General features: G+C 37.6%; 7 protein-coding genes across 11 annotated transcripts in view; 2 read left to right on the forward strand and 5 right to left on the reverse strand.

The window, feature by feature from the left end:
* egln2.L (egl-9 family hypoxia-inducible factor 2 L homeolog) overlaps positions 1–1,444 on the forward strand; it is a 16,799-nt gene extending 15,355 nt beyond the window's left edge. For 2 of the 3 annotated variants that reach the window (XM_018228528.2, XM_018228527.2), the window contains one exon: positions 90–1,444. In XM_018228528.2, coding sequence (XP_018084017.1) covers positions 90–142 — 53 coding nt within the window. In that variant the 3' untranslated portion in view covers positions 143–1,444. 3 annotated transcript variants of the gene reach the window in all.
* Positions 1,445–20,371: 18,927 nt separating this feature from the next.
* cyp2a6.13.L (cytochrome P450 family 2 subfamily A member 6 gene 13 [provisional] L homeolog) lies at positions 20,372–33,405 on the reverse strand. Its single transcript, XM_018230247.2, has 10 exons — positions 33,315–33,405; positions 31,418–31,593; positions 29,344–29,506; positions 26,616–26,765; positions 25,942–26,102; positions 25,501–25,677; positions 25,260–25,401; positions 22,054–22,241; positions 21,353–21,494; positions 20,372–20,591 (listed from the first exon to the last, which is right to left on the reverse strand). The coding sequence occupies exons 1-10, from the start codon at positions 33,334–33,336 to the stop codon at positions 20,410–20,412; spliced, it is 1,503 nt and encodes a 500-aa protein (XP_018085736.1). The 5' UTR covers positions 33,337–33,405; the 3' UTR covers positions 20,372–20,409.
* A 14,015-nt stretch (positions 33,406–47,420) lies between these two features.
* cyp2a6.12.L (cytochrome P450 family 2 subfamily A member 6 gene 12 [provisional] L homeolog) lies at positions 47,421–74,937 on the reverse strand. 3 transcript variants are annotated; one of them, XM_018228858.2, is made up of 17 exons: positions 74,720–74,937; positions 74,026–74,191; positions 72,433–72,582; positions 71,608–71,768; positions 68,189–68,365; positions 67,674–67,815; positions 66,357–66,544; positions 64,333–64,474; positions 57,705–57,829; positions 55,294–55,456; positions 54,292–54,441; positions 51,772–51,932; positions 50,565–50,741; positions 50,225–50,366; positions 49,867–50,054; positions 48,377–48,518; positions 47,421–47,725 (listed from the first exon to the last, which is right to left on the reverse strand). In XM_018228858.2, the coding sequence occupies exons 1-17, from the start codon at positions 74,900–74,902 to the stop codon at positions 47,544–47,546; spliced, it is 2,739 nt and encodes a 912-aa protein (XP_018084347.1). In that variant the 5' UTR covers positions 74,903–74,937; the 3' UTR covers positions 47,421–47,543.
* An 8,203-nt stretch (positions 74,938–83,140) lies between these two features.
* On the forward strand, positions 83,141–93,996 carry cyp2a6.10.L (cytochrome P450 family 2 subfamily A member 6 gene 10 L homeolog). The gene is given in 9 exon segments (NM_001093979.1): positions 83,141–83,329; positions 85,446–85,608; positions 87,865–88,014; positions 88,099–88,259; positions 88,409–88,585; positions 91,216–91,357; positions 91,920–92,107; positions 92,230–92,371; positions 93,058–93,996. Coding segments are annotated over 9 exon segments (1,476 nt in total). The 5' UTR covers positions 83,141–83,158; the 3' UTR covers positions 93,240–93,996.
* A 4,441-nt stretch (positions 93,997–98,437) lies between these two features.
* Positions 98,438–108,734, reverse strand: cyp2a6.9.L (cytochrome P450 family 2 subfamily A member 6 gene 9 L homeolog). The gene is given in 9 exon segments (NM_001097068.1): positions 98,438–99,371; positions 99,665–99,806; positions 100,187–100,374; positions 100,747–100,888; positions 101,338–101,514; positions 102,268–102,428; positions 102,794–102,943; positions 103,175–103,337; positions 108,546–108,734. Coding segments are annotated over 9 exon segments (1,485 nt in total). The 5' UTR covers positions 108,726–108,734; the 3' UTR covers positions 98,438–99,189.
* Positions 108,735–121,802: 13,068 nt separating this feature from the next.
* Positions 121,803–123,619, reverse strand: LOC108698953 (cytochrome P450 2G1-like). The gene is made up of 3 exons (XM_041573923.1): positions 123,490–123,619; positions 122,217–122,399; positions 121,803–121,952 (listed from the first exon to the last, which is right to left on the reverse strand). Exons 1-3 carry the CDS (start codon positions 123,617–123,619, stop codon positions 121,813–121,815), a joined length of 453 nt encoding a protein of 150 aa, XP_041429857.1. The 3' UTR covers positions 121,803–121,812.
* A 3,123-nt stretch (positions 123,620–126,742) lies between these two features.
* The window catches only part of cyp2a6.8.L (cytochrome P450 family 2 subfamily A member 6 gene 8 L homeolog), an 18,652-nt gene continuing 1,215 nt past the window's right edge, over positions 126,743–144,179 (reverse strand). Inside the window, 8 exon segments of the mRNA NM_001091780.1 lie at positions 126,743–128,005; positions 128,343–128,484; positions 130,597–130,784; positions 132,656–132,797; positions 134,292–134,468; positions 134,584–134,744; positions 136,941–137,090; positions 137,494–137,656. Coding sequence (NP_001085249.1) covers positions 127,821–128,005; positions 128,343–128,484; positions 130,597–130,784; positions 132,656–132,797; positions 134,292–134,468; positions 134,584–134,744; positions 136,941–137,090; positions 137,494–137,656 — 1,308 coding nt within the window. The 3' untranslated portion in view covers positions 126,743–127,820.

Here is a 144,179-nt window from a genome sequence, read left to right on the forward strand (position 1 = left end):
CTGGGCAAATTTTAGCGCCTTTTATCACATACCCCCTTACTCTGTCAATCCGCTGTAACTTTGTTTTTCCACTCTCTCCCCAATTACAGCTGCCGGACAGAAAGGCATTCACGTCCCAGTCTCGTGCCCTGGTACTGTGTAACAGGGATTGGTTAACTTGCTGCTGCTCATAATGTTGGAGTGACTACCAAAATTCAGCTGCTATTACCCTGACATAGGCTGGATACTACATGCTTATGTAATCACCTGCAAACATTTTCTACAGCCGTGGATAAAGAGAAGTCACAGAGGGTGGAGTCATCCAGCTGTTAAAATTGTGCAGATTCTGTTTCCTAAATTTAAATCATTGTATTTCACAAAATGACAAGTAATATGAAGGCAGTTTCAATGAGTTAAAGCAGAGACATGGTGGGTTATAAGTATTAGGTATTCACTTGGATCCTAGAGATGTGCAGAGGGTTACAGGCCATGGTTAAATATTTTTGTTCTTCAAGTTCAATACCTGTACATGGGAGATTTTTGTCTTTTCCTGTACAGCATAATTTAGCTCTGACCTGTCTGTTCTTAGACATCAAAATGTTGTTTCATCAGATAAGAACCCGGTGCAATTTATAAGGGGACGAGAGTGATCATGTCTCCACAGATGAACAAAAATCACCATGGTGGAGGTATCTGTTATTTATTTCTTAGAAATACACCTGAGCAATAACTGTGCCATATGTTGTAGACTATTGTTATCACATTACTTAGATTACTGTGGTATTCAACACCTGAAGACTTAATTTTTAGGTTACCTTTCCCTTTAAAGTGCTCCTTTGGAGAGTGACTGTCAAGCTAGAAGCCCATAACAAGAATTCTGCGGTCCTCGAACTGCTGAAGGGCTCTGTAGACTTCTGAATGGCATCATTTGAACATGTGGTATGAGAAATATCCATCTCCATTGTATAAATGTAGAGCAGGCACTCAAAGAGCAGTCTTCACAAACACAAGTGTGAAATCAAATTTATTTAGGTACACATAAGATCAAAAATATTTGACTGCTCTTTGAATTCCTGTTCTACATCTGTACGGTTGGATCCGCTCCCTTAACTGAAGGCTCAGGCAGGTGTACCTGGGCCTCTTCCAGTATGCAAGGAGTTATGTGAACTACTTATGGGCCATCTTTAGATTCTTCAAAGTTTGAACAGCACTGCTATACAGATTGACAAAAATTGGTTGGTTGGAGAGAAGGGTGGAGAATTTGAGGATCTTGTCACAACAGGCTACCTCTAGCCACTCTCTGTGCACCTGCAAAGCCTCTCAAATTCCAGAAATGGTTAATGTGAGAAATCCACTTGTGGTAGGGAAGGTTTACTTTCCTATCTGCTGGAGGAATGTCAGATTTTTTATGTGAAAGAAAGATAAAGATTTCTATTGTATCTGCAATAAAAATACCTCATTATGATGAGTGCATTTTGATTTTATCAATTTCCAGGGCCAGAATTACAGCAGTCTGCACCCAGCTTAAAAAAAGACAAATGAATGTCTGCCTGCAACCTTCCATCTATAATTCAGTGGAAGTGGCTTTGGTGACCATACACATCTAATCAATGCTACCAATACACTTATTCATTTGCAATATTGTGATTATGTACAATGAACAAGAAAGATAAAAAAAAAACTGGTCATCAGACCATTTGCCAACTTTACGTTTTTTATTCAAAAAGTTATCTTAGAAAAAAAACACTATTAATTTCTACAATTATTAGTGCAATTAGAGGAGGCCTCTAAATGACTGAAGTGCAGCAGTTTTTAGTTTGCCAATAACAGCACAACCTATTATACATGTCTAAATACAATATTTAGACTTACAAATTAATCAGATGACATTTCTATTGTTTTTTTTCCAGTAAAAAACAAAAATACTTCAAGTTTCTAAACAAATGAATTCTATTCAGATAGCTCTTGCAAACATCTAGAGCAGGGTGCCTAAAAGGTAGAACAGGATCTACCAGTAGACCTTCAGCTGGTGATCTGCAGATCTCAAGACAATGTCAACAAACAGCTTATCTTACCCTCTTATTTCATAACTTTTCATTCAGATATTTATTATAAGGTTACATATCAAATAACTGTTTTTAAATATAGTAATCTAAAGTCTCTCATCAATATAATATTTAAGATATTTTCCATGGAACAGAATGCTAACAATACTTTCATGGATGTAGATCATAATGGGACAACATCACTAAAAGTAGACCTTGCATTAGTAAAGTATGGGCACTCCTTATCTAGAGATATCTAGTGAATGTTGTCTATAGAGATATGTAGGAAATTACGATGGTATGGCAGAACATTTGCTGCTTTCCGCTCCAAATAGTTCTGTAAAATTCTGTTAGCCAGTTAAACCACTACCATTTCTCAACAATCTTTTATGTTGTCCCAACAACATGTTCTTCAATGTATAAAGTGCTGCATGGAACAATGGCAGTATTTAAATGATAGTTAATATTACTTGTGAAGGAAACATCCCTTGTCATGGTGCACAGGTTGACCTTATTGAAGGACCAACTCTTGAGCTGTCTAGTTTCCAAAACCTACCACTATGTCACCGAACATATTCTCTACTAACATCTATCGGCTCTGAATCAAGAATCATCTCTACAAGATGCTTTCATCACCTGGAATATAAGGTAACTAAGCCAAATCCAGAATCCCTTACATTTTAGGGAAGAGATATTGTGTTGGTGCAGGGTTTTGCTGCAGAGATGCTGATATTGCAAATGTAACACATTCAGTGCCAAACACTGCTACTGTGGATGATACTGTTTTTGCAAATATACTATGTACTATACTGTTTCAGATCCTGACCAAAAGGCACAGCTATGCTTATTCTTATTTCTGAAAAACTGTAAATATCAATAAGGTCTATTGAGTCCTTGTAGTCCCCCAGTACAAAAATCACTGATGTACTATATGCCAACCTTAAATCAAGTTACTGTGAAAAAATGTCCATCTGTTTTTTCTACCAGCAAAATAACATGTTTCTGTCAAATCCCTGTATAGGCACCTATTTAAAGACCATAGTTTGAAAAACAATCCAGAATCCATAGTCAGCTGCTTTTCTGTGGATCCTGCTCTGGAAAAGGAAAGGACGTGAAAATTGTGAGCTCCACAACAAACATTTGATACTACCTCTTTCTCTAATGTGCATACAATTATTTTAGTCTTCTTCAAACCAGCCGTCATTCCTCTGAAAACATAGAAGATATGAAACATACCTTGCTTTTGGTGGTTTTGGGACACAATCCTTAGGTTCCTCTCTGGGTCCTTAGTGAATGGAGTAACTTCAAACATCTCCATGACATTCCATTATAAAATGTTTAGAGACTGTTTCAAGAATCTGGGCCACCTTTTACTTAGCAAGGACAAAACACATCATCCAACACAAGGATTTCTTCTGGCCCTGAATCTCCAACCATAAAACTCTCTTCTGGGGTTGATCATAGTCAAGCACCAACCTTTCTCTCGGAATTTATTTAATTGTGCTTATTTAACAGTGGCTTTGGATACCTCTTCTTTATACAGTGGTCATATTGCCAAGCATTAGGATAATAATAAAAAGAGTTGGGGAGCAATACAAACATGCAACAAAAAGTTCCTGGGGGTGCCAAATATGGACTGTAATTAGCTATTAGTAGCCCTTATGTGGACTGGCAGCCTACAGGTGGCACTGCTTGGCAGTGCACATGGTTTTTATGAAACCTTGACTTCAAGCCAGGAATACAAAAATAGGCATCTAGTTTGAGGCCACTGGGCACAACATCCAGTGGGTTTGTGAGCAACATATTGCTTATGAGCCGCTGTTTGGGAATCACTGCACTTGATAAAGAACTTTATATTTGCTACAGATTTTGTGCTTCTTCTAGATTTGGTTTTCTGTTTGATTGTTTATACTCTACAGGACTTGCCATCCTAATATAAATAAATGTGAGAAATAATATGGAGGACAAAATAAAGACTAAAGGAAGACATATCATTTAACTAGTTATACCCACCTAACTATATTACATAGAACAGCAGCTTTGGTTGCACAAAGTCTCCTTTCTCTCTGAGCACTGCTGTAGTACAGGAATCGCAATGCAATGCAATCTTCCTTCTGTAAAAATGTGGTGCCAAGTAGTGACATCCCAATGCAGGGACAGCAAGTTGATGTCAGTGCAATTGAGAAGGAATACCTAAGTGAGCATTCTAGTAATCGCTTAAGCGTACCAATGTCTCCACTGTCTCTAGAGCTTCCAGACACAAGGAACACATACAATTCCCTTTCTTTCAGTCCTAATGCTCCAAGCTTGAAAACAAAGAAATCTAAGAAAAAATGGTCATATTCACCCTACCAACAACTTAGGGCAATAAAACAAAGGAGGGGCATTTAAGCAGTAGGGAAGTCACGCAAACAAATTTCCAGGGGCAAAGCCATCAGACACAAGCAGATTCCTAGACTAAGCTTGTATATAATAAATAAGTATTAATGACTTTCATTGTTGCTGCCCAATAAATATATATACATATACAGTATATAATTTTTCAAAGCAAACAATATATAACCATACAGATTCCAAACTGTGTATTGAGATTTACACTATGGGAGTGTGCCTCTAGTAACTAATTGGATTCTCCAATAATTTGGGGATAAGGCTGAGATTTATATCAACATAGCATACTAAGGACTAAAACAAAGACTAACAAAAATAAAGTACAAAATTAAAAAATTGCTTGCTTTCAAAGTCATATGTACCAATATCCATGGAAAATAACTGTTTAAAATCAATGTCATTACAGAGATCAGGTGGTTGTTACTCAATGGAAAACAAACATCAGATCATGCCATCATTGACAAATAGATATATGCAGCTCTTTTCCTGTTGCTCAAACACCACAGTCTAACTTGTTTTCTGTTTAGTATTGTACATGTTAAGTCTTACTTTCTTACTGCTTACAGCCCTTTCCAGTCAGCCTTTGCATTACACCTCCTGCAATGTTGGCTGTGAACATTCACTTTTAAGTAAGTGGAGGAATAGAATGACTTCTTTCTATGTTCTCTAAATCAACCATGCTCAATAGGACCTCTTTCAATGATGTCAATTAGCACTGAGCAATAGGGGACCTTTTAGTAAGCATTAATTTGCTGCATGCCCAGCTATTATGGTCAGGCTCAGATTGGCAATTTGTAGATCCTGGCAAATGCCAGTGGGGCAGCTTTACATCTGTCAGCCAATCAGGTTGCCAGGCTAATGGCAGTGACCTGTGCAGATGTCTCTGATGCCAGACCCTAGTTCTGGCCCTGAGTGTAATAAGTATCCATTTCAAAGGAGTCCAGTAGTGTTATATATTTTATTTTTTTGTCTCCAACAGGCAACTCACAAGCCTGAAAGTAGCAAAGAGCAGATAAAGAAGACCAGAAGAAGAGTGATCTTAAAAATAATTAATACACAGTTAATCTACTATGACCATCCTGTGTAGCACTTAGTGGGCTGTGAGATGATAATGAAAAAGCACCTTGTGTCATAGGCCTTAGCAGTAGTTCACACAATGTTGTTCAAACCAACAACAATCACCACCACCACCACCCAACCAAAACTACCACCACTATTGAAAGCAAACACTGTTATGTACTCCTTGCAGTTCCAGGAGAGACATTACATGTGCACACAGGACATAGCTTAGCGGCGTACAGGGCACTTGCCCCCAATGCAATAAATCTTTGTAGGGGTCTGGTGGGCACTGCAACCCCTACCCCATGTGATACTGAAAAGCACCCCTAACATGATGTGCAATTTTGGGAGTATTGACTGATGCAGGGTGCAGAAAAGATTTGTGTTCATTGCCTGCCCTATGGCAGTTGGAAAGGACATTCCTCGCCTAAGTTTCCCCAAGGGCCCAGTTGTTTCCCTTGGTCCTGCTTGCCTAGTCTGACTGTAATAAACGCTTACCCTGGCAGTCTAGTGGCTCTAGTGCCTCCGTCGGGGACGCAGCCATGTGGCTCCTTGCTCTTCCATTGCCGGTTTCTCTATGGCATGCTCGGCGCGCACTTCTGGGTTTTACACGCTGGCGTGTTGAAGCGAAATTCAAAGGTATTTAAAGGGACTTTGGATTTGAATTAGTTGCCTGTTGTTAGGTCTAACTTGTTTAGTTCCTTGGTGCTTATTCTACGTGAATCCTACTGTGAATCCTGGTTTTGACCCTTGCCTGCCTGACTATTCTGAACTCTGCAATCCTGACCCTAGCCTGCCTGACTATTGCAAACTCTCCAGTCCTGATTCTTGTCTGCCTGCCTGACTATTCTGGACTCTCCAGTCCTACCCTGTCTGACCTTGCTTGAACTCTGCCTGTACCGACCCGGCCTGTCTGATCACTGTATTCTGTTTGTTCCTTCTGAATTGTGTTGCCTTCCGTCCTAAATCCTTGGTAAACAATCGTGCCCCTTTGCTCAGAACTCTTGCTTGGCTCCTCTCTTATCGAGGGGTTGTTCACCTTTGAGTTAACTTTTAGTATGATGTAGTAGAGAGTGATGTTCTGAGACAATATGCAATTGGTTTTCATTTTTTATTATTTGTGGTTTTTGAGTTATTTAGCTTTTTATTCAGCAGCTATTCAATTTGCATTTTAAGAAATTTGGTAGCTAGGGTCCAAATTACCATAGCAACCATGCATTGATTTGAATAAGAGACTGGTTTATGAATAGGAGAGGACCTTAATAGAAAGATGAGAAATAAAAAGTAGCAATAACAATACATTTGTAGCCTTAAAGAGCAGCTGCTTTTTAGATGGGGTCAGTGACGCCCATTTGAAAGCTGGAAAGAGTCAGAAGATAAAGGAAAATCATTATAAAACTATAAAAAATAAATAATGAAAACCAATGGAAAAGTTGCTTAAAATTGGCCGTTCTATAACATACTCAAAGTTAACTTAAAGGTGAACCAACCCTTTAAGACCTGGCGGCATCTGAGTACCTGAGGGCTTCTCCCGAGACCAAAGGTGACTGCTAAAGGCGGAAGCAGAGCCGTGACCAGGGAGCCTAGCACTTGTTCTGGATTTAGGGTTCCAATCGTGACACTGACCTTGCAGTAAACGTAGTATTTCCTTCAACTGCTGGGTCTTCCTGAAAATGTTTCTGTGGCCAGTAACTTCTTTTTATGCCACCAGCTGCTAACTTGTTCTACTGTATGTATGATAGGCAGGGATTCATTTTCTGTAACTGTATTTTTGTAAGATTTTAAAAAATTGTTGTTTCATATAGTATGTGTTTGCATAGGTCGGAACAGTTAAAACTGTGTATAATTATTAAAAGAACTTTGTGAGCTGTATACAAGGCTTTGGGTGTGCAAACCAAAAATAATATTCTGTGACATATAGAGAAAGACTTGGAACATAATGTCTAGCTAAAGCTTGCCATAGATGCAAAGATCCGATCGTTCGAATCCTCAAACGATCGGACTTCCCCACAGTGACGTAACTAGAGGGGGGGCGGGCCCCTGGCGCGGGCTGCGCTGCCTGGCCCCCCGTCCCCCTCTGTACACCCGGAACCGCCGGGAATCGTGGCGCGTGAGCTGCCTGGGGGGGGGCCTGGCCCAATCGCACCCCCTGCTCCCCCGGTAGTTACGCCACTGCTTCCCCATCTCCAGACCTGCCACTAACCTTTCAGATCAAATAAAGTAATAAAAGAACAGATCAGCCGATGTTCTGCCCCTACAGCAATCGTGCGAAAGTTATGTCTGACAAAGCTGGTGACAGTTTCCCACTGAAAACGGCAGATCTCCATGGGACGAAAAATGTTGGGACTCTCCACACACGGTCCGAAAATCGTACCGATCGAGGATTGGACCTTTGTGTCTATAGCCAGCTTAAGAGAGGCGTGCATTCAGCACAGATAAGCAAAGTATTCTTCTTATTGATTGTATAGTGGATACACCATCTGCTCCTACAGTTAGGCTTCTAGCACCACCTACAGGTTATTAAAATATTATTTTTTTATATTTTATTATCTGTGATGTATTTATTTAATGCAACACTATTTTTTTTAATTTGATATTTTGTAGGACCATTTTATACATAGTGATAAGGCGATCTGGGCTTTAACCTATTGCAGGACATTCACCTTTTTGTTCACAAGCCAATAAAATGTTACTTTGGTGGTGTGTTTGTAATCATTGTCCGTTTTATCGATGGACTTTGGACTAAGCTTCAGCCTGAAGCAGATTCTCTTGAATTCACAAAACTGTGAATGTTCATACTAAAATGCAGTGCAAATGAAGTGCAAAGGGAAATAAAAAGCTGCATTCAGTAATTTTTTTGCACTCTGCGATCTGGCCTTTAGGAATTTCTGCTGGTACTCCAATTCAGAGTGCAGAGACCTTCTGCTTCCCCAAGAAAACAGCATTGACCACATTACTCAGTGCTGTATTGGTGAGGGCTATAGCGGGGAGACTCCTGCTGGGTTCATAGGTTTGATTCCATCCAGGGCACTATATGCAAGGAGTTAGTATGTTCCCCTTGTGTCTGTGTAGGTTTCCTCTGGGTATTCCTGTTTCCTTTCACACTCTAAAAACATACAGGCGGGGTAATTGGCTCCTGATAAAATTGGCTATACTGTGTGAATGTGAATGTGATAAGGAACTTAGATTGTAAGCTCTACTGGAGCAGTAAATGATGTATGGGGGAAGCATATTTTCTTTTTACTACAGATTTTCTCACCAGTCTCTGTAATGACATTTACAAAATAATTGTTTTCTGGTAGCAAACTATTAAATTTTTGATTTCTTATGTAGTGGCTTTTTATGCATTCCACCTACTTCGCCTAAATCAATTGCCAGAAGTGGTAACAAAATTTATCCTAACTTCTGATCTAACTACTCTATGGATGATGATACTACAATATGGAGCAAATTTATTAAACGGATGGTTCACCTGTAAAATAACATTAAGTATGTTATAGAATGTCCAATTTTAAGTAACTTTCCATTTGGCCTTCAATTTTGATTTCTTATAGTATTTGCGTTATTTGCCTTCTTCTGTCACTGACCCATCTAAAAAATCAGTGCTTAGGCTATAAGTTAGACTACAAATTTATTGTTATTGCTACTTTTTATTACTTCTCTTTATATTCAGTCCCTCTCCTATTCATATTGTAGTCTCTCATTCAAATCAATGCATGGTTTCTAGGGTCATTTGTACCCTAGCAACCAGATTGCTGAAACAGCAAATCGTGAACTGCTGAATAAAAAGCTAAATAACTAAAAAACCACAAATAATAAAAAATGAAAACCAATTACAAATTGTCTCAGAATCTCACTCTATACACCACACTAAAAGGTAATTAATAGATGAACAACTCATTTCATATTGTAAGAAGAAACAACGGCTCAGTCAGTTGTCATTGTTTTCCTAGGTGAAAAGAAGTGAAAGCATTTTGATTGAGTTGCTTGATGTTCCCATACACTTGCACTGCATTATATGTTTTCACTTCCATAGGATAAAAAATACATTCCCACCAGACTCATCTGCCATTGCTTATTGTACTGGTGGCAGGAAGGGTTAAACCCCCAGAGCATAATTAGCAGGGCAGCACTTTGTTAGCTCTCTCAGTGTGTGAAGAGAGGAGTCTGCCTTTTGCTGAAAACCAAACATAAAAGCAATCCTCCTGCTGAGGGGCTGTGTGATCCACTTGGGGGTTATTTCCTTGGACATTTCATCTGAGCTAAATGATGGACTCTTGATTTTCTGTGTAATGAGAGATCAAAATAGGCTATGCTTTTGCTCAAATCCTTTGTTTTGTTTATCTTACCTACACGGTTCACATTAGTTGCTTTAACTTCAATAAGAGAATTGCCTGCCTGACTAGTCCCACTCACACTTGTTAACCTTGCAGGGACTTGCTGGCAGGGGAATTATTAGAGAAATATCAATCAGGGGCTTGGGTGGGTAGCCACCTGCTAAAAATAATGTTTGATGACAATGTTATTAACAGGGAAAAACATAAATATATAAGGTCTGTATTTCTTTCCAGAAAAGCTGGCAACCCTAGTCTCAGGTCAAGCGTTTTGGTCAGCTTTCCCCTCCCTCCCTTAAAGAAACAGTTCAGTGTAAAAATAAAAACTGGATAAATAGATAGACTGTCCAAAATAAAAAATGTTTCTAATATAGTTAGTTAGCCAAAAAATTAATCTATAAAGGCTGGAGTGACTGGATGTCTAACATAATAGCCGGAACACTAGTTTTCAGCTCTCTAACTCTGAGTTAGTCAGCGACTTGAAGGGGGCCCACATGGGACATATCTGTTCAGTGAGTTTGCAATTGATCCTCAGCATTCAGCTCAGATTCAAAAGCAACAGTTATGACCCATGTGCCCCCCCCCCCCTTAAGTCACTGATTGGTTACTGCTTGGTAACCAGTCAGTGGAAACCAAGAGAGCTGAAAAGCAGGAAGTAGTGTTCTGTTATGTTAGACATCTAGTCACTCCAGCCTTTATATATTACATTTTTGTCTAAATAACTATATTAGAAAGATTTTTTTTATTTTGCACAGCCTATGTATTTACCCAGTTTTTAATTTTATACTGAACAATTCCTTTAAGGTGTCTCAATAGGCTTTTAAAGGATCAGGGGGACCTGGGTTGTGGCATGGTAAGCAGATAAGGGAGTTCCATTGAAGCTGGGAATCACACAAGGCCAGAGAATTTGGTGGGAGGTATGGTAAATATGTTAAACCAGATGGGTTAAAAATGGAAAATGAATCAATGGCTGGAGAAGCAAGAGTCATTGGCTGTGGGGTTACAGTTCTTTGCCTGGTAGATTGTTTGCTATACAAATTGTTTATATGGATATGCTATAACATGGTAATTTTTCTCTTTGTTCTAATCAAGAGGTAAATGCACAATGGGTAAAAGCTGAGCATAGATGCAAAATGTCATCTTTTCACCTGTGCCTGGCTGGGTCTAAAGTATAGCAGGCAGAAGAAGATTGCAGTGAATGAGTTTCTACAGATCATATAGCCCAGGCTAGTGTGGTTTTCTGCTTACAAGAGCAACAGCCTGGGGGATCAGTTATTAGTTATAATCAATGTCGTTCCTAACAGTTTGGCACCCCCCCCAGCGGTCTTACCTAATGCTTTGCTGTCTTTTCATATAAAATGTATATAAAAGTTTTATATAAAATGTATATAAAAGCTATACAATTCTTTATTTGGAACAATATTGTCAGTAAAAAATTACCCCACTTTATCTATATTTACTCCATATCGCATAGTTCAGAAAATCTCCAGTCCAAAGTTCAACCATCTCTGCGTTTTTCTTTCCCTTAGTCATCTATCTCCCAGTGGATCCCTGGTGATATCCCAGGATTTATGTATAATTTAAATAGTCTGTTTATTTCAGTGTGTTAATATCTAAATTATAAATAAAATAACTGTTGGAGCCAAACATTCAGTAAAGAGCAAGTAACAGATGAGTGTACCCCTTATGGTTCCTGCTGCCAGGGAGCATAGTTTTTGCAAACACAACCCCTTCCATGAGTTATTTCTACAATATCACTACAGGTATTGGACCTATTATCCGGAATCATCGGGACCTGGGGCTTTCCCGATAATGGGTCTTTCTGTAATTTGGATCTTCACACCTTAAGACTACTAGAAAATCATATAAACATTAAATAAACCCAATAGGCTGGTTTTACTTCCAATAAGGCTTAATTATATCGTAGTTGGGATCAAGTACAAGCAACTGTTTTCTTACTACAGAGAAAAAGGAAATCATTTTAAAATTTTGGATTATTTTATTATAATGGAGTCTATGGGAGACAGCCTTTCCATAATTCTGAACTTTCTGGATAACGGGTCCCATACCTGTACTTTCACTGTAAAACCCCTTTCATGTTAAATGTTGTGTCACACTAAATAAAGGGGTTATGTAATAAAAGATGCAAAGTTTATTACAGGTCTAGTGACCCGTAGCAACCAATCAACACATATAACTCACTGGACAGCTGTTTAAAAGCAATCACCTTATTGGTTGCTGCACCTGGCAAACTTTTATTGTATATGGGAATGTTCTGATTGCCTCAGACCACTTCCTATTCAGTTAATAAATAAACTATTACCATATCTCACCGGTTTAATATTAAAATTCAGGCTGATCAAGACCTTTGTACCTTGTCTGTCCTGCCCATGTCCAGTTGTGCTAGATTCAATAAAAAAGCTTTAACGGAAAACTATTTCCCCAGAATGAATACTTAACCAACAGATTTATATCATATTAAGTGGCATACTGGAGTATAGATATAAGTAATGATTCCCTTTTTACATCTTTTCCCTTGAACCACTAGTTTTGATATTTTCTGTTCTGCCACAGAGATCACTTGACCAGAAATAACACAGCTCTAACTGTAAGCAAAAGACAGAACTTTGTGGTTCTGTGACCTAACATGTATGCGTGTCCTTGGTTTGTTTGTGTGCACTGTGAATCCTAAGAACCCATGGGCCTTAGTACTTAAACAATGGCACATACTACATACTACAAAGGTTTATTATTATGAAAATGGTTTACTGACGTGTAGGGTTTAACATATGAGCTGTTTTATGTAATATATTTTTATAGTTATATGTTTGTCTTTAAACCAACTATGTGTTAGCTGGCATGTATTATGCTGTATGGGTATGGATATATATGGATATATATATTTATAAATCCTTGTGTTTACTATATATATATATATATATATATATATATATATATATATATATATATATATATATATATATATATATATATATATATATATATATATATATATATATATATTTATCACTTACTTATACTTGTATCTGAGCAGACATACCCCTCACTGTGTGTAACCCTAAAGGGAAGGAAGTTCAAAGAGTTTCCAGTATTACATCTGTCAGTCTTCATATACTACAAACTGTAACTTCTTATTGTTTCCCTTATGGTTTGTTTATTCTGTCTTTTGTGAAACTGTTTGTGACTCAGTCTGTAGTCTTCCTGCAGGGAAATGTGGAACATATACGTGGAGAGGAAGCAAGAGATTTGTAAGATTAAATTGGATTGTAATTAAAGGGATCCTGTCATCGAAAAAACATGTTTTTTTCAAAACGCATCAGTTAATAGTGCTACTATGTTGTCAATTTCCCAGCTGCCCCTGGTAATGTGACTTGTGCCTGCGCTTTAGGAGAGAAATGCTTTCTGGCAGGCTGCTGTTTTTCCTTCTCAATGTAACTGAATGTGTCTCAGTGAGACATGGGTTTTTACTACTGAGTGCTGTTCTTAGATCTACCAGGCAGCTGTTATCTTGTGTTAGGGAGCTGTTATCTGGTTACCTTCCCATTGTCCTTTTGTTTGGCTGCTGGGGGGGGGGGAGGGAGGGGGGTGATGTCACTCCAACTTACAAAAATTTCAGTGCAGAATTCTGCTGGAGCAGCACTAATAACTGATTCATTTTGAATTTTTTTACCATGACAGTATCCCTTTAAAATGACCAAGTAAAAAACATAGGCGCTGGTTTAACAAAGGAAAATATGTGTTTCAAATCCAAAAGTGGAGGTTGTATGATAATTAATGGCTATTAAGCGGCTTATACAAGGTTTTGTGCAAAGCTCTCTCATTATCCCAGCATACACTTTTGTAGTAAATGAACACCAATTTGGTCAGGGCCAATTCTTTGTTACAGGCCGAAATTTACAAATCTTTTAGAAGAAATTGTTTCAGTCTTTATTTGCAGTGATATATTTTCAACACAAAGTGGTGCTGTTCTGCAGAAAGATGTAAAGAGAAACTCAGAAAATAAATGAAAAAAAAAATAAAGATATGGCAATACAACAATGTTTTATATGTAAATGACAAAGGAACAAGTCCTATGTAATTAGAAGCCACAAGAGATAGCTGTGGAAATAAAAGTCCATATAAATTACTATAGCTACATGTCATTTACTTTAGACAACATTTTTGCTATAAAATATGGTTGAATGTTTTCTGATCTTTGTCTGTGAGAATTTGGGATACCCCTACCATAAGGTTATAGGTGACTTGGGCCACTCAGAGGGGGTGGATGGATCCCTTTTGTAAAAATGGATACTGTTATCCTCTAATATAATAGTTTTTTTTCTTAAAGTAGAACTAAACCTTAACAAATTAGGGTAAAAAGCTACACTTTATGTTTGGGGTTCTGTACCCAAGGCAACAACAGCGCTTTAGCAGTGAAAGTCTGTGTATCTGATTATAGCCCCAGTAGCTCCACCACATCCTCTTTCCTGCTGATTCATGGCACATGCTCTGGTGTGGCTTGTGATATCAGGGGGCAGAGTAATGTTGCTTTTGGGGACAGACTTCTGCGATCATGGGTGGGGTGTGACATGCCTGCCAGAGTCCTCTCTGGTTTTAGTTTACAACCTTGGAAATCTGGGCAGGCAGTTTTGAACTGGACAGCCGTTGTAGAAACGGCTCAGTTCAAAACTGAAGAGGTGGCAAGACTAGGTTTCAAATTAGGCCCTGGCATTTCAAGTACACAGAGGCCCCCACACCCACCTCTGGAAGCAGAGAGCGCAGCAGATTCGCAATCGCGCAAACCGCTGGAGGGCCTCATGGGGTTAAACCCCTGGTAATTCTTCCACTGGGCCACAACAACCCACCAGCCCAATGAATAGTGACTGTCTCTGGGATCTTAAAGCAGCCCCTCTAGCATTTTGCAGAATCCGCAGATAACCAGTCTGGGCCTGATCATTGCTGTTACAGAGATGCTGAACCTTTAGGCAGGTGCAGTATTTAGCTATATTCATTTCAGTGCTGCATTTCTTTGTGATGTATTTGTCCTTAGTTTTAGTATCCTCAACAGCTTGTTTTTACCATTAGCAACACCAGTCCACTTTTTAAAACTCTGGCCAAAGAGAGCAGCAGTGTTTATAACTTATCAATCAAGCAAATAAAATACTTTAGGAGTGCCAGGAACTCAAACAGTTGGCGTCTTTGTCAGCACTTACATTAGGAATCTGAACAGAATCGCCATAGGGAAGAGATGTCACTGACCATGGAATCAATGCGCTGTAATCACACTGGGGATTTTGGCTCAGTGAATGGGTGTTGAAATAAATATACGTCAAATAAAATCACTCTCTTACTACTGTGTCAATTAAAATGAACCAAAGATTTTCAATAATTCATAACTGAAATCATGTCAAATGCTAGTGTAGGGATGTGACACCATTAATAATATTAGCGGGGCTAAGGTGGTTTTATTAATGGTGTTGGGGGTGGTTTTCCCTATGCTTCTGAGAAAGTGGCGAGACACCACGAAACGTGTCAAGTGTGGGGGAGAAGTCATATCCACATAATGTACTGATGTACTGATGATTTTAAGGATTTTTCAATAAAGAAGGCTTTACTTTTCCTAAATCACTGTGTGCTCCATATCACTACTGCTGCTTATGTAAGCCCCTGTTGTTCTCACAGTGTACTGTAGATGGCACTGTGCTAAAGTGTGAAGGTCAAGGTAACCATGTGGTCTGGGTCCATTACTTTAGCCCTTAACCAGCACGCAGCAAGGGAATGGGTAGTGGAACCTAGGAGCTTTGGCTCTAGTAAAGTGGATAGCTATACTCTTTCATAGATCACTCTAGGAGTGATAGATATGTTATATCAGGGGTGTCCAAACTACAGCCCGCGGGCCAAATGCGGCCCAATATCCATTTTTAATTGGCCCACAGCGTGCAAAAATCCCTCCCCCCCAAAAGTCCCAACAAGTATCTCAGCAGTCAGAAAAAAAAACATTTCTAACCACGGCGTCATTGGGGGTGGGCAAGGGAGACCTCTACTGTGTCAGTTACAGATTGAGTGTGTGAGTTACTGTGTGTGTGTATCTGTCTGTCTGTATGTGTGTCACTGTGTGTGTGTATCTGTCTGTATGTGTGTCACTGTGTGTGTATCTGTCTGTATGTGTGTCACTGCGTGTGTATATGTCTGTATGTGTGTCACTGTGTGTGTATCTGTCGGTATGTGTGTCACTCTGTGTGTGTGTATCTGTCTGTATGTGTGTCACTGTGTGTATGTGTGTGTATCTGTCTGTATGTGTGTTACTGTATGTGTGTGTATCTGTATGTGCAGGCGTGATCCGTGGGCTACTTCCGCCTGAGGCAGCAACCCCGATGCCACCCCCCTCTCCCGCTCTGCGCTTAAAAGTTTAGCGTCGGAGCAGGTCAAAAGGGGCTGCATCGCGTACTGCGCTTTCTGCACTAGCAGAGCCGAATTTCCGGTTTACAGTTACAGGAGGCGGCTTTTTGCCGCCCCTTGTAACTGGCCGTTCACTGCCGCCTGAGGCAAGGTACTCACCTTACCTCATAGCAGGAACGGCCCTGTGTATGTGCGTGTGTTTGTATGTGTGTCTCTATGTGTGTGTGTCTCTGTGTGTGTTACTTATTTACACTTTGTAAAATTAACATGGTAATCATGGGTGTGGCCACAAAAATGGGCGTGGCAAAAAATTGCTGTGCTACACGGGCCAATTAAAAAAAGAGAGGACCTGCACGGTGTACCTACGTACTTCACCTCGAGTGATTGGCCCAGCTGTTTGTGTATTTTACCGCATATGGCACTTGGTGTACAAAGTTTGGACACCCCTGGGTTATATAGTTGAGCAGCTCAAGGCTCCGAAGAGGAGAGTCAGAGGGATTAAGATCCCGGGTACTAATAACCCAGAAGCAGGGACTAAGTGCATAGACTTAGGGATGGTAGAATTTCCCCTAGGTTCCACTTAGGGCACAGGCTGAAAGCTGGGGTACCTTCTTAATTGCTGCTTAGTTACTGCTGTAACTGTTCCCTTGCCTGCAGGGATCAAGCTGTGTGTATACTGCTATCCTTTATGCTATATGTCCTATGTACTCCGATGTGAATCATCTTGTAAATTAACTCAGTTCCTGTTTAAGCATAAAAGAACCACTGGCGCCCAGTTCTTGTGCAGAAGCAAATTGTTATAGTTGCACTACACCCTGCCACCACACCATTGCGAGGGCTTGCACCTGAGAAAAAAGTCTCATCAGTTCCACAATCATATTTGAAAGTAAGCTCGTAATAGAGACGGTGCCACTCAATTTATTATAGCGCTACACCAGAAAAAATGTATGTATGTATGTAATAGTTGTGCTATGGAAGTTGTGCTATGGAAATACATTAGAAATCTGAAAGTGGATTCAGTGTGTATCCACTCTGTAACACCAGGCAGTCCATTGAGCTTTCATTGTAAATGCATTTTTATGGGCTGAAGAGCACTGAGAGCTTGGCTTGAGGCTTTGAGCTTTTCTTGCAAAGCTACCACAATGATACAAAGCCATATTTTGCATTTCTTTGTTTATATTCTATATAAACTACAATATCATCAATAAAAAGACTGCCATAAATGGAGTAGTAAGCTTCCCAGGCCAGGTACTGATATGGGCTATTCAACGTGCACTGTAAAGTGCTTCAAAAACATGGTGCCATATAAATAAAGAATAATATTTATGAAGGAGCAGAACCAGCACTGATCCTGGTGGACCTTGATTGGTACAGATTCTATTCATTGCAATAACCCTTTACGTGCAGGCTCTACTGATACCAACTTTTTGAGGAACCCTGAAACATAGTATCTGCAGTTCTGGCTTAATAGGGTGGTTCACCTTTGAGTTAACTTTTAGTATGATGTAGAGAGTTATATTCTGAGACAATTTGCAATTGTTTTTAAATTTTTATTATTTATGGCTTTTGAGTTATTTAGCTTTTTATCCAGTTTGCAATTTCAGCAGTCTGGTTTCTAAGGTTGAAATTACCATAGTAACCATGCATGATTTGAATGAGAGACTGAAATATGAATAGGAGAGTGGCTGAATAGAAATATGAGTAATAAAACGTAGCAATAACAATAAATGTGTAGCCTTACAGAGCATTTGTTTTTAGATGGGGTTATTAACCCCATTTGAAAGCTGGAAAGAAGAAGAAGGAAAACAATTAAAAAAATAAATGATGGAGACCAATTGAAAAGTTGCTTAAAACTAGCCATTCTCTAACAAAGAAAAGGTTAACTTAAAGGTTAACTCTTCTGATGTTGCTCCTTTTCGGAAAGGGAACAAAAAACCTCAGATCCTATGTCTTTCTTAAACAGGGTAACACCAGAAGACATCTCTGTTTTCCTTCTGAACATGTTTGGGCCCACAAGGGGTCCTGACTAATGTGCAGTTTCAAAACGTGTGTAATGCCAAGGGTCAGCTCAGCAGTTTTTAAAGGGGAAAACTCAAATTTTTAGAGGAAAAAAACCTAAAATATTTTAGGATTTATTATACCCAAAAGCTGCTAAAAATCAGAATCTTAAAATACTCCATCTCAAACCTGTCATGTAGAAGTCAATGGCAGATGTCCCTGAATATGTTTTTTGACATCGTGATCTGTGCTGAATAATCTGAAAAATTCAAGGTTTTTGTACGACAATCCGATAAATATGAGTTTTTGTGAGGCCAAGTCGAGTTTTTGGAGTGCCAATCATAAGATTCGAATTGAAGCATGGATTTGTTGCAATGTTTCTCTGCTACGACTTTTTCTATACGAATTATTAATAAATGAGTTCAATTCGTGGATGGGAGTTCTATCGACTTTGTTTTAATAAAAAAAATTGATTAATTAGAGTTTTAGTAAATAAACCGCTTAATATCTAATTCTGCAGAAGCATTACAGAACAAATCACTTGTACAAATCAATACTTTTTTAGTGATATCAAGCTATAAAACTCAGAGCAAATTGGTTAGTCTGCACGGACCAATATTATCAATTCCTAATATTTAGCTTGTTTGGCACCAAGTTTGAAATTTTGAACATGTATGAAAAATGAAACATTTCATAAATCTTCATTTTTAATAATAATCCTTCATCTGGAAACCTGTTATAAAGAAAGGCATTTTTAAATACAAAATACAAAATGTTTCAATGTCCTTAATATATTGATAATGGATTGAGTGCAGAGGATCTTTTGTATCTGTCTATGTGAATTTTGTGGTCACAACCTCATTGCACTCCTGCTCAATGTTTTTACAAATGAGTGGTGAGCACAACTTTCCCTTGTGTGTTATAGTTTATACAGGAGCAGTGACCAGCTCCATGTTGTAGCTCCCACCCTTTCCAGCTATAGTCAGGTGATCCTCCCACTGGTGGCCCATAAAAGGGCAATCAAGTTTGTTTGAGGGTTTTACTTTGAAAGCAGCAAGTAAGTTGCAGGTAAAACTTAGTCCCTTTGTAAAATGTATACTGAAGCATTAGAATTCTTATTGAATCAGATGCAAGTTGAGTATAGGACTGGCCATACTGGGGATGACTTTGACGTAGTTGGCCAGCTTAGTATTGATAATGGGTTTAGTGCAGAGGATCTTTTGTATTTGTCTCTGTTATACAGAAAGCTCAGAATTACCAGAGATCAGAAGACGGCCTTAGAGTCTGTTATATAGTAAATAATGTATCCCTTGTAAAATACAAGGATAGTAAGTCACCAAGGAGTTCCATGACCATATAAAAGCACGAGGCCAAAGGCTGGTCATGGAACTGGGAGGTGACTAATATCCTTATATTTTGTAACAGGGGGTACTATTATTATTATTGTTATAATGCACATGTTTCAGTGAGTCATGTGACAAAAGTGACATCATTAAGCACCGTTTATAAGGATATAGCTTACAGGATATTCATGGCTCTTGTGTATTATATAGTGGATAATGTACCCCCTACTGTAATTTATAAAGATATTATAAGTCACCGAGGAGTTATGTGACCATCGGCCTCGTGCTTTTATACAGGTCTCATAATCCGAGGTGACTTCTGATATCTTTATAAATTTCTAGTAGGGGGTACAATATGCATTATAATCCACATTTTGTGGGGGGGGGGGTCTGGAGGGGTGGTTGGAGTCGAAATTTTGGTTGCCGGCGTCCAATTCTTGTCGTCCTTTTTGACGCACCGGCGTCTGTTTCGGACGCGCGGCGTAAAATTCGGACGAGCAGCGTCAAATTCGAACATGCTGCATCCAATTCGGCAGCCTGGGGCCCCTTTTATAAACGGCGCGTTCTGACGTCAGATGTTTATAAGGATATAATTTACAGTCTCATAGGGAAATGACCAGACTGTAGATTATAAGCAAATAATTACATTTTTAAAAATGATTTCCTTTTTCTTTGTAATAGTAAAACAGTACCTAAACTGTGTTAATCCATATTGGTGGCAATATGGTATATTATTGGATGCTGCATTATGGATGCTTCACACAATACTTTTGCCTCAATATTCAAAAACATTTATAGATATTATAGGGCATGAGTTTTTTTCATCTATCACTTCCATTCATGGCAGCATATAGTAATAGGCTAGCGAGGAATTGCACAGAGCTGATAAGGAGTTGGGACATTACCCACTCCACTTATTGTTGGTTTAAGATCAATAAGTTCGGGTTGCTGAGTGGGCTGGAAAGTAAAATTTTGGAGTAAGGTTGAAAAAAATATGAAAAGCTCCATGCGAGCCAAGCTCTCCCCAACACATATACGTTTTCCTGGAAAAGAAGAATGAAAAAAGAAAGAGTTTCTGTTAGAACAAAGCATAACAACGTCAAGCTGCTTTTTAGAAAATGTACTTTAAAGGGGTGGCTCATCTGTAATTTAAATTTTAGTATGTTATAGTATGGCCACATCTAATCAACTTTTTAATTGGTCTTTGAGTTGGAATTGGTTTAATTGTTAATTTTTTAAATAATTATTTGACTTCTTCTTCTTCTGATTCTTTACAGCTTCCACATGGGGGCCACTGACCAATCTAAAAAAAAAATGCTCTATATGGCTACACATTTATTCACATTGCTAAAAATGCAAACTGGAGAGCTGCTTAGTAAAATGCTAAATAACTCAAAAACCACAAATAACAAAAAATTTAAACAGATGTCAAATTGTCTCAGAATATCACTCTCTCAATCATACTAAAAGTTAATTGAATGGTGAACAACACCTTTAAGAGAAAAATGCAATACAGTTCTATTGGGTCTGTGCCGTCTAGTACAATAGGAGTATAATATTTACAGTTTTGTTTCCCAAAGGCCAAAAGAAAATCAGTTGGCTTGATATATGTAAGTAACTATAGGCCTATGGGGCCAATACCACCATTACAGTCTATAGTTTATCAATACCAATGCTTATAGTCCTTAACAATTTAGTCTTTAGAGCAGGTATTCTTAACCTATAAATTATAGCGCAAATATTTATCCTGCACCTGATCCTGATATGAAAACAGAAATGTTCATGCAGACCTGTCCTACTTTACCTGAGGAGAATGGCATGAAAGCCTCATTGCTCTTAAACTGATTGTTCTCATCCAGAAAATTGTGGGGGTCAAATCTTTGTGGTTCTTTATACTTTGTAGGGTCTGTGTGCACGGAAGTAAGGACTGGGATAACGTTTGTTCCCTAAATGGTACCAAATACAAGGTTTCACACAGTATCCCCAATATCATCCTCTTCACCCTCTCATTATCTTTACCTTACATTCTCATTCTTTCTTTTTGCAACTCCAGACACATAGCCTGCACATGTACCAAAGATATGCATAGATACTCTTCTGAAGCATACTATGAAATGTTTATATAGTTAACCTACCTGACTTTTGACAAGTCCATCTTAACGTCATGCACAATTTATCCTATGCAACTGCTTTCCGCAATTTGCAGAACACCCATGCTCCAACACACAAATCACTAACCATACAGCTTAGTTAACAAAAATGTGCATACCAATGGGCCTGTGTGTAGCCAGCCTTCACACTTTCTAAAAGTATCACAGTTTCTCCTTGTCATATACTACTATATAGTATATACTACAATGTTAAATTATCATCTCTTATTATAGTAACTTGCCCCTGTAAAACTATTTCTACCACTCAAGCTAAACAACCAAGCAAAATGAAGCTCAGATTGACCAATTCACCTTATATATTTCTACCATTTGCTGATTTGTTTTTATACTTCACCTTGGGAAGCTTGTAGCCCCTAAAATAGGTATCCTGTGTGACTGCATGTGGAAGGCTCAAAGGGATGATGCTGGTGAAACGCTGAATCTCATGTATGACAGCATCAGTATAAGGCATCCTGCTGCGATCATCCACTGTTGGAAAGCGGTTCTTTCCAATAACTCTGTGAATTTCCTCTTGAATTTTCTCTGTGAAAATACAAAGAGTACACAAACTGCTTTAATGGTTGTGGACACTGTCTGGTGTGTAGTAAATACTAGCCCAACTATTTCCTTTGTCAATATTTACAAAATATTTCATGACTTTCAGGGATGATTTGTAACCCTCTCTTTGCCCCAGAGTCAGTTCCCCCTCCCCCTCAAAGTTAATATCCAGACTTTACAAGCCTCTCATATGTTCTCAAATCACAACTCTAAGGGGCCTATTTACCATGCTGTGTAAAACAATAGAGAAGTGATGTTGCACAACCAGTCAATTTTATTTGTTTATTTAGGTGCTGAAATCTAATGGCTACTATGAGCAACTTGTTTTCTCCAATGGAAGACTGGAAAGACACCCAATTGCCCACTTTAGTATCAGGAACAGATACATTCATTCAATGTAAATATTTACATAGGGTGTACATCACACCACAAAAGTTACATTTCATAAACTGCCAAGATAACAATGAATGTCACAGAAATAACCAGGCCCTGCCTTCTGGCTTCACATGTGGTAGGAATAACCTCACATTCAAAAGAACTGGCAGACAAATACAAGAGGTTTGATATATGAAGTAGAGTTCCCACTGAGTGACTTTTGATATTAAACAGCTCCTGTTAAATGTAGTTGAAGAACCAACAGTTGCAAACACTGCATCCCTTACACTTATAAAGACATTGACGTTTTATGCCAAGAAAAATATGTTAGCATTAGAATCTCTAGCTGACAGGTTGAGAAGGGACAGTCAGGTTTAGGAACTTCAAGGAACAATTATTTACAAAAAGCAGCCCTATCAGTGAAAAGCGATCAACATGACCTATAGGCAACTTTTAGATTAATAGTTTGCCGATTCGTTTTTGTTTGTCAGTGTCAGTAACACTTTAAATTAACTTGAGGGACAATCCTTTTTAAATACCTGCTTTTCCCTAATATGTCTATGATAGTGGTGCCCCTTCCCCATTATCCACTAATGTTGTTCCTTATCCATAACTAATGTATTGTGTTATAACACTGAACAATAATAAAAATAAGCTTATAACAAGAATTATAAATTATGAATTGAAAACTGTTAAAAAAAAACTTGGTTTGTATGATGCATTTTCAAAACAAATGGAATTGTCGTAGTTTTGAAACACCTGGAATAGAGAAGCTTCCAGAGGTAAAACCTTTTCTCGATGTCCGATACACATTTAGTAACGTTACTTTATTCCCCTCGCCGCCTGTTGCCTATTTATTTCAAGTATTTGCTAAAGGCAAGAAATAAAAACACAGAGATCGTGTGAGGTACAAGTGGTGAATAGATAAAGGTACTATATTAGGTTTTGGTAATGATAATTGTATAAATGCAGTATGTGAGGTGTACAGTGTGTGTAGTAAGTAAGTTATAAAAGTGATGGATTGTAGATATTCATTTTTTTGTTGAGGATAGTGGGCAATATGTTAGGTATAATTTGCACTTGGATAGGTGGCAGTGTGCAGGGTGTTGAGAAACTGGGCAGCATTTGAGGATTAAGTAGTACATGTATAAAAAGTGTTTGAATATGTGTAATACTGTGTCATCAAAAGGCACCATAGGTGGTTTTGTTATGGATTGTTTAAAGGGGTTGTTCACCTTTGAATGATATTCTGTGACAAATTGCAATTGGTTTTCATTTTATTATTATTTGTGGCTTTTTATTTATTTAGATTTATTAGAAGAAGGAAAATAATTCAGAAACATTAAAAAAAAAATAATGAAGATCAATGGAAAAGTTGCTTAGAATTGGCCATTGTATAACACACTAAAAGTTAACTTAAAGGGATACTGTCATAGGATTGAAGTTAATAGCGCTGCTCCAGCAGAATTCTGCACTGAAATCAATTTCTCAAAAGAGCAAACAGATTTTTTTATATTCAATTTTGAAATCTGACATGGGGCTAGACATTTTGTCAATTTCCCAACTGCCCCTGGTCATGTGACTTGTGCCTGCACTTTAGGAGAGAAATGCTTTCTGGCAGGCTGCTGTTTTTCCTTCTCAATGTAACTGAATGAGTCTCAGTGAGACATGGGTTTTTACTATTGAGTGCTGTTCTTAGATCTAGCAGGCAGCTGTTATCTTGTGTTAGGGAGCTGTTATCTGGTTACCTTCCCATTGTTCTTTTGTTTGGCTGCTGGGGGGGAAAATGGAGGAGGGTGATATCATTCCAACTTGCAGTACAGCAGTAAAGAGTGATTGAAGTTTATCAGAGCACAAGTCACATGACTTGGGGCAGCTGGGAAATTGACAATATGTCTAGCCCCATGTCAGATTTCAAAATTGAATATATAAAAATCTGTTTGCTCTTTTGAGAAATGGATTCCAGTGCAGAATTCTGCTGGAGCAGCACTATTAACTGATTCATTTTGAAAAAAATGTTTTTTCCCATGACAGTATCCCTTTAAAGGTGAACCACTCCTTTAACTCTTATCCTGCTGAACCGGCTAGTTAGCATTTCGCAGTTGTCTGTACAGATAATTATCCTCTCTTTTATAATAGCCTACTAATCCATCCCATCAGGTGCATACTTGTTTTCTTTCTGTCACTGTAACTAATTGGAAATGAGTGCCCTTGGGGGATCTTAATTACATTGGCTTGCTAATTATTGCTTCATAAATGAATGATTATGTGTCATATCTTATGTAATGATGCATAATTAGGATTTTGCAAAGTGTGATGTGTGAAATCCAAAAGCCATTAAAGTGTAATGCCTGAAAGACCTTGATATAATACATTCATTCAGTGGTTATAAATTCAAACAAAAATAACTCTCTACTAAGAGTTGCTGGAGTTGTATTTAAACTTTTAGCTTGATGTATATGTTGTGGGACTATAGCTAAAAGGATAGGAAGGCAGGTCAGTATTTCAAGATAAGGTGTACTGTCAACCCCAATCTACAACTGCTTTTACTGTTCTATATACCACCTTGCTCATTTTTTCTTTTGACTGTATAGCTACAGGCTACTGGAGGTTATTCAATTTACTCACCTGTAACATCTGGGTATTTCATTAGTATAAGAATTCCGTATCTCAGAGTGGTGCTGACAGTCTCTGTTCCCCCAAAGAACAAAGTAAGGGTGGTCATAACCAACGTTTCAATGTTGAAGTGACTCAGCGGTTTCCCACTCTCCTAAAATTATAATATCTGGTAACTGTACAAGTATGACTGCATATTAGGGTGCCCATCAACAAAATGAGGTTTTGATTTTATTTTAAACAGTTTACTCACTTTCTGCATCTCTACAAGAAAGCAGTCCATAAGGTCTCTGGGACAGTCTTGCTGAAATGTTTCTTTGTGGCTCTTTAAAATGTCCAGCACAAAGAATTTCATTTTTTCAAAATTTTGGAAAATTCGTTTATGTGGTCCTGGTAAATATTTCATAACCCCTGGGAATATGTTGTAGAACTGCAGTAAGTCAGAATATTTGATGTGTTATCATTAAGTTATTGCATTAGATTTATCTCCTAAAATATTATGATCATCAATTATTTTATTCACAGAGCAAAATAAGGACAGGCTTATATGGTTAAAAGTAGACATTTCACTTTTTATCTTTCCAGGTCTGACATAGTTGCCATTTTCATAAAGGGGCTACCAAGGTATAAATATCTTCTACTTATACAAGAATACATAGATCACGATGAGAAGAAATTATATGCACACATATACCGTTCCCCATTGAGAGCTCAAGAGTTGAAAATTTTCATTTATGAGACTCAGAAGCATCAGGAATCTCTTGTCTCCATAATCAAACCGTTCCCCGAACACAATTGAACAGATGACATTGGAGACTGCACGGCTCAGGAAAAAAGTTGGGTCAAAGGGAGTCTCTGTTGAGATTGGAGTAATGGCAATTCATCAGGGTGTGTAATGGAATAAATGTAACTTTTATCTTTCTATTGAACTAAAGCAAAGTACACAAAGCTTTCAATCTGAATATCATCCCGACTTGCCAAGACCTGCCTATGCATGCCTCAAAACAAGCAGGCACTCAGTGGGAGCCTAATTAGACATGGTAGCTTTGGATGATGACTAACAGACTTGATCTAGGCCTGCATTGGTCATATTTGCCTATCATTCATACAGTCAATTTTTTTAGCAAAGTTTTTTAATCTACCACAGCTAATATGGTTTGTTAATGTGTAATGTTAATAGTAAAAATCTGACTAGTCCTAACTATGGTTTTTTGTGCCTTACCTTATGCCTTCAATTTAACAGAAAGCAAATAGAACAAACCAAGAATGTAACAACCACCAGTGTAGAATTGTTTAATTGATTTATCTGTTATGCAATGTTCAGTACTAATGTATATTGCAGCGCTTATGATGCCTTGTCATACTTACGCTTTGTATGCTTCAACCCCTCCATTAAAAACTGGGCCTCCTCCTTTATTCGTTCCTCCACTCCTCTTTTTCCCATTCCAAAGTTCCTCAATGTGGTTAAAGTAAAACGACGAAGGGTTTTCCATTTCTCCCCGTTAGAGAAGACAAGTCCTAAAAAAATTTAGAGAAAATAGGATCTATTATACAGAAACCTCAGGAATATGGCTATATACCATTTACCAGGGTAATGTACTTTAACAACATTTTCTTCTGTCTTGGCTGATTTGCACCCTCCGAGTTATAAATAGCATTAAACTATTGTAAAGCAAGTTTTGTTTAGTTCTTTAGTAACATTAAGTTGAATACCCCTTGTTGAGCATAACCCAGTTCTCAAGAATTTTGCATACAAGATCCCCTACATGTATCTTTATGATATATTTGACTATATTTGATATATCTGATATTCTGACTCACCACTATGTTATAATCCAGTTATTTCACTTTAGCACTAGTAGAAATCCAAAGTTAATGCTAATGGTAGACATCGTAGGAGTTCTTTCTTGGCTTCATATTTTTAAGGGACATCTGCATGAAAAATGAAAACGGAACAGTTCTGTTCTTTTGGGACAATTGTGTCTGTGTATTCATTGGGGCAAATTTTCTAAAGGGCGAAGTGACTAACGTGGAAGAAAATTTGCTAGCGAAGGAGAATTTGCTAGCGGTACTTCGCTCCCTAATGCCTGGCGAAGATCCGCTCTGGCAAATGGACGTAACTACGCAAATTCACTAAGATGCAGATTTTACTGAACGTTACCTCTTGTGCCAGACTTGCCTTCACCAGCGCAGACCAGGCAAAGTGCAATAGTAGTAGGAGTAGATAGGACTTCCTAAAAAAATAGTTGAAATTTTTTTAAGTCCCAAAAACGCTAGCGTCTTTTCCTTTTTCAAGGTGATAGGCTGAAAAAGAGCGTAATTTTTTTTGGGGTACCCGGCTCCCCCCTATATTTCCTAACATATGGCACATAAACTATGCACTGGGCTCATGTGTAGGGCAATATAACAACTTTATTTTATTTTATTAAGGTTTCCCGGACTTGTGTAGTGTAATATATTTGCTGCAACATATACTGTACGTCCATTCAACTTTCCGCCATATGCAAATTAGGCAACGCTAGCGCAACTTTGCTTCACTTGGTGCAGTAATGCTAGCGCAACTTCGCCAGCGTTCAGCGTCCTGGACACAACTTCTGATTTTAGTGAATTAGCGTTGTCCTTGTGAATCTACACCTGGCGAAGTGTTGCACTGTGACTGAAGCTGTCGCTGGCGAATTTTCGGAGGTTAGTGAATTTGCCCCATTGTCTCTTGATTTTCCATTGTTTGAAACAGGGCAAGCAAAAGAATGATTTTTTTGTAGAAATGTATTAAATTACTTTTTATAAATTACACCAAGATATGTCAACTAAGACTCGGATACTGAGAACCAATTGTTTGTTAAATGTCAATTCTAAACAAGCCTTTGCCATCATGCATTACATAACAGCCTTAATGAATTAAAGGGTTAATAGCACCTGTCTTTTTTATAAAATAAATTTACTGTGATGTCCATGTCTCTTCTTGTGTTACAAGAAATCATTGTATTTTTATTCCCAAGGATATTTCTTTTCAAAACTAATATTTTGATCTGTGGATTTACCTAATATTTGCAGCATGGATTACTGACTCTTTGTGCTTGGGAGGTTTAAAGAAAGGTTTTTTTTATTGCACGCAATCGCACTTATTTCTCTTTATGCAGAATTATGTTTTATAACCGCCTTATCCTTTCCGCACACACTAATGCTTTCATTGTAAGAGTGTGGTTCACTAAAGGGTCATAGAAGTGGATTAGTGGATTGCATATTGAGGAAGAAGAATCTCCGATGTACTTCCTATTTATATTTACATTTTTATCTTCTGAACTGGATGCATACCCAGTAAATTTTAATATAGCGGGGCTCATTTATGAACACTGGGAAAATTTGCACCGGGGCAGTAACCCATAGCAACCAATCAGTGAGTGGCTTTTTTCAGCCTGCTGTCGGTTGAGCAATGAAAGCAAACCTTTGATTGGTTGCTATGGGTTACTGCTCAGGTGCATATTTGCCCAGTGTTTATAAATGAGCCCCAGTGTGTTCTAAGTTTTCTTTTTATTTCTCCTTTCTAAACCCTGTATAGTTGAGAATTCTTACATGGTCTTTTCAGTGCCATTCTTGTTCCACAAAACTTAGTATGTGAAGAGAGTTTGGCAAGTAAGCAAATACAAAACAATTGAGAAAGTTGGTTTGCTCCACATGCATCAATGCTGTTGCACAGTAAGGGGCATATTTATCAAGGGTCGAATTTCAAATAGATAAAACGTTGAAATTCGAATAGGTCGAATAGGTCCGTTTTCAATCGAATAAGTCCGTATTCGGCCAAATAGGTTCTAGGAGGTCCCCCATAGGCTAAAACAGCAATTCGGTAGGTTTTAGATGGCGAATGGTCGAAGTCGAATTTACATGAAAAGTACATGATTAATTTCGATATTTTCAAACTTTTGAATTTTTTTCAAATTCGATTTGAATTTGGACTATTCCCTGGTCAGAGTACACAAAAAAAAACTCGACCAGAGTGGCTTGTTTCTGGGGTGGTTTTGCTTAAGGTGGTGGACCGGTGTTGCAAAAGTGTCTGGGTTGATTGGACATGGTTACACACAACAGTAACATTTCTTACCATTGCCTTTGGTAAATCCATGGACCACTTCAAACTCTCCTCTTCCACTAAAATTGTCAGCTTGTTCCACCAGTGCCTCCTTAACGGCTTTGTATCCATAGAGGACAACATTGGGCCTTGGTCCTAGATAGATGGTGAAGACTGGCCCATACATCTTGCTCAGCTGATTGTCAGTATGTCACAGTCAACAATATTGAGTGTAAAAATTAAATAAAGAGCTTCATAAGGCAACATAGAGATGCAGATTTTGTTAAAGCTTTTCATACTTTAAGATTTAAGGAGGTGTGAGAGAGAGCGAGAGAATTGCAAGACAAAAGGCTCATTTTACAAACACAGTCACTTGTACACGAATGGACACAATCTTTGTGTGTATTTAATGCGATTCAGTAAAGGTGCTTGCACCTAAACACACTACTTGCACTTCCAGGTATTTGTGCCAAGAACAAAGCACAAGCAGTCTGTCTGTGTTATAGCTGCGTATTGATGCAGGAGATGCTGGCAGAACACAAATCCGCAAGCTGCCACAATGACACTGGAATTGGGGTAAAAACATTTATGGGTCCAAAAAATGCCAAATTGCTTTTTGAAATTGCACTTTACACACTGTGACTGTAATCATAAATGAGTCCTGAAGAGTGAGAAAATAAAAAAGAGAAAGAGAGGGAGAAATAGAGAGAAAAAGAAGGTGGCTGAAAGAGCAATACACTATATTATATTTTCCTAAATGAATTATTCCAGCTTGGTGATATCCTTTCCCCTCCCTGTTCTCATGTTCATCTCTTAAATATTTTAGAATGCATTTTCTTAGCACCTGCCTTATACATTTTCTTTTTTACATTTCTTATATATTTTCCCACTTTGATAAATATACAGTATAACTAACACTAGCAATGGCTTCTATATAACATCCTCATACGGTGGTAGCCTTGCTATAGCTCCTGCTATCTGCTAGAATCTTCATTTTACTAGATGGGACAGTGGAAGTTAAAGAACCATTGTAGACAGAGAACATGGCAGCTGTTAAGTGCCAAAATAGAACTCATTTATAAATGGAATAAAATAAGAAACAGAGAAAAGTAAAAGATATACATTTTTTTTTAAATATGTAAAAAGATAGGAAAGGGGGGGTAGACGTACTGGTTATGCATAAAATCATTTTAAGAAGTTGGGTGGAAAGGAAGATTCCTATTTGGAGTGGACATTTTATTAAAAATATTGTGTGGGTCGAGGTACATAGTTTTTTGTTAATTTAGAAAATGATACAGATATCCTCCTAGTAGAGGAATGACTCTCTGTCCCTCTGTCAGTATAATCACTTCCTACACTCTATTTTATACCCAAGAAACCACTGTGGGTTTTACACTTTTAAGGCTCGAGCACTGCTGAGATCCAACACTGAGGTCAAACCTTACTTTAGCACACTGGCCCGTTGCTACAGATTCATAAAAACACTTCCAAAACAGTCTATAATTTCCAGAAGTATTGCAAATAAATAGCCCAAATCTAACCTTAAAGGGGTGGTTCACCTTTAAGTTAACTTTTAGTATGTCTATTCTAAGCAACTTTTCAATTGGTCTTCATGTTTTTTATAATTATTTGCCTTCCCCTTCTTCTGACTGTTCTCAACTTTCAAATGAAAAAAAGCTACAAACTTATTGTTATGTCTGCTTTTTATTACTGATTTTTCAATTTGGGACCTCTCCTTTTCATATTCAAGTCTCTTATTCAAATCAATGCATGGTTGCTAGTGTAACTTGGATCCTAGCAACCAGATTGCTGAAATTGCAAACTGGAGAGCTGCTTGATAAAAAGCTAAATAACTCAAAAGCCACAAATAATAAAAAGTGAAAACAAATTGCAAATTGTCTCAGACTATCAGTCTCTACATCATTCTAAAAGTTAAGTCAAGGTAACTAACCCCTTTAAATGACTTTCCTGCCTTACACAGGTTGTGAACCAAGCAATAGCCCTATATGTCACCTACATATTTAAGGAAGATACTTAATTTTTATAACAAAGCATGCTATAAAATCTATGTTTACAGACCTCAAGTTTACATTGAAAACCTACTTACATCTTCCAGTGACTTGACAAGATCTTTGGTATCCAACTGGTGAAGATTACCCCATATTGGCAAACCCTGAGGACCTGGAGGCAAATTTCCTTTTCTTTTATGAAGCAGATACAGATAGATAATGCAAACGGAAACCAAGGCTAATGTGTAAGCATTGATGCCAAACTTTTCCCAACCTATTATAGAATTCATAAGATACTTTACTAACTGTACCTTGGTGTTAGTGCAATGAAAAGGCAATGTACATATCTAATAATATTAACAAATTAATAAACTGATCAATCTCCAGAGGTATTAATAGTAGTAAGTGTAAATTCTGTGACAATACAGGTCAAGTACAACAGCTTCATAAATCACTTACCATGACCTTATGATTTTTTTTCATTTTTAGTGTGTTAAATTATTCATGACATCTGTTATCAATAAACAACTAGCATTTCTGTTAGAAGACTTCTTGTGAAGTTTTATGAGTAGCGTATTATCCTTAAACCTGATGTCAAGGGGTATAGGTTCTGATCTTGTAAAAATAGTATTATTTAGGCATTTTTGGTTCAAGATCCCTGATCCAATATTTGGTCAAAGTTCCCATTAACTCAAAACAAGGTTACAGATATATGAAACAATGTACTTTGTAGTCATGTTACTATAGTTTCAAGGGGTAATATGACCTAATGTTTAGTTTAATGGGATTAAATTCTGAGAAGGGAATTGTCTAATTTCTCATGCTCTGCTTCTAAATGATGTCTCCAGTGTTTTATTTAGGTACAAAAATACTGTGCCTAGTATCATTAGCAACTGTGGGAAGGCTGGAGCCCCTACCACCTTTGAGACAGTGATAGCTCCAAGGTTCTCCCAAGTAAAGAGTTGCACTTGTGTATGATTTGCACAGGAGCTGGGATGGATGCAACAGTGTTGAGAGCATCTATGCAGAAGGATCACTTTGGAAGCTAAAAGCTTTAATGGAATGTTAATGGACTGTGTCCATTTTTGTGTGACTGCAATTATGGTTATGGTTGTACACGAGCCTTAATATATTTTTCCATATTGAGCATAAAAGCAGCAGCATCTGTACTGCTGTGACAAGGATACAGAATTTCCAGGTATATGTATCTCTTCATCAGATTCAAACTACTTAGTGACAAAGTGTAACTATGTTATAAAAAAGAAGAGCAATGGCATGCATATCAATTTTTTTAATAAAAATAAACTGCTTCACATTGTACACCCAGTAACTCTCGTTACAGCCTGGTATATAAGAATTAAGTGGAAATATTCCTCTTCCCAAACCATAAGTTCTGCTAATTAAGTTTCAGAAATACTCAGCATACATGGCTGCAATACAACAAATGTAGCACCCTTAAACAATTATGGCATATTTGAATAAATTCCAATTACATGTTGCTTTTACTATTTTGCTATTATTATTTCGTTCACAGTTAGCAGTGGGGTAGGAGGCATTTTATGACTGAAAAATTACTGAATTTAGCTCTCGTCTATGGTGATACCACTACAGGTATTGAAACCGTTATCCAGAAAGCTCCAAATTATGGAAAGGCCACCTCCCATAGACTCCATTTTATCCAAACAATCCACATTTTTAAAAAGGATTTCCTTTTTCTCTGTAAAAATAAAACAATACCTTGTACTTGATCCAACCTAAGTTATAATTAATCGTTATTAGAAGCAGAACCCGCATATTGGGTTTATTTCATGTTTACATGATTTTCTAGTAGAATTAAGGTATGAAGATCCAAATTATGGAAAGACCCGTTATCCAGAAAGCCCCAGGTCCTGAGCATTCTGAATAACAGATCCCATGCCTGTACAACATTATGCCACTAAAAACTACACAATATGTAAAGAAGTATTGATTAAATATTGATTAAATTCTTCTGACCTGTAGCCAAAACAGAAGACATTTTGGGACTCTCAGCCGCTGGATCTGGGGCTCTCAGTGTCAATGATGAGCATCTCCCTCATTATAAATGAGGTGCCCTCTATTACTGAAGAGGGTGTAACACATCGCTTCCAATCCAAACACTTTAGATACCACCCACAGAATAAATAGCAAATAGTAATTCTACACCACGTCTTAGTTTCAGCGAAAAACAATCCATGAAATGCAGGATTTACAGTCCGCACTGTAATTATGCACATTCTGTGTTCATTTCTACCAGGACACTGCTTTGTCACGAACATCACTGGAATAAAAAGAACTAGAGGCTATTCTTCTGGATACTTGGCTATATAGTACTGCATCAGAGTTTATAAAAATGAAAGCTGTTTCCTTGTCTGTGCTTTCTGTTTCAGCAGCTTGGAATCAGCTGAATGATTGATTGAATGATTTGAATGTGAAACAAAATCTAGTGCAATATTGTTAATATTCAGTGCAATTACCAGCTATGCCAACCTCCTGATGGGTTAATGGGAGAACCAAAGAAAGAAGAAAGCAAATGGCACACACAGCGTGTTCAAGCAGGGAAACCCTTGCGTATATTTATTTGCACACGATGCAACGTTTCGGGTAAGGGGACCTTCCCCAAAACGTTGCATCGTGTGCAAATAAATATACGCAAGGGTTTCCCTGCTTGAACACGCTGTGTGTGCCATTTGCTTTCTTCTTTCGTTATATGAGGAGGGTGCCGATCCTTCCAAGCAATTGAGCACCTGGCGGATCTTTAGAAGGCCTGGGTGTGCGAGTTTGCCATACTTTCTTTAATGGGAGAACCAGCAAATCCTTCCTAAACTGGGCACGAGTCTCGTCCTCTGGCATCATTTTGTAGATTATATTTTATTCATATGGCAGGGCCCACAGTCAGACTTACTCAAATTTGTAGAAACCCTGAACCAAAATGATTTTAACTTGGAGTTTTCACAACATTTTAATTCTGATTACATAAGTTTTTTAGATGTAGAAATATATCTGAAAAAAAGGGGAAATTCATTTTACAACATTTTTTAAAGAAGTAGATGTCTGCAATTATGTTTTAGCCAGCAGCAACCACCAGTCCAACATGGATAAATAATATACCCTTGGGCCAACTATGCCGCATAAAAAAGAATTGCCGACCTCCTCTTCCAGGTCACAGACCCTGACAACTCACTACAACATATTGACACGGAGCTACAACTGTTTGGCACGCTAAGCAATTTTAAATTAAACACCGCAAAATTGTGTAGGGACCTTAAGGGTTAATTTCTCCTTTAGTCAGAGCCTCATGGTATATACAGGGTTTCCTAAGGGGCAGAGCCCTTGTGATTGGTGCAGCATGGCTGATCCCAAAGGCAGCCACAAGGTGTCGCTGTGCAACAATATAAAAGGAGATGCCATGTGCTAAATCAGCCATTACAGATTACAGTTGTACAGTTTTGCTGCTGAACCTTGTTTCACTGTGGAGATAGTGAATCCTATCCAGCAAAATGTAGACAAAAGGGAGTTCGATAAGCCTGCCAAGGCTGGGCAGAATCCTCCAGTGCCTGAAAGCTCAACCAAGGAGGGTTTGGAGTTTGGATTTCTGGATTCTCATGTTCATTGTTGAGAGCTGCAGTTCAGCAATGGATGTCGGGAGAGCTCACGCTATAGACAGTGTTGGGGGCAAATACCGGAGGGATTCAAGCCATGTTATGTGCTCAACTTGGAGAGTCTGGAGCCTATAAAGGGATCATCGCTGTGGATCTCTGTCAGCTCTGTGTGAAACTACCCTGCTGTGTGACTCCTTTGGGTGAGTGTTACCTCAGGGAAGAGGTAGGAAAGGATAAGGATAAGGATCCAGCAATCTCCTGTTTGGAGAAACAGGCTGTTTGTGTGCCTGCCATGTGGGAGCAAATACTTTCCATTGGGAAAGGTATTTGGGCAGGTAGCGCTACCTAGGACTGGTACTCTTTTAGGGACAAGGGATGGAGACTCTTGGGCTGCCAAAATGGAGTTGCGGGACTTTTCCTGGCAGGGAATTACCAGGACTGGACTGCTACAGGTTCCTAGGGTAGTGAGTCATGCTTTGCATGCATTTACGAATGCTACAGTTTACTTCCCCTTTAAAATTGCACTTCTTTGTATAAAGTTTATATTTTTATATAATAAAGTGTGTGATTGATTTGTTTCCTAATAGGACTATCCTCAGATGTATTCCCGGGAACCCATTAGGTGGAGGCACTGCCAGAGAGGAGTTTCCCAGTACCTTTCAATCGTGGGCTACAATTGTTTACTCTCAACCTAACCTTCCCCAGTGACTAAATAAGTCAGCTTTCAAAGAAATATAAATATAACTGGACAAAAGACGCTATTACATATCTGGGAGTGGAGATCACTAAGAACTACACTGACTGGATACAAAACAACCTGACAAAGCTATTAAGGCAGATAGCCGCAGACCTAACCAAATGGAACAAGAAACCAATCTCTTGGATGGGTAGGATAAATGACCATAGAAAAAGCAAGAGGAGGACGGGCACTTCCAAACCTTGAATAGTACTACCAAGCCGCCATTCTGAAAAGGATATTAGATTGGTCCCACCATGCTGACACCAAAAAAATATATTTCTTGGAACAACAAGCATCTTATACATATCATATTCACCTGCCCTGGATTGACCTAATACACAGAGGTATCAAATACCGAGACCACCCCACGCTTGCCTCTACTATAGGACTGTGGGACAACACCAGGACTAAATATAAGTTGTACAAACACCCATCCCCACTGCTACCAATAATAAATAACCCAGCTTTCCCACCTGGAATGGGTAACACGAGATTCCATAAATGGCTGATTTATGATAATCTACAATTGACTCATTTTCTTGACGATGGGAGACTCATCTACAAAGAAAAGCTGGGCCAAAACAGACAACTATCCACCACAGATCTAAACGCACTATCCCAAATACAACACTATTACCACAGTCTAGTACTAGCGCAAGCATTTAGCCGACCACTACTCCCATTCAAGGCCATTTGCTCCACAGCCAAACCCCCTACAAGGACTCTATCCACACTATACAAAACCCTACAAACACCAATGTTTGTGACCTGGAAGAACCACAGGTGAGCACCATAATCTGTATGCTGATGGGCAGTTCCATATGCTGTTGGATAAAAGAAACCAATTACAGAATACTCACAAGGTGGTACCTTACCCCGAACAGACTTTATAAGATTTGGCCCGGCAACCACAGACAGATGCTGGAGATGCCACCAGGCAGAGGGGACACTATTGAACATATTTTGGAAATGTCCCAAAATTCGATCATTGTGGCAACAAGACAGAGACATTATAGAAAGAGTAGTCAAATACACAATTCCAGACGACCCGGCCTACACATTATTATTCAATTTGAATAAACCAATATCTCACTTCCTGTTGACCATAGAACCTCAGCTACTAAATGCAGATAAACTGCTGATACCTGCAAAATGGAAACAGGAACAGTCCCCCAAGATCCAAGAGTGGATAAACAAAATAAATGAATTATATAGATTCAAAGAACTCTCAACAACAACACCAGCACAGACTACAAAATTTACAGCTAAGTGTATATTCTGGGTACAGAGAATCAGACGAATATAAGACTCTAACAACTACAGAATAAAAGAGACAAAACAACTCCCATCCAGCCTCCATACTTCTTTCATATCCCCTCTCTTTTCAATTCTTTTTACTACTTTCTACTCCCTATCTCTCTACCTCACCCTTTCTACCTCCTCATACTAACCACCCTTCATCCCCTATATTATTCAGCCCACCAACTGAAGAATGCAAAATCCAATGGGATGTCACATAGAACAACAAAAGGTGTATATTGAATAAAGGAGATAGACAGGGAAACACCTTGATTAACAAAAAAATGTCAATCAACTATAAATAGAAAACATTCTGGAATAATCCACATGCGTAAGGTCTAGAAAAAAAATGTTCGGTTAGAGTTTTATGGAAAGAGCGCTAGCTCTAGGATCTAACTGTATAATTGTTAAATTATATCAACTTAATAAGGAACCAAGTGCTTAACCCTGTCGAATTTGCACATGTAAGATGTGACATTTAACCATCATCCCGTTTGTTCTTTCTGTACCCATTCTTTTTTTAATATCAAAATAAAAGAAACATTAAATTGAAAAAAAAAAAAAATTGCTCTGAACCAGAAGAAATGGATAAACAAATAGAATTTGTTACAAACAGATTTGAGAAAAGGGGATACAAAAAGGAGTGTATAAAAAAAATCAATTGAAAAGGCTACAGGAATAAAAAGAGAGGACTTAAAGGAGAACTAGCACATAAGGAGACTGGTAAAGATAATAGGTGCACTTTTATCACTACAAATGCACCTGGAGCCCATGAAATTAAAAGAATTATCTCCAGTCATTGGAGTATTATTAAATCTGACAAACTGCTGAAGGATAGCATTCCAAAATAACCTGAAGTAGTGTTTAGAAGAGCAAAAAACAGCAGCTGGTCCATAGTTATATTCCAACCAAGTTGATAGAACCAAAAAAAGAGAAAAATGAATGGAAAGGTTTTTTTTCCCTGTGCACTCTGCAAAGCATGCAAGTATGCAGTGAAAAGAAAATCATTTATAGCAAATGCAGTACACAGGGAATATAATATTGAATTCTGAATAAAGTGCACATCAGAAAATGTAATTTACTACTTAGAACAGTGATCCCCAACCAGTAGCTCGTGATCAACATGCTGCTCCATGCAATCCCTTGGATGTTGCTCTCAGTGGCCTTAAATCAGGTGCTTATTTTTAAATTCCAGGCTTGGAGGCAAGTTTTGGTTGCATAAAAACCAGATGTACTGCCAAACAGAGCCTCTTGTAGGCTGCCAGTCCACATAGGGGCTATCAATAGCCATTAACAGGCCTTATTTGGCATCACTCAGAAACTTCAAGTTTCATGCTTGTGTTGCTCCCCAACGCTTTCTACATCTGAATGTTGCTCACGGATGAAAAAAGTTGGGGACCCCTGACTTAGAATGTCCTTGCGGACTCCAGTATGTAGGGAAAACAAACAGGAAGTTAAGGGAGAAAATAAATGAACATGTAAGGAATTTTAAGCCTGGAGTAACCCTCAGTGACTAAAATTTTGGGGTATTGAAACTATTGGTAAAAACTGGAGAGGGGGTGCAAATGGATAAACGATATGCAGACTTTTATTCCCCTAGGTTTAAATATTGATATTAATTTGAGAGCTTTTTTATAGGATATTTTAGGCTGCTTTTAGGATTGCTATACAGTTCTATTTGTATAAGTATTTATGTATTGTATTTATTTACTCATTGATTGAAAGTGAACTTGCACTCTAAAGGCAAATCTAGTACTTTTGTAGTATAAACAGTCTTTTTAACCTGGTGTCTATATGGAGTTTATGGGGGAGGGGTTACCAGATCACTGAATGGACTTGCAAAAGAAATGTGAAGTGTAACCATGGCAATATAAGGAAATTAGCAGGGAAAGGAAATCCACCTCTGAAGAAGCTGACCATAGCGAAACGCGTCAGGTGTGACATCACTTCTGGTCTCAGCAGTGAGTGTATGTACAGGTGGAACATACGGGAGAAAGAGATGCCGGCAGAACCCATCTCTTTGTATTGCAAAGGTTCCCCTCCATGATCTGCACTATAAGACTGGATTGTTTGATATGCGCTCAGAAGTCTGACTTATGTATGTGCAACAAGTTTTAAAACCTTAAAAAAAATAATAATAAAAATTACACTATGGGCGCTGTCCCTGCTTTTTAATGTCGTTACAGAAAAAGGAATACCCTGGAGATGATATTGATATGCTGTTTTGAAATCAGGAATCTTGTAAGTTGCCAATCCCACCAGAGAGTGGAGAAGCCTCGTGCTGATTTTTACTGATTGAAGAAAACACCATTGCACCTTATTTTAATTCATTTTACCCTTTAAAGCAAGCACTAAAAGTACTTAATTATAATTTTATTTTGGAGATAGCACCTTGTAGAAATCACTATAGCACACGTAACAATTCTGTGCATAGACTTTCTATGGTTCAAGACACACACAGATTAGTATTGTAACACTTTGGTGATTGCACTGAATATTAACAATATTTCACTAGGATCTGTTATTTGTTTTTTCCATAGCCTGTGGCACTGATCTATAATTGTACCTTGACTTCTTAAATATAAGCAGTTCCAAATATCAATCATATTTGCTGTTTGTTAACCTGTGAATGGAATTTAGGCAGCTCCAATCTGTATATTCTTGTATTTTCTTGGAGTAGGAATTTTAAAAATCTATCTTCAGGATTGCTGGCATTTAATCTTCAGCTTCATTCTGTCACATTTACTCTTTTGGTCCTTTCTTTTCCTCATATACCTTGTTTCAACCACAAAACTTTTTTATTGCTTTCATCCTGGACAAGACCACTGGTGTGTTGTTTGGGATATTTCAGTCAACACTGTATTTAATTAGAAGAAAAAGATAGAAAGTACCCTGTATATTCCTAGATAAATAATTATAAAGCCTTAAGGTTGCACTTAACTTGTGAAATCAATTCATTAACTTGCAACCCTTCAAATCAATTTTAAATGAATTGTTCTATAATGAACGCCAAATCAATGTAAACAAAATCGATTCTATTACATAAATTATATGATAATTCAATAAATAATAAAGTGCTAAGTGCCTAGTAATGAGTTATTATCTCCATTGATTAATTCACCATTGTATTCCTTGAAAGTTATTAGAAACTAAATAAGAGAAAGTGATTCCTTAATAGATAAAAAAACAAGGAGAATTGATCTATCCTTGGTATTGATATTTAATAAATATAAAGTGTCAGGTGCCTCAATTGATTAATTCAAAATTCCTATAATTCATTAAAATATGCCATACGAATGAAAATAGATGATCAGATAAAAAAGGGTAATTAATTTCCTGGAGCGCTTGAATTCATTGAAATAGATGGAAGAAAGAAATTATAGATGGTGGAGCTGTCCCAAGATCCCTGTCTCAATTTTTTCTATCTCAGGGACACCACAAAGTAAAGGCAGTCAAAGTATACTGGACTGTAGTCGTAATATTATTTTAAGCTGTCTGATGGAGAGCTATATAAACGATAAGACTACAATTCCAGCAACGTTTAGAAATGTTGTTAAGAAAAGGAGAAAGGGTAATGAATTCCAATGCCCCCCAAAAATAAGAGAAGATCCCTTAGGTACTTCACCAGATTGCCCCAAGTGACCCCAAGTGGGATCAATGAAAATAATTTATATACTGCTTCTGGTGAAGTACCTTAGGGGTCTTCTTAACAACATTTCTAAAGGTTGCTGGAATTGTAGTCTTATCGTTTAGATAGCTCTCCATCAGACAGCTTAAAAGAATGAAAACTATGGCAGGGTACTATGTTTTAGTCTGCACAACAACAAAGGAGATTATATAGGCCACCTGGGCAGATTGTGAGAGGTTTCATACTTAAAATGTAAATCTCCAGATGTATATAAAATCCTTATTCTTATGTCAGAACTTTCATACAGTGTAAATATGTCATTCTAAGATCCATTTCTATAATTAGAAAGTTGCACAGATTTTGCAGATTTTAAAGGAGAAGGAAAGGTGAAAACGAAGTAAGCCTTATCAGAAGGGTCCATCTAAATATACCAGTAAACCCCCAAAGTAATGTTGCTCTGAGTCCCCTGTCAAAAGAAACACTGCATTTCTTTCCTTCTATTGTGTACACATGGGCTTCTGTATCAGACTTCCTGTTTTCAGCTTAAACCTCATTGCCCTGGGCAAGAGCATGCTCAGTTTGCTCCTCTCCCCCACCCCCCTCCCTTCTCTACTGTAATCTGAGCCCAGAGCAGGGAGAGACTCAGGCAGGAAGTGATGTCACACCACATTAATACTGCAGCTCCTATCCTAAACAAACAGAGAGTTTCTAGAGCTTTTTACTCAGGTATGGTAAAACATTCTACAGAATAAATATCATATTCTAGCTTGCACTATTGCAGCTAATCTATTGGCAATAAAATGCCTCCGTAGCTTTCCTTCTCCTTTAACATCACAATGGCTGTTTTTTTTAACCAAGATCTCTAAATACAAATGTACCATATTCACTATTTAGACACATCATATCATATCATAAAGATAGGGACAACAATGAAGATGCCATAATCAACATTTTGTGATGTAATTAAACCACGTACCATTACCTGGGTTACCAGACTGCAATTAAAAAAGCTAAAACCCAGAGGTGATAGACAAGCATTAGTTCCAAGCATTTAAACATGAACAAATTAATAAGCATGGGTGAAATGTGGGTGTGACTGCATAAATTACAAGGTAAGCCAAATTTCAAGGGTGTGCCATATCAAATTTAATAAAAAAATTAGGGAATACACCTTTGTCTCTTTTCCCCTGAGAATCTCTGACCTGGCTCCAGCTAACAAAACATGTATTTGTATTTATGGGGGTGAGATCGCCACTTCTTTTCGATGTCTCAGACGGTTCCCCATGTCCCAGGACAGTGCAAACCTACAGTGCACAGGCTTTGCTCAGAAATAGTTATATGGCCAGGGATTTGCTGGGAGTAGAACCCATCTTGACTATGCAACACATTATACAATGTATTAAACAACCTTAACATGTTTTATGGGAATAGCTACAAAAATGCCATTTTGAATAAAACAGGGAAGTTGTGTCTATATATTGGCGTAATACATTTGTGGTGGTCAACATTGTCAACAAAAGAATAAACCAACAAATTATTGAATTGTACTATGCACTGTGCAATGTACTCAAAATTCAAATTTTATCATTTTTAAGAAAAAACTCAAATGTCTAAAGTTCGAACAAATGTTACTGACCCGAAAACTAGAAATTAATTTGAATCGAATTCGAATGAAACTCCGAAAAAAACTTGAATGTCAGGAAGGCTATTAACATTTTCAAATGGGTCAGTGCACCTCTGCCATTGACTTGTAAATTAATTCTGCAGGTTTTAGGTGGCGAATATTCAAATTAGAATTGTTTCCATGGTCAAGGTGTGATAAAGTTCACATTCTAATTTTCATTTGAGTTGGTGCTTTTAAATTTGTGAGTTTTGACACAAAAATTTGAACCTTAATAAATCAAAGGAGTTGGCCACAACTTTTGTATGTAGTATGTGGTCAATCTTAATTGTACAATGGTTTATAAGTTACATAAGTTTGATGGTGAAACAGCTTTACCTTATTAGCTTAACTCCATGTTGCAGCTTTTGTCATCCCCAACTTCTAAAAAAAAGTCAGGTGTAAAAGATTGGCCTTTATTTTTTAATGGATTTCTCCACTTTAGAAGAAAACACATCAGAACACATACTAAAAAAGGATACTAAATGCATGAGTCTATAAAGAATTGCATTAAATAAAGGACTTTTGAGAAGTAAGAGCGGCCTTTCCAGATAATTGAAAGTGAAATATTGGGGCTTTTCTGGGTGATAGGAAGAAACGGTTCCGCACTCCTATTTAAGACATCAAAATCTTTATTCGTCCATAATGTAAAAAGGAGAAGACACCCTTAATCATAAGCTCATAAGCTTCTGCTCGAAATGCGTCAAGCAGTATGTACAACGTGTCTTCTCCTTTTTAAATTTGGACGAATAAAGATTTTAATGTTTTAAACCGGAGTGCAGAACTGTTTCTTCCTATCCTCCATATTGTGCATCGTGGGACGCTGAAGAACTCCAGCACCCGCTAATCTGTCTACAAGCCACCAGGCTCGTGTTCACTACACATGCGGTGAGTCGGATCAATTCTGCTGATTTCTTTTCTGGGTGACACCAACACCAGTGTCCAATGTTAGGTCCTCGGCAAGTACACTTGTTAAGTAATTTATCCTGTGTTATTTTATAAAAAGTTTTTGAAATTATCCATACTGATACTGATACTGAAATGATATGATATATTCATAACACAAGCAAGTGTATTCTGCTACTAACCTCTGTATCATATTGTGAAAAAGTGTTAGATATTTTCATGATTATAGTTTCTGTGTTCTAGCCAATTATTATTTCACCAGGGTACACAGAGTTAACTCACCTTGTAATTATTCATTTACAGGGATTTATAGAAAAAAAATGATGTTTAGAAGGTAATAGAAGGGGGCACTCCATTTATTGTGACAGTGTTGCTACAAATACAAAGAACTGGTATTTCTAGGAATATCATGCAACCCTAAAGAGTACCACTATCTTAATTTGAACTATTGGAATGGTAGTAACAAACCGAACAAACATGGACATATCACAGTTTGTTTTGTATTTTTTGTACTTTTTCAGCTACAGTATTCTACATTTTGCTGCTCTCCAGTATAGAATGTAAACTGTTATTATACTATTTGTTGATAAATAGGAAAGGGGATAAATAAAAAAGATGAGTAAAATATGTTATAACAATAACAAATTAAATCTAACCTCAAAATCAACCAGCTTTCCGGCTGCTGGGATTGCTGATCTCATATATATAATATAGAACATTTCAGGTTAGAAGTAATATAGTAACATAGTAACATAGTAAGTAATTAAGGTTGAAAAAAGACACACGTCCAGTTCAACCTTTTTTTTTTATTTATATATCTGCCTAACTGCCAGTTGATCCAGAGGAAGGCAAAAAAGCCTCACCAATTTGCCTCAGAGGGGGAAAAGTTACTTCCTGACTCCAAAATGGCAATCGGACTAGTCCCTGGATCAACTTGCACTATGAGCTCTTCCATAACCCTGTATTTCCCTCACTTGCTAAAAAGCCATCCAACCCCTTCTTAAAGCTATCTAATGTATCAGCCTGTACAACTGATTCAGGGAGAGAATTCCACATCTTCACAGCTCTCACTGTAAAAAACCCCTTCTGAATATTTAGGCGGAACCTCTTTTCTTCTAATCGGAATGGGTGACCTTGTGTCAGCTGGAAAGACCTACTGGTAAATAAAGCATTAGAGAGATTATTATATGATCCCCTTATATATTTAAACATAGTTATCACATCACCCCTTAAGCGCCTCTTCTCCAGCGTGAACATCCCCAATTTGGCCAGTCTTTCCTCATAGCTAAGATTTTCCATACCTTTTACCAGCTTAGTTGCCTTCTCTGTACCCTCTCTAATACAATAATGTCCTGTTTGAGTGATGGAGACCAAAAATGTAAGGCATATTCTAGATGGGGCCTTACAAGTGCTCTATACAGTGGAAGAATGACCCCCGTCTCCTGTGACACTCTGCCCCTTTTAATACAACTCAAGACCTTATTTGGCCTTAATGCTGCTGACTGACATTGCTTGCTACAGCCAAGTTTATCATCTACAAGGACTCCAAGGTCCTTTTCCATAATGGATTTGACTAGTGCAGTCCCATTAAGGGGTGGCTTGGATATTTTTACATCCCAGGTGCATGACTTTACATTTATCAACATTGAATCTCATTTGCCACTTAGCTGCCCAGATTGCCAGTTTGTCAAGATCATGTTGCAAGGATGCCACATCTTGGATGGAATTAATTGGGCTGGATAGTTTTGTGTCATCTGCAAACACTGATACATTACTTACAACACCCTCCCCTAAGTCATTAATGAACAAGTTAAATAAAAGTGGACCTAATACCGAGCCCTGGGGGACCCCACTAAGAACCTTACTCCAAGTAGAGAATGTACCATTAACAACCACCCTCTGTACCCGATCCTGTAGCCAGTTTTCTATCCATGTGCAAAGACTTCATTAAGCCCAACAGACCTTAGTTTAGAAAGCAGTGTTTGTGGGGCACAGTATCAAACGCTTTGGCAGAATCCAAATAGATCACATCTACTGCCCCTCCACTGTCCAGAATCTTACTTACCTCATCATAAAAAGCAATCAAATTTGTCTGACATGACCTATCCTTCATAAAGCCATGCTGATTGCTGCTCATAATGCCATTCACTAGGACAAAATTTTCAATGTGATCCCTTAACAAGCCTTCAAATAATTTGCCCACCACAGATGTCAAGATTACTGGCCTATAATTGCCAGGCTGAGATCGTAATCCCTTTTTAAATATTGGAATAACATCAGCTTTTCTCCAATCCATAGGCACCATACCAGATGAAAGTGAATCTGAGAAAATCAGAAATAGGGGCTGGTCTAAAACTGAACTAAGCTCTCTTAGAACCCGGGGGTGTATGCCATCAGGCCCTGGAGCCTTGTTTACATTAATTTTTATTAAAGCTTTATGAATCATATCCTGAGTCAGCCACTGACTAGATTGAGCTGAGCCATTAGTGCAGCTATAAAGTGAGCCTGGGAACTCAAAATCCTCTATTGTATACACTGAAGAAAAGAACTGATTTAGCACATTTGCCTTTTCTGTATCTGTTACAACCATACTGGTACCATTATTTAATGGAGCAACACTCTCAACCTGCATCTTTTTACTATTAGTATATTTAAAAAACTTTTTAGGGTTAGTTTTCACCTCCATCGCAATTAACTCTTCATTTCCTTTCTTTGCCTTCCGGATTGCTGATTTAAATGTAGCTTCTGTCCCAACAAATTTGTAGTTTTTAAATGCCTTTCTCTTCTTTCCTATTAACTTCTTTACTTCTGTATTAAGCCACGTAGGATGATTCTTAGAGCTTCAACATTTACTTCTTAAGGGAATAAATAGAGAACAGTAATGATTTAATATCATTTTAAATGACAACCATTTCTGTTCTGTGTTTTTAGCTGAAAAACGAAATGCCCCAATCAATGCTCGGTAGGGCAGCCCTCAAGGCACTAAAATTAGCTTTTGCAAAATTCATGGATTTTGTTGCCCCAGTATATTTTTGTTTTTTGCACCAGACATTAAAAGATATAACATTATGGTCACTATTACCCAGGGGTTCAATGACTTGCACATTTTCTATAAGTTCTGGGTCATTTGAGATCACTAAATCAAGAATAGCATTTTTTCTGTTAGGCTCCTCAACAACCTGTGCTATAAAATTGTCATGCAACAAGTTTATAAATTTGTTCCCATTAACTGATCAGGCAGTACTGTTGCTCCAGTCAATATCTGGGTAATTAAAATCTCCCATTATCATTACTTTACCTAAACTAGCAGCCTTTTCTATTTGCATGAGGAGCTTCGCCTCCTCCTCCTCACTTACATTAGGAGGTCTATAGCATACACCTACAATTAATTTGCTGGACTCTTTACAATTGGTGAAGAACTCCACCCACAAGACTTCTGCCCCCTCATTTTCTAACATAACCTCCTCCTTTATATAAGCTTTTAAATCCTGCCTAACAAACAGACATACTGTACCCCCTCCTCCTTTTCTATTGCCTCTGTCCCTCCGAAACAAAGTGTAGCCACTGATATTTACTGCCCAGTCATGTAACTCATTCAGCCATGTTTCGGCCACACCAATCACATCATATTTTCCCTCCAGCACCAGCACCTCTAGCTCTCCCATTTTACCAGTCAGACTCCTTGCATTTGCAAACATACATTTAATACTGGTACCATATTGAACATATGACATGTGGTCCTCCCTATCCTTAACAGTATCCCCAGCCAAATCCCTTTCTTTGCCCACTAAAGTAAGCTAAAGAGAAAGGCTAATACTTCAAACCATCACAGAATATCAATATATAAATCATAATAAGGAACTTCCCATTTCATAACATCATAATTGAGGTTAAAAAAGACACGTCAATCAAGTTCAACCTCTTTGTCCAAATGAACCTGCCAAACTGCTGAATCAACTAATCCGAAGGGAAGGGCAACTTAATAAAGACAACTGTCCCTAGATTAACTCTGTAATAAGTGTAAATGTTATCGTTGTTGATGCAATATTAGTTCCAAGCCAAAATACTACAGTATACTGCATTGTGCTGTACCATACTTAACATAATGAATTAATGCATAATTTGGCACCAACTATCTTTATCAGTTGCTTCTATATTGCATAAATATTGTTTTTGCTGTGAGGTTACTAACACATAATCTGAAATAAACATAGCTAACTAAACAATATTTCTTACAGTTAATAGGAGATTATATATAGGTGGTTTATTGGTTTTGCACATGAAAACAATTAATTTAGCGAGTATACAATAAACTTTTTAAAAAGTTCAGTTCATGTCCGATCTTATCGCTGCCATGTTTCCTGCGTCTTTTTCAGCGAGGGATGAGGCACAGTTTGTAGGGTCTTGGAATATTTCCTAGGCCACTGCTTTCAGGAGTGATATCAATACTTTTGGGGTCCATTAGTCGTTTTAGCTTGAAGTTTTGTAGGATAGTAGTAAAGAATATAAATAGCTCCATCTGAGCTAGACCCTCACCCAGGCAGATCCGCTTTCCTTTGAAAACAGTAAGAAGCATTAACACAACAAATAAGGTACACCTGCATCTAACCAGATATTGATACTTTTATAAATATATAATTGATCAAGAGTCATCATACAGTAGAAATTAGCCTTTCTAGTAGTCACTGAACAACTTTGCACATCATTATACTGCTAGCTTGGCATTCACTATCATTAGGTGCCCAGGGATTTCCTTCATCACTGTACAGATTTAAGAGCATTTATGTAGAAATAGTCTACCTCCCTATGCAGTTTTGAGAGATGTCGCGAAGTGAATAAAATGCCCTATAACCCTGAACTGCTCCTCATATTTATCTGAAGCTTTTCTTATTTTCATGGAGCTTAATTGCCCATTAAGATGTTAATCTCTCTCTCGAGCCATAATTCTAAGGGGCAGATTTATCAAAATATGATTTTAGAGCTCACCACAGAAAAACTTACACACATTTTTTAATCACTTTTATGATTGATAAATAAATCTGTCCCTCAATGTCAGAATTTACACAGTGACACTTGAGTATAGCAACTATTGAACATGAAAAATAGCATGCTTATCAATGTTATCAGTTTCTTTCTTATGAGTTTCTACAAATACCACTGAAAAGTGTTAAAGTCTCTTCTAAATAAAAAAACCATATCGTATACCTGCTGAGAATGCCATGAACGCCTCATTCTTTTTGAACTCCATATTCTCATCCAGAAAATGAGCAGGATCAAATGAGGAGGGATTCTTAAATTTTGTAGCATCATACTGGGCAGTGCATATCAAGGGCATAATATTTAGACCCTAGAAAAAACAAACACAGGATGCACTAATTGTTCATTAGGGTATTTTAATGGAGCTTGTAAAAATAAATATTTCTTATATTTTCTATCGCTTATCATTTAGTATATCTGTAGCTTCATCTATATTTATAGGGATAGTTCACCTTTTAGTATGTTATAGATGACCCATAACAAATTTTCATTGGGCTTTTATTTAAAATATTTTTTTAAAATAGGTTTTTAAATATTAGTTTTCCTTTTCCAACATGAAGATAGCTGCACAGAAAACCTATTACTCATGGTGAGCTGGCTTAACCGACGGAAAATGTGAAGGGAGGCAGATTACTATGACCAATTGGTTTTAGTTTTGGCGATCTTAATGTTACTTTATGGAAGGTCTTTTTTCAGGAGATTTGTTGTCTGCTGTACAAGATCAACAAGATTGATTGCAAATTGTCTTAGAATATCAGTGTTTACATCATATTAAAAGTTAATTTAAAGCTGAAATACCATTTAATATAGGTATACAGGTATGGAACCTGTTATCCAGAATGCTCCGGACCTGGGGATTTCCAGATAAAGTATATTTCCATAATGTGGATCTTTATACCTTAAGTCTACTATAAAATCATGTAAACATTAAATAAACCCAATAGGCTGGTTCTGCTTCCAACAAGGTACTGTTTGATTATTAAAGAGACAAAAGTAATTATTAAAAAAAAAAATGGATTTGATTATAGAGGAGTCTATGGGAGAAGGACTTTCCATAATTCAAAAGATTCTGGATAATGGGTTTTCGGATAATGGATCCCATACCTGTAAAACTTAATACATTTTGTTTTAAAAGAACACTATGTTATGTACATTAATTTTCTAAATTATTATTTGCTTTAACAGAACATACCGTATATAGCAAATGCCCTGGAATTAATTTAGTTTGATTTGTTGAATTTGTTGTGTGGTTAGTATATACATTTTTTCATTCAAAACCTGGCAACACAAAAGATCTAGGTAAACACAGAACTATACTTGAGACTGATCCTTGGCAAAATGGTGAAATATGGATTTTAAAAGCACATAACTAAGCCAGCAAACATATTATTTCATAACAGGTGAACAATCTGTTGGCAATGAGAACTCTCTCACTAAGGTGTAGTGCAAATCTGTGCAGGGAGTGGCTTTGTTAGTTCTAAAACAAACTGTTCTGTTCTTAAGCATTATAAGTAGATTTAAAGAATATGTTAAATAGCCAAAATTAATTAGATTAACACGCAAAGAGTGTGACTGTTTTGATGTCAAGATGTCCAGAGAGATTAAACGTTGTTGTACAGAAGCAGTTTTCATGTAATGGCTGTATCCCTAAATTGTACCTTTGGCAGTGTATAGCCCCGGAACTCAATATCCCGAGTTACAGTATGTGGGACACTCATGGGGACAATATCAGCAAATCTCAGAATCTCATAAATAACAGCCTCAGTGTACACCATCTTGCTTCTGTCATCCATGCATGGGTTTCTATTTCTGCCAATCACTTTGTCTATTTCTCCTTGAACTTTCTCTATAGGTAAAAAAAAGACAGTTTTTTTTAAGAAGAATTGTGGAGCATGACATTTTTTGGGGGCCGCATAACTGGCAAATCAATAAAAGATATTAATGCGAGAGAGACTGGCAGTTATATTGATCATTGGGCACTTTCTTTCAGTTTAAAGTCTGCTTCAGAAGAGCTACCTTCTACTTCTGGATGTTTGAGTAAAATGAGGAAGCCGTATCTCAAGGTAGATCCCACTGTTTCTGTTCCAGCAAAAAACACATTTACTGTGGTCTTCAGCATTGTCTCATAGTTAAAATGAGAGTCAGTGTGTTTCTTTTCCTATAATATAGAAAAATAAATAGAAATATGCTCAAGTTTGATCAAAAGGAATATATTTATGACTGATCTATGATTGAGATATATATATACGTGTGTATAATATAATATATGCATATATTTTTCCTACCAACTGCATATGTGAAGGAGCAATGTGTTAGTTACGTTACATTAAAGTAAGTTAAATGCACATCATTTTACCTGCTGGATTTTGTTGAGGAAGCAATCAATAAAATCACGTGGGTTGTTGGGGTCAAGTGTTTCTTTGTTCATTTTAAGCCTCTTGGCTACATATGCCCCGAGTTTCAAATAATTCTTGTATATCTTTCTGTGCGGGCCTGGAATTAACTGCATGATCTTCGGGAACACAAAGAGCAGCTGCAAAAATAACAACTGTTACTATGTTTTCCACCATCTATTTGTATTTATGTTTCCAAAATGTGCGCTTTTTAGATTATATACAAGTTTAATAGGATACAGTTATTTCAATAAAACGTGCTAACTTATCTCTAGGTTAACACTCAGAACATAAGAATTTAATCTGAAACACTTCAGAAACAATTCACATTGCTGTCTGGTGATTATTTGTTTTAGCTATCAGAGTGGATGGTCTAACGCTGAGGCAGAGCATACCACTGAACTTTTATAATAAATAAATATGAAATAGGATGGATCATGGTAAATTAGTGTTTGTGGTCACTGGGTTTGGAATTGTAATCGAAACACAACTGTGAGGATAATGGCTGATTTTGCTTCAGAATGTAAACTACTATTTTATCAAAATAATCCAGACGTCCATTTACTTTAATAAATTTGGACCCAATAGTCACCCGCATACAAATTTTGCTCACTTTAAAATTATTTTGACGCCCATTGACTTCAATGTGTTTAGCAAATTTTTTGGCGAAGTGAGTATGCACAGATTCGCCCATCACTAATTATAATACAAAAATTAAAGGAAACAAGGTCTTGTTTATTAAGGTTATGGAAGTAAGTGCTGGAGTGCTAACGGGTGTAAATCTGCAAATATACACAAAGCACTTGCACCTCTACCTATAGTAATGGCAGAATGTGTACTGGGCACTGGATTGAAACTCTCATGCATGGTATAAATTACAGGGTTTGCAAAAAGAACCCCATATGTAAAGCCTGCACCTTGCATCAACTGGTGCTCCTTCCTTAGATGCTAGAGGAAAGGTCTTACTTGGTGATGCCCATATCCTGCATCTCTTCTATGAAGCAACATTCAGTGAGAGGAAAACATTGCACCTGAGGGACTGACAGGTACAAAAAAAACACATTGGGGTTTGCTCACAGCTCATAACTTGGTTGGGGCAGTTTGCACATCAGTGTTTTTGGGATTTGTAGCTATATTAATATTGCTTAAATACAATAAAATTTGACTTACCTGACCCCAGGTGGAGCTCATTAAGTGCCAGCTGTTGTTAATCAGGTACAGCAAGTTTAAAAACTCTGGATCTCTGTAGTCAAATCGGTTGCCAAACACCAAGGAGCAGATAATGTTAGAACCAGCTGAGCTAAAGCCAAATGTTGGGTCAAAAAGCTTCCCTGCCAAAAAAAATAACCATTAGTATCACCAGTGAAAGTGATTGAAACCTTAGACTGTAACTTCACTGTGTATAATGAACAATCGTTGAAAACCACTCTGTAAATGTACTGGAGCTACCTACAGTAAATAAAAGAAAATAACAATATTAATACTCTTCAGTCCTACTGCAGAAAGCCATTTGAAGCATCATATTAAGAAGTCTTTATTATAATAGATTGCAGTTGAGAAGACTAAAGTTTGGCTAACTTTAAATAAGGCTATCAACTCGCACACTGATGCCATTAGCTTTAAGCCTCATTATCACACATGTTGGTAGGACAAGGGTCATTTGTTTCAGCATGTCTGTAAAGTAAAATACTGTATGTTCAGAATGAGTAGTTAATCTATATAACCTTTAATTGCTAAACTGACTTTCCAGTCTGAATCAAGATCAGACAAGGAGGTCTGAAGCCCCTGTACAAAGACATGACTGGTACATGAGTGAAAGATGTCTTCCTTGCATTGTCAACACTAATACAAACATTGCTACAGGAGAGAATCCTGATGAGACTCGGTCTTATGTTAAAGATGATGCTGGACTTCATATATGCCTCATAATCTCTAAATAGGAATATTTGAAATTGTTCATAGTTACTCTGAAGGTTTAATGTGCTTTTGCAGTGGTCTTAAGAAGGGTAGTAAAGCTATTGTAATAGCAGGTGGAATGTTTTCTAATAACCCATGACCACCAATAAGATGTTACTGGTTGTTACTTTCATTTTCAGTTGTTACTTGTTTATTGATTGCTATGGGTAATCAGACACCATGACAGCATTCTTCTCCAACTTTTCTGAAATGCCTCCTACATAAGATTCCTAAAAATTATGACAGGAAATAATGCATTTTACTTCCAGTTTATTTCAGTTTATGTAAGGAGTCATTTACTTTGATCCCAGAAGTACTTGTATCTGGGTCTGGTTGTCCTCAGCGACTAGTGGATATTATTCTTTGTTTCCATGTTTTAAAAAATTGTTGAGGAATTAGATCAATAAGATCAAAGGTTAAAAAGTTACTTGAAAAAAATCCATAGCGTTCTAAAACTATTGTTTTTAGCTTTATTGGCCTATAAAAGTAATAGTTTTTTTTTAAAATAATTGTCTGTTCACTTGCGTAATTGTTCATGTGGAAAACAAACACACTCAGTTGGCTGACTTAATGGCTTTATTTGCTTACAACAGCAGATATGCCTTGTTAGCTATTAAATGCCATGCCAAGTTTTATAGCAACTTGTCTATTTATAAAGAACCAAGGGCTTTTCATAAACAAGGCACAATATATAAGAGATAAAACAGATTAAAACAAACTGTACACATGAGAAACATAGCTAAGGTGACATTGAAAAACTAAAACATCATAGCTACAGATGAAATCCCATTTAATGTTTGGAAGAAATAACAAGTGGGAAAGCCATGTAATTCTTGGAATTTTTTCTTGCCATTGATTACCCTCAGAAAAACTATACCTGGAAATATGGCCAAAACTTAAATTTCCAGCAATATAATGCCAGGCAATTGTGGACTGTCACTCAATCCAAAAACTGAAAAATGAAGAATTGATTTTGTGGCTCTGCCATTAGGCTAATGGCATATGGGTTGTTTTTTTTCCATTTGTGTAGAACAGTGATCCACTGCCTTTAACTACCTGAATGTGTGTGGGCAGTAAGGCATAGCAAACACATGGAGAGGGTTTTGGTGTAGAAATGCTAAACTATGCATGTGCGATTAGTCGTAAGGTGGTTTAGGGTAAATATCAATAGTGCTCTATAAATAAAATGAATGGGTGAGAGCATTAAAGAGATGGAATAACAAAGGTATGTAAGTCTAAGAAAGAAGGAAAGTGTTGATGTAATTTAGAAGGGAAATGTCAGAAATGTTTAAGATCAAAGTAGGAATATGGGCAGGACAAATAACTGAAAGGCCTTGTTGGTGATCAGCTCCATTATTAGTTGAGTTGAAGAGTGGAGAAGATAGTTGAGGGTATGAGCACCAGCAATGCTGGTATCAACTTAAAGGGCTGTATGCTAACTCCTGCACTACCTGTAATGAAGATAGACTGTTCCAGCTGTGAATACAGAAACATATAATTTACATAAATGTACAAAGTCCTCAGAACTAGGTGGTAGCTCCAGGTTTCCCACAGTGGCATGCATCAAAAGAATCAGACGCAGTAGTCACTCTCTCACACAGAACACCAGAAATGATGGCAATTGCATTACCCACATTTCCATCAGACACATTTCAGCTTAATCTAAATAGAACTTTATATGAAAGTTATTGCACTGCTATTATATAATGCAACCTCTGGTTTGGTTATAAATACCTTCACTTTTCCTGAATTCTGCTATCAAATACTGGGCCTCTTCCTTCACTCTTTCTTCTAGGCTTCTCTTCCCCATTCCAAAATTCTTTAGTGTAGTTATAGCAAACCGCCTAAGCTGCCTCCATCTCTCTCCTGTGCCATATACAATTCCTGAAAACACCACAAAAAAGATAATCATTTTCAAGTAAACAGTGCATAGAAGGAAGTAAACTGGTCCCAAAAGAAAAATCTTTTTAAGACCCCATAAAGCACAAAAAAAATATAGGGGCACATTTACTTAGCTCGAGTGAATGAATAGAAGAAAACATACTTAGAATTTCAAACTTTTTTTTTGGCTACTTCGACCATCGAATTGGCTACTTCGTCCTTCGTCCTCGACTTCGAATCAAACCATTCGAACTAAAAATTGTTCGACTATTCAACCATTTCATAGTCGAAGTACTGTCTCTATAAAAAAAACTTCGACCCCCTACTTGGTCAGCTAAAACCTACCGAACATCAATGTTAGCCTATGGGGAAGGTACCCATAGGCTTTCTAACAAATTTCTGATCGAAGGAAAATCATTCGATCGATGGATTAAAATCCATCAATTTAATCGTTCGATGGAACGATATTTCCTTCGATCATTCGATCGCATTGTAATTTTTTTTGCAAATATATTTATAAAAATACACAACATTCAGCATCCTTAATGAGTCCTCTACATGTTTGGGCACCCCATCAGTTACACGGTCAACTTGTCTTGTTGTTGCTTCCCTAAAAGTCTAACCTTGTGGAATTACAGCATACAGCCTTTTTCAGAATTTATACTCCATAATATGAGATACTTTACCCTTTCTAGGATCCATTATCATGGGAAAGTAAAAACTAAACAACATGTAAGTGAAATATAGTTGTGTGTATTTTGAGATTCTTTCATTTATTTAGTGGAGAAAGAACAAACTCTCCGTGGGACTCATGGGTTCTAAATGTTGACAAACTAATCATATTGTATTGCTTACCATTTCCTTTGCTGTACATTTGTACTGCAGGGAATTCTCCTCTTCCACTGAATTCTTCTGCGTGGTCAATAAGAGCCTCCTTCAGGATGTCGTACCCACACAAGACCACAGTAGGGCGTGAACCCAAATGAAAAGTATACATGGGTCCGTACTTCTTGCTTAGCTGTGAAAAGCAGATGTCTCATGTAACTTCTGAATTAATGAGTAAGCCAAAGTCTTGTATCTAAATGTCTCCTTGGCCATTCCTGGGATATCTAGAGTTGCATATAGCCCAAAAGGTTTCCCCTTAACAGAATGCTGTTATATTTCACTTTGGTGTTTCACATTTCATATATTTATATACTTTGTTAGTTTTCTTTATGAGTTATTCAGATAAAGGGTCATTGATCCTGATTTTCTTTGAGATAGTGGCTCTAATACAGAAGGTATCTCTAAAATAACTGCAATAAATCAGGAGAGGGCTTCTAATGTTTGCCAAAAATGGTCATATAGTATGTACAGTATGTATGTATGTCCCCCACTTTAGTAACTTTAGTAACCATATAGTGAGACATTTTTACTCAAAACTACATAATACTTAATAAAATATACAGTTTCAGCCAAAAGTGAGCTTTTTCTTTCACTGTGTTCTTTATAAAAACTATGGGGCCTATTTATTAAACTGCAAATTGTTCTGGTCGAGTTTTTCAAGGGAAAAACTCGATTTTTTAGGGGGGGAAAATCCTACATTTTAGAGATTTATTATACCTCAAAGCTGCTAAAAATCTGAATCCAAAAATGCTCCATCTCACAGTTCTCTATATGTACAGGCAGACCACAAAATTTTAAATCATTAGGCAGGGGTGCAATGAGGTTATTACCACAAAATGGGAACTGTTGTAGCTCCCATCATTCCTAGCTATGGTAAGGTGAACCCAGTAGCAGTCAATAAAAAGGGCAACCATTTAGAGGTGTTAACTTTGAAACAGGGTAATTTCTCCTACCGCACACCTATAGTTCACCAATCCTGCAACTGGTGGTGCGTTTCTTCTGTTGACCTGGCCGGGTCCCTTAGCAACGTATCTGAATAGAAAACGGATCCACACACAGACTGGTTAATGCAGTCGGGGAGTATTCCCTTTTATTCAGCCACCAAACATTCAAATTGAATGTTTGGTGGCTGAATAAAAGGGGATACTCCCCGACTGCATTAACCAGTGTGTGTGCAGATCCGTTTTCTATACACAAACTTTGAAACAGGGGCATAATAGTGGGCCTGGGCCCAGAGCACTCCGATCCCCATCCTCCCGGCTTCCCCCCACGTCCTGCCTTTGCCCACTCCCTGCCCTGGCCGCCTACTCCCCACCCTGTCTCCACCCACTCCCCACCCACCATGCTGACTTGCTGCTCCAATACCCCTGCCGCAGGTAAGAGAGCTGCTAGGGAAGGGGGGTTCTTGTTAGCTTCCTCTATAGTTATGCCACTGGTTTGAAATCAAGTAAGTTACAGGTAAACTTAGTCCCTGTGTAAAATGTATAGTGAAGAAGCAGAATTCTTAATGAATCAGATGAAAGGGAATTTAGGACTGGCCATATCAGGGATGACTTTGACAAAGTTCAAAGCTTAACTTCCATGTATTTTAGCGAGCTTAAATATATTGCAATACAAGGTCAAAAAATCCCTGTTTTGTTTAGAGGGGAGGACATTTTTAAGTAGCTTAGTGTACAACATGTTATATATATATATATATATATATATATATATATATATAGAGAGAGAGAGAGAGAGAGAGAGAGAGAGAGAGAGAGAGAGAGAGAGAGAGAGAGAGAGAGAGAGAGAGAGAGAGAGAGAGAGAGAGAGAGAGAGAGAGAGAGAGAGAGAGAGAGAGAGAGAGAGAGAGAGAGAGAGAGAGAGAGAGAGAGAGAGAGAGAGAGAGAGAGAGAGAGAGAGAGAGAGAGAGAGACTACATAGGTACAGTGCAGGCAGCAGTAGTTGTGGTCTTCCCTCTCACATACTCTTTACAGGTACAGTGCACATCTCAACTCTTACACACACACACACACATTCAGAACCTCTCAAATATGATACAGCTCAGTCAGCTTGAATGCTAATCCCATTTTATAAAAACTTCTACAATCTCCACATATCTTTGCAATCTTCATTTTGATGCCACAATTTGTCAATGAAATGTGCTTACCATGGTATCCCACCCATTCAAGTTTATACTACTACACAGTTATTCACGATGCAGAAACAGCAAAAGTAGCAACTAAATCAATGTTGCCCTCATGCACACTAATATACAATGACAATGAGAGATAGTAGTACAAGCATTGCAAAACACGGAGGCTGGTAGACATATTTATCAATAGACAATGTTTTTAATAAGCAAAATCATCGAGAGAACACTTACTACCCCAAACCAAACTTACATGAACTAGGGACTTGATAAGATCATTTATCTTGACTTGATGCATGTTCCCGATAAATGGGAGTGGCATTGGGCCAGGAGGAAGTCTCCCATGGTGCTTCTTCTTGGACAGTATCAGCATGAATGCTATAAGAAAGAGAAGAAAGAGGATGATGGTGCTGTTAAACTCCATTTTTTGCAGGTATGGAGCAAAAGGAGGCCAGCAGTGTAACAGCTTATTGCATTATGCCCTATATTCAACAAAATCCACGTTTGTCATAAACCTGGAATATTACAACAGTGAGGTTGTGCAAGAGCAATGAACACTGGCCAAATTCCTGTGGTCATTGCTCTTGGTAGTCTGCCACCAGATCAGACTCACTTAAAAAACAAATCTGTGTGATACAAACTTGCCAAGCAAAAAGCAGGATTGAATTTCATTTTTACTGTACAGAGAGAAACTAAAACTTTACATTTGGAATGTTGGGAGCTGGCCACTGTTACTGTGTAAAGTAATTGTAAAGTTCTGCTCACCATTAAATATTTTTTTGATTTTAAAATGGATGCAGTGAAAATATGACTGCATAATAAAAATAAGAAAAACAGATCCTTCTATTCTCACTAATTAAATATAATAAGAATACAGAAATAAAGGAATTGTTTGTTTATATTTTGCTGGATATTTAAGCGTGCTAACTGCAGCAGTCATCACCGTTACAATTCATATTAATTGTAGCAGCCTGCGGGTTTTCTTATTTGTCTGTAGTTCTGTATGCATTTGTGCATATACAAAATCATATGCATCAATGCCCTCTATTTCTTATGCACTGTTGTATGTGCATGAACACTGCCAGAATATATTAGTATGAGATCCCTTATCCAGAAACCCCTTATCCAGAAAGTTCAGAATTACAGAAAGGCTGTCTCCCATGGACTCCTTTATAATAAATTAATCCAATTTTTTCAAAAAATGATTTATTTTTTCTCTGTAGTAATAAAACAGTACCTTATACTTGATCCAAACTAAGATATAATGAATCGTCATTGGAAGCAAAACTATTCTATTGGGGTTATTTAATGTTTTCATGATTTTCTAGTAGTCTTAAGGTATGAAGATCCAAATTACGGAAAGATCCATTATCCAGAAAATCCCAGGTCCCGAGCAATTAGGATAACAGGTCCCATACCTGTATTGATTATGATCTGGTAGCACAGACAAATATTAGTATAAATAAAGGATGATGCTGATTATTAATTCTGGTGAAGAGCAGACTGATTCGGCAACTGGACATATGTCAACTTTTTCATAATGACACCAAAAATTTCAAGACATCTACACACACTATTTAGGTTTTACTGTTTGCTCAGATAGAGGTGAGCAAATACCCAACCGGCTGTTTTAAATCTACAACTGGAAGTTACTTTGAAGCTAGAGCACCCCTATCAATTAGCCAAGCAGCCCAAATAGAAAGGCTTTTCTGCTTACCTGCTCCCAAGCCTAGACCTGAAACGGGCTCTGTGGGGACTGGGGCCTTCTTACCTGCACAATGATTGTCAAATGCCAATGAACAGTAGGAGACCTGGGTAGTGGACTAAGACTATTTATCAACATACAGAGGGAGTACATGTTAGTAATAGCAGTAGTACCTCCTGAGTTGTTGTTGAGAGCGAGAGAGAGATCTGAATTAATATTGGTTAATATTGGTTCCAGAGTAGACATAGTTGACTGCAGACCTCCCAACACGGCTGCATTTTATTTGTAGCTCATAATATTATACTTCCAGGACCTTGCCTTCAAACGGTATATTGTATATTGGTGAGCTCTCTAGAATGTAAAGTCATAGTGAGGTAAAAATAACCTTTGGGACTGGGAACAAATAATGCAGACATATACAGTACATTTTCACCAATTCCACAACACAAACACAATATATATACAACCAATAGCACTTGGAACTTACACACACAAATAGGGCAACTTTCACAAACTAGACAAAATAATTGTTTGCCAACAAACCTCATGCAATCCTTGGCAATCTAGGCAGCCTAGAAAATTGAATACTGGGCATACATGCTGAATAGTAGAGGCAGGGGCGTAACTACAGAGGAAGCAGACCCTGCGCCTGCAGGGGGGCCCAGGAGGTATAAGGGGCCCCATGAGGCCCTAATTAATAAACCATTACAATATATATTGGTAAAACAGGGCAACCTCTCAATATGTTGGGGCCCTAAAATTAATTTGCTGTGGGGCCCAGTAACATCTAGTTACGCCACTGAGTAGAGGCCAGCATAAAAATTTCACACCCTGTTATATCTGCACAAAAAACAGGCAAGCTTACATTGGAACTCCCACATTTTCATAAACAGCTGCCCTAATAGCTTATTGGGTCCATTAAAGGAACAGTTCGGTGTAAAAATAAAAACTGTAAATAGATAGGCTGTGCAAAATAAAAAATGTTTCTAATATCGTTAGTTAGCCAAAAATGTAATGTATAAAGGCTGGAGTGACTGGATGTCTAACATAATAGCCAGAACACTACTTCCTGCTTTTCAATTCTCTAACTCTGAGTTAGTCAAGGACCTTAAAGTGATACTAACACTAAAAATTTTCTTTTCAAAATATTAACCTGCATTAAAGGTTACCTATACGTCATGTTATTTTTCGCTGATAGTTCTGCTTTTGTAAGTAATTGTCACTTGGAGTTCCTAAACATGACTGTTTTGCCAACCTGCCAAGGTTATTTTCTGATGTCAGTATCTCTTTAAGGGGGGCCACATGGGACATAACGGTTCAGTGTGTTTGCAATTAATCATCGGCATGCAATTTAGATTCAAAGGCAAACAGTTACAACCCATGTGACCCCCCTCAAGTCACTGGAAACAATCACTGGAAACCAAGAGAGCTCCAAAGTAGGAAGTTGTGTTCTGGCTGTTATTTTAGACATTCAGTCACTACAGTCTTTATACATTACATTTTTGGCTAACTAACTATATTAGAAACATTTTTTATTTGCACAACCTATTTACCCAGTTCTAATTTTTATACTGAATTTTTCCTTTAAATTCATAAAATTCCTAGTTCAAATGGCCATACATTGTAACACAACAGCCTTTTACAAAGGGCTTGTTGCCTGTTATACAAATAAAAAGTGATTATGAGGGTAGGACAAAGACCTCCTGAATAGTGAGTGCTTGACACTGACCTAATACTTCTTTTCCAGCTCATGGGACTAAAATGGCCACATACAGTACTTGCTGAAACATTGACCAGGTCTACTTTATCTCATGGAGTCAAATGGGCAGAAACATGATGGAGGCAGTAAACATGGTGCATTTTGGAACTAGAGCTTGACAATTAACTGTTATATTGTTATTAAATGCTAAAAAATAAAAACTTTTGATAGGCTAAACTAAGAGACCTAGGTTTAAATGACTCCCTTTTTTATACAAAAAACTCTTATACCACTACATTTTATGTGAATTTTTCTCTCATGTAATGCCAATTTCTACTATGCAGGGCTGCCTCCTGTTCCTGTTCCACTTGCCCTCCCCCTAAAGCCATTTAGAAATGTGCTATGAGTAACATAAAACTGTTCACAGGCAATATAACCCTGAGTTTCTCTCTCTAATATGTACACCATCCGTGAAGGGGAGTTTAAACCGGCTACCAGCTACACACAGAAGTTGTGAACGACGCACTGCTCAACCTTGATACCCGCATCAACTCATCGAATGTGTTTAACTGCTTTGATCCATTGGGTTGTAGTGCTTAGTGATGTTCAGCAGCAAAACCACTGAGCACTATTCAAACAGTTATTTTTCATGGAGGAAGAGGTTGTTCCATCATGGAAAACTAATTTTTGAATCCAAAATAAATGTTTTACTTGATAATTAAGCCCCTAATTTAGTTAGATAATGAAGTGGGAGATTTCTTTATGAAAGGATTGTTAACTGTGCCGTACTGAATTTCAAGCTCCATTCAGTCAGAACAATTTCTTACTTGTTGTGAGCAGAATAATACACGTACACATTTTTGTAATTAGATATTATTTCTTGAATTTATTTTTATTATATGATTATTAATATAAATAGAAGGTCAGAGTATATGACAAATGATTGTAAGTTTAGCATGCTGTACATATTGTATTTAATCTAAAAAGAATAACAAAGCATTCAATGAAATTCCTGAAATCTTGCTTATAAAGTAAAAGAAAAATACATTGTATAATTTCAGAGTAATGTAGTAAGCAATTTTTATACTGCTTCACATTGGTGGTAATTGTACCTCCAAATTTATTGGGCAGTTCTATGTCGCCATTACAACTCTGCAAAGACGTATTGCATAGTTGCCAATATGTTGTAATCTTTAGAGGTGGCCATACTCAGGCTGATTTAGGCTGCTGATGTGACCCTTTCAGACTGAGCCTGCAGCTTATTCTGATTTTTTTCAGTTTGATCAATATCTGGACAAAAATCGTGCAAGGAGCATATTGGAGCATAAGTACAATCTTTACCCAATGACTCTCCCTAGCCACATTAGAATCGGTTCACTGGTTTGGGGACCAAATTATTAGATCATCCCAGCTCAACGTGTTTATGATCAAATCAGTAAAAGATCTGTGTATGGCCATCTTAACACGGAACATGTCCTCTATAATGTGAATACTGTTGCAGAATGTCTAAAGAAGCTTTTGGGGTAAATAATAATCTGATTTAAAAGTTCATTGAAATGACTTAAACGTTTTCAAAAAGTACAGGACAAAGCAGAACTATGTTGGTTGTATAGCTCCATATTTTAGTGCTATGTTGTCTGCTAAATTAATAGAATAAATCTGCTAAAACTATATACTGCAGTACTAGACTAACTTGTAGTAGAACCCACATATTTAATTACATCAGACTGATGAAAGTCCATTTATTTGTAGAACTGGATTATGTCTACACATAACATGATTTTTATATGTTAGTGAGCCTAAAGAATTCAAATTAAGTGGCATATTAAAGAATCTTACCAAACTGGTATATATATTTAAGTAAATATTGCCCTTTTATATCTCTTGCTCTGAACCACTATTTACTGATGGTCTCTGTGCTGCCTCAGAGATCACCTGACCAGAAATACTACAACTCTAACTGTAACAGGAAGAAGTGCTGAAGCAAAAGATAGAACTCTGTCTGTTAATTGGCTCACGTGACCTAACATGTATGGTTTGTTTGTGTGCACCGTGAATCCTACGATCCCAGGGGGTGGGCCTTATTTTTTAAAATGGCAATTTTCTATTTAGGAATACCCGACGGCACATACTACTAAAAAGTATATTATTATGAAAATTGTTTATTTACATGAAGCAGAGTTTTACAAATGAGCTGTTTTATGCAATATATTTTTATAGAGAATTATATTGTTCAGGGGTATAGTTTTCCTTTAAGAACTAATTTTAGTAGAAAAAAGGTATTAGTATCACCCATATTCTTGGTGCAGCCTTCAATACCATATAAGTAAGACACAAATTAAACTGGATCCAATACACTAGCGAGGAATGAAGCAGAGCTTGTAGGGACAGGGAACATTCCCAAAGCCACTCAAATGAGGTGTAAGGTCCAAATCGTCTGTGTCCACTGGAGAACTTAGTGTAAAATTCTGTAGTACGGTTGAAATAAACAGAAAGAGTTCCATCCGAGCCAGACCCTCCCCAACACATATTCTCTTCCCTGTGCAGTAAGAAAAGTTTATGGGAGGCAAAATTAGCAGTGAAACATCAATACAATAAGCTTTGACAAAAACCTCAATTAATTACATAATTTTAACAAAGCTAGACTAAGGGGCATATTTATTAACATTGGAGACAAACATCACCTGTGATGTTGCCCATAGCAACCAATAAGATTTAATAAGTTGCTATGGGCAACATCATTGATGATGTTTGTCTCCAACTATGCCCCTAACTAAAGCTAACTGCTGATTGGATGCTATGAGTTACTGCACAAGTGCACAGCTTGTCACCTGTGATATTAAGATAATTAATGGAAGACTTATATTGACTGTAGTTCACCCTAAATGTAAAATCAGCTGTTTTTGGTAGACACTTTACTTGTAATGGTGCAGACATGGGTGTTTTGATTACTGTAGTCCTTTCAGGGATAATATTTTGATCTCAAAACATCTATATGCACCTGACCTCATGTTTGATATTGATACATATCACGTATTACAACTAGAAGGAGCTAGGTCTTCAGAGACAATCTTCCCTTTTTAAATATTTTACTGATTTTAACTTAGAAATATATAGTTCAGACACTCTAATAAAAAGTGTTGAGTAGTCAACTGGCTCAAGAACAAGAGTAGGATCCAAGTACCATTAAATTCCACAACTTTAGTTTAGAATGTACAGTGTAGGCCCCTAGAAGTCTATTAAGAGAATAGTGAAGTGCAACATATTCCTGCAGTAAAATAGGTCCTATTTAAAATTAGCAATGGTTCATTATCACTTATTTGACACAGGTAAATTAGTATAGAGAATAGTATAATATAGAGTCACACACACACCTGGTTTAATGTGGCAAATAAATTTGTAAGTAGTCAGCTTGTTCTTAAACGACTGGTTAAGCAATATAATACAATTCCCGTAATTTTACATTAATGAACATACCTGAGGAAAAAGGCATGAATCCATCATTTTTACGAAACTTTCCATTTTCATCTATGAAATGTCCAGGATTGAATGAATAAGGGTATTTAAACTGCTTTGGGTCATGCAGAACAGAGCTAAGCATTGGATATACTGTGGTACCCTAAAAATGAATTGAAAGAAAATTTTCATGGAATGTGGCAAATTTGATATTGCCCAAAAATAACTGATTTATATTAAGTGTAGCATGCTGTACAGAACATTCCTGAAATATTTATTAAGGAAACGGCAAAGAGACTCATTTACCAACACTAAAGTTCTGATTTATTAATGCTCGAGTTTCCAGGTTCCAGCATTGGGTTCCTAAAACTACACCTGAGTTCACAAAGTCATGTGCGATTGTGCAGTTTCTGCATCCAAATACCTTGGTTTGCCACCAATTTTATTTTTTTGTTAGGGAAAAAAATCAGATCGGCAGCAAGCCAAGGTATTTGGATGCAGAAACCACATGTGACTTTAGGAACTCAAATATGGTTTTAGGAACCGAATACTTGAATATTAATAAATCTGTCCCTAAGAAAATCATTGCGATGACCAGTAGAAATCAATTCAAATTTTGTTTGATCAGTCTACTGTAAGTTAGACTTTAGCACCTGATTTAGTACATTACATTTAAATATTTTTACTCAAATATTTTGGTGGTTATTTGTCAAAATCCAATTTGCTATTTTAAATATAAAAAAGCCAAAACTAAACCAAACTAAACTAGAATGCACAATTTACCCTTATTTATCATTAATAAAATCCTGGCCGAATCCCGAACTGAATCCTGGATTCGGTGCATCCCTACTAAATACCATATAGTAGTTTAAAAGTCCTGAACATGAGACTTGGAGGTTTATTTATCAAAAGTCTCATTTTTGTGGTTTAACTGCTTTAGAAACCATGACTAAACTCACAAACTCCAAAACTAAGAATGTCATGAGAATCATTTAAATATCTGAATAAAAAATTACGAATTAAAAATTACACTTAGGGGCAGATTTACATAGGGTCGAATATCGAGGGTTAATTAACCTCGATATTTGACTGCCTAATGTAAATCCTTCGACTTCGAATATCAAAGTCGAAGGATTTACCGCAAATACTTAGATCGAACGATCTATCGAACGATTTTTCTTCGACCAAAAAATTGCTAGGAAGCCTATGGGGACCTTCCCCATAGGCTAACATTGCACCTCGGTAGGTTGTAGGTGGTGAAGTAGGGGGTCGAAGTTTTTTTTAAAGAGACAGTACTTCGATTATCGAATGGTCGAATATTCAAATGATTTTTAGTTCGAATTGTTCGATTCGAAGTTGTAGTCGAAGGTCGAAGTAGCCAATTCGATGGTTGAAGTAGCCAAAAAAATCATTCGAAATTCGAAGTTTTTTTTCTTCTATTCCTTCACTCGAGCTAAGTAAATGGGCCCCCGAATGATAACCTAAAAAACTGCAAATACCTTGAAAACCTCTAAAAATTCATGTTTTGCTGGACAATTCGGAAAAAAAAATTGGAAAATCTCTAAAAGTCTAATTAAAACAGTACAATAGAATCAGCGCAGCTTCCATTGACTTCTGTAGGTCCTCGAAAAGTTTAGCCTGGCAAAGCTTATTATTGCTGGTTTTTGTGGTTTTTACATTAAATAAATCTCAAATTTTTAGAGCTTTTTAAAAAATTTAGAAAACCACAGATTTTTAGAGATTTGTGGAAAAAAACGGAAATTTGATTGTTAGTAAATGGGACCCATAAAAAATATGCACAAGAGAATAGATTCACATAATTCCACAATAGCCAATCGTTCAACATAAAATTCGAATGTTGAAATATATAATACATTTATTTACATATTGCATATATTTCAATCTCAGGGTCAGAACAATTGCCTAAATTATTTGTTGTTAGTCAATTTGCATTATTTGCCAGCGATATTCATTTAATTATTCACGTTTAATGAGTTAATACATATGTGTTTGAAAGTTTTGATTGGAGGTCATGGAATTCTCACCTTTGGAATGGAATAACCCTGAAAATGAATGTCCCGTGTCAGTTTGTGGGGAAGTCCCATGGGTATAATGTCAGTGAATCTCTGAATCTCATGGATAACAGCATCTGTGTATGGCATGCGGGAACGGTCTTCAATACATGGAGCGCGATTCCTGCCAATGATGCTATCAATCTCTTTATGGATTCGCTCTATGGGAAAAGGATTTGGTTCATCATGCCAATCCATTTTTGGTTAAATGTAATGGGTTTTATACAAATGATAGAAAATTACAAATCACAGCAACAAACCTTTCCTAAATTAACCCTTTCCTTCACTCCAGCTCTGCATTCAACCTATCTGGGGGGTGGTGATTTCTTTTGACTGTACTCAAACCAACAACTGAATGTGACTTTAGTTTTGCTTTCAGATTTTGCCTTGTTTAGTGCAAGAAATGTAAAAAACATCCATATTTCATAAAATATAACAATGGGCAAAGCAATAGACATAAATTGTGTTCAGCACAAACCCTAGTTATTGAGTGAATGAACTGGGTATACTGCCCCTTTAATTAGTTTAATGTTTTTTCTCATTTCCTTAGGACAATTCTTGCTCTGTCTAGTATTCTGCCTACTTCTTCCTCAGCCTGTGTACAGAATTCTCTAGCGTTCAAGTATGGGTGCCTTCCATTTGTTTTTCTTTGTCTGTAGGGCAGCCCTAACCGGTAAATTATATATCACAAGATATCAGAGCTTGCCTTTGGGTTCCCTTCTCATTGCCCCACTGTGTGCCAGCAACATTTGCATGTGCATCAAAAAGTAGATGTCAAAATGAAAACTCCTAAAGTTAATAGAGGTGGATTCAGTTGCAAGAGGTTTATTTTAAACCTCACTGTATACATGGCTACTGTACAACATCATGTAACACCTCACTCACACTCACATTTATTGAACCAGTGTCTCTGTCTCAACTTGATAAAGGTCTCTGTTGAGAACAAAACATTGGGTCAATAAATGTATTCTGTTCACTAAAGACCTGTGAACTCTTTGTTACAAGATGCTTTCTAATTTCTAGACTTCTTCAGGCATGTAACCTTATTAAATGGATTTTTTTTGGACACTTTTGGCCAATATATGTATATATCATGGCCTAGTCTGTGTAGTCTAGTGCAGGGTTGACTCCCCAAGGTAGCTTAATAATACGGGCATTAAGTCTATGCCTCATGACTTCCACTGCTTGGCAAGATTTCTCCTCACCATAACACTTGGAGATGGACATCTCCAAAATAATATATGTTATAAAAGGATCTCAAACAAGCCCATAAATCTTCATATACTGTACCTTCAATATCTGGGTGCTTAAGGAGAATCAGCAGGCCATATCGCAGTGTTGTGCTGACAGTTTCTGTTCCAGCACCAAACAGATCAAATGTGGTGTTAACAGCACCCAGCATGTGAAACTCAGTCTGGGGCACATCCTTTTCCTAAAGCAAAAAGTGGAAAAAGTAACTGGTTTTGGCTTCATCCAAAATATAATGTCATGTTTTATGCCCAATTATATTACTGTATCAAATTTCCAGGTACATCTGTTTGTAAACAAAAACCTGTTTTTTATCATGAGATATTTAAGAAACCTCAAATTTCCAACCAGCTCAAAAGAACCCACATTCAGTTAGGCAGACTGTTGTTTTGTGGCCGCAAAAATGGGCCAGTAATCTGCCACCAAGATATTGGGTGGCCCAATTGGTAGCCACTGTTGCTAGAATATGCCCTTTAACTTACAAATTACAAATGTATCTATCTCATCAGCAGTTACACATTCACTCTCCTCTCCTTAAATGGGTAATATGGACCTACCTGTTGCATTTTTATGAGGAAACAGTCAAGAAAATCTCTAGGAGAACTAGGGTCAAGAGTCTCTTTATGCATGTTGATCCTTTTCTTAATAAACTCATGAATGACATCAACAGATTGGAATATTGTGTTATGGGGCCCTGGGAGCTTACCCATGACTTTTGGAAATATATTGTACAACTGAAAGAAAAAAAGTACATTTTAAGGCACAAGCACAAACTCAATCTGTGTTAATACAAAGTTAGTCGTCCTTTAAACCATACTAAAAGATATAAATAAATCATATCCAGTATAATAATATATATGTATATACAAGAACACAGCACGGCACTGGTTTATCAGTTCATCAACTGCATTTCATTCTATTGAATCAACCAGTATTTTATTAATTCATTCATAGGGGCAAATTCACTAAAGGGCGAATTATCGGCAGCAAAAGCTTCACCACACTTCGCCAGTGAAAATTTGTTACCACTACCCTAATTCACTAAAATGCGAAGTTGCATCCTGGGTGCCGAACGCTGACTTTTTGCTAGCGTTACTTTGGCAATGTGAGCGTTTCAAAGCCAAATGACGCTAGCAATCGCTTCTGCCTAGTAAAACTTCATTAGTCAATTAACGGTTAGGTCAATTTGAATAGGTCGGGTACATTAATGTCGTATGGATGTCTTTATTAGAGATGTTGGTACAAATGCTTGAAGTGGCCACTTTTATTACAAATGTCCAAGGAATAAAGACAAAAGAGAAACTCTAATACCCTACACACGAGCCCACCCTAAAACAAATGTTCCATGCCCCTCAAATGTCTGGGGAAAAATGTTAATACAAAAAAGTTTAATAGGTAGGACTTTTGCAACTTTAATGATGTAGCGAACATTTTAGCAGTTCGCCTGGTCTGAGGTGGCAAAGGAAACTCTGACGAAAGAGGTAACGTTCAGTAAAATTGCATCTTAGTGAATTTGCTGAGTTATGCCTGTTCACTAGAGTGAAAAGTCGTCTGGTGATAGAGTGTGAACGAACGCTAGCGACGGTCCCGTTTGCTACCGAATTGTCGCCTACTCCTGCTAGTAAATTGACAAAGTCCCTGCAGATGGGATTTCACTAGCGTTAGCCACTTCACCCTTTAGTGAATCTGACCCATAGCATCTATCTTTTCCCCCACAATGTCAAATAATTCATTAGGCCTGGACATTTACAAATGACAGTGCTTGATCAGGTTCCAGGTCAGACTGGGGGGGGCAGAGGCCCACTAGAGCTGCTGTCTCAGGGTCCACCCTTTGCCCCACCCCTGCCCTAAAGCCCCCTCTGGGGCCCCTGCCGCAACCCCCCTCCAGCCTACCCCCTCTACCTTTTTTCTTTTGTCAACTGGGACAGAAGAGGGAGGTCTGGGCCAGCGGGGCGCATGACAGCCGGGGCCCACCGGAGTTTTTTCCTGGTGCCCAGTCTGACCCTGGGTTCCCCCTTAATTAAGTGACAGTTAGTCTAGTTTTACAAAGTAAAGCCTCCCAGTTCAGAGCAGGCCACCCACCAGGCCCGGACTGGCTATTTGTTTGTTCGGGCAATTGCCCGATGGGCCGCTCTCTAGTGAAATGTAAATGGGCTGCTGCCATTCACTCTCCTAAACTGCTAACTCGCAGCACCGTTTAAATCACTAACCTGTTGATAAGAAGCTGGTCCTGCGCATGTTCCTTTTTTCGGCAAGCTGTAACAAGTGAAGGGTTTGGAAGCAGCATTGCTTCAAGATCGGCAGGGCTGGGCCAGGCTAAAGCAACAGATCCAGCTGGAATGATTTAAGAAAAGCAGCAGGTTCCACACTATCTATTCTAAGTAGGGGATTCCCCAGGTAGTTACAATGTATCGAAGTCTCCCGGCCTGGGCTGCTAGGAAGAGGGTGGGGCACACAGAGAAGGAAAGTAGAGCAGGACCTGTAACTGAAGTTCTACATCATCTTTAACAGAAGGTAAAAGCTCAGCTTAGATGATTGTTTACCTTTTTATTTCTTTGCTGCTTATTTATGATTTTTTTTGCTGCTTCCTATGAGTTTTCCTTTAGGCCTATAAATATGCACTTATTGTTTATTAACCACCATTTTCTAGTTCCAAAATTTCTAGTACATGTTTTAATCATACTGTGCTGTTATGAATAAGTATCAAAGGTTTCTAGCCTGCCTGGTAATTTGCCAATGAATGTGAACTCCCAGTACATTTTACACAGAGGGCCACAAGTGGATCAGCTCTGACCCAATGGATAAGTACAGTTCTTGTGTTTGCTACACTTAATACACCATATACTGTATGTCAGTGAATTAGAACAGAACTGTGTAATTTAGTCACATATAAAGGGAATATGGTAAATACTTAGTGGCTGCTCCAAAAGGTTACCGATAATAACTTTTAGTTGGTATCTGTTTAAAGAGGTAGTGACATGTTCTGATTTTAACAGGACTATGTCACCTTTGTTCTACAACTTTTTTTGAAGGAGACAATTGTGTAAAAAATAATAATGTACCAGTGCATTATACACATTTAGATATAGAAGGAATGTGCTTAAAAAAAGTAGTGTGTCAGGCTGATTTATTGAATATTTCTGCAAAAACCCTAATAATCCGTCCCTTCCTGTCCTGCTCCCTGAATTCCCAGGCTGTGCACTCAGCTCATTTCACTGTAAAACAGGAACCAATCAGCAGCTAGCAGGACCTGATAGGGAACTGAAGCCTTTCTTGTTTGACTGCAGGGCTGTGATTGGTTGTCCCCCTTCTACTGTGCTTCAGGTAGAGAACGTTAGGACACGCCCACCCCTCATTTGAAACAGGGACCAGTGAACATCTATAGGGAGCTCTAATAAAGGGGCCATTTTTAAAGATAATTAAAATTACTTATCCTATATGTCTCCTTTAACTGTAAATGTACATACATCTATGTGGGCTGCTTTGCTTTTTTTGCCAGGGCTGCTTTTTATTCCCAGTCCGGCCCTGCCACCCACAGCACATACCAAAACTGCCAAAGTACTCTCAGCAGTCTCTCCAGATGCTTTTACCTAATACTGATATACATCCAGAATCAGAGCCCATTGGGATTTTCTCTGGGGTTTCAGTTAGACCCTGACAAGGGCTGTGTCATGCTGTACCAATAAATGTATTATTTATCAAGGGTCAGAGTTGGGGAAATTGATATTCTTCAAATTGATTGCAGTTTTTGTATCAATTACCTTTTTCTCCTCAAGTGGGTTTTTTTTTCCTATGAAATATTTTCTTCTAAAAATGTAAAAAAATAAAAGCTTGCCACCTGAAACTTGGCAAGCTTTTTCATTTTTATTTTTTATGATTTCCAGAGAAAATAGCAATCAATGCTAAAAGAAGTCAAGACATAGAACATGTCATAATAATCAGCCCTGATGTTCAATAACAAAAGAGAAACGCTTACCTGCCCCCAAACAGAACTTACGCCTCTGAAAGTTTGATTTAAGAAATCTAGAAGCCTAAGGTATTCTTTATCTTCATATTCAAACCGGTCTCCAAATACGATGGAGCAGATTACATTGGAAACAGCTTTGCTAAAGTAAAATGTTGGATCCACAGGCTGGCCTAGGTTAAAGAAGCAGATTACAACATTAGATGAGTGACCGACATGAATCTCATTAGTATATAAGTTATTTTCCTTCATTTGCAAACATTCTTTATTCTTCAGTATAATTCCTATTTGGAGAATTATTATATGGCTTCTACTTTTACAGCACAAAGCAAGAAGCAGGTGGCTGCAGCAACAGGAGCTCAGCCTAGAAAAAAGAGGTTTTCATTTAGTGATCCCTAGAATGGCATATGCATCAGGTATGCCCAAAATCTAAAGGCACCAGATCCCATCTGCTCCTGCACATGGACTAGGTGCATTGCATATACAGTTAAGTGTAAAAGGAGAACAACAAGACTGATGGCACACAATGAGGTTTCAGTTCTATGTTCTCCTGTTTAACCTGCTTGCCATAGCCAGTGTCTGCCTAAAGCTGAGCATTTTCCATTTTTTCAAATGGTAAGCCATGTCAGGTGGGAAATGGTGTTTGGATTGTCATGGTTCTCCCTGATAAGACCATGGAAGTCACATGTATCATAAAACTAAAGAATTTGTTAGTATCATTTTTTGTTATTATCACTCAACGGTGCTACGTGCAGTATTTTCTGTCCATTTTACATTCTACATACAAACAGATTATGGTACATTTTTCAAAATGTTATGTACTGTGGAGATATCCACCTTTGGTGTTTTTGAATTCTTTTGCAAGGAAACGGGCCTCTTCTTGGATTCTTTCCTCTATGCTTCTCTTTCCCATTCCAAAATTCCTCAAAGTTATCAGGGAAAATCGTCTTAGCTGCTTCCAGCGTTCTCCATTACTAGCAATAACCCCTAAAAGAAATGAGTGAATAAGTGCAGAGCTACAGTATATAGAGTCGAGTATAACACAAGCAGAACTGAGCGCATGGATAGGTAGTATGCTCCCACTGAAGAGTAAGAAGGGAACAACTTGCAACATGGAAATCTCAGGGACTACAGAAAATGGTTTAAAATGAAAATGAAAACTTTTGGTGCAAGACTTAATATGCATTTATGGTTGTTTTCCACAGATATCTTTCCCAATATTAACCCTCACAGAAGAAATGAAACATATCGTGCATAACACAGACAGCTGCTAATTGAGGTCTGGGAGTTAAGCAGGTCACACACAGGCTGATAAAAGATGCCAACTCGACCACTTCTTGGTCTTTGTATGAGGCCTTTCAAACCACAGAATTGTCCAGATATCCATCTGGCAATTTTAAAAATTCCATTGTTTGAGGACTGCATTGGCACAGCACACAGATGGACCAACTGGGCAAAAAAATGGCCAGCTTTAATTGTTCATACCGATAAGAAGTACAGAGGGAAACAAATATGGAACATGGAATGCACCTATTGCATTAATTGTATCTGCATGAGGTCTTGATGCACTTATTTAAATTCTTTACAGATTTTAAGCTAAAGTGTGCCCGAGAAGCATATTTTTATATATATATATATATATATACAGTATAATACACAAAAGCCATGAATATCATGTAAATTATATCCTTATAAACGGTGAGTTCTGATGTCATCAGTTATAAACGGTGAGTTCTGATGTCATTTCTGTCACATGACTCATTGAAATTTGTGTATTATAATAAATAAAGTACCCCCAGTTGTAAAATATGAGGATATTAGAAGTAACCTCGGAGTTCCATGACCTGTATAAAAGCACTCGGCCTTCGGCCTCGTACTTTTATATGGTCATGAAACTCCTCGGTAACTTATAATATCCTTATATTTTACAAGAGGGGGTACTTTATTCACTATATATTTATATATATATATATATATATATATATATATATATATATATATATATATAATACACAAAAGCCATGCATATCTTGTAAATTATATCCTTATAAACGGTGAGTAGTGATGTCATCAGTTATAAACGGTGAGTAGTGATGTAATTTCTGTCACATGACTCACTAAAATTTAAAGTACCCCCATTTGTAAAATATGAGGATATTAGAAGTTACCTCGGAGTTCCATGACCTGTATAAAAACACTCGGCCTTCGGCCTCGTGTTTTTATATGGTCATGAAACTCCTCGATAACTTATAATATCCTTATATTTTACAAGAGGGGGTACTTTATTCACTATATATATATACACACACACATATATAATTATTTAGTCAAGCAACAACCTAAATGAGTTATCCTGGTTCTGTGAAGACATAGCATTAGGTCTCTTGTGTGTAAAAAAAAAACCTAAAACTAGTTCTTAAAGTGTCATACCATGACCTCCATGGGACATCTTGTCCAGTAGGGGCATATATCCACGAGCACCAAATTCCTCTCCGTTGTCATTGAGAGCCTCTTTGACAATGTCACAGTTGCACAAAACCACAACTGGCTCCATGCCCAAATGAATGGTGTACACTGGGCCATACTTCTTACTAAGCTATAGAAGTATAATAAAAATACATGTTATAATTGTTAGTTTTTTGTAATGAACAAAGATTATACTGGAATAATGAAAGCCAGAAAAATACGTAACAAGACAATGTACATTGGGGGAAAATGTAAAAAGATGAATTATTTTCTATGAACAATCACACTTGCAAGACAGAAGTTTTCATGGTAATAATGAATTGCTCTAAGTATCAAATGACCATTAATTTGGTATATGACATCTATATAAGGGCAGCTTTACATACAATTTAAATACAGAACAACTTTTCTTGTACAGTAAAGTACAGTAAGGAAAATGGCAGACGGTGCTTTGAGTGCCATGCTTTTATAAGTTTATCTTGTAAACCTTGTAATAGTAGCCTGAAAACATGGTCAGCTACTGTCAAGTTACATCTAATGTTGATCTACACCTTCTAGCAATAACCCAAGAAAACCAAAGAAAAAGTAAGACCTAGTAACTCTGTTGTACTGTATGAGCCTAAAATCTGTAAGCTGTATGCTACAACACCACCTTTACCTCAAGAAGGGATTTGAAAACCTCTTTGCCTTTCAGCTGCAGAAAGTTGCCCAGGAAGGGCAGGGGTGTGGGTCCTGGGGGCAGTTTGCCCTTGCCCTGGCGTTGTATAACTTGTATCGTATTTAGGAGCAGGAATAGTACACAGATTACAAGCAGCCCTGCAGTTGCTCCCAAGATCTCCATGCTGGCTATCCTTTCCTGCAACCACTACATCTGTTTATTTGCTTCTAGTATTTATACAGCCCTGCTAAAAGGCAGAATTTGGAAAGCTGCCCGCAGGTTACCTAAGATCTGTCCTCCCTTTGCTTTGTCTCTTTAGAACATTCCTTATGTAATTCTTCAAGAAGGTTAGTCTCATAGGTGTGACACTTTCACCTGTGAATATGTAAATATATTTGTCCTGCCATGGGCAAACATATATTTGTCCTGCCATGTGCCCCCTGTTGCCCTAAGCCTCTCATTACATTTTAGCTTTCTAGGTGAGATTTTTTTGCAAAGATTATTTCCCTGAAAAAACAAGGATGTACAGTACACTATTCAAAAATGGCTGGGTTTATCCTGCGGTTAATCTCCCAGGCCTCTGTAAATGTGTTACTAGCACAGGCTGTATTTTTATGGCAGCTGCAATTTAGGATGCTTTGTCTCCTACAGTTTTTAGAAGCAGGGGACAATGTCAACTTTCTCAAAATTGCATGATGGCAACTTTCCCAAAATTGGCTCACTATAGTTTTCATATTTTTGTTAACATTAAAGTTGCAAATTTCACGACTCATGAAGCTAGAAAGTTAAGAGGAATTTACCATAAGTACATAAAAATACAGGTGCTGGAGTAATAACGAGCACAAATTTGGGCAAAAGTAGCAAAATTGTTCCATATAGGATTCAACATGCCAGCTGTTCTCATTGCAGGTGCAAGGTGACATTTAATCTGCCACAAGGTGTTGAATGTAACTCACTCGGCACCTTGCATTGCCTGTCATACCTGCTTTGCAAGTCATGAATGGCACACAAGGTAGGAACATGTTAAGGCAGTGCTGTCCAACTTCTGTGGTACCGAGGGCGGAAATTTTTCCTGGCCTACATGGCAAAGGGCTGATAATGGAAGCAAGTGTTAGCCACTCCCTGTTTTTAAACTACACCCATTTAAACCACACCCATGTTACCACAAGATCATATCCACATTAATGGTGGCAGCACACCAAAAAAACAAATGGTTGGTGGGATATTAGTTACCTCTCATATGTGAAAAAAGTTAAGTCATATTAAGACATACCCTTAAATCCATATGCATCCTCTTCCCCTGTGGATAACACAGCACCCCCCAGCACGTGATTAAACATCTTAGGGGCCCCTAACAACAATACAACAATTTTCAAATGCTAAGAAACCCCCAGAACAAACCCCTACCAGGCATATGTTCCACAGGCCGAGCAGGGCACACACAGGGAGCATAGGGCAGTAAGAGTATGGCACACACAGGGAGCATAGGGAAGGCAGAGTATGGCACACTCAAGGAGCACAGGGCAGGCAAAGCATGGTACACCAAGTAGAATAGGGCAGGCAGAGTACGGCACACCCAGGGAGAAAAGGGCAGGCAGAGTATGGCACACACACACAGTCAAAGTATGGCACATCCAGGTAGTATAGGGCAGGCAGAGTATGGCACATACAGGCAATGTATGCCACACCCAGGGAGCATAGGGCAGGCAGAGAAGGGTGCAGACAAGCAGCATGAGGCAGGCAGAGTATGGCACACAGAGGGAGCACATGGCAGGCAGAGTATGGCACACACAGGCAAAGCATGACACACCCAGGGAGCATATGGCATGCAGAGTATGGCACACGCAGGTAGCAGGGGGCAGGCAAAGCATGTCACACACAGGGAGTATAGGGCAGGCAAAATATATCACACACAGGGAGCAAAGGGCAGGCAGAACAGGGAAACCTATCAGGACCACTCTAAGATGTACTACATACAGTGACACGGTGCTGGTGCACTTTCAGATGAGGTGTGAACAGGTGAACAATGTGGGCAAATTCAGTCTGGGTCTTAGGTGTGAACAGTACAAGGCTTTAGGGTGTGAACAATGCAGGGTGTGAACAATACAGGATTTTATATTCTGAATTTGAGGTGTAAACAATGCAGCGACCTCATATCTGTAGTGATACCTTTTAAAATTTACACATGAGCAGACACAGCAGGCAGACTTTCATGTGAGTGGCCACACAAGAGGGGGTTGTTGGGCAGCACTTTGTTAAGGAATGCCAATACCCTGTCCATATAGTATCCAGCAGTAGTATGGTGCTGCATAAATAAATAAGCTCTCATTTGTTTGTCCATAAAGTCATCAATGTGCACTTTTACCTCATTAGCTTGATAACTAGAGCAGGGTGCATGATTCGATCATTGCCAGAAAACTGTGCTGCCATTTGTTGCTTGAACAGCCTGTTCTGAGTATTAGTTAACAGTCTCAACTGTTCTCAGCAACTTCTAATATAACAAGGGCACTAGAGTTGATGGGGTCAGTCTGTGTTATAGCAGTAACATTGCAAATGGGGTTATTGTCAAGTAAAATTGTCAGTGAAACTTACTCATGCCCACTAATTTGTTGGGTGACACACAAAATCTGGACTTCTATACTCTAGAGTATAGATAGTAGCACTATTATGATAGTCCCCAAATAAGCTCTTCCTGTTTATAGTGTGAGGATCACCAAAAATATTGAGGTTTTTGAAAGATAGAAATTAATTGTCATCGCAAATTCTATTATAGGTATATTTATTTATGCAGCAACTGAAGGTTAACATGTCAACTATGCTGTATGAGTAATAAAATATTACTACAATAAACTGAGAAATTAGGCAAAACAGTCATAAAACAATAGGTAACAGTTTAGTGTAGTGAGCAATACAATATGGTCTCAACCAAACAGGTCTCCAGACTGGCATCACCAAGGTTTTATTAGCCAGACAAATATGTAAATTACATCTTATAGAAAAGAATGGTTGTGTGTGTATGTCAGAATATGTCTGTCTCTTCTTGCAGTATACCCTCAGTGGGATACACTTCTCCCATCCATATCAGGACATAATATATGTTATTGTGTACACTTATTAATGCGGAGTGCTCACCTCACAGATACACACTTTTTGTAGTGTCAGGTAACTACAATTCTCATGCCACAGATTCTTGGGGTCCCCAAACATAAGTAATGCTATATAGGATCTAGCGCTAGCAATCTCTAATAACTTATAGCAAATATGCAAGTAATAAAACACTTGGGTATCAGTGATAATTATATTATCTACCTTAATGTACAGTATATTGTATAAAGCAAACACACACTGCATCCAAAATGTCACTACATTTCAAGAGAGTAAACTTGAGCAACTTAAGATCATTTTTTCAGTGCACTGAATGGAAAGTCTCAGCATAAAACACAGAGCAAAAATTGTTGTCCTATAATAATATAGTAAATCATTAATGTTTATTAATTAAAAAAAATTTAAATCAGCTTAATTCATGCATGTGGAAGTTAATAGGAAGGAAGAAAAAAGAATGTAAAAAAGGGTAATGGCAGATGCATCATATATATACAAATACAACCTGGGGTTTTCTGGATAAGGAATCTTTATGTAATTTGGATCTTCATACCTTAAGTCTACTAGAAAATTATGTAAACATCAAATAAGCCCAATAGGCTGGTTTTGCTTCCAAAAATGATTCATTATATCCTAGTTGGGATCAAGTACAAGCTACTGTTTTATTATTACAGAGAAAAAGGTAATCATTTTTTAAAAATATGGATTATTTGGTTAAAATGGAGTCTATGGGAGACGGCTTTCTGGATAACCGGTTTCCGGATCACGAAACCTTTACCTGTACTACAAATGTAAAGCAGAGATCAAGTAGGAAAATAGATGAAAAATGTTTTATTCATTTAAACTTATTCCAAAAACAATTTTATCAACGAGAAGTAATGCAGTTTTCACTTGTTGAAAAGGTTGCCCTTGACCGATGTGTTGTGTACCTTCTTTATGCCTTATCTACTATGAAATTTAAAAGAAGTGGGTTGAGAACATGGGCATCTGAAAAAGCACATGTTGATGATTTCTTTTTCTTATTACATATAGTAAAGGAGACAGTTACAGCAATGGTGTGATTAACACAGGAGCTGGGAGTGTGATGTGTGGGGTGGAGGAGGGTTGAGCTCCATGGGGCTATAGTTACATTGATGAGTTACAGGACTCGCACTGTAGTAGTAGCAGAAGGATTATATCAAACAAGCTGTCAGTAGCTGACACAGGACATGGTACAAAAATGTTTACACAAAGTGAAGGTGAACAAAGCAATGGGATCTGATGGAATATGAAGTGGAGAACTTGGTGAATTTATTCAAACCAGGACACTATCAGGCTCCCATTCATTTATTATGGTAACAATGGGGACAATTACAGACCTCTAAGTTTCACATTTGTACGTTTATTGTTTTTGTTAAATTTGTTCAAGGCTATGTCCTGGAGAATGGCATTATTAATAGTGATCAGTGTGGCCTTATGAAGAGCGCATTCTTTCAAACATATATACTTGCACTTTATGATGAACTAAATAAGAATTTGGGCAGTGGAGTTGCAGTAGATGTGGTCTACTTTGAATTTGTCAAAGAGTTTGATGCAGTGCTGCATACATGCTCACTTTTTAAAATAAAATCGGCTGGTTTTTGTGGTTATATGTGTAAGCAGATGCAGTTTTTGAAATGAGACAGAATGCTGTCCTGCCACCTTTACCTGGGTAAACAGAGCATGTTTCAGAGGCCTCTGTTGCCCTTTGTTATTTAGACAAGGTTTAAAGTGTTACCTATCAATCATAAGTGTTCTTGCCAAGTTCTTCACTAGCAAGGGCAATACAGTTTACAGGGTCAGCCTGTGTTATGACCATATTGCAAATGGGGTTACATATACTGTACATACTGTTAAGATGAGTTGCTAGTGGGTGTGCTCTAATGCGTCATATCATATGTTCTCTGTTTCCTTTGTTTCCTAATGCAGAAGTATTAAAATTGTTTCCTGTTGAAGAAAGGAAAGCATGGAATCAGCATGTAGCTTTAAAAAAAGCTATCTCAAGTTCCTCTCTAAAAAAGGGGGGATCTTGAGATTCTGGTTATCCCATCTCAAAAACGACAACAGGCCGTAGGCCTGGGAAAGTAGAGGGAAACTGAATGAGCCGGCTTCTCTTAGTTGGAAATGAAAATAGTTATGAACTATTAGAGACAAAATTGACATATGATATAGACCCAGTTAATGACAAACCTTCAGTTTTAGAAGAGAAAAACATCTTATGATGGAAGTAACGAGCTTGAAATATTGAGAAACTACGATGCAGGTAAATGAAAGCTAAGTATATTTAGCCTATATACTAAGTTACAAAAACTATAAATGAAAGTGTCACATACTATATAATATGTGCAAAGATGCTAAATGATGGACTTTTGAGTGCAATGATTCTTAAGGGCTTACCCAAACCGTTGAGAATGGCCTACTGATTTCTTGAAAATCAAAGAAACAATACACAGTTGAATTATTGTCTTTATGTGAGGCTGAATATACAACCATGCAGTAGAGTTTGTATCTTGTACATTGCTCAGAGATGGATAGTGAATGTCAATATGAGCGGTGAGAATTTTTGAAGATAATCAATGTGCAGTAGTTCCCACCAAAAACCTAGTTTGTCATTAAAGGTACAAACAAACTTGTATCAAATATCTTTTTTTTTTTCTGATCCATGCTAATGATAATGATAAGATAACCCTTGAGTATTTTTCCACAAACAAGGCGATAGCAGATGTTATGACTAAGCCTATAACGACAGCCGATATAATCATTTAGGCTAAATGAGTCCTTCTATAATATGAGAGCAACCGGGGGTGTTAAGATGTGTATTAGTTTGTGTTTGCTTTCATGCTGATGTAATTCTCGGTTTCCTAATCCAGTATTGATAACATTTGTCCCTAGAAAGCATATTGTTTGTAAAGCCACTAAATTAAGGCTCTGTCTATTTGCATGAACGTGTGGTTGAACAATCCATTCAAAAACTCTTATTCCTAACGCTGTAGGTTTTCCCTACCTTTATTATAATCATATATGAAAAAAAAGGAAAATATATTCTAAATCTTAAGCAGAAAAAAGACCAGAGGTGACAGCTCTCTTTAAAAAACATAAAGTAAAACATGAGGGCCATATATAAAAAAAAACAAAATGCAGGAGTATTTTGAGCCACGAGGCTTGATGGAATATTGGGTATTCCCCTGGGCTACTGCAAGCCTGGCAGTACAGCCAGAACCACTGGCATCCTTTCTCCAACAGTACAGAATGGGCCCACCTCAGAGGCCATCTGACCTATGCTCTACCGGGGGTTATAACTCGTGCCAAGATTAAGGTAATCCATATGGGGGGGGTTCAGAGCATAAGTACCCCATTTCAAAAATAGTGTTACATATGATGATTACAGCCACCTCCCCTCAGCAAAAACAGGTTTTTTTTTTTACTGTGGCACAGTTACAGTTGTGCATTATACAGTGGTATCTTCTTCCTTCAAATAAAATAAATGATTAATTCTATCTCCTGCATATGTCATGGTATGACAGGAGCCTTACATAACATAGTTAAAACCTCCTTTTATTTACCCTCTGCAATAATGTCATAACGTTTTACTTTGCAAAAAGTATAAAAAATAATCCCTAATCTTCAAATGAATATTCTCCTAAATAGTTTAGAGTTTTAAAAGTTTTTTCAGGGTTATCAGGTAATGTAAGATTCTTGCAATAGGACAGCATCCAATAGGACTTTGAGACTTGTGGTTCTTAGGCAAACATGTATGAAACAGATTTTAAAAAAACATCCACTACAGAACAGCAGGTTTTGTATATAGCAACCCTCCTTCACTGACGTTTTGTACTGGCAAATATAATTGATAGTTTCAATAAAGGGTTGTATACCTTCTTAGTAGGTAGAAAAATACAGGTTTTCTGAAACTGACACTGATATTATTATTTTTCTTTTTCCTCTTAGACAAACTGGAAATGGCTTCAGTGCATACCTCCCAACTGTCCCGGGTTTGTTACTGGAATGTCTGACTTTCTCTTTGATCTTTTGCACTGAACAGCCAGAAAATCATACAATTTTTCTAAAACTTAATTGGCTTTTGGCAGAGAGCCCAGAAAACGTGGCAGGTGCACTTAGATACATTTGTTACAATTTAAGATAAGCAAATAAACAATTTAAGATGAGTATGTCTCTTGGAAAAACTGTGACTTGCAGTCAATCAATTCACTTTCATTAGCAAAACTGTAATAACACATACAGGGGGGAGGGGTTTGCGCCAAAGGGGTTTCCTTCTCCTTTAAACAGATGCCCGGTTAATGCTACCTGCTGATTAGTTACTACCGGTTACTGCTCCTGGAGAAACGTTTCAAACAAATGTCTTGCAAACAAGAGTAAATTCTAAGACAGCTGACCCCTAAACAGTTACATCAGATGACAACACAATGTATTTAGTTTAACAATTCAAGTGGAGTAGATATTGAACGCTAAACAACTAAAAGATGAAGACAATTACATGTATGGGGCCTGTTATCTAAAATGCTTGGGACCTGGGGTTTTCCAAATAAGGGATCTTTCTAGAATTCGGATCTCCATTCTTTAAGTCTACACAATTATTTAAACATTAAATAAACCCAATAGTATTGGGATTCATTATACCTTAGTAATGATTAGTGATGGGCGAATCCGAATAATTTCGACGCACAACCGTTTTGACGCAAGTGACATTTCCAACACGCCTCAAAAACTTTTTGTCGCGAATTTTCACAGCAGTTTCGCAAATTTATTCGCCCGTGGCGAAACGTGGAAATTTGCCACAAATTCGCACCAGGCAAATTTATTCCCCCATCACTAGTTATGATCAAGTACAAGGTACTGTTTTATTATTACAGGGTTTTAAAATTTTGATTTATTTGATTAAAATGGAGTTCATGGGAGATGATCTTCCCATAATTCTGAGATTTCTGGATAATGGGTTTCCAGATAACATATTCAATACCTGGAATAGTTTTAAAATGAAACATAGGCATTACACATATAAAGGCATAATTGCTAACATAATATTCAATGCATTTCTCATTTTCCTTTCACAAAATCTCATAAAATGAACTTGCCATCTTTCCTGTGCACAGGGTTCGAGAAAGTAACATCCTCATCACCCCCACCCCTCAAACACTTTCCCTCTTTTAGCAATTGGAATTTCATGGGCAGGATCTGAAGCCGAGCCAATAAGCTGTAGGCTTTTGCTGCATTCATCACTGGACTTTGGAATTCAGCTGTGAGCTGAGAAACAAAACACACAGTTCCCTGGCACACCCAGAGGATTCTAGGAGGGAAGACATGGATTTTTCTGGTTGTGGGACTTTGTTTCTGACCATCCTTATCTCCCTACTTATCTTCTTTATGATATGGAATAGGAGAAGCAAACTGCCCCCGGGTCCTACCCCTCTCCCACTCATAGGCAACTTGTTGCAAGTCAGGAATGGAGAGATGGCAAAGACATTGATGGAGGTCAGTCTTTATTTCTGCAAACTCTTGGGTTTTATGGTTACATATTATAATTTATAGAATTTTTTTTGGAAAACTGCTGAGAAGCATAAGCAATTTGGCTGATTGCAAATCTTACTTGAGTTTGCTTATGTAGCGCTATAGTAAACTGACTTGTGCGGGGGCAGTTTTAGCTACTTTCCTTTGTAGGATGAGACCACAAATGAGCTCTCTTTCTCAGGGGCAAGCCTTAGCAACGGTGTGGAGGCAGGCAGGGTGTAGTGCAACTGTAACTGTGTGCGATAGCACAATGATGGGCGCCAGTAGTTCTTTAACGGTTGAACATAGAACTATATTTATTGAACAATAGCACATAGATCATTCAGCACATTGATCCACAATGGAGTATAGAACATACACAGCAGCATAAAGGAAGCATATACTCACAGCATGTATAGGCTGAACCCCCACAGGCTAGGGAATATACAGCAGAGAGTAAGTTGACAGCATGTGATGGGTATTGCCCAGTTTTCAGGATATCTTCCAGTGGCAGACTAGGGGAATTCCTACCATCCCTATCTCAACACTTGGTTCCTTACTCCGGGTCAGTAATGCCCTGGGATCTTAATCCCTCTAATCTCCTCGGCGGAGCCTTGAGCTGCTCAACTAAATAACCTCTCTATAACTCCTAGAGTGACCTATAATTGAGTATAGCTGTCTAATTACTAGGGCCAAGGCGCCTAGGGTCAACACTACCCATTCCCTTCCAGCCTGCTTGGTTGGGCTAAAGCAATGGACCCAGACCTCATGGTTCCTAAACCTTTTATACTCTGGCACAGTGCCATCTGGTGTACACTGTATGAACTACAGGCGTTACGTAAGCACAAGGTCCCCACAAGGACCCACTGAGGTGTCCATATAACTAGGGATGTGCCTGTCTGTAAATTGTAAGGGTGTCTAAGATTTTCACATCCCTACACTTATATGCTGTATTCTGTTTAGACTTGCAGGCTGACAGACGTACAGTACAGACATGCAGTGCAATACCCTGCATAACTGATGTTGTAATGTATTCAAATGTAGCCTCTTTCTTACATCTGCTGCTGTTAAGTTGTAAATCTCCCCTCATTGATCAAATATTGTATGTCATTTATTGGTAATACTGAGGTAAAGGAGAAGTACAACATGGTTCATACAGTAGACTTATTTACAGAATGGCAAGTACTGGGCAGGACCAGATTTGTGGAAAGGCCACCAAAGCCCGGGCCTAGGGCAGCAGGATTTTAGGGGGTGGCATGAAGCCCAACCACACCCACATTTGTTCAGAAGCTCTGGGGCTGATCATGAGATATAATCGTTTTTTCCCATGTTATGGCACACCTATGAATACACACTGCCTGCATTTTTAAGCACTGTATTCATACCTGTCCCCTCACATGCCTGTTATTCAGATGTGGTTATGGAGTGACAGTGACCCCTGTACTTACCACCTGCCCTATGGCAGGACTGGCCTGCTCATGCCAACACTGCAGCAGATTTTTTATTTACTTTGTTATACAGTGGCCTGGTCCAGTCTTTGTTCTAATCCAAAAGAAAAAATCCCCACGTAGTATATTAACTCATTGCATCACTGGGCACCAGATAAACTACCAACTCTAGTTTCCATATAGATGATGCTTTTGTATTTTGTTTGCCAATAGACGCACCTTCACCTCAGGCCAAAAAATTGCAGACAAACAAATTTAAGATAAGAATTGCACTTGGAACACAATAGATTTTGCACTCAAATTGTGTGCTGCAGCACATTCAGAGTTACTACCACCCTGAACATGGCAGTAAGTCCCTTTGGGTGTTGTCTCAATAGTCACAGCAGACTTATTGCTAAAGAATCACATGCAGATGCCATCTTAGATTTGTTTCTTTCAGCAGGCATTCATTTTAGGGAGAAATTAGCTACCATTATTAAATCAAGAATAATGTTATATTTTATGGTGAGTAGGTGACAGTTTCTACATATTTTATATCTTATAAATCATAGTGTCCCACTTTAACGCTACCTGATTCTCAGCAGTATATTTTCCTAGTATTCCTGATATTTATCTCAAAAACTCACTGTTAATTCTCTCCCTTTTTTAAACAGCTTGGTGAACAGTACGGCCCTGTGTTTACTTTCTACTTTGGCCCTAGTCCAGTGATAGTGTTCTGTGGATATGATGCAGTGAAGGAAGCTCTTGTAGATCATGGAGAAGATTTTGTTGGCAGAGGAAAACAGCCCACAGTGGACAGAGTCTTCCAGGGTTATGGTATTAAATCTCCCTCCTTAACTGCAGTCATTGTATTGTTTCCAGTGTGTAGAATTAGGCTGATGGTCAGTGATTCTCTTTGTTGTCATGTGGTTGTAAATAAATCAATAGATGCTTCTTTACTTGTTGATGATCTATGCCTAATGTAAATGGCATGGTTGCCAGTAGGATAAGAAGCCCTGCAGTTTCACATTATATCATATTAATAAATCAGACAAGATGCACAGGTGGATCTGCTATGGAAGCCCTCCTCCCAGCAGTATAATGACCAGTGCTCAACAAATTGTAAGGATTAGGACCTACCCTGGTGGTCTAGTGGCATGCGGGGGCGCCCGCCAAGCTCTTGGCCTGGACGCCTGCCGCATGTGTCTTGTCCCATTGAGTGCTGGTTCTCCTATGGTGCGCGCGTCATCACGCTTAGCGCGAAATTCAAATAGTATAAAAGGGGAATTCAGGTATTTGCACATTGCCCATTGTTAGGTTCAATTAGCTTGTTCCTGGGTGTTATATTCCTTGTGAATTCTATTGCTCTTTGGTGTTTTGACCCTTGCCTGCCTGATTGATTACTCTGACCTCTCCAATCCTGATCCTGCCTGTGACTATTCTGACCTCTCCAATCCTGATCCTTAGCCTGTCCACTGACTATTCTTCGTTCTCCAATTCTGATTCCGGCTTGTCTGAAATTCTCTGCTTGTGCTGGCCCAGCTTGCCTGTTCCTGGTGGTGTCTTCCTTCCAGCATCCTGGTGAGACGATCGTGCCCCTTTGCTCGTCCAGAACCGTTAGTTTTGCTCCTCTCTCAAATAAGGGCGGCATCCGATTAGCCGAGGGCCCCTCCCGAGCTGAAAAGCGGTGGTTAAAGGCAGAAGTGAGAGCCGTGACCAGGGAGCTTAGCTTGGGTTCTGGATATAGGGTGCCAAACGTGACAATTCAGCATGCAGCACCTGTGGAATTTACATGACACTCTCTCTGTCTCCCAACACTCCTATAAAATTGCAGATATGTTAAATAAATGTGTATCATTCCTTGAACTGACAATATTTTCAGGGTTACTTTGCATGTTGCAACTACAAGTTCTCCCACTAATGGCAGTTACCGGTAAATTACACACTAATGGCAACAGCACATGAAATCCTGGTGTTGCTGCAAAGCTAACAGAACAGGGTCTAGCATGGCCCCTTTACAAAGGTAAAAGAAGAGCATACTTAGGGGCACATTTACTAAGGGTCGTAAAATCCTACAAATTCGAATATCGCATTCGAAGGATTTACAGCAAATCCTACGATCGAACGATCAAAGGAAAAATTGTTCGATCGAACGATGAAATCCTTCGAAAACGAACGACTCGAAGGATTTTAATCGATCGATCGAAGGATTTTCCTTCGATCAAAAAAACCTTAGAAAAGTAATGGGGAAGGTCCCCATAGGCTAACATTGTACCTCAGTACGTTTAAACTACCGAAGTATGTAGTCGAAGTTTTTTTTAAAGAGACAGTACTTCGACTATCAAATGGTCGAACAATTTTTAGTTCGAATCGTTCAAATCTAAGTCGTAGTCAAAGGTCGTAGTAGCCTATTCGATGGTCGAAGTACCCAAAAAAATACTTTGAAATTCGAAGTTTTTTAACTTCAAATCCTTCACTCGAGCTTAGTAAATGTGCCCCTTATTGTGTAAATCTGTATGATATGAATTTTATTAAAAGCATTATGGTTAAAACTATCCATAAGCACAGAGACCATTCATTTTGAAAAGTATCCCATTTGATTTTTAAAGGTGTATATATAGTTTTTCAGCCTTCTACCGTAGAAATTTAAGCGAAAAGCTAAAATGACATATCAAACAGAAGCACCTCTTGCAGAAACTATCAAGCTTACTTGGGATGACCCTGAAAGTATATTCAAACTTGTTATTCAGACTAAGTATCTGAGATTGGAACTGCAGGAAATGAAGTGGAGCTTCAGCTTCTCTTCACTTCCTCATCTCTGGATGCCCCATGCACTCACTAATGCATCAGTAGATTTTTCAAACAGTTCCCAGGATCTGCAATCTGATCGGACCTCAGGATGTTTTGTCAAAATGGTCCTCTGACTACATATATCTAGATGGTCTGGCTATATGTCTGAAGTTTTCCAAACTGCCAAACCATATCTGGGCATGAACAGCCAGCTTTAGATGTACGATTTAGCTACTTTATAGATAGTAGTAGAAGAAATGACCTTTAAAGGGCATATTGGTTTTAATACTTTTTTGTGTCTAGGACTGATAACCAGTGAGGGGGATCGGTGGAAACAACTCAGACGTTTTTCCCTAACAACTCTCAGAAACTTTGGAGTTGGAAAAAGAACTATTGAAGAAAGGATTAAAGATGAGGCTTCTTGCCTTGTAGAGGAACTTCAGACATACAAACGTATGCTTTTCTCTGATCAATGAAAAGTGTATTACTCTGTTGAGGGTATTTTAATACTTTGTGTCTATGTTTCCTTCCCTCCAGAGCTTCCAGTTAATCCAGCTATGATAATCTCCAAGGCTGTAACTAATGTTATCAGTTCGGTTGTGTTTGGAACACGGTTCGATTACAGTGACAAGAGATTTCACAGGATGCTAGATATTTTTTATGAAACCTTTGAACTTATGAGCTCGATCTGGGGTCAGGTAAATAAACAATCTTTAAATGTGCAAAGTTTTATATCACTTGTCTTAGCCTATATCACTTTTGGTTCTATTTAATCATTTACTGATTTGGTTAAAGAAAATTACAATAAGCTATATGAAAAAATGCAATGTCTCTCAATTCCTTGCAGATTCAGGACATGGTTCCATGGTTAATGAACCACATCCCTGGACCTCACCAGAACATAGTCACTCTGCTTGAAGAACTTAATGAGTTTATAGCTGAAAGGATAAAACTAAATCAAGATACACTGGATCCTAGTTCACCAAGAGACTACATAGATTGTTTCCTTCTTAAAATGCAAGAGGTATTTAAAAAAACAAAGTAATATGTATGAGATGTAGCAGTTTACTACGCTTTATTACTTTAAGGGCCGTAAAAGTGTATCAACATAAACCACAACTTTGAGGTAGCCTGTTTCAGAGAAAAATTGCTGATCAGTCTAGTTCATCAGCAACTGCACATGTATAGCTTTCTGCACACATATTCATGTGTCTATACAGTATATGCTGCTATACCATAATAACATTCGAAAAGATGCAAAACAAAGCATACAGAGATAAGAGAAAATGGAGTCTTACCCACTAGTCATTTTTTTCAAACTGTAGGGGTAGGTTGAAGCAAATATAGTGCTGTAAGAGTTAGGACTTCAGGTTGGATGTGAAGACAGATGGAAGCTGAAAACATCAAATTTAATCAGTAGGGGTCAGTCATTAAAGAATATGTAATTATAAGCAACTTTTCAATTTGCATTTATTGAAAATGTTCATATGTCAACAGTTTTTCTTTAGAATTTTTCTCTTTAGAATTGCAACCTTTAAAAGTTGAACTTATAAAAACACATGCTTCCCCTCCAGATAAGGGCTGCATCAGAAACACACCTGGCTATTTGACTTGTCATTTTCGCTTTTGTAGGAGATAGTAAAAGAATTCTAATATCCCGAAATTTGCAGTTTCTTCCATAAAATTAACAGAACATGAGAAAATTTAAATTCCTGTATAACACACTGGAAAAGTAGAAACAAGTAACAGCAAAAAATAAATATACTAAAATGTAGCTTGTTTATTATTTTAAAATGCAGTAGGGTTTAATCTGTTTACCAGTAGCGTCACTAGAGGGGGCGGGCCCTTTTGCGTGACACGCAGCCGGGCCCCGCCCCCCTCCGTACGGCCACATTTGGCCGCATTTGTCAGTGGCGCGTGAGCTGCCGGGGGCCCTGAGGGAGTGCGGGCCCTGGCCCGCTCGCACCCCCTGCTCCCCCGGTAGTTCCGCCACTGCTGCTTACAACAAGAACCATACTTGTCTATGTCTAAATTGTACATTTTGTAGGGTGGTTTATTGATTTTTGAATTCTTCCAAAATTGCAATAAACATGATTGGGAATTTTTCTCCATCAACATTTTTTTTCAAATAAGATAAAACTTGTCACAGAAAAAAATACACTTGGGGCTTATTGTGCCAAGCCAGTGTTTTATTGTAAAATTACATTAGGCAATTTATTTTATTCTGCTAAGGTGTAGCTGCTCATTATGTGGACCTTGAAATGTCAGGTTCAATTTTCAACTGGCCTCAATTACCTCTTCTTATTGCCACACTGACCTCCCTATTCAATTTTAAGCAGATTTAGAGTTCAAATTTTTCTTTCAGCTAACAGCTTGTTCTACTCTATGTTGTGCCCTAATTTCTAAACTGGCCATTAGTGTTTAGCCCCACCATACACATTTTGTTAGGAATGCAACTTCATCAGGGGTGTTAAGGAGATAATATCGGTATGGGACCTGTTATCCCGAATGCTCAGGACCTGGGGTTTTCCAGATAATGGATCTTTTTGTCATTTGGTCCTTCATACCTTAATCTACTAGAAAATCATTTAAATATTAAATAACCCAATAGGCTGGTTTTGCTTCCAATAATGATTAATTATATCTAAGTTGGGATCAAGTACAAGCTACTGTTTTATTATTATAGAGAAAAAGGAAATCATTTTTAAAAATTTGGATTATTTGGATAAAATGGAGTCTATGGAAGATGACCTTTCCGTAATTCAGAGCTTTCTGGATAATGTGTTTCTAGATAACAGATCCTATGCCTGTATCATAATTTATTGTCCAATTTTTTAAGCTTGTTCTATAGTTGTGATACCATGAACTCACTTTAAAATTATAACTACAGCACTAGCACCTTATTTAATTCATATAAGAACCATGAACTTTTACATTGTTCATCAATTGTGTGTAGATAAATTTTATTGCGGGTCACATCACCTGATTTATAGCACTTGAGCACCTTAATCTTTTTAATTATTTATATATAACACAATAGATTGAAATACCATTAATTGTATGTTGGTGCTAAATTGATTGAGAACTAAGCATATGTTTATAATAGCACTAAGCACTTATATAATTAGATCTCAATTAATTTTAGTAAGGTAGTGTAGGGTTTTACTGCTTTTTCTTGTTTCAAGTTTACAGAACTGACATGGACAAGGTACTCCTTTAAAATATTTCTTTAAACATTGGTGACTATATAATGGGTTAAAAGTAGACATAAATGATGAACTAAAAAATATGTTTTGATATAAGCTTTGTAATAAATAGAATCTGGCCCCCTACTCCATAAACCATGATTTCGGGGACATTGGCTCATATATTTTTAAAATTTTTTCCACCACTGTAAACCAGTCTATAGGCCTTGAAAGTAGATGTCTAAGCAACTTGGCCCAACAATAATATCATTTTATGGGCCATTCAAACCTTGGAAATGATACTGTGGTGCATATGTTAAAACTCTACATCGGTTTATCTGCTAGGTGCAAACAAACCAGAGGTATTCTTAAAGTTGGCACTATATGCAGTGTTGTCAGAGATATGCTGATGTATTTGGAATTCTTACATAAATGAATATTATTAATACGTTATGCTATCTGTTTTAAGGAGAAAGACAATCCTGCATCTGAATTCAACTATAAAAATCTCATCCTGACACTCAACAACCTGTTTTTTGCTGGTGGAGAAACTGTAGCCACTACTTTGAAACATGGATTGCTTTTACTTCTGAAATATCCAGATATCCAAGGTATCAAATAGCATGCAGTTAGTTAGGTGACATGATTTCAGGAGTAGGTTATCTATAAATTGTTTTATTCCTAGCTGCCTGGATCTTGGTTTATTGACAAATATATCTATATATATATATAAAGCACAACAACAAAATCCTTTCAAACTTCGGTGACACGCTGATACGATCAGTAAGATGTTAAGCCCATTGGTTCCATGATGTCTTTGGTCAGCCTTATGAATACTTAAATATTTCTACTGTTTGAAAAGCCCCCTCAAAGAGTTGATGCACAAGGACCTGAACACTTGGAACCAGGAGTACTCCAAGAGAAACATGAGACAGGCTATGATCATTATTTTCAATATATGTTTATTCATTACAGACATGGATACATCAAGTATAAAGTCATCAGAAAAACAATTCCAGATATTGCACATCTGTATTCTATAATGCATATTTTTTCTTTTTGGATGTTGTGTTCCTTTTGTGTAGAAGAAGACACATCACATCTCTGTGAATTCTAATGATGTATTTTATATATAATTATTCCTATGCATTGTGTATTGTTTTCGATGGTAAGCTAAGCTGCATGAAGAAATAGACAGTGTGATCGGACAGAACAGGAGCCCTAATATTGAAGATCGGAACAAGATGCCCTATACAGAAGCTGTGATCCATGAAATACAGAGATTTGCCAATGTAATCCCAATGAATGCTCCCCATTCCGCTACAAGGGACACTTACTTTAGGGGATACACAATCCCACAGGTAAAAAAGACTTTTAAAAAAAGGAAGAAAAGTCTACAATAGATCTTGAAATTACAGTTTAATTTAGAGAATTAAAGAAGCTTGATGTGTCATAAAGTAATACCTATATTTTTGTATCATAGGGTACTGGTGTCTGTGCCTTGCTTTGCTCTGTTTTGGGAGATCCTAAATACTTTGCCACTCCAAATAAGTTCAACCCCAATCACTTCTTGGATTCTAAGGGTCACTTTATAAAAAATGAAGCCTTTCTGCCATTCTCAACAGGTATGATCAACTGATCTTTGCACATGATATGTACATGATATTCACAAGCACTTAGGTTTTAAAGTGACATGGACACCTGTAAATATTTCTTCTCTTGCTGCATCATTTGAGATCCTGGCAGGGAAGAAGGGACTAAATACTGATGTTATAAATTGTAACAACTTCTCTACAGCTTACAGACACCATGCAGGAACTACATAACCCACAATGCATTGCATGGTGATGTTCCATTCCTTTTTGAAATCATATGTGCAGGGAATTATGGGGTTTGGAGGATGCAGGCTAAGGACAGCTGGCTGCTGATACAAAGTAACCAGTAGTCAGACAGATCAGCAGAAGAGCAGGGGGCTAGGCTTAAGGAACTGTCAGAAACCATTAAAAATCATGAAAAGTCTGCATATTTTTTTAATTGATGTATATTGCAAAGTTGCTTGAAATTATGTTTACTTTTCAAAAAGTTATGTTTTGTGGAGTTCCCTCTTTAAGATTGATTTGACACAGCTCTAGATTTTTTGGCTTGAAAAGCATAAACGCTATCAGTAGTTTCCCTTTCATGTCAGTGGGAGGCAGCAGAGAGCAATCTACCAACTGGAAAGGGTCCTGTGTGTCACCATCCTTCAACGTCATTTTTTCTTTGCTTATTTTATTGTAATATTTTAACTATTCTATGTCGTTTTCCCCCTTAGGGAAGAGGATTTGCCTTGGAGAAGGACTGGCTAGGATAGAACTCTTTCTATTCCTCACGAATATACTGCAGAATTTTGTGTTGACTTCTGACACCCAGTTTACAGAAGCAGATATCACCCCAAGAATGACCGGTTTTGCAAATGTACCCATATCTTATGAACTGTCATTTGTCCCACGTTAATAGTTCTTTGGAGATCCAATGTGTCTCCTTTTTTAGTACTGTCACTTAAAACCCCCACATACTGTTGTAAACTTTTTTGGGGTGTGGATAATGAACTGCATGGCTATAGAACTAATGCACACAACTTCAAGAATTTGATTGTAGAAATGTCAGTGTTAGGCACCCCCCAGTGAACACAGTTTTCACCTGGGCCTGTGTTCCTTTAATGCACATTTTATTTAAAGGGCAAGTAATTAAAAATTTGCCTAATAAAAGAAAACAATTCCAAGCAACTTTCCAATATATATTATTTAAGATTTTTCAGTGCATGCATTTACCTAACTCTGGTTGTTACTTTTTAACAATGCAGCAAAAATTAGTTCCCTAGGAAAGACAGGTTTGTTAATGAGCTGCCTTGTCTTACATTGTATCAATAGTCTGAGCCACCAGTACAGTGAACAGACAGGGACAGACAGACACTGTTTTCAATAGCAATACATATACAAATAACTTAGAATCCATAGAAAATTTGTAATGCATGTATGTTCAAGTGGCTTATAATTATGTTTTCTTTTATTACGAAAAAATTATTTTTTTAGGGTTGACATTCCCGTATCACATACAGTTAATTTGTCATCAGTTTTCTACAAATAGCAAGTAGTGGAAGGCATTGAGTAGTTTTGGGGTGCTCCTTTTTCCTAGGTTATGAACATTGTGTATTTTTTTAAAGAAAATTATACAATAATTTTTGCATGAATTAAAATGTTTCTTTTGTTTATCAACTTGGCCTTTTCTACTCTGTATGACTGCTTGTAGCCAGGCATATTGAATATGCTATATTTAGATCTTACTGTGGGTACACAAGTTAAAAAGCATATTTTAGGGGTAGTAGAAGTGATTGTCATAAAAGTTCCTGACTGTGTCAGCTTTAGACCCTATGAACATTCTCCAGCATACCACCCAAGGCAGCACTCCAGGAAGTGCTGGACCACAAGGTTGAGCACATGTGTAAAGGCACCGGGCCAGACTGTAAGGCGCAGAATAAGGCTCTGCCTTACTGGATCACCACTACATCTTTCAGTCCTTCTGCCCCAATACGCATATGGTGAATGGAATGCAGGCAGTATGTGCATTCCAGGGGTGCGTTGGAATTGACGTGAATGCCCATGTGATGCTGCAGGCGTGTCCCTATGGTAACCCTCTTCGGCACTTTATGAGACCACAGCACTGAATCTGACTCCTGGTTCAGTGCTACCAAGCCCTCTGGCCTCTCTCCGCTGCTAAATGTCCTGTCTCTTGCTAGTGTGAGTTGCTTGCAGGTCTTGATTCATCTGAAAACCACCCCAATCGCCCCCAATCCCCTGCAACTTACCTTTTCTTTTGCCTCTTCTAGCGTCCGTGTTGTCCGTGACGTCCCGCCCCTTTTGACATCACGTCCCGCCCCTTTAAGGCCCCGCCCCCCAGCAGCCGGTAATTTTTTTTTATAAAAGGTGGCAACCCTAACTAGACCTAAACATCAGTTCACTACCAGCTGGTTAAAGGCAGGGATGAATGTCTTGGCAAGGTAATGGCAGCTGGGGATCCACCATATTGTCAGTTTCCCAGCTGCCCCAGCTGCCTGTGATAAACTTCAGTCACTTTTTACTGCTGCACTGTTTGAGTGATATCACCCCCTCCCTATCCCCCCCCAGCAGCCTAACAACAGAATGATGGGAAGGTAACCAGATGGGCGCTCCCTAACACAAGATAACAGCTGCCTGGTAGATCTAGTAATTTAAGACTCTATTGGGGGAATGTAATAAAAGTCGCAAAGAGCAAAATAATTAGGACAAATAAGTAAACTCTCAAATAAAAATCTAATTTCACAATGTAATACTCTTCCGAAAACTGTTATTATATTACGAATTTTAATTGCGCATTGAGAATATAAATTGTGCATTGCCCAATTTCAAGAAGCACTTGAAGTTGTCGTAATCTTTTGCAGCAAACATAACAACTTTTTCAGTAAGAAGTTTTATTACATTGACTGCGCACTGGCGCTAACTATAAAATTCACAAACCTTCTTTCACTGTCTGAAGTGATCTCTAAACAGTTTCCGGGTTTGAAATACCTATATTGAATTTGCGCAAAGCAAAAATTGTTTGCACAAAGGAATAACTTTTCGCATTGCGAATATTTTTTCCGTTACCAACTTTTATTACAATCTCCCATATGTCCTTACAGATACTCTGATGCCAGAGACTGCAGTGTGGGCAACACTTTGCCTGGCTTGAAATCCTTGATAACAAAACACTAGCTCTATTGGTCTCATGGCTGTGGTGCAGGGCTACCCCTCTTCCTACTTTCCCATTAATGGTAAGGCAGCTTTCCTGTCTCTGTGGGGAATAGTTCATTATTATCATGAACTGTTTCCCTTTGGTACTGTTGCTTTTTAATTTTCCTGCAGAAGCACCCAAGGTCTGTCCGTGCTATCATTATTCATTCCTAGCTCAAACTCTACACCACAAGTGCCACCACACCTATAGAAACAGCAGTATCAGAGGTGACACTAATACCCCCTGCAGCAGAAGAAGTAACCTGGGCAGCATCGGACTGGGGGAGGGGTCTCATCAAGGGCCCACACATGCCCCTGAGCCCCCTGCTCCATTATCTCCATGGGCCCCTCACCCCAGTCGCAAGCTCCCTCCCTCCATCAACCACCCCTCTGCCGGCACGTAACTTCCTAGCTCTTCTTGTGGATGCGATCAGGGCTGTGGGAGGTTAGGTAGTAACACACAGTTTGAGCAGCTGTGAGGAGCGGGTTTCCAGTCCAATCCTGGGCCTGGGTAAGCCAGTCCACCACTGCCTCTGTCTGCTGTGGTATTATGGGTCACCCACTCATTGAGGCAAAATACTTCGGGCCACTCCCACCCTTTCCCCTTCTTTCTCAGCCCTTCATATTGGACCAATACGCACACTATTTTTTTTTTAAAGAAAATAGATAGATAAATACAATTTTGAAAAGAGTAGTGGGGGTGGGGGAAAATTGACCTTACTGATTACCATACAGAACATGTAGCTAATCAGGAGAAACAATTTATCTTGCACATGTGACAGAGAACAAATAAACATTTTGTTCAATGCAGGATAGCTGTGTTTTTGCAACTGATGTATTGCTCAAGCATTAGTAAGAAACTGCTTTTGCAAAGTTTAGAAGGTTTCGAATTTGTGCCTCTCAAAGAGGATGGCATGCAGATACTAAACTTGCTCAGACTCAAACTATGGCATTCTTTGGTTTTCGCTCTAAAATATTTAAATAATTAAGCACAGTGAATATACTTTTGCTATTCTTCAAAAGTACAAATATACATTTAAATAAATAAATGATAGCCCTGTTCCTCCATACACTGCTTTAAATTGCAGTAACTAATCTGGAAGAAAAAAGCAGGGAAAAAAGAACAGACACAGAGGGCTATGAATGATGAAACACAGTATAGCAGTAGTTTAAAGGGATTCTGTCATTATTTTATGGTACAGTTTTTATTACTAATTGCACTGTGTACACTGCAAAGAATTCATTCTAAAATATTATTCTTGAACCGATAAATGTATTTTTTTTAGCAGTAATATATGTGTGTAGGCAGCCATTGTAGGTCACTGTGCCTGATCCTCTGCTTTCAGAAAGAGGCAGCACTTCACAGTGGAACTGCTGTTAGATAAGAGAGTTAACAATTCTAAAACCATAGAAGTTCATTACCAATCTGCCAGGGTAATAATTAAACAGAATACTTATCAGGACTGGTACTTTGCTGCTCAATGAGGACCATATCTCAGATATTCTGGCAGGCATCCTTTTGGATGGCCAGTCCACAAATCATCAAGGTGTATTCTGTTTAATTATTGGGCCTGGCAGTGGCAAATTCACTAAGCCTGAAGCGCCTAATGCTAGCGTGAATTCGCGCCCTTACGCCTGGCGAATTTGCACAATGGACGTAACTACGCAAATTCACTAATGCGCGCATTGTTCTGAACGCTACCTTTTACGCTAGACTTCCTTCGTCACCTCAGACCAGGCGAAGCGCAATAAAGTAGATAGGGGTTGCTTCAAAAAAAGTTAACATTTTTTCTAAGTCCCAAAAAACGCTGACGTTTTTTCTTTATTATGGGTGTTAGGCTGAAAACGATCGAAATTTTTTTTGGGGCTCCCCTCCTTCCCCCCTACATTTCCTAACTCATGGCAACTTAACTATACAGTGGGCACATGTGTAGTGCAAAATAAACATTTTATTTGCTGTTTTGAAGGTTTCCCAGGCTTGTGTAGTTCTGCTACATATACCTCCATTGTAACTTCAATTTGGCGCCGTATGCAAATTAACCATCGCTAGCGTAACTTCACTTTGCTTGGCGAATTAACGCAACCTTACGCTACCCCTGAGCGCAACTTCGGATTTTAGTGAATTTGCGGAGCGCTGGCAAAAATACGCCTGGCGAAGTGCGATGAAGCGAACGCCAGCGCAACTACGAATCTTAGTGAATGTCCCACTCTGATGATATACAATAATTCACATTTATTGAAGACACAAATGGTGGGACATTCACTAAGATTCGTAGTTGCGCTGATGTCTGTGGTCATGGGAAAAAAGTTGCATGAGTTTTGTTGTGTTTTTTTCATGTGATCATGTGCCTTTTTTCTGCCTGCCTATCCTTCTGTGTGCATATGAGTGTGACACCCTATTAGGTTGATATAATACCAGATATACTTATTTTGAGAACAGCAAATAGTATTTTCACATGAAAGCATATAGATGTGAGTGTCCATTGTTTTCCAATAGATTCTGGCTAAGAATTCTAGTTTTCATGGGAAATCTACATGTATTAGTTCATGTACATCTTTAACCTACTTTGTACTTTTGCTGAGCATTACATCTATTACCCAGTTTTAGAAAAGCCTATAGGTAAAAGGACACTGCATACATTTTACTGTACACTCTGAAGTACTCGTTGCTTATCATTAATGCAGTTATGGTAAACCTCCCAGACTGCTCTCTTTTTGATCAGAAATGTTGGGTTTTGCCAGCGAACAAGGCATTGATGTTTCACAGTTTACAGGACTGGAAGTGCTTGTAACAAGGTATCACTCCCAACTTAAACCACCTTTTGCCCATATTAGAATTGTAGCAATGAATTGCATAACTGTTGTGTACTCTCCATGCCCATAATAAACCACAAATATACTCTGTGAAATGGAAATTTTATATGCATTTTTATTTTCAAATTTTATCTAAGCTACAGGAGTTCTTATCTTATAACATGTATGAATGAAGTATTATATCTACTTGCCATAATTTAAGCTGCTATAATAGAGGAAATGTGATAAAAGGTGCAACATTTGCCCAGGATGTACTAATCTAAATCTGATACAGACTAAATCTGTATCAAAATGTGCTCCTCTTATTAGATTACCTCCTTATGTGTATTAGATAGCTCTGTAGGGCTCCTAGCATGCTTCAGAATACAATTAATGAGTACTCCAAGACTTCTTGAGTGGGTATTTTCAGTAAAAAATGACACATTCCTATATATCTTAAAACAAATGTGGGATGCCAAAATGGACTCAAAATGGTACATGTATTAAGTTACTTTCACCTAAACATGCTCTTTGTACTTCAACACACTTGCAGGAGCACTAATGCTCCCTTCCATTCTGCTCTAAAGAGCAAGGATATCCTAGAATTATCCACCATCCTGGACATGATGGTAATGCCAGGGTACTCCTGCTAGGTTGTCTCAATAGCCACTACTAACTAGGGTCAATTAAATCACATACAATTCACATAAATGCCAAGGTAATAAGCATCCGTTTTTGTTTGGTGCAACTTGCTGCGTGGTTGCAGCGATTGCAGCGATTGTGCGTAAAAATGCTGCATTGTTGGAAATATGATGATCTTTTGAAATTGTACAGTGTTCTGTATTTGCATGAACCTTCTTGACTCAACGTGGAATAAACGAAAGTTGGTAAGACGTTGGGTAATTCGCAAAACCGTTCATTTTTGGGGCAATGTCATCTTCTATCAACCGAGATTCTGTATGCAACTTGAAGTGCTGTAGAATGTTGGTTAGGAAGAGAAAGAGTTCCATTCGAGCCAAACCTTCCCCAAGGCAGATCCGCTTCCCTAGTTTGGAAAATAAATGCAGGACATTCAAACTCATGAATTGTGATTTATCCAGATTTTTCAATAGTAATTATTAATAAGGGCACCATACAGGATGCCTGCTTCATATATAGTTATAAAGTGTATTCCTTCGAGAACTTATCAGTGTTGGGAAAGATATATAAAAAGGGCAATGTTTAAAGTTGGAAGTGGCGACAAAGTGTGTAACTTTATTGAAGAATTCTAGCTGAAATAAACATACTAATGCTTTACTATTTTTTACAAACAGTACTCTTGCTTGGATTGAACTGTACCTGTGGAAAAAGGCATGAAGCCATCATTACTCTTAAAACAGCCATTGTCATCTAAAAAGTGATTTGGATTAAATTCGTATGGAGTGGCAAATTTCTCAGGATCCCGTAGAACAGCACAAAGCAAGGGGTAGACATCAGTACCCTAAAAAGAAAAATATAAAAAAAGAATCAAAATTGAGGACAATGTATGCTCTGTGTGTAGAACTCATGTAATATGTCTGACCCTACTGAAATTCTGTATTTCTATGAAGCAAAGTTATGGTTTTGGACTACTCCATATGTATTCAAATGTCATCCTTTTCTAAAATCAAGCTGCAGCCTAAATGAGCACTAGTGGCACTGTTCTGTGGCTTCCTATAGAAGCAGAGTTTTTTAATGTTACTGGTATTTTAAGTACTATAACCCCACAGATCCAAATTCTCCTTTAAGACACCTTGTGATAGACCGACTGGCACTTATAAAACCAGCAGTACCTTATGAAAACTTCTATTAAAATACATTAGATTATAAATAATACCCCACCTTGGGAATAGTGTATCCTCGGAATTGTGTGTCTTTTGTGACTAAATGTGGGACATTCATAGGGATTACATCACTAAATCTTTGGATCTCATGGATTACAGCATCAGTGTAAGGCATCTTGCTCCTGTCCTCAATGGTAGGGCTGCGGTTTTGACCAATAACTCTGTCAATTTCCTCTCGAAGTTTTGCTGGGAAATATTAAATGTGCTTTAAGTTTTGCATTACATACATTTCTACATTCTTGATACTGATTATGGTTTTTACACTTGATAAATTACGAAAAAATCGTGGATTAATTAACTATGCAACTATGTTCTTTGCGCAAAAAATATGATTTGGAGAAACAAACATTCTACTAACTTTCATAAAGCGGCCCCATAGTGTATACTTATGTTTCAGTTGCCAGTGAAATAGGTATAAAGGGAAATAAATCCATAAATATACATAAATTAAAGTTTATTTTAATTACTTGTATTTGCAACATACTAACATTTTATTTAAAGGACAACATTGCCATTAAGCTTGGGCTGTAAATGCACAGGGATCCACAGTTCACTTACCTTCTATTTCAGGATATATGAGAAGTATGAGAAATCCGTGTCTTAGGGTGGTGCTAACTGTCTCTGTCCCGGCAAAAAATATGCTCAAAATAGTAGCTAGTAAATTCTTCATATGGAAGGCAGAAGTGGGATTTTCATTTTCCTGAAAACACATGCAATATAAGGTGTTTGAGATGTCAGGTTACTATAATGTACATTTTTTTAGTACTCAAACTATATATATAGAGAAATTGAAATGAAAAAAACAATTAACAGAAAGATTGTTCATGATTGGTAACTACCAACTGCCTTTACACAGTTAATTTGGGATGAAAAAAACAAAAGTCTCTCCAAATGACTGCACTCTATTGAAAATATTCAGTAGAAACGTAATTCGAGTACAAACTGAAAATATGAGCTGAGTTGGTCATTTTAGTAATGCTGAAAAAAAGAATTTCTGCACAAACATGTTTACCTATTTCCTGTACCCTCTTATGCCTGTCTTTGCTGCAAAACACAGTTGCTGAACACATTTGCATAGTTATAGAAGAATACAGTTAAGCTGGGGGAGGAGGGAGGGGGGTCTATGTAGGGTAGGTCTGTTCACATTACCTGCTGCATTTTTATGAGAAAGCTGTCAATGATGTCTCTTGGTGAGTTGGAATCCAAAGTCTTTTCATTCTCTTTCACTCTTTGTAAAACAAAAGCTTCCAGCTTGTTCATGTCCCTTATAACTTTTTTATGAGGACCTGGGATATGATTCATGATGAGCGGGAACATATTCAACAACTGGTTTAAGCATGAATAGAGAAACATATTAGAAGATTATTATAGGTGTACATAAATTAAACTATGTGTATTGGTAAAATAAAAGCCAAGCACAATTGATAACATGCCTAATAAAGTGCATCTGTTTGTAATCAAACTTTATAGGGCTCATGCACATCTGCAAGTGCATCAAAAATACAAAGTTGATCGGACTAATGCTGATTAATTAAAGCTTTATTGTTTACCAAACATTAAAAGTGCATAATGTCCATTACTACTGATGCATTTCGTGCCCTTTGGCACTTCCTCAGAGTATCTGCAAGTGCAGTTGTGGTCCCTTCACTTCACAGTCAGCTGTGCATAACACCACTTTCTGCCCTCTATTCCAACGCTAGCTCCAGGGTTCTTTCAGTGCCCTGCATCAATCACCACAGTTCAGTTGTGCCAAAGAAAAGGGTGCACATGTCACTCAAACGCAGAATGTAGGAAAGACCGAGCTCCGTCCAGTGCAACTATACAGAAGTACCTTTAATAAAGTGGTGTTACATGCAACTGGCTGCAGGGAAAGTGCAGTGATCACAACTTGTGTCATATTTGTGGACATACATGAGCCCTCATGTGGGAAACTTTGAAGAGCATCTACATGAGCATCCACAGTCCAACCAGTTGGATTAGTGCAATTTGGCCATCTTCGCTTGCGAACAAGTTCAAAATCTAACTGGTCAGCCGCAGGGGCGATTGGTCAAAAGTCAGCATAAGCGGTATAATATCTACCTGACCCCAGGCGGAGCTTGATTCTCGGAATACAGATTGAAACAGGGAAAGGAGATTCTGAAAATCCTTGTTGTCATATTCGAAACGATTCCCAAAAACAACCGAGCAGATAACATTGGACACACATTGGACTAAGATATCGGTTGGATCAAAAGGTTTCTCTGGAAGTAACAATACACAATAGAATTTGTTGTGAGGAATAGGACACTTTTAATTTAAATCAATGGTAATATTAAACCTACCGGACGTCACCAGCACAGGCAATTTAAATATACCTAAAGGACAGTTCTCTTTCAGCTATGATTAGACCCTAGAAGTAATTTTTGGTATGGAAACTTGTTATAACATTTTTGTATTAAACAAAAACTATTTATCTATGTAGACATTACGTTTAAGTTAAGTAGTGATGGGCGAATAAATTAGTCAGACACAAATTTGCAGTGAATTTCCATGTCTCGCGGCAAGCTAAAATAAGTCATAACACTCTCTAGCACATCTCCCGATTGGTATAGTTTTATAGACATACTTTTGTATGACTTAATCTCTTCCACCACGAACTGTGCTTCTTCTTGTATCCTTTCTTCAATGCCTCTCTTTCCCATACCGAAGTTCCTTAGGGTTGTAAGGGAAAAGCGTCTCAGCTGCTTCCATTCTTCTCCATTAGTAAATACTACACCTGTGACACAATCAATGCATGAGTAATAAGTTAGTGTCAATGTAAATTAAATATAATACAACTATAAAGTTCTCAATATAAAGTAATCATACAGAAAGATATCCCATCACCCATATAACCATTACATTTGCCCCACTATGATTTTATTAAATTGGAGGAATTTGAGAAATATTTTAGGACTGTAAGATAGACATGACAGGGTTTAAAACTTTTAAGAGAGCAATTACTTACCGTATCCTTGAAAATATTGATCAAAACTTGGCATTGCACCACGACCACTAAAATCTTCTGCCTGGTCAATAAGAGCCTCTTTTGTTGCCCGATAACTGCACAAAATGATGACGGGACTGGGGCCAAAGTAAAGAGTGTAGGTATCACCATATTTTTTTCCATACTATTGTAAAGAAAAAATATTTAACATTACATTGGGATGACCACATTTTTATAGCATATTATGTGAATCAGAAAAGGGATAATCACTCTTTTACCCCTTTAAGTGTTGGCGACTGATACAGAGTCTTTTCTGTGCCTTAAAGGTTGAGTAAATCTACTTATTTAAGCAACACATTTGTGATCTACAGTTACTTTAGTTTAGGTATGTACTGTGTAAGTGTACAGGTAAGTCTTTATATATAAGTGTATTTGTTGAACTATGTGTTTACATATATTTATAGATGTATTGGGGTTCAATTGAAAGGGTAGAGCTTGATGTACTTTTGTCTTTTACAACTTAATTTAACTGTGCAACTATATGAACATTATATGTAACTGTGAAACTGGTTACCATACACCTGCTCCCAGGTATATGTCTTTAGAGTGCATCCTATATGACAGTCTGGATATATAAGTATATACACATATATATAGACCCCAAAACTGTCAGGAGCACTAGGAGTGTTCCCCGTCCAAGATGGCGGCACGAAAATTCGAAATGGGTGTAGTCATTTTTCCCATATCGCAGCAACTTTTTTGTCCTTATTTTTATTTCCAAAATGTTGGGAGGTATGATTTGTCTTTTTCTAAATGCTCTGTAAAGTTACACATGTACTGTTATTGCTACTTTTTATCAGCTTTCTGTTCAGGCCCTCTTCTACCTATATTCTAGTCTCTTATGATTATGGTTGCTAGGGTAATTTGGACTCTAACAACCAGATTGTGGAAATGGCAAACTGGAGAGCTGCTGAATAAAAATCGCAATAACTCAAAAACCCCAAATAATAAAAAATTAAAACCAATTGGAAATTGTCTCAGAATATCACACTCTACATCATACTAAGGGGCCGATTCACTAAGGGTCGAATATCGAGGGTTAATTAACCCTCGATATTCGACTAGGAACTAAAAGCCGAAGGATTTAGCGCAGATAGTTCGATCGAACGATTCAAAGGATTTAAATCCAACGTTTGAAGGAATATCCTTCGATCAAAAAAAGTTAGCCAAGCCTATGGGGACCTTCCCCATAGGCTAACATTGACTTTGGTAGCTTTTAGATGGCGAACTAGGGGGTCGAAGTTTTTTTTAAAGAGACAGTACTTCGACCATCGAATGGTCGAATAGTCAAACGATTTTTACTTCGAATCCTTCGATAGTCGTAGTTGAAGGTCGAAGTAGCCCATTCGATGGTCGAAGTAGCCCAAAAAAAACTTCGAAATTCGAAGTTTTTTAACTTCGAATCCTTCACTCGAAGTTAGTGAATCGGCCCCTAAATGTTATCTCAAAGATGAACAACCCATTTAAGTAGAAGTTAGTTATTCAGATAAAAGCTAAGTCACAAGACATGTTGTGGACTGTAGTAATAGTTGGTTAAATTCCTATTTGTTCAGGCTATAGAAGAGATTAAAAGTTGGAGTTATAGGGGAAAATGTTCTACCTTCATAAGATAGAACTATCTTGGAATTTGTATCTACAGACATGAATGCAATTTAGAATTCTGGATGTATGTAACATTCATATATAAATGTGTAGCCAAAATGTATGGTAATATATTATCTAGCGGAAGGTAAAAAATGTACAGATTATAATGACCTGTAATGTTTGGCATGGTAATTAATTTTAACACATAGGGGCCCATTTACTTAGTTCGAGTGAAGGAATAGAGGAAAAAAACTTCGAATTTCGAATGTTTTTTTTTTGGCTACTTCGACCATCGAGTGGGCTACTTTGACCTTCAACTACGACTTTGAATCGAACGATTCAAACTAAAAATCTTCGACTATTAGACCATTCGATAGTCGAAGAACTGTCTCTTTAAGAAAAAACTTCAACCCCCTAGTTCGCCACCTAAAAGCTACCGAAGTCAATGTTAGCCTCTGGGGAAGGTCCCCATAGGCTTCCTAAGCATTTTTTGGTGGAACAAACATTGTTCGATCGATAGATTAAAATCCTTCGAATCGAACGATTTGAAGGATTTAATCGTTCGATCGAACGATTTTTCGTTCCATCGCTCGATCAAACGAATAGCACTTCGATATTCGAAGTCGAAGGATTTATCTTCGACAGTCGAATATCGAGGGTTAATTAACCCTCGATATTCGACCTTAAAGGAGAAGGAAAGGCTAAAACTAAGTAAGCCTTAACAGAAAGGTCCATCTAAATATACCAGTAAACCCCCAAAGTAATGCTGCTCTGAGTCCCCTGTCAAAAGAAACACTGCATTTCTTTCCTTCTATTGTGTACACATGGGCTTCTGTATCAGACTTCCTGCCTTCAGCTTAAACCTCATTGCCCTGGGCAAGAGCATGCTCAGTTTGCTCCTCTCCCCCCCCTTTCTCTACTGTAATCTGAGCCCAGAGCAGGGAGAGACTCAGGCAGGAAGTGATGTCACACCATGTTAATACTGCAGCTCCTATTCTAAACAAACAGAGAGTTTCTAGAGCGTTTTACTCAGGTATGGTAAAACATTCTACAGAATAAATATAGCATTCTAGCTTGCACTATTGCAGCTAATCTACTGGCAATAAAATGCCTCCGTAGCTTTCCTTCTCCTTTAAGTAAATCTGCCTCATAAAGAGGTGGGGTTTATGAAATGTATTGAATCTAACTGTCAATGCATACCGCTGCAAGCAGACAGAATTAAGAGAAACAGAAGCTGAGAGAGGGATTGTGAACATAAGCTTGAATATTTCAGAAATGATGCAGAATATTTAATTGATTTTATTTACAAAATGTGTTATTTCAGTATGTTGAAGGTTATATTACATTTTAAATTTCTCAATATTTCCCCTTTAATGGACTTTGCCTACCCCCCCTCTGTATGTTCTATCATTTGGTCTGATGCCTCCTCAGTGCATTAGCTCCACAGAAGAGGTAAGATATCTGTTACTGCTCTAATCACCTCAAACGTTTTATAGTTGATTTTAAGGGTAATTTCTTTGCTGAAACAACCTGATTACCTTCAGCCACAGCAAATTCATGCTTTTATTAGTTTTTGTAATGTGTAGCATATTAACAAAAGTTTATAAGGGAGACAGGCAGAGCACATGGTATCTAAAATGTCCCCTGGGTAAACACCATATGATTTAATCCTCACACCTTATTGCTGTGATCTGCCTCTTGTGTGAAGTGTGTGAAGCTTGTTATATGGAAAGGTATTTTATCTATGCTGCTTTTCCTTCCAGTTTCATAAATCCTTTAATATGTTAATGGAGAGATGTTGAATTTACTGCCTGTTGTAATGTAGGTGGGCTGGTGGTCTTGTGATGTACCTGAAAGTGGCAGTGGACTATGGGAGGCAGTCGCTTGTGAGCTAACATTTAAATAAAACACAAGACTCTGCTTTTCCTTTTTGTGGGTGAAGGTCAGCCACAGCTTTTATTAAAACCATATTTGCCAAAAAAAACAATAACCCTGTCCTTGCCATGTTATACCAAGCCCAGGTTACCACAGATGCCAGACACCACATCCGCGGTGGGCAGGTAAAGGGAAAAACTTACCGGCCATACCCAAATGGCAAGGACCAAAAACAATTGCCGCCAACAGCTGTGACAATAATATTATATATATATATATATATATATATATTTTTTTTATTTTTTTTTTTATTACTATAACAAAATTCTTAACAATATGGAAGACAATCCACTGAAATTTTTTTAACACATAAATGTAACAATAAAAGTGGAACAGTGCAACTGGTGGGGGGGGGGTGGGATAATCAGCCGCCATTAGGTGAGACCAGACACGCTGCCAGCCTGCACAGCACTCCAGGTGCCTGTGACAACATAAGAAGAGGAGGGTTCCCAGGGTTCCCTCTGCTCCCAGTACCTCCCCACAGTCCCAGGCACCCTTCGTTACCCACTTTGGTGCCTTGCATTCTCCTTACTGTTTTACAGCTTTGTTTATATTCACGTGTTAAAATTTCTCTGTTATGTGAAACCCACTGCTGTAGTGACTATCCCAACGCTGGCTGAGTGTGTGGACCAGATGGTCAGGTGCGACATAAAAGTGGGTTACATTACGGACTATCAGTAAAAGAAAAAAGTGCAGGCATGTCTCTGGCTCATTGTTTTTCAAGGAAAAAATACAATGTTTATAAAAGATACGCAACAAAAAGTTTGGCTGTAACCTGGCACCTATGAATAAAGCAAATATAAGGAACACTCAGGTAACTACTTTCCTTAAAAATGTGTTATATCATGCAGACATTCTGCAATGTTAATAAGATATAAAAGTGATAAAAAGTATAAGAAATGATGGATTTCAGTAAGTAGATGAAAGTAACAGCTTAACAAATATGAGCTAGTGTCTAAAATGCATTGATATTTATTTAGTTTATTGTTTCAAGATTTTTACTTTGTGCACAGCTGAAAAATTATAAATTTTTATAGAGCTTTTCATTCTTGTTTTACATATAATCTAGTATACTATTTCTGATGTGTAGTTTTTAGAATATATGATGTTAGCTCCTGTAGAAGAAAATCAATCATCAAATGTCATGAATGTATATATTTTATACATAATTAATATACTGTATGTATTATAACTATGAAGATGTTATATAATTAATGTAAAGTTATGAATTAATTTTCCATTTTAAGGCAAATGAATCAGTGATTACCTATAACTGCAGGAAGATATAATTCTTTGCTATTTTAAATGTTGCTTTTTTTAGAATATATTTGCACTGTCCCTGTTTCTTATAAGTTGGTAGCTGATATACAGAGAATGCGAGCTTGTGAGTGTTCTTTGACAAATTCTCTACAAAAATCAATGAATTCTGATATACATAATTGGTAATTATTTGCCAGGCAGTGTACAAATAATCTGAAAATAATAAGTGTCAACAAGTGTTATATTACAAATAAAATAAAAGCACGTCAAGAAAGGCAGTACATTTAAATTTGAAATAACTAAATTTCTATACTGCAACTAACATGAAATACTGTAAGTTGTTAATAATCAGAAAAAACACAAAGTGCTATGGTATGGGTGATTTTCTTCTTTTGTGTTTTAACCATTTGGAAATTGATTTTAACTCACCAAAAATATGAACACATTTATTACAACATTTACAATAATTGTTATCGCTGTAAAACAGAGTTCTTTAGATAACATTTAATAATCACAGAGTAAGATGCCAGGAAAAAATGTTTCAATCACTGACCTCAATTAATGATTTTACCATCTCTCCCCTCTTGATCTGCAGAACATTTCCAAACAGAGGGATAGGAGTGGGTCCTGGAGGGAGATTCCGCTTTCTGTACATTTTATTCCAGGTAGAATAGATTAATATGCAGGAGATCAGCAGAGACAGTAGCAGAGTCCACAGCCATGATGTGTCCATGTTTTCTTAAACACGATACTAAATCTTTATAGCCTCTGGCATTTATATTTATATTATCAGACAATGGCTTCTGGCCAGCTTAATTCTAACCTTTGTCCAAAATAAACATGCTGCACAGTGAAGGAAAGTTCATTCAATAGCACAAGAATAATAAGAACATTTTGTATCAATCATGCAAATACTAAAAACAAGAATGGTGACATTCCGCTATAATTTCCAGAGAGCAGATATAAATGCAAAGTTGGCCACCATGCGACTGAAACACAAGATAAGTGTACATGTTTAGAATCATTAATTGTGAAATTGTAGTAACTTCTAGAATGCCACCGTCAATTCTATAACAAGATTTAGGGCCTTATTTATCAAAATCCGATTTTTTTCTGATTATTTTAATTAAAAAAAAAGTCATACCAAAATAGAATCCACGAGTGTACCTCATTTATTATTAAAAAAGCACCATTTAATCGGATTCGGGACAAACACGATTCAATACTATTTTATTGGATATTTTTCCCAAATCGCTCAATTTGTTCATACTTTCTTCCGAAAAGCCAGAATTTTTTGGATTTGTGCCCGATTAGTCTGAAATAGCTAATTCCAGCACAGACCCCAGAAACTTCCAAATAGAATAGGGACCTCTCCTATCGACTTATATACAACCTCAGTAGGTCTGAGATGCCTGGATTTTCAGATTCAGACATTTTCCATGCTCGGGTATAATAAATCTTGAAAAATTTGAGTTTTTGTTTCCACTAAAATTTCAGATTTTATTATTAAAAAACCTTCAATTATTTGGATTCTGTTTCTGATAAATAACAAATAACAAAAAGTGATTTTCATCCTCACACTTGGTAACCATTCTGAAGACACACAAATGCACAAACTTCAGACTATTCATGTATGCAATTAGGGCTTACAGGACTGCAAAAATAGCCTAATGGGCCTGGTGCTGCAATTTATAATAGGACTATTGGACCTTTGGAATGCTGGCCCACTGTGAATTTTGAATTACCTAGAAAAGCTCTTGGGTGTCTTCACCAACAGGCCAATAAATATGTTTAGATTTCTGCAAAAAAGAAAAACAAAACCTCTATTCCTGCCGTTTATTTGCTTTGTAGAGGTTACGGAGCCAGCACATACTATTCAAACCCAACGTTTTAAGAAGGTATATTCATCCTGGGGCCCACCAACATTAACCTAGGCTACAACTCCCAGCAACAGCAAAAGGAAAGTTGCAGTTTGTACCATTCATTGGCTTTTTGGCCTTTGTATTCCCTGCTTTGACATTCCCTCATTACCTATTCATGAAGGGGGGTGTCCAGGAATGTCATTTATGACCCCCTGTAGATGGTTGCTATTTTCAGGCCTGTTTTTGCAATATTATATTGGTACTTGCCAGTTCCCAATATTATATTGGAAATATGGGCATGCAGTGAATCATATGTGGGCAATCAGAATGATACCAACCATGAGGGGTTTCTCGTGTTCCAGCCTCCCAGAAAACATCCCTCCTAACTAGGGTTGCCACCTGGCAAAATGGAGCTGATCCCAATGTTAATAGGGAAAAAAGGAAATATAGGAAGCATGTGATCTTCTAATAGCCGATATGTGGTTTGTGAGGTGGTAAACCTTATATTAGAGGGTATGTTGATTGTTTCCTGTAATCCATGTATTTTTCATTTTCATTGTTTTATGATTTTGTGTGTGTATTGTGGAATATATTTATTCAGTTAAAAGTGTGGTTGAACTGCATAGATTTAAAATTAACTACTTTTTGTAGATCACTGCACAGTCCAAATGTACTTCCTGTTTCTACATACCATTAATGGATCATCTACAGGACAAAATGCTGCCGTGTGCTTAGCTACTGGACAGCTATGTACCTATTGCATTACACCCATAAACTCCTGTGCACCTGGGCTGACGGGCAGGCTACTGGATAATGCACATACACTGCAACATGCTACAGGTAGAGTAGCTCAAATGCACAGCTCCTGCCTCACTGAGCCCTAGCATAATTGTAAATAGAACATTTACCAATGGAGCACTAAGCTTTGAATTGATAATGAAGGTTCAAAATATATACAAGAATTTTGTAGGTGTAGAAATTGTCACTTTAAGCACCACATGGCAGTCTATAGGATAGTGACAATATACCGGACAACAAGCTCCATCTAAGTGCACCACAGTCAGCCAGTAAGTCAGAAATAATGAATAATTAACAAATGCACCTACAAGTATGGGTGCTCTAAATGAGGAGAGCATTTTTCTGAAATTCTATAAGGAACTTATGTCTAAACATGCTCCAGCACTTCCATGTGGTTGTCATTGTGTCCATCCTGCCAGTAGACATATTTCTACAGAGGTTCAACTTGGAGGGCTTGTTCCTGGAGGATGGACACTTTCAAGTGAATATAATCCACAGTCAAGTCATCAGTACCTGATTTGAGCAAGCACTACTAGAATCTGTATTCATGATAAACTGCAGTACAGAGACAATATATTGTGTCACTTGTACCACTTAATTATGCAATACAAGCCATTCATATGTGCCTTTAGTTCATACTCAATCACAAGTACCAGTGACCTAAATACAGGATGTCCCCAAGACACTTTATCCATGCAATTAAAGGAAAAAAATGTGATATCACCCACTTCTGTATATTCAACAATCTTACTGTCTGTATTACCAATGCTCATGACCCATGCATCATCCTACACACGCTCACCTGAGTAACCAATAAAAACTGTGTGGCAATATCATCCTTGGAATGATAATGGCCACAGCTTTATTAAAGCTACGAAAAACGTGCAAAATATCAAACAATACATAACACAATGCAGTAAGTACAAACAAAATCATGTACAGTACACAAAAACACAGTCTCACGAGTCCCTTGACAGTCTGTGCTTCCATAACCACATTGAGCCTTGATATAGTCCAGCTGCCAAATCCCTAGCTCAGAAAAATACCTGCTGCTAATCCGGGGCCTCTATGGTAGCCCTTACAATCAACCAACGTCAGGCCTCCCCCCAGCACTTTCAAGAAAACCTTTTAGTACTCTGTCAACACAAATGGTCACCCACCTTAGGGGTTAAACCATCACACTCAACCGGATCTGGTATACCAGAACAGATTCTCCCTCGTGCCAGCCTGACAAGAACCCCCCAAAGGTATGACAACTACCATTCAGCCACCCCATCTCCACAAATCTGCCTGCCTTCTCCCCCAATTCCTTAAGTAGATAACAAAGAACTGGTGTACCACCTAACCTTCCAAGGTCACATGCGTGACAACTAGAAAAACAACAAACCAACCCCCCCCATAAAAACTAGGGATGGGTGGGTTTGGAGTTGGGACTTTTCTTTGTACTGTGCACACAAAATGGTGGCTAGCCAACCATCCCTACATCTAACCTCTATCCCACTCCTCCCCTCCTTCACTAAATCTCTCCTTCTTACTGTTAAGTAACCCACCACTACCAGTGATGCTGAGCTGGGTCATGTACCCCCTCCGCCGACCCTGATGCTCTGGGAACTCTCGGTATCGCTTGACAGCTGCACCAGCCTCAGTTTTTTCTGCTGTTCTCTTTCCTTTACAAAATGGTGAACCTTTCACACAGTCAACATGTGTTCTTACAAAGGCTTTTGCAACTCACAGTACAAGTAAGTAGAACTGAAAAAATAGCAGAATCTCCACAAATTCTCATTTCATAGTTTAGACATATACAGCCTCTGAAATTGTATTACTTTCTTAATCTTCCACCCATCAGTGTTTGACCCAAACACTAATGTTTCTGCTAACGTACAGGAGTGGTCTGAAGTGTCTAATATCCCTTTATCATACAGAACAAGCAACTAATCAAGAGTAATTATTTATCATGCACATGTGCCAGAGAACACCTAGAAATAGGATTTTTGTGTTTTTCCAACTGAGTGATGGATTGCTCAAACATTGGCAATATACTGCTTCTGCCAAGTTGCAAAGGTCAGCCAGTCTTTGGCTCAGAGAGAGATAATGGCATGCAGAAACTACACTGGTTCAAACGCAAAGGGTTTCTTTGTTTTTTTCCTCTAAAATAGTTAGATCATAATGCATAGTAACTTTACTAATGCTATTCTTCCAAAAGTACTGAAAAGTACAAATAAACAGGGGCGGAACTACCTAGGGAGCAGGAGGTGCGAGCAGGCCAGGGCCCACACCCCCTCAGGGCCCCGCGGCAGTCCGCACGCCGCATATTCCTGGCCAGTTCAGAGGGGGGCGGGGGGCCCTGCAGCGCGTCCTGTGCCAGGGCCCGCCCGCCCCCCTCTAGTTCCGTTTCTGCAAATAAACATTTAACTAAATCTTACTGTCACTTTGTGGTGGTCTCTTGTGGTCTAGTGGTCCACCCATTGGCATGCGTTTGATCCCCTTCACAGCCAGTGTTCCTATGGTGTGCCCGGCCGCGCGTTTCCTGGTTTATGCGCCCACGCGATTATGTCATCGTGCAACGGCGCGAAATTCACATTTTTTAAAGGGGCTTTGTAATTAAACACATTGCCCGTTGTTAGAACAAGCCCCTAACAGGCTTACATTCCACAGGTAGCGTAGGGCAAGCAGAGAGCGGCACACACAAGCAGCACTGAGTAAGCAGAGAATTGCACACACAAGCAGCACTGGGCAAGCAGAGAATGGCGCACACAGGGAGGGAAGGCAGAACAGAGCAGGATACTATCATTCTAATATGTACTACATACAGTGACACAGTGCTGGTGTTCCATTAGCATTTTGAATAAAGTGTGAACAGGTGAACAATGTGGGCAGTTTCAGTCTGGGTCTCAGGTGTGAACAGTATAATGTGAAATTGAACAGCACCATCGACTCTTGAGTCTAAATTTGAGGTTTAAATAATGCAGGGGCCAGTTAATCTTACATATGGTAAACAGACACAGCATGTGGAGGGCCACAGAAGGGGGGGTCGGGGGCCGCATGCTAGCAGACCTCTGCATTCCTCTGCACAGAGACCTATGTATTTGTTCTGAGCAAGCCTACCTCCAAATCATTAATACACATGGACCCAATACCAAATGTATTTTTTAAATTAAAATGTGATCAAGTAGTTGCGGAACCAGGGATTATACTTTATTCCTAAAGTTGGGTGGCACAATAATAGAGCAAATCCATATGAAATAAACAAAAGGGATCATTTACAAAGAGTAAGGCAGCTGGGACAGTGCAAAAAAATGGCGCAATGTGCTATTGTTTTGTACTTTGCCATTTCCACTTTAGAATTGCTGCAGGCCTCTGCATTCCATTTGGAGCACAGAGATATTTGTATTTGTCTGCATCCAGACAGTAAAATGTAAACAAATGTGATCGAAAGGGAGGAACAGTTGAAGGTATTTTGTATACAAATTATCAAATATTTTGTAGGTTTTGTTCAAACTGAATATATAAGTTGGGATTTGTTTTTGGTATTTGGTCTGATGTATTATTGGATATTTGGTATTCAGCAGCAAGTTGGGAACATTTCGACATGCCATTGACTCTAAGGGGCAGATTTATGAATATTTCAGATTTTGTTTTTCCACTATTCAAGAAAACACACAACAAAAAAATACATGATCATAAATATAATCAGGAATATTTTTTAAAAATTCAAATAGTCAAGTTTTATTAAAGAAAGCAACATGAAAATTCTCTTGAAAAAGCTCAGCAAATAAAAGCTGCATATGGGTATTGTCTTATATTTTATTTTTATTTATTAAAGCAACTTTACTTATTTATTAATCAACGTTAAGAAATAACCTATTTTTTCCCAATTAATCAAAACAGTTAAAGATTTTTAGGCAAATTAAAAATGAATTAAATAATTGATGAATTTCTGAACAAAACATGCCTGCTACTATTCTGGGTTTTGCCTATATATGCTAGTGTTTGAGAATAAAAAATCTGCAGTTGTGAGAAAAAGCTGCATGGATTTTGTCTCTTTTTTTTCTCTATGTTTGTTCTTGCAAAAATCCATGTACAATTATACAAAGCATGTGTGATAACATCCTAGTAGGATGTTATAATATCCGATATAGAGGTTAGTGATTTAAATAGAGTACCCATCATTTTTAATAGATTCTGGAGAAGAGTTGATACTAACTTGCAGATTTAGAAATTGTAGTTTCCATGTAAAATCTACATGCATTACTTCCTGTGCAATATATTATCTGTCTTATAGGGATTCTGTCATGATTTTTATGGTTTACTTTTTATTACTAAATTATGCTGTTTACATATCACTCCACCTGGCAGTGCAGCAGTAAAGAGTGGCTGAAGTTTATTAGAGCACAATTCACATGACCTGAGGGCTCCTGGGAAACTGACAATATGCCCAGCCCCATGCCAAACGTTAAAATGAAATATAAACAAATCTGTTCACTCTTTTAAAAAAATGGATATCAGTGCAGAATTCTCCTGGAGGGGCACTATAAACTGGTGAAAAAAACATGTTTCCCGCAACAGTATACTTTAAAGATACTTTATGACCACAAATGCAATATGCTAAAATAGACCCAAGGTTGTAACTGTCTCAATGCCATTCATAAATATTACACAAGTGAACCCCTGAACTACCAACACCCTTGACATAATGGTAATTTCAGGGTACACCTACCATGTTGCATCAATAGCCACTATTGATCTACCTAGGTCTAGGGGAATGAATTGCAATTCACAAACACTGTATGTCAAAGTAATAAGCAAACATTTTTGGCATGTTGCATGCAATTGCATCCTGCATGGCTGCAATGATGCTGGAAAAATGTGCTGCATAGTGTGGTGAACCTTCTTAACTCAACGTGGAATAAATGAAAGTTGGTAAAAACCATTAATTTTTGGGGCAATGTCATCATCTGTCAAGTGGGTTTCTGAATGCAACTTGAAGTTCTGTAGAATGTTGGTTAGGAAAGAAAGAGTTCCATTCGAGCCAAACCTTCCCCAAGGCACAGCTGCTTCCCTAGTTTGAAAAATAAATAAAGGACATTCAAACAAGTTTTAAGTCATTCAACTTTTCCTGTAGTAATAATTAATAAGGGCATCATGCAGGATGCCTGCTTCACAACTGATGAAAGCGGAATATATGGTTTGGACAAAGAGTGTATTTATTCTAGTACTCATCAGTTTTGGGAAACAATGAACATATATTGCTGTTTAGAGAATATCTTCAGTGTTCAACAACATATAAGGGTTACATATATATATATATATATATATATATAAACCAAAAATACTGTACAAAAACCGCACTCACAGGACTTTATACAGGTGCAAAAAAAAATTCGTTTATTTTTTACGACGTTTCGGCTTCTATTATTGAAGCCTTTCTCAAAGGCTTCAGTAATAGAAGCCGAAAAGTCGTAAAAAATAAACGATTTTTTTTTGCACCTGTATAAAGTCCTGTGAGTGCGGTTTTTGTACAGTATTTTTGGTTTACATAATCTTTGAATACTGCACCTAGGCAGCTGTTTTTTCATGCATGAGTGCTCCAGTCTTGAGAGATTATATATATATATATATATATATATATATATATATATCTATACCGAAAGGTTCCAGCTGACATAAAATAATACTACTTCTCTGTTTCAGTGTTTTTACCAACAGTACTATTGCTTGAATTAATCCATACCTGTGGAAAAAGGCATGAAGCCATCATTACTCTTAAAACATCCATTGTCATCTAAAAAGTGATTTGGATTAAATATGTATGGAGTGGCAAATTTCTCAGGGTCCGGTAGAACAACACAAAGCAAGGGGTAGACATCAGTACCCTAGAAAGTAGGAATATGAAATGAATCAGTTAGGAACTTCAGAAGTACACACTGGCTTTCTATAAAGCAAAGTTATGGTATAGCATACACATTCAAATGTCATCCATATCTAACTTCAACCTGATGGCACTGTTTTGTGGTTGCCCATGGAAACAATTCAAGTTTTTGTAGCAAAGACAGCAAATCCAAATTTTCCTAAACTTTAAAGTTTGTGATTTATTTAGCACAAAACACTCACATTTAAACACTGGTGAGTCCATGTAGAAGTCAATGTGAATCGTATTAGCATTAATATATATATATATATATATATATATATATATATATATATATATATATATATATATATATATATATATAAATTCAAGCTATTTTTCAAAAGACGTTTCCGAGATTTGGCAGACTCATTAAAAATTATAGGTAGGGTGTGGTTTCCCTTTGTTCAAGCTGTTTTTTCAAAGTTTTACACAATAAAGTTTTCAACTTTGAGTGGTTTTAAATATATAACCCTACATTTTATTTTCGTGAGTTTTGGAGGTTTTTGGATCAGAATGGCTTTTGATTGTTCATTGCAGTCAAACAAACTCTTATACATTGAAACAAGTATCAGATTTGATGTTGTTGAAAACTTTCCTGACAGACACAAAAAATGTTCCTGGCAGTATGGAATATGTTGTTATATGGGACTACATTAGCATTCACCAGTTTAATATTTTTTAAATTAGCACCTTAAAGCACCTTGTAATAGACCAGCTGGCCTGTATAAAACCAGCAATAAGATAAAATATATGTCTATATAGTATTTAGGAACAATTAGGGGCAAATTCATCAAGGGTCGAATATCCAGTTTAATTGAATGTTTCTGCACTCTCCAGCTCATTTATTAGTTTATATAATGGTAAATCAGAAGCAAATTTTAATTGGCCTTCAAACTAGCAGGCCTATAGTTTTTGGGCTGAGCACAGGATCCTTTTTTGAATAGTGGCACCACAAAAGCAATTTTCTAATCTCTCTTCACCACGCCAGTCCTCAAAATATCCTCAAAGATTAAGCAAAAAGGATTGTCAATATCAGAGCTAAGCTCCTTTAGTACCCTTGGATGAACACCATCCAGTCCTGGGTTTGTTTTAATTTTGTCTTTTGAATTTCCTCCTGAGTCACTTATGCATCAGTAATTATACTATTAGAATTGTGTCTATTAAAAATTAAGCTTTCCTTAGTTTGTTCCTCAGTAGACAGGAAATAACAGTTTAGAATCTTAATTTTTCCCTGCTCTCATCAACCAATTTCCCTTATTTTGATTAATTAAATATTCAAATACCAGAGGTCTTCTGCAGTCAACCCATTATCAATATATTAAGGAAATAACCTGAAAGGAAATCATATTTTGATCACTACTTACCCAGCAGCTGGTCTTAATGCTCTTCACTTATACTGGGTGGTTTGTAACATACATTAATGACAATTTTTTTTTGTTACCTTCCACATCCCTAACAGTTCACTGGTATTTTTTTTTATTGCATAACTTTTATTCTTGCTTTTTATGAAAACAAACATCCTCCCAAAATGGAGTAACCATATAAGTTCTATATAGAAAATTGTTTATCGGCTCAGTCCCCAAATAAAGTTAAAGTTAACTGCTCACCCAGCGCAGAATAAGACCCAGGTGTAGAAACCCTGGGTCTATCGTTGGAGGGTGTCGTTTTAACCAGTACACAGCATTGAAGTTTCAATCACAGCAATCTTTGTATATATGAGAACTCACCGAAGATGCTGGGTGGCCCGGGTGCAGCGCCCCGAACCCGTAGCTGGGGGAGTAATTCAACGTTAGATAGCGAAGAAGCATGCACTCCATGGACCAATGGATATAATAAAAGATCTTTATTGGAACAGCTAAAACAATAAACCTTACGCGTTTCGTATCCGAAGATACTTAGTCATAGGCATAGACTAAGTATCTTCGGATACGCAACGCGTAAGGTTTATTGTTTTAGCTGTTCCAATAAAGATCTTTTATTATATCCATTGGTCCATGGAGTGCGTGCTTCTTCGCTATCTAACCATATAAGTTCACTGCCAAGTCATGTTTTATCCCAGCAGGACTCAGTAATAACAATTAATGCATTATCTGTACATGAAGTCAACACCAGCTCTCCCATTTTACCTCTGCATTTGCAAGTAGACAGTGAAAGTTACTACTTTTACCTCTGCTATTTATATTATTCACCTTAGAATTTGAATTATAGTTAGACAGTTCTCTTGGTCACAGTGGGATCTCCTTGGCTTGTAAACTACTCACTCCTCTACAATGACCCCTTTCTAATACCCTAGCTACACTTGCTTCTACGAAAGTTAATTTAGTTTTGTTGATCTAGAATTGTTAGGTGTTCAGGACTCCAGGCTTTTGTTTGAATGTCAGCATGTGTTAATGAATATGAGAAAGCCTTAATGGGATTATAAATACAAATGAAGAATGGCTATAAAATCGAGCGTATTCTTGACCAAATAATCAAATAGAATATCAAGTTTTAGTTGAAAGAGAAGCAGATGGAAAGGGAAAGGAATGCATACCTATTTACAGATAAAAGTTTTTTTTACTTTTATCTGAAACTTACTGACATTTTATTTAAATATGAACTTTCACTTGGACTGTTGATGTAAATGCACAGGGATCCAGTGTTTTTTTACCTTCTACTTCAGGATATATGAGAAGCATTAGAAATCCGTGTCTTAGGGTGGTGCTAACTGTCTCTGTCCCAGCAAAGAATATGCTCAGAACAGTAGCTAGTAAATTCTTCATATGGAAAGGAGAAGTGGGATTTTTGTTTTCCTGAAAATACATGCAATAATACTAAGATTTCACATTGTAATGGACTTTTACAGTGCTCTTAAACTGTATATAAAGAAATCAAAATGAAAGCAGTTAACAGAAAGATTGTTCTTGGAAATATGATTGGTATTATAGATTCCTGTGATGTCTGACACTTTAAATCTCTATTGTGATTAAGGTACTGCTTGGATTTGAAGCAGGGGCCTCGCCACTTCCAGCTGTGTTTCACTAACACAGTTATATAATTAATTTGGGTTAAAAAAAGACAAAAGTCCATCAAGTAAAAAAAGACAAAAGTCCATCAAGTATATACGCATATTAATAACTGACGATCTCAAGATCACTAAAATCAGTATAGCCTTGTATATTATGCTTGTCCAAAATGTCACCCAAGCCTCTCTGAAATGCATTAATAGAATCTGCCATCACAACAACTGGGCCAGCAGGACACTGGTAAAAAACCCGGTGGGCCCCGTCGTCCCAAACCCTCTCTCCCAATCGGCTGCCCCATAAAGAAGATCTGTTGCGCTGCAGTGGGTGCGAGTTTGAAGGTCGGTAGGGGGCCCCCCTGTGACTGCCAGGAGGGCTATCAATGCGCCAGTCCAACTCTGGTGTAATCCACAACCTAACTGGCCAGGTGGTCTCTGGTTCTTTGTTCTTTAAAAAAAGATCTCCCACTATCTGTCTATAATGTACTTGTAAAGAGTAATCTTTTTGATTTGCAAGTACCTTTTCACAAGATTAAATAACCCCAACCTTTACAGTCTTTCCTCGTAGTTCTCTTGTTCCATTCTTTTTCTTCCAATTTAGTTGCAGTTATATGCACTCTCTCAAGATCATTCAAATGTTGTGAAAATGAAAGTTTAATATAAGCTTCATCATACAGAAATAAGCAGTATAAAGAAGTCTAAATATAATCAATTAAAACGTCTGAACTGTTTCTGAAATATTCAAGTATTTTTCCCATGTGAGTAACTCTAAAAAAGTGTTTATGCACAAAACTTATTTACTTCTTGTCCTGTACCCTACTATGTTTGCTGCAAAAAGCTAAACACATTTGCTTTTATTAAAATAGTATTTTTATCTTAAATGACAATATTATGAACTTGGTTGCTACTGTTTAAGAGAGTCAATCCAATAGACAGCAATTTTTTATTCAACAGGTGTAGAAGAATGCAGAGCACATGCGTTTGTTTACATTACCTGCTGCATTTTTATGAGAAAGCTGTCAATTTGGGATCCAAAGTCTTTTCATTCTCTTTCACTCTTTGTAAAACAAAATCTTCCAGATTATTCATATTCTTGAAAATGTTTTTATGAGGACCTGGCATGTGGTTCATGATGATTGGAAACATATTCATTAACTGGTTTAAATATGAAAAGAGAAATCTGTGCAGGGATTTTTTTTATCCCCACTGTCCAGACTACTATAGATATACAAAAATTGGTAAAATACAAACAATATTTACAGCACACACAATTGATGATGCAACACAAGTTGGCTACACATGAACTACGTGATAAAGATCAGTCATTTTTATCCAAACTTTGTCTAGCATCCATGTGTGGTATTTTCATATACTGGTCCAGAACTGCATGAGAATTCCCAGTCCACTCAGGATCTGCATTTTTGGCCATCTTAGTTCAAAATCGAACTGGTCAGACTCCGGTGTGATTGTTCAATTATACAAAAAATATATTTAAGCAGTATAATATCTACTTGACCCCAGGAGGAGCTTGCTTCTTTGAATACAGATTGAAACAGTGAAAGGAGATTCTGAAAATCCTTGTTGGCATATTCAAAACGTTTCCCAAAAACATTACAGCAGATAACATTGGACACACTTTGGACTAAGATAGTGGTTGGATCAAATGATTTTTCTGGAAGTAAAAAAACACAATAGAGTTTGTTGTAAGGCACAGGAAAAAAAATACACATTTTATTTAAATAAAGGTTAATGTCATAACTTACTGGAGGTCAACCAGTGCAGGAAATTCAAGTCTACCAAAAGTTTGCTTTTATTCTCCCTTTTAAAGGTGAGAAAACCCATAGGAGTACTTTTGGTTAAGGAAAATCATGATATGACATTTCCCTTTTAATCAAAACCAGTTTATTTATGTATAAATTAAGCGGATGATTTATCAATTTTTTTGCTAAAACTCACCAACTGAATTATTGCTTCATACTGTATACTTGAATTCCTGATATTTATTAAGCACAAAAAAATTGAAAAACTTGAATGTAAAACTTTGGCGTCTAAAAGCTTATGAGTTTATATAGAAGCCAATCAGAGTTTGTAGACCCATTGAAAATGTTGAGTAGAATATGAATTTGATGCATTCAAGTTTTGGTCATGATTTTATTTATTTTTTAATGAATAAGCAAACATTCAAGTTAAAATTTCTAGTTTATTTGAATTAGAAAAAAAATAGAATTATAGGGAAACCTTGGTATGACTAAATCCCTGCCACCAAGAACTGTGCTTCTTCCTTTACCCTTTCTTCAATGCTCCTCTTTCCGTTGACAAAATTCCTTAGTGTTGTAAGGGAAAAGCATCGCAGCTGCTTCCATTCTTCTCCATTTGTAAAAATGACACCTGTGAACCAATGCATTAGCTATGAGTTAGACTGTCATAAATTAGACTGAATTAAAGTTAATAAAACCGTAAAGCAATCTTTGAGCAATCTTAAATAACCCCCTTTGTATTTCTTATTGTTAGAAAAGATATCCCATCACACATACAACCATAGCCTCAGAATGACTTCCTAGATTGGAAATTAAGACACATTTTAGGGCTGTTTGATAAACATGACAGGGTTTAAAACCAAACATGCTCCAGAGAGAGAGAGCAATAACTTACCATATCCTTGGAAATATTGATCAAAACTTGGCATTGCACCACGACCACTGAAATCTTCTGCCTGGTCAATAAGAGCCTCTTTTGTTGCCCGATAACCACACAAAATGATGACAGGATTGGGGCCAAAGTGGAGAGTATATACATCACCATATTTTTTTTCCAAACTATTGTTAAGAAGAAATACTGAATATTACATTGGGATGACATTTTATTGTATATTATGTGTACCCTTTATCAGAGAAAGTATAAACTTCTGAGTGAATCAGATACTTTCTTTGCCTTAAAGGGTGGGTACATTTTGAATAATTTATTTTCTACTTATTAAAGCAACACATTTGTATCCATAGATAGTTACTTTAGGTACTGGCATATACAGTATTTACATGCACTGGGGTGGGTTCATTTGAAAGGGCTGACCTTGATGAATTTTTTTAACACAACACCATACTTATATAAATCAACAATTACACACAAACACACAGACAAACATAAAAATAAAATAAAGAGCAACCTTCTGAATTTATGGTGGTCATTGCATTAACTTGCACAACATTTTTTCCAGGTCTAGTAATCAAGTTTGTTTCAAACACCTGACCAACTAGTTCTAAGTTCTATGAGATAAATGTGGCAGCAAGGGCAATATTAATTGTTAATATCTCAGTGTCACAAAGAAATTGCAAGCAATATACTGTACAGGATGGACTGAGAGCCTTTAAAGAGAAAGTATCTGATTAGAAATAGTCAACATGTGCTAAATTTGCTTTAGACGGAACTATTTTGGATTTTTTAAATGTATAGACATGTATACCACTTATACAGTATTCAGATGTTCCTGGGGTATAAAAGACATACCACTGTTATCTTTTTTGTTGAAAGTGGAGTAAATTATTATGCATGCTGAGAGGGGTTCCCAAACTTTTTCATATGACTATGATAAATGTTTGGTAACTATTTGCAAGATTGTGTACAAATAATCTGAAAATAATATAGCTGCCCTTCAACAAGAGGGATATATATTCAAAATAAAAGAACAGCAAGTCAAGAAAGGCAGTAAATATCAATTTTTAACAACTAAACTTCTATACAAAGACTAACATGAAATCAGGCAGGAAGTGCTTTGGCATGGCTGTTTTTCTTATTTTGTAATGGATTTTAACCCACCAAAAATGAACAAATATTTTTACAATATATTTACTAAAACAACTGTTAGCACTGCAAAAAAAGATTTTGTTATACCTTCATTTCAATCACTGACCTCAATTAATGATTTTACCATCTCTCCCCTCTTGATCTGCAGAACATTTCCAAACAGAGGGATAGGAGTACTGTAGGTCCTGGAGGGAGGTTACGGTTTCTATACATTTTATTCCAGGTAGAATAGTCCACAACCATGATGTTTCCATGTTTCTAAATCTTTGTAGCCTCTGGCACTTGATATTGATCAGACAATGGCTTCTGGCCAGATTAATTCTAACCTTTGGCAAACATAAACATGCTGCACAGTGAGGGAGAGTTCATTGGAAACTGGAAAGGTAAAATGTGCTATACTATCCACAAAGCAAATATAAGTGCAAGTTGGCCACCAAGCCACTGGAACACAATGTGTTTCAGGACTACAGTAGTAGAGCAGTTCTTTGTATTCCTAGATTCATTGCAATCAATAGGGAGTGGGAACTCAGTTGTTTTATTGACTGAGCAACCATTCCCCCTATTCCCCCTCTTCCACCATACTTATTTTCATCACATATATTATTATCTCCATGTCTATACCTCAGTAATTTTTGTATTTTTATATTTATATATTATTTTGTTATTTTTTGTATTTTGTACTTATATACACATGCCTATTCCCTTGGTGACAGCTCTTTACCTACTTTATAAACTTTTCCTTGCTGGCATCTTACATTTATTCATTTCATAGATTATTACATATATGATATTTCATTTGTACATAATTCATTTAACACATCAATTACATTTATTGAATTTATCAAATATATTTATTTATTAAATCTATATACATTAATGTATACATATACACAAATAATTTTCGTAACCTGAATATATTAGGTTATAACCATATTTATTTCATTCTACATACATACATTCCTTTATTAACTGACAGGCGTTATACTGACTGCAGTGTTTTTAACCAGATTAATAATCACCTGGTGTGTGTGTGTGTTTTTTAGTGTTTATAAATACTATGCCAGCAGGGGGTGCTTTTGGCTTCTGATGAAGTGACCCATGCAGTCACAAAATGTGTAGAGCCATGCACTCCCCTGCCCAGCTCATCCACTTTTTGCAATACTCAATGTTTTTAAAGTATATTCAATAAATACGGACTTTTAACTGGCATCCTGTGTGTGAGATTACCCTGCATTTATGATGCAGCTACACATTGAATGCGCCTTCCCTATTTCAGATGCTTTTAGTCCACGTGACCAGAGTGGAATTTGTTTGCTGGATCAATCTCACTGTGTCCTTCTCGTTGGATTTCAGATGTGTGTGCGTTCATTCTTGCACTGGACAATAAGATCTGCTGGCACACAAATGCACATATGTCAAACTGCTCATGTGTGCAACCTCAGAGCTTACAGGATTGGATTAATGGCCTAAAGAACTTGTTGCTGCAATTTATATTGGAACAATTGGACCTTTGGTGTGCTAGCCCACTGTAAATTCGGAATCACCCTTAAATGGACTTGCGTGTCTAAGCCACAAGGTGACTATTTATAGATAAATCTCTGCTATATTTAGAGCCTAAATGGGCAAATACAAAATGATGATGATGATGAAGCTTGCAACTGGAGAGTCCGATATTTACCATTAATACCTCTGATTTAGGCCATCATTTTCAGGATGCATAATGCCCCCCCCCATCTTCCTAAGCATGTCAGCCTCTTGTTTAATTACCTTCATTCCACCCATTTGCTTTGTAGAGCCTGCAGAACCAACATACACTATCCAACCCCACTTAAACCTTTAATAAGGAATATCCATCCTGCAGCATTAACATAGGCCACAACTCCCAGCAACAGTGAAAGGAAAGCTGTAGTTTGTACCACCCATGCAAAAGTTTTGTTCTCTCTCTTTAATCTGTTCTTTGTTGTTTTGTTGCATATTAAATAAAAAAGGTGCATATACTAGAATGTTAATAAATAATATATGTCTAGCTGCAAGACTTGGGGGCCGATTCATCAAGAGTCGAATATCGAGGGTTAATTAACCCTCGATATTCGACTGGGAACTAAAATCGTTCTACTTCGAATATCGAAGTCGAACGATTTTGCGCAAATCCTGCGATCGTACGATCGAAGGATTTTTCGTTCGATCGAACGATTAAATCCTTCGAATCGAACGATTCGAAGGATTTTAATCCAACGATCGAAGGAAAATCCTTCGATCAAAAAATCACAGGCAAGCCTATGGGGACCTTCCCCATAGGCTAACATTGACTTCGGTAGGTTTTATCTACCGAAGTAGGTGGTCGAAGTATTTTTTAAAGAGACAGTACTTCGATTATCGAATGGTCGAATAGTCGAACGATTTTTACTTCGAATTGTTCGAATCGTTCAAATTCGATCGAATTCGATCGAATTTAACCAATTCGATGGTCGAAGTACCCAAAAAATACTTCGAAATTCGAAGTTTTTTACATTCGAATCCTTCACTCGAATTTAGTGAATCGGCCCCTTAGTGTAGCTAAATCTATGTATTGGCTATTAAACTGGTTAAATCTAAAATTCATTTGGATTTGACTCAACAAAAAACTCATCTGTATGACCTTAGATAAAATCAATCCATTCCAAAAAATGGGAACCAGGACAAGCCACCTGTACTTGGGCCCTAGCCCTACTCTTGATATAGTCTACTAAACTTCTAAATATCTTTTAGAACATTAGGATAAAAATGAATAATAGTCTAAAAAGTAATAATCTTGGAAAAAGTGTGTTGACACACATTATGCTAATAACTGGCATACAATGCAGGTACAGTTCACACAATCGTTTGTTTGCTGCTTAGCTTATCTTGATACATATGTTTGCTTATTGTTCATTGTGAACATAGTGTTATCAACATCACACTGCATATATAACATTGTTCCACTATGTGCTGTGATATATGTTTTGGAAATTGAATGTTATTGTATTGTAACCCACCCCAAAAAAGTTTTGCAGTACTCCTCTCTTAATTTCCTTTCCCTGTCACAAACATGTTGCACGTTTTTATCTTTCTTTATCTTTCATAGTTTTCTTGCACTTGGCCAACAATGCCTCAAGAATCAAGGCCTGCTATCAGCTACACCCAACAGTCACTTTGCCAACTGCTTGTTTGCCCAGCTTTGTTCCAGATTCCACTCCCAGTCTGTGTTTGTGACTTAAACTAAATTCGGCATGGATGGTTGCCACATTGGCTATTGGGGTAATTTTTAGTCAAATACTATTTTCTTATCCCTATTTGTTTCTAACCAATTAAGTCAGTAGGGAACGATGTAGGAGATGGCACAATAAGCAGATTGGCCATTGAATAAAGAAGTATTATTTATACACAATTATACACAAACAATGTACTCCAAGTTGCATGTATCATTTTACATTGCAAAATAAATCTTTGGGGACAGTTGGGGACAATTTGAGCCAAGGTGCCAGCATCTGCAGCTCCATCTGCACCACTAATGATATTTGGGGTTCCATTTGCACCGTTGTAGCATAAGAGGCAGAGTGGTGAGACATAGTGAAACATAGTTCAAGCTAAATTAAAAAAAATACAAAACTGTATGGAAACAGAAGTTCTTATATTAAAGAAAATGAATGTGTAATATGTTTAACATATCACTGTTCCTGTCTGATATTCTTCCAGCAGGATTTAGGAAACTGCTGAGTTACTTAGATGGAAACCTAGCTTTGCAAAATAAATTATTGCAAACACAATTGGATGGCCCTCTCCGATAAAAATTACTTATATTATTATATCACCCCTGTGTTGTATAAGTTGCAAAGGAACAGTATCTATAGCCTCTTGAAGAAAAATTAATTTATCTCCCCTAATTATCATGTTACAACAAAGACAGTTACAGTATGACATGGGAAAATTCCCATTTGTGGGTTACTAAAAATACTTTCTGTGTAGACTTTTTAGGCACCAACCATATTTTAGTATGATTTGCCTGCACCGGGCTGGGGTACTTTTCTATGTGAACCATGCCGCCATCTCTACTGATGCCCCAGGGATCCTTTGTGCATTTCTGATCAGCCTGCGTGTGCAATAAAATAAAAATATGAACTTTAAGTTTGAAGTTCAGATTTTTACACTGCTGTGCATGCAGGCTTTTCTCGGTAGCCAAGAGTATTGTAAGAGATGGCGGCACAGTTCACAAAGAATAGTTCTCATGGCCAGTGCACTTTCCATCAAACCTAAACAAAAACCAGGGTCTAAGGTAAGCCATTATATTTACTAGGGGGGTGCCTAACATATTGACACCCCCACCCCATTTGGGTTGACCTGTGCTTTAATCACATTTATATCTCATACAGAGTCTTTCCTCTGCAACTTTGAAAAAACATGGGACATCATGCTTAATAAAGTGATATCCTGAAAAGGTTATATACGTGGAATAAGTGAAAATTCATAAAAGAGTGGATAATTGGCAAAGCCCTGCATTTTTGGAGCAATGTCATCTTCTGTGAATTGCTTTTCTGAATGTAGCTTGAAGTTCTGTAGAATGTTGGTTAAAAAAAGAAAGAGTTCCATTCGAGCCAAACCTTCCCCAAGGCAGATCCGCTTTCCTGGTTTGGAAAATGAAGATAAACATAAAGCTGTTGTCATTTTCTATAATAACTTATAATTTCTTATAAGTATAAGAAACCTTTGCTTTTACAAGACACTTAAGGTGTGACACCATATTGAATTGATACATTCTTACTGTGCTTACAAGTTGGAATCATGCAAATATCCACCTTCTTACTGTACATTGCTTGATATTTTCAATTGAAATGAAAAAATAACTTACGGAAATAATCAGAACTTGATTAGTTATCTGTAATTGCTACAGTTAATTTGTTTTTAGATTGAAAGACAAACACAGACAACAATTTCAGTTTAGTTCTCTAGTCTAATCTATACCTGTGGAAAATGGCATGAAGGCATTGCTGGTCTTGAAGTTGCCCTTGTCATCCAAGAAGTGCTGAGGATTAAACTTATTGGGAGTAGCAAATTGTTTAGGATCTCGCAGAGCAGTACAGATCATGGGGTAGACATCAGTACCCTAAACACAAAAAACATGGAAAACAATGTTAAAAATCTAACTTAAAACTTGTTAGACTATTCAGTTGCACATGTTGCATTGCTAAGCACTTTGCTAGATTTATAAATTCTTCTGTAAATGGCACATCCCAAACACAAAAAACAAGTGTGTTATTTTTTACCTGACTAAGGGGTCGAAAAAGTGAATGTTATTTATAGCATGCCTTAAAAATGTTATCACTTTATTTTCAGAATTAATGATTGATTCACTAAAAGTTGACTTGTCTAACTTAAAAAGTGATATTATTACGTTCATTTTAGCTGAATTGTGTGTGGTATTTTATAGCATGCGTTATTTTGTGCGATATTTTAAGGCATTTGATATTGTCACAAGTTATTAGTGCAATCTATAGCATCTAAGATTTTCGGGATGCCACTGGCAGATTAGAAGTCTCTTATTATAGTATTCTAGTCATTCCTTTCACGGGGAAACTTAATATAATTCCATGACACAGAACGTAGTGCATTCTGGATCTGCCCAAGGTATCAGGGAAATGTGGCTGTAGGTAAGTCTCCAGTTCCTCATAAAGGTCTTTAAATGCTGCCCTACAGCTCCTCACTACATCTTCCTCTATTAATCCATCTGATGTTGTTTAGTAACGCCTACTCCTGGGAGCTGTTAAATTTCACAGTAATTATCGCACTATTTTATGGTTTTATTGCTTAAAAGATGTTAGTGAATAGTGCGTTAGGATTTATTCTATTCTATAAATATCACAATGCGATTAGAATACCGTTGTGCAGAAATGTAGAATTAACGCTTGTGATATGTCTATTAACACATGTGAAAATACTTTGATGAATCGTTCCTTAAATACCGCGTCTTAAATACCGCACAAAACTGTGCGTTAAGGAATATCGACCTTTTGTGACTCAGCCCCTAAAGATCATATCAGTGTCCCTCTTTTTAATGCTGGTGCATTTCTATCAGTGATTGTTTTATAAGATGCTGAACACTGGAAACTAAAGGGAGGAATGTGATACAACGTTGCTTTGAATCATGGGTTTACAAGGGCAGGGACCTTATACTTGTTCCTACTTGAGCTGCTTTTACAAGCATGCATTGTATTAACAAGGATTACATTTTAAACCTGCATTAAAAGGGTAGTTTTGCTGATTTTATAAATGGAACAAAGTCTACCAGCAGAGATGTTTACAGCCCTACAGTAGTGATCTATACCATCAAATTTGTGCATACAAGTACATGGTGGAAGTGACAGATACCCAACTCTGGCAATTTTCAGCACAGCTTTGTCTGTTACGACAAAACATCCATGCACAAGATTGTGTGCGTTTTTATGCACAAAGTGCAATTTCTCTGAATTGATTTTTGCATTTTGGGATAATATGTTGATTTGTTTGGCCATCTTTGGGGTACATTTCTTTCTTGACCTTAGCATCAAGCAGTGGAAAAACTTTAGCAATTTGCATTTTTATGCATTGCATTATGTATGGGTCCTCAAAGAAGAATGGAAATGTGTCATTGTCAAGGAATTGTAAATCAGCTGGAAAGAGCAATGTATTAATATTTGAAGACTGGATGAGACCTAGACAAACACAATGAGGTACAAAAATATCACATAGGCCTGATCAGAATTAAAACCAGGACATCAGCAACGCAAAGTAGCCATGCTGACTATTGCAAAATCATGTTGTCATCAGCCAAAAAATTTTAATATGTTAATACAGTACATTACACTTGCACAACAAAGCCCTTGCAGGCCTTTGTATTAGAAACTTTGAGCCAGATGCAATTCAGTGAGAAAAAGTTATCTCATGGTTTATCAGGTAAAAACTCAATTCAAGGAGGAAAAAAGTTTCTCCAAAGTCAGTTCCATTTTTTCCCCATAGACTTCAATAGAGTTTTCACATGATAAATAGCAAGATAAGTTTTTCTGAATTTAATTGTATCTCAAATTGCATGTCGTCCATGAGTTTTCACATGATAAACCATGAGATAACTTTTTCTCACTGAATTAAATCTGTCCCTTTATAATGTAATGAATAAATATTCTTCCACTTGCCCTGTAAAGTAAATATTTAAAAAAAACAAAAAACTTTTCAAACCTCCCACCTTGGGAATTGTGTAGCCTCTGAGTTGTGTGTCTTTCATTACTGAATGTGGAAGACTCATAGGGATTACATCACTAACTCTCTGTATTTCATGGATCACAGCATCTGTGTAAGGCATCTTGCTCTTATCCTCCATAGTTGGGCAACGCCCTTGTCCAATCACGCGGTCTATTTCCTCATGCAGCTTTACTGTAAAATATTGAGTAGGCTTAATAGGACAAGTAACATTTAAATGTTAAATCTATTTGTCCAGCATCTGCTTATACATTATTTCTAGGCAGAAACAGTAAGAAATATATATAATATATAAGAAAGGCTTTTATCCTTTGTGTAGAGGTGTGCAGGGAACTATGACATTTGGGGGCAGTTTTATCAAAATGTGAGGTTAGAGCGTAATAAATAAAAACTCACCCATGTTCTAATCATTCCTATGGGATTTTTAGAATTGTATTTATCAATGGGTGAAAGTTAGAACTCACCATATGATAAATATGGTTATAAAATTTTAGGGATGCACCGAATCCACTATTTTGGATTCAGCCGAACCCCCGAATCCTTCATGAAAGATTCGGCTGAATACCGAACCAAATCCGAACCCTAATTTGCATATGCTAATTAGGGGTGGGAAGGGGAAAACATTTTTTACCTTGTTTTCTGACAAAAAGTCACGCAATTTCCCTCCCGCCCCTAATTTGCATATGAAAATTCGGATTCGGTTCGGCTGGGCAGAAGGATTCGGCCGAATCCGAATCCTGCTGAAAAAGACCGAATCCTGGCCAAATCCCGAACCAAATCCTGGATTCGGTGCATCCCTATAAAATTTCCATAGGAATGAATAGAATGTTGGTTTGATTTCTAAACTCTCATTTTGATAAATCTGCCCCATGATCTCTTGGGTATCACTAAACCTGCACCCCTGGCTTGTGCTTGGGGTTTTATAAAAATTGCACCTATGCAGGTTTTTTCTTTTTTAAGAGTGCCAGATCTTAAAGCCTATTACCCATGTACACTAACACCAAAAGCATCACCTAACAAAGACGGGCTAAATCTTGGACTCATCAGCAGTGGCGTAACTTTGGAAGCCCAAGCCCCGGCGCACATACTGCAAACCCCCTCGGTCCCCCTGCAGGTGCGGGTCAGCTTCCTTGATAGTTACACCACTGCTCATCAGAATAGCCAGCTTTTGAAGTGATCACAGCAGAACAAACTCTTGAGTAAACACTAGACAAGGTGTTTGTCTAAAATATCACTCCAAGTAGCTGAAGTGTACACAAATCATTTGCACATGTTGACTGTTTAGCTTTGATTTTAAGGTGATTGGGCAGGTATGGTTTCCCTTTAACTTTGTTTTGTTGCATTAATATAGATTTCCTGTTACATAACCCATTCAGCTCTGCTTCCAGAAATCTTCTCTGGTAAAGTGGACACTTTCTTATAATTTCACAATTATAAATTTCGTAATAGTTGTTGATAGCCTTGATATCAATCAGTCTTCGGTTATGTAGAATAGTGATACTTATTTACTTGTCATCTGATCTCCTTGATGTTTTAGGTTTGTCAGACTTTATAAGATCGGAGGTCTTCCCTGTTTCTTTTTGCTGCTTGTGGTGAACTTTGTTTAGAGAAACATTTATTTTAACTTTATCCTAATGTGATCTGACATGATATCTGCTTTTCATTGCAGACATCTGCGTGTCTTGGAGAGTGCCATCAAGAGCCGCAATCTTTAGATTTCAGGGCTTTCAAACTGGCAAGCTCTCAGAACGGTTCACAAACGATGGGCACAAGCAGTGCTGGCATCAACATGAAGCTTTCTATGTGCTTGGTCAGTAAGACGCAAGGATACTTGGTGAATTGACAGCAAGATGGCAGCATAGCGCTATTCAAGAAAGTGTAAAATTTATGAAAAGACAAAAGGTTGGGATGTGTTCAACACCCACAGATTAAAACAAGCACTTTTTTAAACTGTAAGGGTTTGGAGTAATCTAATGTTATTTAAAACTCAATTATCAATAACATTTACTGCTATGCTTCTTTTTCTCATTATCCTTCTTGTTTACCTTCTATTTCAGGATGTATCAGTAGTATAAGAAATCCATGTCTTAAGGTTGTACTAACTGTCTCTGTCCCAGCAAAGAAGAGGTTCATAATAGTGCATATCAAATTCTTCCTGTGGAATTTGGTCATAGGATTTTCCTTCTCCTGTAAAAAAAGGTTATCTCATTGAAATATATTTTTTATAATACTATGTACTGAAATGCCTAATTTCTTTTTATGAGAAGGTGAGCAGGAACCTCGACTCTAAGATGGCATTGGATGTGATTTACTTAGACTTTGCTAAAGCATTTGATACAGTGCCACACAGAAGGTTACTGGTTTAATGAAAGAATGTTGGTCTGGAACATAGTATTTGTACTTGGATAGAGAACTGGCTAAAAGATAGACTACAACAAGTGGTGGTAAATGGAACATTTTCTAATTGAATAGTGTTGTTAGAATACTGCAGGGGTCTGTACTTAGTCCTTTGCTTTTCAACTTGTTTATTAATGACCTGGAGGTGGGCATTGAAAGTACTGTTTCTATTTTTGCTGATGATACTAAATTGTGCAGAACTATAGGTTCCATGCAGGATGCTGCCACTTTGCAGAGTTATTTGACTAGATTAAAAACTGGCAGCAAACTGGAAAATGAGGTTTCTTATGCACTTTGGCAGAAATAACATAAATGCAAGTTATACTCTAAATTGCAGTGTGTTGTAAGTTTCCTTAAATGAGAAGGATCTAGGGGTTTTTGTAGTTGTCTAATTTCAGACAGTGTCATTCTGTGGCTACTAAAACAAATAAAAGTAACGCTTTTATAAAAAAAAAAACGGCACTAACTCAAGGGATGAAAACATAATTTTGCCTCTTTATAGGTCCCTGGTAAGGCCTCATCTGGAGAATGCAGTGCAGTTTTGGGCTTTAGACCTTGGATATAATTAAGCTGGGGCAAGTGCAAATATGTTCAACTAAACTGGTTAGGAATGGAAGATTTAAATTATGAATGTAGACTGTCATGGTTGGGGTTGTTTTCTCTGGAAAAAAGGCATTTGCGAGGGGACATGATTCCACTTTACAAGTACATTAGAGGACATTATAGACAAATGGCAGGGGACCTTTTTACCCATAAAGTGGATCACCGTACCAGAGGCCACCTCTTTAGACTAGAAGAAAAGAACTTTCATGTGAAGCAGCGTAGGGGGTTCTTCACAGTCAGGACAGTGAGGTTGTGGAATGCCCTGTGGATTCAAGCTTTTTGCAGCTTCATGGCCTAATAAATCTCGAAAAATTCTATTTTTTTTGTATCCCAGAAAATTGTAGTTTTTACTAAAACTTCCCCTGAAAACTCAAATGTTTTAGGGAAAAACTCGATCTTTGATAAATAACCGCCTAAAACTCATACAGTATGTCATTGGTGCATGCAAAACTGTTGGTGACACTTTTTTTTCTTCTAAATAATGCAGTGTTCACTTAAATATCTTTTTTAAAAACATGCATATCAGGTTTCTGATTTGGTTCGGCATTCAGCCTAATCTTTTGCAGAAGATTTGATATTTGTCAAAAGGGAATTATGGAATTGGTGTATCCCTACTTTTTTTTATATTTCTTTTAATAAAGGATGTAGCTTAAAACATTTGTCTTTCTCATATTGTAATACCTGCTGCATTTGGATGAGGAAACTGTCAATGAAGTTTCTTGGTGAGTTGGGATCCAACGTCTTCTCATTCTCGTTCACTCTTTGTAAAATGAAATCATTAACTCTATTCAATTCATGTAATACTCTCCTGTGAGGGCCTGGAATATGCTTCATTATAATCGGCAACATGGTCATCAGCTGAATTAGGTAGGGACACAAAAATGGTTTATGTTCTTTCTTTGCTGTTCAAGTTATGATATAGGTGCATGTTTCTGAAAACAATATATGTATATGTATAATGTGTAGTATCTACCTGACCCCAGGAGGAACTTGTATCTTCAAATACAGCTTGAAACATATACAGCAGTTCATGGAAATCTTTGTTGGAGTATTCATACCGTTTTCCGAAAACAACAGAGCAGATAACATTGGACACACATTGGACTAAGAGTTTGGCTGGGTCAAAAGATTTTTCTGTAAAAACGAAAGTTTGATACTGATACTGATACATAAGGAAACTGATTGACCAGATTTATGTGTAAAGATTTAGAAGCATAAGAGCATATGCAAGGTATATACTGTAGAACATGTTGCTATAAACACCCAAATAAGCATAATTAGGTCTAATTAATCATCTTATATAGTTTATTTTTCCTATAAAGTAGGTATAGTAGCAATATAGGTGAATAGAACAAATTGTATAGTTTTGCTCAAAAAAATAGGCCCTTAACTATACACAATCATTTAACTGTAAAAAAATAGTACATTTCACAATAGCACAATTCACATTTTTCTTCTTAATTATGTGAAACCTTTTTTCAGGGATTCAGTCTAGTATTGAATCGAATCAGAATCCTTCCACAGTGCCATGAATGCAGAGGTGCCAGCGGAAAAACCCAATGCGCACGTCTACACGTGTGCTGATTTTTTTCAATTAGATTGGGTTCGGTTTTGATTTATCCAGGTTCTTGGATTCCATCAAATCCGAAACTTGTTAAAAATAGCTTGGATTCAGCCGAATCTTGAACCAAATCCGGGATTCGGTGCATCCCTAATCTTGAATAATGGGGAAACAAGTTCATATCAATAAATGTGGTGTCTATAGAAAGTCCAGATGTGGATTGTTGCTGCTGTGTGTATTTGTCAGTTTACATATATGTGTTTGTATATGGATAATGGGATAGAAAGAAGGGTTGCAGTTGTTTTTCCTTGAATTTAAATGAATTTCTGATGGAACCAGTTTATCTCATACAGGGAGCTCAGAGACATATGCAGTGAGCTGGAGCTTCACTTGGAGTCATTGGAATTTGGATGGTTTGAGAAAAGTTTATTATGAATAAGGTAAATGAAAAGGTTCACTTTTGTAGCTATTGGGCTCTTAAAACTTACTTTTAGTATTAAATTTAACTACCTTCGGTATTACCTAAGTAACTCTGTAAAATTTTGACACTTTTTACCTTTCTTGTTTTACATTTGACTTATGAGATTAAGAATACTACCTGGATGCTAGGCCCAATGATTCCTGCAATCTGAGAGCATCTCCCCATTCAACTTCCAATCTATTTATGTCACTAGCAACCACGGCAGTCCATAGTCTATTTCACTATTGTTCTAGCCTGGGATGTTCTGCAAGGATTTTGCTATGCAGTGGTTTTTGATTTGCTCTTGAATTCTTATTTTAAATTTTTAGGAACAATATCCTGCCATTTTGGGGGTGCTGACATGAAGGTGTTCAGGGAAACTGCATCATATTTACCATGATTTCCCACCTGGACAACTCAATGTCAGCATGGACCATCCCTTTGTCAGTAGTTTCTAGAAGCCTGTCACTAGACGTTGGATAGAGGGTGGGATTGGGCTTTTTCAGTTTTCGGATATGGTTCTTTTGATGAGAGCGAGTAGGACAAGGATATACCCAATGAATTCTGATGAGATGTCCCGGAAAAGAAAATAATGGTAAGTAAGATTTAATTTTTTGTAACTCTGCTTGCACATTCTACTTTGTCTATAGATACCCAATAGATAGCATAGCTAGCCTTTCCTCTATAATGTCTCTTCCAAACCTCAGATCAAATGTAATTTTCTGTTTAAGTCCTTTAAGGATAACATGATAAAAAGGAATTCAGTCATGATTTTTATGGCGTAGTTTTTTTAAGCAAAATTACACTTTGCACATTTCAAATAATGAATTCTTTTATTTAAAATGTGTTTCTTTAACAAATAAAGAATACAATTTTTAACCTTCTCCAGACTTAAGGTAACCTGCTTTTTGGATTTTTTTTTTTTGCATTACTCTGTAATAGGCAAAATTAAGCAAATACATCTTTTGATGTTAGAGTGCCACATGCAATATTGCATTTATTCCTTTCATATCATATAAAAGTCAGGGAAATGTCATATTCTTTTTTATGAGATATTGAAAATAACTTCCAGTGTTGCTTTTTTTGGTCTTCACTAAGCCAACAGAAAGCTAGACAATTAATAATAATAACAGGCAATGTATGTTTCAAATGTAATAGCGATATATCTTTAGGTAAATTGATTTGAATATACTATTCTGGTTTACGCATGGTATCTATATCAGTGAATCTCTGGTTATACAGTTGATTGATATAATAATCTAATGAGACCTGCCTATGCATATCCAAAGTAAAATGAAAATAGGCCAACCTTTGTATGACTTAATCTCTTCCACTAGGAACTGCGCTTCTTCTTGTATCCTTTCTTCTATGCCCTTCTTTCCCATACCAAAGTTCCTAAGTGTTGTAAGTGAGAAGCGTCGCAGTTGCTTCCATTCTTCTCCATTAGTGAAAGCTTCCCCTGAGACAAATATTTACCAGGTGTTAGATTTGAAATTTGGAATTGAATCTATATTGCTTATAGAAAAAATATCAAATGGTTATTCCTTTAGGGTATATAACATACAATGGCGCTCCAAAGGCTAATTTAAAATGTTTTTATTGAATTTTTCAACACTTTTGAAGGTTATACTACAAATGTGACAAGCTTTTTATAACTTTAATAATGCGCAAAGTATCTATTCAAGATGATTAAAATGAACAAGGCATTATTTTATTTGCCACCCTTTTCCTGTACTTTGAATTCAGTTACCAACGTGTATAGAAATAGAAACATATGCTCAGATTAGATGCCCCATATACAGATGAATGAAGTCTTTTCCTGGGACTGTTATACAAAGAACTATATACCCCCGGAAACTTACCATATCCTTGAAAATATTGATCCCAAGAAGGTATTTTCCCACGACCACTGAATTCTTCTGCTTGGTCGTTTAAGGCTTCTTTTATTGACTGGTAATCACACAGGATTATAACAGGACTGGGGCCAAAGTAGAGGGTGTATACAGGGCCATATTTCTTTCTAAGCTATTGAAAAGTGAAGACATTTGATATTTAAGATATACAGGCAAAGCTTAAAAACAAACAATACAACATTTAAATACATGAAAATATTTTGTAATCTCAGCCAAAAAAAACACAAATATCATATTACAGTGCACTTTTGGAGTAATTCAAAATGACATCTGTGGTCACTTCCTTTGTCACTGAAAAGAACAATGTGGGCTCAAATTTACACTAAGAAAAGAGAAATACTGTGCCAAAAGCATAACATCATTGTACAAATGTAAATGACAAAGAGAGGAAATATAAAGATATAGGGTTCACATATTATTCTGGGGAAAGGTGCAAAGTGCAAGAAACAGGTGAAGAGCAAGCCATTTGCTCAAATACAGTACCACGTGTCCTAATGTGCAATGTGTTGTGCTCACCAGATTGAGATCAAAACTCATTGGATATAAAGGTATGTCTCTCCCAGAATGCTCTATTAACAGAGCCTCTATTAATATAGGCTGTGTTCCTTTGCCTGAAAAGCCAATACAGGTGTTGAAATTATTTAAACATTATTTAATCCATCTGTGAAAGAGGGGTGGGACTGGGTGTGTACCTGTTTGTTTCCTGTTACTTGCACATGGCAGTGGGCACCATAATCCATCCAGTCATAGGCGGAACAGGAATTTACAAGTGAATAAATTAGCCTTGCTTCCCCCCTGCCACCATCTTTTTTTCTTCCTGCACTCCCCCTAACTAAGTGCCAGCATGGTGCCATCTCCTGCGCTCAGGGGTGCTTCGCCAATGAGGCGAGTTGAGGCTGTCGCCTCATGTGGCAGCACCCCACTAGGTGCCAGGGGCAGCAAAAATGCTGCTCCTGGTACTTTAAGAGCGAATTTCCGGGGGAGGGGGGGCAGCAGCAACTGCTGCTGCCTCAGGCGGCAGAGGGCTCAGGATCGCCCCTGCCTGCGCTGAAGCTCCGGGACCGAGCTTAAAGGCTTATATGAGTCTCAGGAGGGACTGCAAGTCTATGGCCATCCATTGGCGATCAGCGTAGTAAGCCGCAAAGCCTGAAAAACGGCACATGCGCAATAAACTGCTGCAAGACTGTTGCTTACAAAAAGGTCATGCACATGCGCGAAGATTTTAAAAACGCGCCAAATTGGATTATACGCGGTTGTCTGCTAAACAGTGTCTCCCTCTCCTAGTTGCTGCCAAACAGCCGGAATACTCAGAGATGTGTCAGTTCCTTAATAAAAACATTTCTTCTTCAGAAGTTCTCCAGTCAGAGAAGAACAAAGGAGCAAATCCAGTAGAAATGAATGAACCATATGTGGACATGCAGCATTGCCAGATAAAAGATTATGTAAAAAATGCCTGGATGAAGCTGCTGGGGTCAACTCTAAACAGTTTTCAGATCTGATGGACTGGATGAAGAAATCATTCAACAACTCTATGTCCAATATGGTTTCTCAGGTCACAGATAAAGTCCGAAGCAACCTGAACTCAGAACATAGCAGCGCTAATGACAGCAATAGCTTCAGACAAAGAGATACTGTCTGCTCAGTATCAGTAGGTGAAATTTCAGAATCTGATCCAGAAGAGGCAGAATCAGATCTCTAGATTTGGTGGAACCACTTATTAAAGCTATAAGAAAGACAATAGATTTAAGAGATTAATCTACACCAGCTAACAAAGGCAACAAAATGTTCAAATCGTCAGCCAAGAAAAACCATCTATTTCCATTACACGAGGTACTGTAATTAAGAAAACCATGGAAACTGAGTGGGAAACGCCAGATAAGAAAGTTGCTCTTTCTAGGAAATTTAAGAAAATGTTCCCCTTTTCAGATGAAGACGCAAAAACTTGGGATAACATACCCAAAGTAGATGCATCCATCACCAGGGTTGCCAGAAGAACCACGCTACCTGTAGACGAGGGGGTCTCTCAAAGACACAATGAAAAGAAGACAAGATGCAACTTTAAAGAAATCATATCTCCTTAATGGGGCCATTTGCAAGGCAGAGGTAGCAAATACCACAACTAGAGCTAGAGCAAACAAAATTTGGATTAATGAGCAGTCAGCCAGAGCAATGGGACTGGCAGTAGCAGTTAGGAGGTCCCTTTTTGCTAAGACACTGGAATGCAGACTCACAATCCAAGCATAACTTATGCTCTATACCCTTCAAAGGGTATTTATTGTTTGGAGCCAAGCTGGATCAAATCATCTCCAAAGCCTCTGCAGGAAAATCGGCTTTTCTACCTCAGGAAAGGAGAGACAAAAAATATAACTACAAGAACCAGCGTAGCTCCTTTTGAGATGCAAGGCAATATAAACCAGGGAAATACAACCCTAGGCAATGGAAAACAAGAAGCCAGAATTCCCAAGCCCTACAGGGATTCAAAAGAGAGCCCAAAATTGTAAGAAATCATGAAGGTGCGAGAGTCCAGCTGTCTTATCTAGGAGGAAGATTGAAGAATTTCAAGGCAGTCTGGGCTTAAAATATATGAGACCAATGGGCTGTGGATACCGTATCAAAAGGATATCGACTGGAATTCTCAAAGAAACCCTGAAATTCTTTCACCTCTTCAGACAAGTCAAGGACAAAAGAAGCTTCAAAACATCTCAAGCTTATAATATAAGATTTACTACAAAACAGAGTGATCTCAAAAGTCCATCCAGGCCAAAGATATACAGGAATCTACTCCGACCTCTTCCGGCGAAGAAAGATAAATGGAGAATACAGAGTTATTCTAATCTGAACATACATACATTCAGAATGGAAACTCTAAGATCAATTTCTTCAGCTCTATCCATAGGAGACTGGATGATAAAGCTTGATTTAAAAGACGACTATTTACACATACCGATATTGAAGGCTCACAGAAGATTCCAGTCGATGGAAACTTTGGTGATGAATCATCTGAGGGTAGTAAGGAATTACTTGGAGCAATTAGGTTGGAAGATAAACGAGGAGAAATCCATGCTTATTCCCAGCCAGAGATTAGAATATCTAGGCACAATTCTGCACACCAAAAGGATGCTATTGAGTCTTTCAGATGTAAGAATGATAGATATAATTTCTCAAATATATCAACTCATACTTCACCCCATCACAACAGCAAAGATTTGCCAGAAAATACTGGGGAAAATGATCTCCACCATAGACTGCGTCAGATGGTCACAACTACACTCCAGAATTCTCCAGTTTGATTTCCTGTCCCAATGGAACAGGAATCAAGGGGCTCAGGACCAACTCATCTACTTGGGGAAAGAAACACTGAAGAGCCTAACTTGGTGGACTCAAGCAGAGAAACTGTCTGTTCCAGTGCCCTTGATGATAGACTCTTGGATCACAATTACCACAGATGCAAGCAGTACAGGATGGGGAGCTCATCTGGGAGAACACAAAGTCCAAGGTTGGTGGCTCAAAGAAGAGAGCCAGAAGTCATCCAATTGGAGGGAGCTAAAGCGATCCACCTGAGTCTTTTAGCCTTCAGCCCTCTCATATCAATGAAAGCAGTTATAATCAAATCGGACAATACAACAGCGGTCACATACCTCATGAAACAAGGAAGTACAAGATGTTGGAATCTCTTATCATTGACCATAATTATACTTTCTTGGGCAGAGAAAATCTACTGACCCTGAAAGCAATTCATATTCCAGGGAAGAACAACGAGATTGCAGACAAACTAAGCAGGTCTCCCCCAATGGAAGGAGAAAGGGGACTAAACACTCAGTTATTCAAAACAATCTGGAGAAAATGGGGTCCTTTCAAGATGGATCTGATGGTATCCAGGCTCAACACCAAAATGCATGCCTTTTGCTCCTGGAAGAAAGACCCAAAGGCAACTTTGGTGGATGCCTTCTCAATAACTTGAAGCTGGGGACCGTTGTACATATTTCCTCCACTAGTACTGGTCCCGAAAGTTATCAAGAAAATACTGGAAGATCAAGTAGATGTAGTCCTGATTGCTCCCTGGTGGCGAGACGAGTATGGTTCCCTCAACTTCTCAGGCTGGCCAAAGGGAATTACTGGAGACTGCCAAAGAGACAGGATCTCCTCATTCAGCATAAACAAATGCACCCCCAACCAGAAAAACTTGCACTAACGGCTTGGCGATTGAAGGTGAGAAATTGAAATCTTTAGGCCTTTAAGAGGGTTCAATTACTACTCTATTAGAGGCCAAAAAACACTCCACAATGGAAAAATATTACAAAACCTGGGAAAAATTTTCGGATTGGTGCTCCAACAGAAATATGTCTCCCATGCAGAACTTGGAAATACAAATAGTGGAATTCTTACAAAGTGGAGTGGAATTGAGGTTGAGCAACTCTACCCTCAAAGGCCAGATTACGGCCATTTCTCACTTCTCAGGCATCAACTGGAGCTCCAAACCACTAATCAAAAGATTTGTTCAAGCTCTTAAAAAAACAAGACCCTTGTCCAAAGTCAAGGTTCCCCCAAGGGATTTAAGCCTCGTTTTGAAAGCCCTAGCAGAGACTCCTTTTGAACCCCTTGACAAAGTACCTCTCAAAATGGTCAATATCAAGCTGACGTTTCTTCTTGCTATCACTTCGGTGAGAAGAGTAAGCGAAATTCACCCTCTATCGGCTGAAACAAACAAAATTACCTTTGGTCATGACAAAGTGATCCTAAGGACACTGGATGAGTTCACCCCGAAGGTGGTATCCAAGTTCTACATGTCTCAAGACATCATACCACCTACATTTTTCGACAACCCTAGTTCCATAGAGGAAGAGAGATGGCATTCTCTAGATGTAGTCAGATGTCTCAAAATCTACCTTGACAGAACCAAAGAGATCAGAAAATCCAACTCCTTACTGATAATCACGCAAGGTACCAGAATGGGAAATCGACCTACCAAAATCATAGTGGCTAATTGGATAAAAGAATGCATCAGAATGGCATATTCCCACCAGTCCCACACAGTACCCTCTCAGGTTAAGGCACATTCAACCAGTGGTATAGCGGCTTCCTGGGCACTCCGGGCCCAGGTAACTTCAGAAGATATCTGCAAGGCAGCAGTATGGATTTCGTGGGACACCTTTATCAAACACTACAAATTTGATGTTTACTCAAAAAACCTTTCCAATTTTGGTTCTGCGGTTCTTAACTGTGCATTAAATAAGTAAACTTTTTGCATATCCCACCCATGTCTTGGCTCCTTTTGTACATGCCTATGGTGCCCACTGCCATGTGTAAGTAACAGGAAAACAGAAAATCAATACATACTTACTGAGATTTTCATTTCCTGTACTGGAACATGGCAGTGGGCAAGGCTTCCCAACCCTCGGTAAGGGGGAGTTAAGAAATCAAAAAGATGGTGGCAGGGGGGAATGGAGGCTAATTAATTCACTTGTAAGTTCCTGTTCCGCCTACGACGGGAGGGATTAACCCTATGGTGCCCACTGCCATGCTCCAGTACAGGAAACGAAAATCTCGGTAAGTATGTATTGATTTTCTGTTGTCTAGGAAGTAGGGGAGGAAGTGGTGCAGCTGAGAGAGCAGTGGAAAAACACCAGACTGTGAGACTCATTTAAAGGGGTTGTTCACTTTTGTGTTAATTTTTAGAATGACGTAGAGAGTGATATTCTGAGACAATTTGCATTTGCTTTTCATTTTTTATTATTTGTGGTTTTTCAGATATTTAACTTTTAATACGGCAGCAGCTCTCCAGTTTGCAGTTTTATCAATCTGATTGCTAGGGTCCATGTTACCCTAGCAACCATGCATTGATTTGAAAAAGAGACTGGAATATGCATAGGAGAGGCCTGAATAGAAAGATGAGTAATAATAACAATACATTTGTAGCCTTACGGAGCATTTGTTTTTTAGATGGGGTCAGTGACCCCCCATTTGAAAGATGGAAAGTATCAGAAAGAAAAGGCAAATAATTAAAAAACTATAAAAAATAAATGATGAAGACCAATTGAAAAGTTCTTAGAAATGGCCATTTTATAACATACCAAATGTTAACTGTAAGGTAAACCACATCTTTAACAATGCTGGGCAAAATATGCACCTGAGCATTAACCCATGGCAACAAATGTTTGTTTTAAAGCAGCTACTTTTAAAATGTTTTTCAATTATTAGTTGCTCTGTGCTACAGCCAAGGACAAATGGATTGAAGTCAATGGTCTTGTAATCAAAGAGCATTTTTTCTCACTTTTTTCATTCGACATTTTTCCTCTGTTCTTTTTTTTTTTTTTACCTTATGTCAGACAAAAAATGTATTCATCCTACGCACTGATGATAGGCAAAGAAAAGATATTTGACCATATCGGTTCTACCTGAGAGCCCTGTGGTGTTTAAGTCTACCTGTTGTGCCATAGCTCTTACTACCTCCAAGCTTTTCCAGTTATACTTCAGGGATTCTGAAGTTTTATTAATGGACCAAGAGTTAGCTAACGGCCACTTTCCATATTACAACAAAATATTCTGTCCCTTTCTTTCTAACTTTGTTAGGTAACCTTTGTATAATTGTTTTAGTTCTCTTTGCAATGTTACCTATTTCCCTCTATTTTTTTGGT

The sequence above is a fragment of the Xenopus laevis genome, chromosome 8L (genome assembly GCF_017654675.1).
Source record: "Xenopus laevis strain J_2021 chromosome 8L, Xenopus_laevis_v10.1, whole genome shotgun sequence".
In the NCBI taxonomy this organism is placed as follows: Eukaryota; Metazoa; Chordata; class Amphibia; order Anura; family Pipidae; genus Xenopus; species Xenopus laevis.

What these genes read in the sequence shown, in the direction of transcription:
- cyp2a6.13.L (XM_018230247.2), bottom strand. Translation starts at nt 33,336, where the DNA reads ATGTCTTCTGTTTTGGCTACAG. An exon ending in GAAATACCCAGATGTTACAG is followed by an intron (nt 22,242 to 25,259) that starts GTGAGTAAATTG and finishes GTATTTTCACAG; the next exon opens with AGAAAATTCAAGAGGAAATT. An exon ending in GGGGCTACAAGCTTCCCAAG is followed by an intron (nt 21,495 to 22,053) that starts GTGAAGTATAAA and finishes GGTACCATTTAG; the next exon opens with GGAACAAACGTTATCCCAGT.
- cyp2a6.12.L (XM_018228858.2), bottom strand. Translation starts at nt 74,902, where the DNA reads ATGGAGATCTTGGGAGCAACTGCAGGGCTGCTTGTAATCTGTGTACTA. An exon ending in TAAGCACCCAGATATTGAAG is followed by an intron (nt 66,545 to 67,673) that starts GTACAGTATATG and finishes CTTTTCCCATAG; the next exon opens with AGCGAATCCATAAAGAGATT. An exon ending in AGAATTCAGGAAAAGTGAAG is followed by an intron (nt 51,933 to 54,291) that starts GTATTTATAACC and finishes TTTTTTTGGCAG; the next exon opens with GGAAGCTTTTTGACCCAACA.
- LOC108698953 (XM_041573923.1), bottom strand. Translation starts at nt 123,619, where the DNA reads ATGGAAACATCATGGTTGTGGACTATTCTACCTGGAATAAAATGTATA. An exon ending in AGATCAAGAGGGGAGAGATG is followed by an intron (nt 122,400 to 123,489) that starts GTAAAATCATTA and finishes TGTAATATTCAG; the next exon opens with TATTTCTTCTTAACAATAGT. An exon ending in TCAATATTTCCAAGGATATG is followed by an intron (nt 121,953 to 122,216) that starts GTAAGTTATTGC and finishes ATTGGTTCACAG; the next exon opens with GTGTCATTTTTACAAATGGA.